Below are 111,931 nucleotides of genomic sequence, written 5' to 3'. Positions count from 1 at the left end.
GGAATCACGACTTGCATGTCGATGAGTATGACAACCGGCAGGAGCCATAGGAGTTGTCTTAATTTATTTATGACCTGCGTGTCAACTTAAACGTCATGTAATTACTTTACTTTATTGCTAAAGCGTTAGCCATAGTAGTAGAAGTAATAGATGACGAGACAACTTCAAGAAGACACGATGATGGAGATCATGATGATGGAGATCATGGTGTCATGCCGGTGACAAGATGATCATGGAGCCCCAAGATGGAGATCAAAGGAGCTATATGATATTGGCCATATCATGTCACTACTATTTGATTGCATGAGATGTTTATCATGTTTTTGCATCTTGTTTACTTAGAACGACGGTAGTAAATAAGATGATCCCTCATTACAATTTCAAGAATGTGTTCTCCCCTAACTGTGCACCGTTGCTAAAGTTCGTCGTTTCGAAGCACCACGTGATGATCGGGTGTGATAGATCCTTACGTTCACATACAACGGGTGTAAGACAGTTTTACACATGCAAAACACTTAGGGTTAACTTGACGAGCCTAGCATGTGTATAGACATGGCCTCGGAACACAGAAGACCGAAAGGTCGAGCATGAGTCGTATAGAAGATATGATCAACATGAAGATGTTCACCGATGTTGACTAGTCCGTCTCACGTGATGATCGGACATGGCCTAGTTAACTCGGATCATGTAATCACTTAGATGACTAGAGGGATGTCTATCTGAGTGGGAGTTCATAAGATGAACTTAATTATCCTGAACATAGTCAAGAGATCTTCGCAAATTATGTCGTAGCTCGCGCTTCAGTTCTACTGTTTAGATATGTTCCTAGAGAAAATTTAGTTGAAATTTGATAGTAGCAATTATGCGGACTAGGTCCGTAAACTGAGGATTGTCCTCATTGCTTCATAGAAGGCTTATGTCCTTAATGCACCGCTCAGTGTGCTGAACCTCAAACGTTGTCTGTGGATGTTGCGAACATCTGACATACACGTTTTAATAACTACATGATAGTTCAGTTAAACGGTTTAGAGTTGAGGCACCGAAGACGGTTTTTGAAACGTCGCGAAACATATGAGATGTTTCGAGGACTGAAATTGGGATTTCAGGCTCGTGCCCACGTCAAGAGGTATAAGACCTCCGACGATTTTCGTGGCCTGCAAACTAAGGGAGAAAAGCTCAATTGTTGAGCTTGTGCTCAGATTGTCTGAGTACAACAATCATTTGAATCGAGTGGGAGTTGATCTTCCAGATGAGATAGTGATGTTTCTCCAAAGTCATTACCACCAAGCTGCTAGAGCTTCGTGTTGAACTATAATATATCAGGGATATATATGATGATCCTTGAGATATTCGCGATGTTTGACACCGCGAAAGTAGAAATCAAGAAGGAGCATCAATTGTTGATGGTTGGTGAAACCACTAGTTTCAAGAAGGGCAAGGGAACAAAGGGATACTTCATGAAACGGCAATTCAGCTGCTGCTCTAGTGAAGAAACCCAAGGTTGAACCCAAACCCGAGACTAAGTGCTTCTGTAATAAGGGGAACAGCCACTGGAGCAGAATTACCCTAGATACTTGGTAGATGAGAAGGCTGGCAAGGTCGATAGAAGTATATTGGATATACATTGTGTTGATGTGTACTTTACTAGTACTCCTAGTAGCACCAGGGTATTAGATACCGGTTCGGTTGCTAAGTGTTAGTAACTCGAAATAAAAGCTACGGAATAAACGGAGACTAGCTAAAGGTGAGCTGGCGATATGTGTTGGAAGTGTTTCCAATGTTGATATGATCAAGCATCGCACGCTCCCTCTACCATCGAGATTGGTGTTTGCATTGAGCATAGACATGATTGGATTATGTCTATCGCAATACGGTTATTCATTTAAGGAGAATAATGGTTACTCTGTTTATTTGAATAATACCTTCAATGGTCTTGCACCTAAAATGAATGGTTCATTGAATCTCAATCATAGTGATACACATGTTCATGCCAAAAGATAGTAATGATAGTACCACCTACTTGTGGCACTGCCACGTAAGTCATATCAGTATAAAACGCATGAAGAAGCTCCATGTTGATGGATCTTTGGACTCACTCGGTTTTGAAAAGTTTGAGACATGCGAACCATGTCTATTGGTGTATATGCATGAAGAAACTCCATGCAAATGGACCGTTTTGACTCACTTGATTCTTGTATCACTTGAGACATGCAAATCATACCACATGGGCAAGATGACTGAAAGCCTCGGTTTCAGTAAAATGGAACTGAAAGCAACTTGTTGGAAGTAATACATTTTGATGTGTGCAATCCGATGAGTGCTGAGGCGTGTAGTGGATATCGTTATGTTCTTACTTCACAGATGATTTGAGTAGATGTTGAGTATATTTACTTGATGAATCACGAGTCTGGATTATTGAAAGGTTCAAGAAATTTCAGGATGAAGTTGAAAGATCGTCGTGATAAGAGGATAGAAGATCTATGATATGATCATAGAGATGAATATCTTAATTACGAGTTTGGAACAGAATTAAGACATTCTGGAAATTGTTTCACAACTGATACAGCCTGGAACACCATAGTGTGATGGTGTGTCCGAACATCATAACTGCACCCTATTGGATATGATGCATACCATGATGTCGCTTATCGAATTACCATGATAGTTTATGGGTTAGGCATTAGAGACAACTGCATTCACTTTACATAGGGCACCACGTAATTCCGATGAGATGACACCATATGAACTATGGTTTAGAGAAACCTAAGCTGTCATTTTTTTTAAAAAGTTTGGGGCTGCGACGCTTATGTGAAAAAGTTTCAGGCTGATAAGCTCGAACCCAAAGAGGATAAATGCATCTTCATAGGACACCCAAAACAGTTGGGTATACCTCCTGTCTCAGATCCGAAAGCAATAGGGGATTGTTTCTAGAATTGGATCCTTTCACGAGGAAAAGTTTCTCTCGAAAGAATTGAGTGGGAGGATGGTGGAGACTTGATGAGGTTATTGAACCGTCTCTTCAACTAGTGTGTGGCAGGCATAGGAAGTTGTTCCTGTGGCACCTACACCAATTGAAGTGGAAGCTTATGATAGTGATCATGAAACTTCAGATCAAGTCACTACCAAACCTCGTAGGATGACAAGGATGCGTACTACTTCAGAGTGGTACGTAATCCTGTCTTGGAAGTCATGTTGCTAGACAACAATGAACCTATGAGCTATGGAGAAGCGGTGGTGGGCCTGGATTCCGATAAATGGCTCGAGGCCATATAATCCGAGAGAGGATCCATATATGAAAACAAAGTGTAGACTTTGGAAGAACTACTTGATGGTCGTAAGGCTGTTAGGTACATATGGATTTTAAAAGGAAGACAGACAATGATGGTAAGTGTCACCATTGAGAAAGCTCGACTTGTCGTTAAGATGTTTCCCGACAAGTTCAAGGAGTTGACTACGATGAGACTTTATCACACGTAGCGATGCTAAGAGTCTGTTGGAATTATATTAGCGATTACTGCATTATTTATGAAATCTTGCAGATAGGATGTCAAAAACATTGTTTCCTCGACGATTTTCTTGAGGAAAGGTTGTATGTGATACAACCGGAAGGTTTTTTCAATCCTGAAAGATGCTAATAAGTATGCAAAGCTCCAGCAATCCTTCTAAGGACTGGAGTAAGCATCTCGGAGTTGGAATGTATGCTTTGATGAGATGATCAAAGATTTTGGGTTTATACAAAGTTTATGAGAAACTTGTATTTCCAAAGAAGTGAGTGGGAGCACTATAGAATTTCTGATGAGTATATGTTATGGATCAGAAATGATGTAGAGTTTCTGGAAAGCATATAGGGTTATTTGGAAAGTGTTTTTCAATGGAAAGCCTGGATTAAGCTACTTGAACATTGAGCATCAAGATCTATAAGGATAGATCAAAACGCTTAATGGTACTTTCAAATGAGCACATACCTTGACATGATCTTGAAGGTGTTCAAGATGGACCGGTCAAAGAAGGAGTTCTTGCCTGAGTGGTAAGGTATGAAGTTAAAGCTCGACCACGGCAGAAGAGAGAAAAAGGACGAAGGTCGTCCCCTATGCTTAAGACATAGGCCCTACAGTATGCTATGCTGTGTACCGCACCTGAAATGTGCCTTGCCATGAGTCAGTCAAGGGGTACAAGAGTGATCCAAGAATGGATCACAAGACAGCGGTCAAATTTATCCTTAGTAACTAGTGGACTAAGGAATTTTCTCGATTATGGAGGTGGTAAAAGATTTCGTCGTAAAGGGTTACGCCGATGCAAACTTTGACACTAATCTAGATTATTCTGAGTAGTAAACTGGATTCGTATAGTAGAACAGTTATTTGGAATAGCTCCAAATGTAGCGTAGTAGTTGCATCTACAAGATGACATAGAAATTTGCGAAGTACATACGGATCTGAAAGATTCAGACCCGTTGACTATAACATTTCTCACAAGCATAACATGATCAAACCCAGAACTCATCGAGTGTTAATCACATGGTAATGTGAACTAGATCATTGACTCTAGTAAACTCTTTGGGTGTTAGTCACATGGGGATGTGACCTTGAGTGTTAGTCACATAGCGATGTGAATTGGATTATTGACTCTAGTGCAAGTGGGAGACTGTTGGAAATATGCCCTAGAGGCAATAATAAATTGATTATTATTATATTTCCTTGTTCATGATAATCGTTTATTATCCATGCTAGAATTGTATTGATAGGAAACTCAAATACATGTGTGGATACATAGACAACACCATGTCCCTAGTAAGCCTCTAGTTGACTAGCTCGTTAATCAATAGATGGTTACGGTTTCCTGACCATGGACATTGGATGTCATTGATAAACGGGATCACATCATTAGGAGAATGATGTGATGGACAAGACCCAATCCTAAGCATAGCACAAGATCGTGTAGTTCGTATGCTAAAGCTTTTCTAATGTCAAGTATCATTTCCTTAGACCATGAGATTGTGCAACTCCCGGATACCGTAGGAATACTTTGGGTGTGCCAAACGTCACAACGTAACTGGGTGACTATAAAGGTGCACTACGGGTATCTCCGAAAGTGTCTGTTGGGTTGGCATGAATCGAGACTGGGATTTGTCACTCCGTGTGACGGAGAGGTATCTCTGGGCCCACTCGATAGGACATCATCATAATGTGCACAATGTGATCAAGGAGTTGATTACGGGATGATGTGTTACGGAACGAGTAAAGAGACTTGCCGGTAACGAGATTGAACAAGGTATCGGGATACCGACGATCAAATCTCGGGCAAGTAACATACCGATAGACAAAGGGAATTGTATGCGGGATTGATTGAATCCTCGACATCGTGGTTCATCCGATGAGATCATCGAGGAGCATGTGGGAGCCAACATGGGTATCCAGATCCCGCTGTTGGTTATTGGCCGGAGAGTCGTCTCGGTCATGTCTGCATGCTTCCCGAACCCGTAGGGTCTACACACTTAAGGTTCGGTGACGCTAGGGTTATAGAGATATTAGTATCCGGTAACCCGAATGTTGTTCAGAGTCCCGGATGAGATCCCGGACGTCATGAGGAGTTTCGGAATGGTCCGGAGGTAAAGAATTATATATAGGAAGTGCTATTTCGGCCATCGAGACAAGTTTCGGGGTCACCGGTATTGTACTGGGACCACCGGGTGGGGCCACCTGCCCCGGGGGGCCACATGGGCTGTAGGGGTGTGCGCCTTGGCCTATATGGGCCAAGGGCACCAGCCCCAAGAGGCCCATGCGCCAAGAGATAAGGAAAGGAAGAGTCCTAAAGGGGGAAGGCACCTCCTAGGTGCCTTGGGGAGGAGGGACTCCTCCCTAGCCGCACCCTTCCTTGGAGGAAGGGCCAAGGCTGCGCCCCCCTCTCCCTTGGCCCTATATATAGTGGGGGAAAGGGAGGGCAGCCCCATCTAAGCCCTGGCGCCTCCCTCTCCCTCCCGTGACACATCTCCCTCCTCCCGCAGCGCTTGGCGAAGCCCTGTTGGAATCCCGCTACTTCCACCACCACGCCGTCATGCTGCTGGATCTCCATCAACCTCTCCTTCCCCCTTGCTGGATCAAGAAGGAGGAGACGTCGCTGCTCCGTACGTGTGTTGAACGCGGAGGTGTCGACCGTTCGGCGCTAGGATCATCAGTGATTTGGATCACGACGAGTACGACTCCATCAACCCCGTTCTCTTGAACGCTTCCGCACGCGATCTACAAGGGTATGTAGATCCACTCCTCCCTCGTTGCTAGATGACTCCATAGATTGATCTTGGTGACACGTAGGAAAATTTTGAATTATTGCTACGTTCCCCAACACATACCCCTAATGTCAAGCAACACCATCTGTTCCACCTCAATCGGGCACGTGTGTGATCGCCGATAGTCATCATACATAGGCTCGAGGTGCCTATCCCATAAACCACGCACGTCGCCTGGTTCACAGTGCACCAGAATTGTCGCGAAGAGCCTCCTGAGCGAACATGGCATCGCCCATTGCTCTGCCTCGGTAAGACAGTCGTCGAGCGTGTTATCTGCCTCGATGAGTCCCAACCTTTCGGCAGCCTCTCTAAAGCTCTCGCATAGCCTACCGTCCACGGTGAGCAGGTCCTCATAGGATGTCTTGCCAGCAACATGGTTTAGCAGCACACGCAGATAGTATCGCTCCCCCTCGGCAGGATTGGCAGACACAATTCGACCTATCTGATAACGCTCCACCCGCTCTTTCCAATACTTCTTACCCTTCTGCCATGTGAACCTTCCAGGAAAATCCTTGTACAATATATTCCTAGCCCAGGGGTGGTTTTGGTTAGCTTTGAAATACTCTGTCAACATGGATTTGGAAGCATTCTCAGAGGCGACTACGTCGGTCAAGTGAGCTTGCTCATTGAAGGCCACTCTGTGCATATTTGGGAGATGAAGAGGCAACTGTAGGACAGGCGGGTCATTGGCACACAAGGGGAAGCCAAATATCCTCCACATCGCCTCTGGAGGAGTAACCCACCTCGCGTCTACGTATCTTTTGATCTCATCAATGTTACCATCGGTGTCGGGCTGGTCGATGCTGAAAGAAGCCCTATCATGGCCCTTGTATATGTACTTGTAAAGGTATTTGACGGCCTTTATGCTGGAGCAAACCTCAAAGTTGATGTGGCAATTGAACATCCGCAGAAGGTAAGGGTTATACGGCACAACCCATCTATTGTCCAACATTTTACCACAGACCTTAGCCTGCCGACCATCATCTCGACGACGATAAACTGAGTATGAGTCCTTGCCCTGTGCCGTGTTTTCATTGAACGGTCGTGGGTATCTGCACTTGCACTCGTTCTGTTGCATGCACACATTTTTGGGGTTGAGAGCACCGCATGGTCCGTGCATCATATGTTTCACCACCAAGGCGTGGAGTTCAGGATACTTCTGCTTGTCTGGGAGCTCGGCAGAAATGAGTCGGTCGTACTGCTCCGGAACGACAAGCTTATAGGCAGAATCCATGATCAACAAAAAGTGTGCGTGGGGGAGGCCCCTCTTCTGGAACTCGACTACGTATACATGTGCGACAACAACACCTAGGATATTCTTCTTGAACAAGAGCTCTTTCATAGCCTCTAGCTTGCCATGGAACACACGAGCCACAAGATCAGGTCAATCTTGCGCTGTCTGACTAGGAAACAACTCATTCATTATCTCTTCCTAGTTAGGGTTGCAGGTCATGGTCAAGAAGATGTCAGGCTTCCCGTACGTATGGACAATTGCCATGGCATCCATATGCCTCCGCTTCATGTCGCGGTCGCCACCTGGGTACGTTCCAGGGAGCACTATCCTTACTCCAACAACGCTTGCCCGGGTCTCCCCGGATGTAATTGCATCAACAACTCCTTTATACAGGTCGGCACGGATCTTTGTCTGGTTCTTCCTGTACCATTTCAACCTACAACTCTCAATCTTGATGTACATGTCCACCCCCCATTGCTGGAGCAATCGTGCTCCACAGAGTATGGGATTGAATATCCCAGGTCGTGTCTGCAGCATGTAACAGTAGTAGTCTCTCACGGAGACGCATAACCTGCTATTCCCCTCTGCACATGGATGAGTAGCGCGGAAGTTAGAATTCATATGAGAACTACACAATACATCAAACGACAGAATACACATAAGGCTTACCTGCATCCTCCTCCTCATCATCATCATGTCCACCTCTTGGTCATTGCACAACCGGCCAAGGGACATTACGTTTAGGTAGTTTCGGGTGCCAACCGAGCTCCCCCCTTGGGTAGAAGAGTGGGTAAGAGAGCGGGTCATACGAGCCAGCCGTCACATGTATACTGTGCCTCTGGTTGTCGTTCCCACAAAGTGTAATCCTACGATCGAACCTCTTCGCTAGGTCAGTGCCCTCCACCCAAATTGTAGCGACCTCAGATGACAGAGGTCTATTATACTTCCGTTGGTCTAGTCTCTGGTCAGTGTTGAGGTCTATCCTGTAATCGTCGAGGTTGTCCCTGTGCGTACCCAAACTCCTAAATTGCTGAGAGTACGGGTTTTCCCTGAGTATGTGCACCAACTTTCTGACGACATCCTGGTCTAATTGCTTGGTGGCAGCCTTGTGATGGGTTAGGCCTGGGTCATCATCGTAGAAGTACAACTGTAGATGATCTGGACGGGATGTTGGCCCGAAGGAATGAACGTTGTGGTAGATGGTGCCGTGCGCCCGGAACGTGTACACCCCAGACTTCATGTTTGTGTATGTTTCATCGAGGCTGACGCCGAGGGTTGTGAAGGAGAAGTGTCCGTTGAAGAACCGTCTGTTCTCCCGAAAATGCCTAGCGTCCGCATCAATGCTAGACCAAAGCCTCATGAGCTCCGGGATGGGCTCCGGTTGCTTCAGCTCGATCTGCCCACTGCGACAGCAGAATCCTGAGGCCTCGCTGACAAACTTCTTGGCCTTGCAGTGGTCGCAGTTTGCGACGTGCTTCAGGATGTGTGTGTTAGCTGGTAGGTTTGAGTACACATAGTCAAATGGATCATGGTCGACATAGTTTTTGTGTCTTGAGTCTTCCAATTCGTCGTGCTCCAAGTCATCAGCATCTGAGCCTGCAAACAATGTTTCCAATTAGTGCGATACCCCCAACATGTGGATCACGCTCAAGCGATTGTACATACCTTCACCAGCAAACAGGTAATATTCATCGTCAAAGAGGTCGTCAGGATTGACATCATCATTCATGAGACCATTGAGGTAAGCGTCCATGTCGTCTGCCCAGGTGCCAAACAACACAAATGAGGGTTCAGTCTCAAGGGACGCAAGGAGAGTAAGGATATGGGTGTTATCTTCACTTCTGATCGTGTAATCCGGCGTGCTAGATGATGTTGAGGCACTGTGTGCTTCAACTACGGTAGGTTGTCCCGTTGAGCTCATTTTCGGTATGGAGATGGACCTGACGGTTGGGGTATTAACCCTACCTGCAAACCTTTCATTACGACGATCTAGCAGAGCATTCCTCTCACCACGTGGCACCTGCGTACATGTTTTTCGCTTGCCAATTTTCTCCTGACGCTTCATCGCCGCCATACTTCCCTTGCAAGCTCGCTCTCTTGTCCTACGCCGAGCTCTAGACTCATGACTCTGCTCGTCAACTCCATTATCCGCAATTGTTACCGGATCACTGGTTTGCTGGTCGGCACTTTGTAGGTGCTCATTGATTTCGATGAGGTCGCCATCTACAGCACCATCACCTAAGGTTCTGCTTAGGTATGCACCTACAACATTATCGAATTTGGTATAAATAACCGATGAATGATTACAAAATGAAAGATGATTGTTGATGGGATAACTACCATCGGTTTCGGTGTTGCGAATGTATGTGGGGGCCGACTTGACAGTTGTAGCACGATCTATATGTTCACAGCCGGATTGTTGCGTGATGGTTGGAAGTGTGAGGGTTGGACAATTGGCGTGAGTGTTGAAAGAGGGAGAGCTGGACAATGCGCTAGTTAGATCTGGACGTGGCATTGCGATCAATTCAGCACACGAGGTGTTTTTCCTTCTAGCATAGTCTGCCTTTCTCTTCGCACTTGACTCCCCCTGCTCATCAGGGGTCCTGCTGTTTCGTTGTTCCTTTCGTCGCTCACGCTGCACTTGATTATTGTTTTGGAGGTTGATCGTACCCTCTTCCTTTTTCTTCCGATAAGATGCCCGTCTCTGTGCGTTTCTCCGATCCCTTTGTTCGTCTGCCATATTACTACTGCGGTCTCTTGCATGTTGCCTCCTAGCCAACTCTTTTTCATGATTGAATTCAGCAATGGCTGATGCGGACCCATCTTCTGGAGCATCATCATGTGACAAGGATGTATAGTTCAAGCTCGATGGGTACAATAAATGAATCTATATTATGATTGTTATGTTTAAAACTTTAAACACCCGTACCTGGCATCGAACCGGAAGGCTGATCAATATTAGTGATATCACCAAGAGGGGGTCGGGATGTATAGTTCCGGTTTGATGGGTTGGCTGGTTCAACAATAAAGTTAAAACATAATCATCTCATCAATGCTCAACAAATCATGAAGATCCCGAACTAAGCCAACACGTCTACTCTTTTCTTCAGCCATTTTTTGTTCCATATACTTCGTTTGTAAATGCCCTAATATTTCTTGTCTAGCCAGCATGTATCTCGTACTACAGTGAGTTAATTCAAAGCTAAAAGTGCGTATTCTAATATTTGATTCCCAAATTTGGTTTGTCACCGCCATAAGCTCATAACTTTAAACACCCGTACCTGGCATTGAACCGGAAGGCTGATCAATATTAGTGATATCACCAAGAGGGGGTCGGGAAACAGTCTGCTTTTCATTTTGGAGCTTGACCTGTTCATCCTTTTTCTTTCGATAAGTTGCTCGCCGTCGTGCGTTTCTCTGCTCCCTTTTATCGTCTGTTATGCTATAACTCACTTGGTCATTCACAACAACACATGTTGTCTGGGAATGAGTTGGGTATACATCACATGTTGGGGTAGACGATGTCACAAGCTCTGAACTACCACAACCAAGGGCATTAAGACACACATCATTGTGGGCAGATTCTCTGGCTGCAGGAACAAAAGAAAATATGTCGGTTAGGCTAATACATGAACATGCATCCCTTTAAGCACAAATCTGGCCATATGAAAGGCATATCGGCTCACACCACTTGAGCCTTCTGTGTGACCTGCGGCATAAAGTGATGCAAGAGTACTCCGGTTCGGGAACGAAGGCACATTATTGTCTGCACGATGTATAAACAACAAATCTAGATGAGAATTAGTCAACATGTACATTCATAGACATGTAAGACAATTGTCCATGATGCACGTGTCGGATCATACCAAATGAACTTCCTGCAAGGCCGCAGGCAAAAATATCGGTGAGAGTACTCGGACCAAGGAACGAAGCAACATCAGGGCTACAGAAGGAGATTGATGGGTTGTCTACATAACAAAACCAGTACAGAATGAGGCAGTTTCGTACTAACCGAATAGGGTAGATAGTGTGTTTAAATATGGAACCCACGTACGTAAACTCGCATGCCCAGGCTGATCAACAATTGTTATCTCAGAAAGAGGGTGTTTGGTTAGGTTTGCAAGCTTGTCCTGCTCTAACCGTGGCATGCCAGTTCCATTTGTTTCCTTGTGTGCTTCCAAGTCTGTTAGGCATAATTGATCATGTTAAAACCATATGATACAACGGATAGGGGTATTTACACACTTCAATACCTGGAGTCATTTGATAATTGTCAACATTGTCAGCTACGGGAATGATTGCTGGGTTGTATTCATCAACATTTCCGTCAACATTATGGCCTGGAACACATTAGCAAGATAGAATGATTGTTGGGCACCCTTGACATCTGACTCATTTATGTTATTCTAACATATCTTGGCTCCCTTGTGAATGTAGGTCAGCAAGAGGGGGTACAGGCACATCTGACACCTTTTTCTCTTTCGGCGCCTTGCTATTTGCATTTCCCATTCGTACCTATCATTTTTCAACAGCATTAGTATTGATGTGGTATGTATCCTGAACAATTGGCTTGCCATGTATTTTTGGTGTTCCAACTGGGAACATGGGGGAGAAATGACTACACTGTATACATCTGATATATTGTCTTGGGATTTATTTTTGGTGTTTGAACTGGGAACATGGGGAACATTTATTCGTATGGCTCCATTGTATATGGCTGCATCGTATATGGCTCTGTTGCATATGGCTCCATCTGGTGACAATTATCTTCTGTAGCGTTGTGTGATCTTTAAGAGATCATGAGCGTACGTACCTTCGAGAAAGCAAGGTTGAAAACTGATTAGTGAAGATGCCCTCCACTGCTTGCCGCCGTAGGCGTCGTCGTCGGAGATCCGTGGCGTGTGGCTGCCTGAGGCGGCGACGGCGGTCTCTTGCTGATCCGCGACGAGATCGTGGTGTGTGGGTACCCGACTTGGCGGCGGCGGCAGTGTCTTGCTGACCCGCGACGGGATCGTGGTGTGTGGGTACCTGAGGCGGCGGTCTGCTGATCCGCGATGGTATTGTTCGTGATCCGCCACGGGCGACGTATGTGGGGCGGCAGCGGTGGCGGCGTTCTCGTGATCTAGGACGGACGTGGGAAACGAGGAGCGTCGATCTGGTTTTTTGTGGATACGTAGATTAAAACCAGTGGTACGGGATGATGGGAGGTGGGAGGAAATAAAACCGGACGAAAATAAAACCGGAGTACCAGGCTACTAACTGCTCCATTAGAAGTAGAGAAAAGGAGGAAGGGAGGCGTCGTGGGCTTTTTTTTTTGAGGGGAGGCTTTGTTTCATGAAAGAAGTATTTACATGATAGAGAAGAAAAGAAAAGGATTTGTTTTCTGGTCTTGACGTGCTCTACGGTCTGCTTCACAAACGCGATTTCATTTGTATTAAAAAAAGAAGGCGAGCGACGCGTGCAAGCATGCATGCATGCGGAGTCAATCAAGGTACGACGCCTTCCTTCCTGCTTCGGTCTGCACGAGGAAAACAAATCCACATCGATCCCTTCGTTTCGCATTCACAGGAAGCTGCATCCGCGTGCCGCCGTAACCGCCCTGCCGCTCCGGCGTCGCCGAACCCACTCGTCCGGCTTCGGCGGCGCCATGGGGCCCAAGTCCAAGTCCAAGGCCCGGTCGTCTCGGCGGAAACCGCTGGCCAGACCGAGGTAACTTTCCCCCTAATTAACCTTCCCTTTTTCGGATGCGATGCGGCGCCATTAGTGACCGATCGATCCAGACCAAGCTCACCGTGTGTCCTCTATGCATGTTCCTTCCTAGTGACCCAATGCAGGAGCTTAAGTGCGCTCAGCACTACGATCGTGAGCATATGTTTGAGTTGAATCAAAAGCGGCTGCGGACCAAATATTGCGATCTTTGTTTGACGTGCGTGCTTACGGATGCGGTCAGGGATGTGTCTGCCCGCCATGGTGGCGAGGAGAAGGCGGAGAGGAAGAAGAGCAAGTCAGCAAGACGCGCTGCTGCTGCTGCTGCCAAGGAGCCTGCAAAACCTAACAGCGGCGCTTCCTGGGTTTGCTTGGAGTGCGGTAGCTTTTTTTGTGGCGGTGCAGGATTCGAGCCGGAGGACCATGTTAGAGCACATCACAAGGAGGAACCCGAGCATCGGTGGTTTGCCAACTCCGATAATACGGATGTACTCTACTGTTGTGAGTGTAACCAGGAGGTTCCTCTCAAGGTTTTTAAGTATCGTCCAGCGAAATCAGCAGAAGCTTCAACTGAGTTAGGGCCAAACACCAACACACTTGATCCGAAGGATGATGATGGTTTGGACAAGGAGGTGGTGACACCGCAGCAGATAGAACCGGTGGAGGTGGAGGGCAAGGGATCCATCAGTTCGTCATCTCCTCACTCCGAGGATGATGATGGTTTGAACAAGAAGGAGGTGGTGACACCGCAGATGAAATCGGTGGAGGCGGAGGACAAGGGATCCAGCAGTCCGTCATCTCCTTACTCGGAGGACATAACCAAGGAGCTCTTTGTCGACACAAGTGCTTCAAGCAATGCAAAAGACTTCCTTGACCAAAGAAAACTGTTTACATATGTCTGCTCAAGGTGGCCCCAATTCAATACCGGCAGAATGGAGGATGCCGAAGAACTCATCCAACATTTTCTTCATGGTTTGGATGAAGAGGAAGATGAAGCACGTCAACCTTCAATGGATGCTTCAAAGAAGGTCACAATTGTTAATTCTATCTTTGCAGGCAAGGAGTCTACTACTATATCCAGCACAGAATGTGTACACGGTTCCGATGATAAACGTGAAAGCACCCTTCTATTCCGACTGCCAATTCCACATAGGAAGCACCATGTTGTAGCTTCCAGAAGCAATAAAGCTGATGCTGAGGTGCATGATGGTGATGATCCTGTATCAATTGAGGATTGCTTCTCTTTGTACACTGAGAAAGAGTTGATACCTGATTGGTTCTGTCGGTCTTGCATTGATACAGCTAATACGAACACATCTGAAACAAAACCTGTCGTGGAGTTAGGTGGTGACGATAACCAAAATAACCAGAAACAGGAAACAACAAAAGTTTTCAGAGCTGCAAGGAAAAGACTGCTTATAACCAGAGCTCCAGATGTAATGGTGGTTAGTTTGATCAGGCAACAAAGTGCTCCTAATATTGTTGGGTATGTTAAATTGGAAGGACATGTGCGCTTCAAGGAGATTCTTGATATGCAGCCATACATGGACAAAAGGTACTGTTTTCTAATGCCTTTTGAATTCTATGTTATAGAAGTGGTTTGGTCTCCCATTGATTTGCCGCTCCCACTCATTCATCCATCAACCCCTTCAGTTTTGATCCCCTTTCAGATGCAAGATTAACACATGCATGTGATTGCATCAGTAATTAAGGCACTACCCATTTTTAATAGTCTTGTTCGGATGGATAAGAAATCATTTTACCTGAATCTAAAAAATTGTTTGACCGACTATTGTAGGGAAAAACATTCCTTGACTGACTGAATATAGATCCATGCATCAACCACAGTCATAGCGCAGTGTTAGGAACTACTCCAGCTATTTGCAAGCATGAAGCATTAACTAATTAATAAATATAAATCAAAGTTAAAACTATAATCAATAAAAACCAATCGTTTGTCCAAATTAAAAAACAGAAACTGGTATAATTGAAGTTAGCTTAGTTTAATTAGGTCCATATGCATGAAAAAGCGGGAGCAGATAGATTAGCTAGGATCCATGACATGAAAATGAACTATAATTTTTGACTTAGTATTCTTTTGTCCCTCGTCAGCGACAAACAAAGGCATGCATACTTTCTCTTCCTAGCTTTGAAAATGAACCTTTAATTAACTAACTCTATACATTCCCAGCTCCCTCCCTAACCAAAGAAGATCTTCAACCACTACCTAGCTACTAATCATCCTTGTGTAGTTCCAGACAATTATTTAGGCTGAACTGGGTGTGGATATTTTCGAATTTGGCATCCCAGTATTTGTGATGTATGAGCGGGCGATAGTTCTGTATAGCTCTATGACTGCTCTGGTCATCACTATTTCCTGTAATTTTCAGATTTGACGAGAATGACAATAACACCTACCGTCTAGTTGGTGTTGCTCAACGCATTGGAGATCGGAAAGGAGGTCATTATATTGTGTATGTAAGGGCTAGCAAGATGAATGGTCAGGAACATCAAAGCAATGACAAGTCTTGGTTTTATGCAAGCGATAAGATAATCAGAGAAGCAAGTTTGCAGGAAGTTCTTGGTTGCGAGGCCTACATTCTTTTTTAAGAGAGGGTGGGAGACTAAGACTTTATTAGTTATTCTGTGCTTGTTGCCATGTTTGTTTTGTTTCAATAAACATCAATGTTCTGTTTGCAGTGTTCAACTCATGAAGCCCAATCTTCTCCTGCCAATGTCACGAGTGAGGAACCTAGACTTGACGGTATCAACCTTCTGCCAATGATGCCCAATCTTGTCGGGGATTTGATTCCTCCACCCATAGATGAATTGGTCCAATGGGATGAGCGGAGGAGCCACAACGGGGATAAAAGGAGAGAGCAGCAAGTGGACAAGAAAAATGCCACACTGCTACCTATGTTTTGGGAGTTTCTTGATCAGTATGTTTATCTCGCCTTTCTATGTTTTTTCCTAATGTTACTCAACGGGTTCCAATCGAGATAATTTTATTTTGATAGGTTCACTCTATCTGGAGAAAAGACGCCATATTACCGTTTTCAATTGTGGGGCATGCTTGTGAGAGGTTGTGGATCAAGGGAGCTGTACATCCTCTACTCGCATCTCTTGAGTCGGTCAAAGGACCTTGCAATGGGAGTCTGCAATGGTGACGAAAGGTATAATTTTGACAAAATTATCTTGTATGCAATTAAATAAAGCAATAGTTGTGTGCAAGATTTTAATACCGTTGTACTGAACATTGTAAAACAGGCTGAGGGTGAAGTTAACAGAAATTGCCAGGAATTATATGCTGAAACTTGTAACGAGTTTGAACATGGTGGTGACAGAATCCGCAAGGAATTTAATGCAGCAGCTCGACCTAAGATTTCTTGAAATGCCCAACAAGTAATGGCCTCAATCCCTTCTCTTTTGTTTTATTATTTATTCAAGGGGTGCATGGAAGCTTGTTATCCATGTGCCTGAATCATGAGTTGGTCGCGAAATCTTATGGGTTTCACCTCTAGCTTACCCCAACTTTTTTGAGACTAAAGCTTTTGTTGTTGTTGTTGTTGTATACAAATCAGTTTTTTAATCCTAGTGTTTAAATAGATATTTTTGTATATATGTTTTCAGGCATGAAGAGTTGAAGGAGTCTTTTGGCGCTGATTTGCTTAGAAATATGGATGTCTATGGTCATATTGGGGAGCAAATTATGATACCTTTGCCTGATAAATGCGCCTTGATCCAGGGACTTACTGAATATGTGATTAGTAAGCACAGAGCTGGGTACTCATGGGAAGGCGATTTTGACATAGAAGATATGGATATCTATGACGGCAAGGTAATCATCACAAAGAGTCCCAAATTATTTGAGATATTGCCTCGAATATCGCCTGAGATGGTCACGGCGATGGAGAAAGATTTTGATAGCATTGCAACAAAAGTGCTGAAGAAATTCATCTATCGTCAAATTTACGTGCCTTACCTAACACCTTTTCATATATTCTTGAGTGGAATGGGACAATATGCTAAATGGTGGTCAGACCCAGTCATGACGAAGGATCTGCGGGAACTAATACTGCACTATCCTTTTTTCAAGCCTTCAAGGGCTAGGTTGAACTTGCTGGTAGGCATCTTTGATGCATGGAGATCGTTCGATGAAAAAGATATGAGTCCCTTATTTAAGAAAATCTTGAAGAAGACACATGGATTGGCATGGTTAGAGGACATGGAGTCGGTTCTTAATCAGATCATCCTTGCTGTCTTTCGTTACAAAGACAAGGATGCTAACTATTATGAAGCAGAAATGCATTTCTTGATTGAGTTGTTAAGGAATCTTGCAGTAGATGGTACTGCGAAGTCCTTCGATTATCAGTGTGAGGATGGCTCCCGCAAACAAATGGTGCAAACACTTGATGAACTTGAGGTTGGCGGTGCTTACTACCTTGAGAAATTTGTGGTAGCTGCTTTGACTGCTTTGTTAGAGCAATCAGCGATGAAAGATATGTATGTCTTTGTACTGGCCCACAACTGCATTTTATTTGTCTTTTCTGTTTAGTTATATTAACTGCTAAGTATTATTTGATCTGCAGGCTGGAGTCTGTTTGGGAGTGCTACAAGAACTGCAATTTCCCATCTCAAAATTAAATTAGCGATCATTCATGGAGGAGAAATATGTGGCTGAGCCAGGTACACCTTATCCTGTCCATGCAATTCATTGAGATGTGAGTTTAGTTGCTCGTGAATGAAAGAGCTTATCAGTTTTGTTGCATAATCAAGAACAAAGGAAAATATTGTTCTCAAGTCTGGTATGTGTAAATCATACAGCTTGCTTGTTCCACCAAATGATAGCAAAACAAATTTTTATGTTCTCTTCAAGAAGTAGGCACATCACCATATTATTCAAATGGTGTCTTATCAGAGTTATAACAATTTTGTGATCTTAAAATCATCTCTTGTCTGTTCCCTTATTCTTATGCAAAATGTATTTGCTCTTTTTAATTCAAAGGTTTTCACTGAAGCTTGTTGATATTTCAGTCAGCCATGGTATTAATTGTCTGCGATATGGTTTACAGATCGTTATATCATTCTTCGCGGTTAGGTGATGGACATGTCTCCCCTTCTATTTCGTGAGCAATTCAATGGTGCTACATATCCCTTGCAAATGGCCTCTCTACATGGAAGAGAGCTGTCAGTGGCTTGCCGACTGCACGAAGACGACGAACCACACCTGATTACAATGGCCTCTACATGGATTAGCTAGTGAAGCTAGATATGAACCTGGATTCTGTTTTGCTCTGTTTGGGTCATCGGGGTAGTCAGTGTAATGTTGCTCTTTCATTCGTACGAGTAGGTGACTGCTGTTGTATCCGGGAACCTGATGTACACTGACTTTGCAATGGAGCCATGGAGTTGCAGACTTATTATTTGTCAAAAAGATTAATTGCTGGATTCTGATTTGCAAGTTTATGTTAGTACTGAATTTTGATTTGTAGAGTTAAGTGCCCTTAGCCCTCAGGCACTGCCGGGTGCCTTCCCCTTGCAACCGCGGAAATTTCCCATGATTCAGGTCTTGAAGATGAATAACATGACAGAACTTTGATGTACATTTTGGTTTGTTTTCCATAGTGGAGCCATGTACTGTTTTCTAAAAGTTAATTACTGTTCAATGGCCCTCTCTATGAGGAACTGTTCAATGGCCCTCTCTCCAGCTGCGGCCTGGGCTATCCAGGGCTTAGTCGAGGCAGTGAACAGTATGAAGAAAGCTCATGTGCACCTTTGCTGAATATATGTACTGCTGGGACTGAAACTTACACTGTCTCCTGTGCACCTTTGCTGAATTCCCATGAATCCTTGCTGAATTGCTGTGAACCTTTGCTGGATATTGAGTTTGTAGTTATATTCATCAATTCATGTGAGGTACTGGCACTTTAATTGGATGCATGAGGCGTGTGTGATGGCTGAACCATCTTCCTTATGCTAGTGATTATTTGTTTGTTTGATTACGCAGTATACCACCATAGAAAGACAGCCTCTCATCCTTTACCCGCTAGTTATTCTATTGTTGCGCTCTAGTGTTTCGCTGAGATCACCCGCGGTCTGTTTCCTCTGATCTGTTGAATCTGCGAGTATTTGGAGTAACTAGCTCAATTAAAACCATATATATGTTTTGAATGCGTGCTTCGAAGTTCTAGATCCTGTGGAGAACCGACATTCTAAATCACTATACTTGCCTTCGATCAGTGCCTCATGTGGAGGCGTGGCCATTTGTGGCGGCATTGGAAGGCTCCTGTTCTAGCCTGGCCAACGTGTTCCTTCGTTGTTGTTGGGTTCCGGGTTGGCTTTTAACGAAGATGATCTTGGTGATGTTATCATGTTTTGTGCTTTGGTTGCTGTCAAGTTTCCTTAATGCCTCCCCGCAAAAACAAGTGACTACTTAATTATGCAGCAAACAAACTTCAAAAGATTCAATAGAATCCAATGAACAGTCTAATTATGAAGTGACAATTTATCATATCCCAACAAACACAACCACTGATTACATTATATGGATCCCGATCATGTGAGGCAACTTATGGGAACTTTATATTCAATCACAAGGGAGAGAGGATGCCATCTAGCTAGTATCATGGACTCTAACGTCCGAAGGAAACTATTCACACATGGTCATGTGGCAGGAAAGTCGATGAAGATGGCTCCGATGATGGTTCAGCCTACGGCAGGGTGTCGGAACAGGCCTCACAGATTGAATCTCCCCGGAACAGGACCTTGCGGCGGCGGAAAAAATCGTGAAAAATGGTACAAAGGGTTTCAGGACTTTTACGTGAAAGAATGAGCGTAAGGCAATGGCCAGGCGCCCCACGCGGCCTTGTTGGGGAACGTTGCAGAAAACAAAAAATTTCCTACGGTTTCACCAAAATCCATCTATGAGTTCATCTAGCAACGATTGATCGGATGCATCTACATACCTTTGTAGATCGCGAGCGGAAGCGTTCAAAGAATGGGGATGAGGTAGTCGTACACGACGTGATCCAAATCACCGGAGATCCTAGCGCCGAACGGACGGCACCTCCGCGTTCAACACACGTACGGTCAGCGTGACGTCTCCTCCTTCTTGATCCAGCAAGGGGGAAGGAGAGGTTGATGATGATCCAGCAGCATGACGGCGTGGTGGTGGATGCAGGGCGTCACAGCAGCAGGGCTTCGCCGTATACTACGAGAGGAAGAGGTGTAGCAGGGGAGAGGGAGGCGCCAAGACTCAAGGTGCGGCTGCCCCCTCCCTCCCCCTCATATATATAGGCTACCCTAGGGGGGCGCCGGCCCTAGGAGATGAGATCTCCTAGGGGGGGCGGCGGCCAGGGCTGGAGTGGCCCCCAAGGCAAGGTGGGGCGCCCCCCCACCCCTAGGGTTTCAACCCTAGGCGCATGGGGTGGGCCTAGGGGGGCGCACCAGCCCACTATGGGCTGGTTCCCCTCCCCACTTTGGCCCATGGGGCCCTCCGGGATGGGTGGCCCCACCCGGTGGACCCCCGGGACCCTTCCGGTGGTCCCGGTACAATACCGGTGACCTCGAAACTTGTCCCGATGGCCGAAACAGCACTTCCTATATATAATTCTTTACCTCCGGACTATTCCGAAACTCCTTGTGACATCCGGGATCTCATCCGGGACTCCGAACAACATTCGGGTTACTGCATATACATATCTTCACAACCCTAGCGTCACCGAACCTTAAGTGTGTAGACCCTACGGGTTCGGGAGACATGTAGACATGACCGAGACGACTCTCCGGTCAATAACCAACAGCGGGATCTAGATACCCATGTTGGCTCCCACATGCTCCTCGATGATCTCATCGGATGAACCACGATGTCGATGATTCAAGCAACCCCGTATACAATTCCCTTTGTCAATCGGTATGTTACTTGCCCGAGATTCGATCGTCGGTATCCCAATACCTTGTTCAATCTCGTTACCGGCAAGTCACTTTACTCGTAGCGTAATGCATGATCCCGTGACCAGACACTTGGTCACTTTGAGCTCATAATGATGATGCATTACCGAGTGGGCCCAGTGATACCTCTCCGTCATACGGAGTGACAAATCCCAGTCTTGATCCGTGTCAACCCTACAGACACTTTCGGAGATACCCGTAGTATACCTTTATGGTCACCCAGTTACGTTGTGACGTTTGGTACACCCAAAGCACTCCTACGGTATCCGGGAGTTACACGATCTCATGGTCTAAGGAAAGGATACTTGACATTGGAAAAACTCTAGCAAACGAACTATACGATCTTTATGCTATGTTTAGGACCGGGTCTTGTCCATCACATCATTCTCCTAATGATGTGATCTCGTTATCAATGACATCCAATGTCCATAGTCAGAAAACCATGACTATCTGTTGATCAATGAGCTAGTCAACTAGAGGCTTACTAGGGACATGTTGATGTCTATTATTCACACATGTATTACGATTTCCGGATAACACAATTATAGCATGAATAAAGACAATTATCATGAACAAGGAAATATAATAATAATGCTTTTATTATTGCCTCTAGGGCATATTTATAGCATGAATAGATCTTGATGCCTAATATATAAGCAGCTTCTCCAAGGTCCTTCATTGAAAAACTTTTATTCAAGTAGGCCTTAATGCTGTCCAAGAGTTCTATATCATTTCCCATCAAAAGTATGTCATCTACATATAATATGAGAAATGCTACAGAGCTCCCACTCACTTTCTTGTAAACGCAGGCTTCTCCATAAGTCTGCGTAAACCCAAACGCTTTGATCATCTCATCAAAGCGAATGTTCCAACTCCGAGATGCTTGCACCAGCCCATAAATCGAGCATTGGAGCTTGCACACCTTGTCAGCATTCTTAGGATCGACAAAACCTTCCGGCTGCATCATATACAATTCTTCCTTAAGAAAACCATTAAGGAATGCTGTTTTGACGTCCATTTGCCATATCTCATAATCATAGTATGCGGCAACTGCTAACATAATTCAGATAGACTTCAGCTTCGCTACTGGTCAGAAAGTCTCATCGTAGTCAACCCCTTGAACTTGTCGATAACCCTTAGCGACAAGCCGAGCTTTATGGATGGTCACATTACCATCCGCGTCTGTCTTCTTCTTAAAGATCCATTTATTTTCCATGGCTCGCCAATCATCGGGCAAGTCAGTCAAAGTCCATACTTCGTTTTCATACATGGATCCTATCTCGGATTTCATGGCTTCTAGCCATTTGTCGGAATCCGGGCCCGCCATCGCTTCTTCATAGTTCGAAGGTTCACCGTTGTCTAACAACATGATTTCCAAGACAGGGTTGCCGTACCACTCTGGTGCGGAACGTGTCCTTGTGGACCTTCGAAGTTCAGTAGCAACTTGATCTGAAGTTTCATGATCATCATCATTAACTTCCTCTCTAGTCGGTGCAGGCACCTCAGGAACATTTTCTTGAGTTGCGCCATTTTCCGGTTCAAGAGGTAACACTTCATCAAGTTCTACTTTCCTCCCACTTACTTCTTTCGAGAGAAACTCCTTCTCTAGAAAGGATCCATTCTTGGCAACAAAGATCTTGCCTTCAGATCTGAGGTAGAAGGTATACCCAATAGTTTCTTTAGGGTATCCTATGAAGACGCATTTTTCCGACTTGGGTTCGAGCTTCTCAGGTTGTAGTTTCTTGACATAAGCATCGCATCCCCAAACTTTTAGAAACGACAACTTAGGTTTCTTCCCAAACCATAATTCATACGGTGTCGTCTCAACGGATTTCGACGGAGCCCTATTTAAAGTGAATGCGGCAGTCTCTAAAGCATAGCCCCAAAAAGATAGCGGTAAATCGGTAAGAGACATCATAGACCGCACCATATCTAATAGAGTGTGATTACGACGTTCAGACACACCGTTACGCTGAGGTGTTCCAGGCGGCGTGAGTTGTGAAACTATTCCACATTTTCTTAAGTGTGTGACAAATTCGTGACTCAAGTATTCTCCTCCACGATCTAATCGCAAAAACTTGATTTTTCTGTCATGTTGATTTTCAACCTCACTCTTAAATTCCTTGAACTTTTCAAAGGTCTCAGACTTGTGTTTCATTAAGTAGATATACCCATATCTACTCAAGTCATCAGTGAGGGTGAGAACATAACGATAGCCACCACGAGCCTCAACACTCATTGGACCGCACACATCAGTATGTATGATTTCCAATAAGTTGGTTGCTCGCTCCATTGTTACTAAGAACGGAGTCTTGGTCATTTTACCCATGAGGCATGGTTCGCACGTGTCAAATGATTCATAATCAAGAGACTCTAAAAGTCCATCTGCATGGAGCTTCTTCATGCGTTTGACACTTATGTGACCAAGGCGGCAGTGCCACAAGTATGTGGGACTATCATTATCAACCTTACATCTTTTGGTATCCACACTATGAACATGTGTAGCATTACGCTCGAGATTCATTAAGAATAAACCATTCACCATCGGAGCATGACCATAAAACATATCTCTCATATAAATAGAACAACCATTATTCTCGGATTTAAATAAGTAGCCATCTCGAATTAAACGAGATCCCGATACAATATTCATGCTCAAAGCTGGTACTAAATAACAATTATTGAGGTTTAAAACTAATCCCGTAGGTAAATGCAGAGGTAGCGTGCCGACGGCGATCACATCGACCTTGGAACCATTCCCGACGCGCATCGTCACCTCGTCCTTCGCCAGTCTCCGTTTATTCCGCAGCTCCTGCTTTGAGTTACAAATGTGAGCAGCTGCACCGGTATCAAATACCCAAGAGCTACTACGAGTACTGATAAGGTACACATCAATTACATGTATATCACATATACCTTTCATTTTGCCGGCCTTCTTGTCCGCTAAGTATTTGGGGCAGTTCCGCTTCCAGTGACCACTTCCCTTGCAATAAAAGCACTCAGTCTCGGGCTTGGGTCCATTCTTTGGCTTCTTCCCGGTAGCTTGCTTGCCAGGCCCGGCAACTTCCTTGCCGTCCTTCTTGAAGTTCTTTTTACCCTTGCCCTTCTTGAACTTAGTGGTTTTATTCACCATCAACACTTGATGTTCCTTTTTGACTTCTACCTCTGCTGATTTCAGCATTGAAAATAACTCAGGAATGGTCTTTTCCATCCCTTGCATATTAAAGTTCATCACAAAGCTCTTGTAGCTTGGTGGAAGCGACTGGAGGATTCTGTCAATGACCACATCATCCGGGAGATTAACTCCTAGCTGAGTCAAGCGGTTATGCAACCCAGACATAGTGAGTATGTGCTCACTGACAGAACTATTTTCCTCCATCTTACAGCTAAAGAACTTGTCGGAGACCTCATATCTCTCGACCCGGGCATGAGCTTGGAAAACCATTTTCAGCTCTTCGAACATCTCATATGCTCCATGTCTCTCAAAACGCTTTTGGAGCCCCGACTCTAAGCTGTAAAGCATGCCGCACTGAACGAGGGAGTAGTCATCAGCACGTGTCTGCCAAGCGTTCATAACGTCTTGGTTCTGTGGGACGGGTGGGTCACCTAGCGGTGCTAGTAGGACATAATCTTTCTTGGCAGCTATGAGGATGATCCTCAGGTTCCGGACCCAGTCCGTATAGTTGCTGCCATCGTCTTTCAGCTTGGTTTTCTCTAGGAACGCGTTGAAGTTGAGGACAACGTTGGTCATTTGATCTACAAGACATATTGCAAAGATTTTAGACTAAGTTCATGATAATTAAGTTCATCTAATCAAATTATTCAATGAACTCCCACTTAGATAGACATCCCTCTTCTAGTCATCTAAGTATAACATGATCCGAGTCAACTAGGCCGTGTCCGATCATCACGTGAGACGGACTAATCAACGTCGGTGAACATCTTCATGTTGATCGTATCTTCTATACGACTCATGCTCGACCTTTCGGTCTTCTGTGTTCCGAGGCCATGTCTGTACATGCTGGGCTCGTCAAGTCAACCTAAGTGTTTGCATGTGTAAATCTGTCTTACACCCGTTGTATGTGAACGTTAGAATCTATCACACCCGTGTTGGAAATATGCCCTAGAGGCAATAATAAAAGTATTATTATTATATTTCTTTGTTCATGATAATTGTCTTTATTCATGCTATAACTGTATTATCCGGAAATCGTAATACACGTGTGAATACATAGACCATAATATGTCCCTAGTAAGCCTCTAGTTGACTAGCTCGTTGATCAACAGATAGTCACGGTTTCCTGGCTATGGACATTGGATGTCATTGATAAACGGGATCACATCATTAGGAGAATGATGTGATGGACAAGACCTAATCCTAAGCATAGCACAAGATCGTGTAGTTCGTTTGCTAGAGCTTTTCCAATGTCAAGTATCTTTTCCTTTGACCATGAGATCGTGTAACTCCCGGATACCGTAAGAGTGCTTTGGGTGTATCAAACGTCACAACGTAACTGGGTGACTATAAAGGTGCACTACAGGTATTTCCGAAAGTGTCTGTTGGGTTGACACGGATCGAGACTGGGATTTGTCACTCCATATAACGGAGAGGTATCACTGGGCCCACTCGGTAATGCATCATCATTATGAGCTCAAGGTGACCAAGTGGTTGATCACGGGATCATGCATTACGGTACGAGTAAAGTGACTTGCCGGTAACGAGATTGAACAAGGTATTGGGATACCGACGATCGAGTCTCGGGCAAGTAACATACCGATTGACAAAGGGAATTGTATACGGGGTTGATTAATCCTCGACATCGTGGTTCATCCGATGAGATCATCGTGGAGCATGTGGGAGCCAACATGGGTATCCAGATCCCGCTGTTGGTTATTGACCGGAGAGTCGTCTCGGTCATGTCTGCTTGTCTCCCGAACCCGTAGGGTCTACACACTTAAGGTTCGGTGACGCTAGGGTTATGAAGATATGTGTATGCAGTAACCCGAATGTTGTTCGGAGTCCCGGATGAGATCCCGGACGTCACGAGGAGTTCCGGAATGGTCCGGAGGTAAAGAATTATATATAGGAAGTGCTGTTTCGGCCATCGGGACAAGTTTCGGGGTTATCGGTATTGTACCGGGACCACCGGAGGGTCCCGGGGGCCCACCGGGTGGGGCCACCTGTCCCGGGGGGCCACATGGGCTGTAGGGGGTGCGCCTTGGCCTAGATGGGCCAAGGGCACCAGCCCCAAAAGCCCATGCGCCTAGGGTTCCACTTAAGGGAAGAGTCCCAATGGTGGAAGGCACCTCTAGGTGCCTTGGGGGGGAGGGAAACCTCCCCTTGGCTGCCGCACCTAGGAGATTGGATCTCCTAGGCTGGCGCACCACCCCCCTTGGCCCTCCTATATATAGTTGAGGAGAGGGAGGACTTCATACCTCAGCCCTGGTGCCTCCCTCTCTCCCCGTTACATCTCTCCCTCGTAGTACACGGCGAAGCCCTGCTACTGTGACGCCCTGCATCCACCACCACGCCGTCGTGCTGCTGGATCTTCATCAACCTCTCCTTCCCCCTTGCTGGATCAAGAAAGGAGGAGACGTCATCCGCTCCGTACGTGTGTTGAACGCGGAGGTCGTCCGTTCGGTGCTAGGATCTCCGGTGATTTGAATCACGTCGTGTTCGACTACATCAACCCCGTTCTGAACGCTTCCGCTCGCGATCTACAAAGGTATGTAGATGCATCCGAATCACTCGCTTGCTAGATGAACTCATAGATGGATCTTGGTGAAACCGTAGGAAAATTTTTGTTTTCTGCAACGTTCCCCAACAACCGATCATCACTGGTGCTTCGAAACAACGAACTGTTGCAATGGCGCACAATTAGGGGGAACACTTTCTTGAAATTATTATGAGGGATCATCTTATTTACTACCGTTGTTCTAAGTAAACAAGATGCAAAAACATGATAAACATCACATGCAATCGAATAATAGTGACATGATATGGCCAGTATCATATAGCTCCTGTGATCTCCATCTTGGGGCTCCATGATCATCTTGTCACCGGCATGACACCATGATCTCCATCATCATGATCTCCATCATCGTGTCTCCATGAAGTTGCTCGCCAACTATTACTTCTACTACTATGGCTAACGCGTTTAGCAATAACGTAAAGTAATTTACATGGCGTTTCTCAATGACACGCAGGTCATACAAAAAATAAAGACAACTCCTATGGCTCCTGCCGGTTGGCATACTCATCGACATGCAAGTCGTGATTCCTATTACAAGAACATGATCTCATACATCACATATATATCATTCATCATTCATCACAACTTTGGCCATATCTGTTGGAAATATGCCCTAGAGGCAATAATAAATTGTTATTATTATATTTCCCTGTTCATGATAATCGTTTATTATCCATGCTATAATTGTATTGATAGGAAACTCAGATACATGTGTGGATACATAGACAACACCATGTCCCTAGTAAGCCTCTAGTTGACTAGCTCGTTGATCAATAGATGGTTATGGTTTCCTAACCATGGACATTGGATGTCGTTGATAACGGGATCACATCATTAGGAGAATGATGTGATGGACAAGACCCAATCCTAAGCATAGCACTAGATCGTGTAGTTCGTATGCTAAAGCTTTTCTAATGTCAAGTATCATTTCCTTAGACCATGAGATTGTGCAACTCCCGGATACCGTAGGAATGCTTTGGGTGTACAAACGTCACAACGTAACTGGGTGACTATAAAGGTGCATTACAGGTATCTCCGAAAGTGTCTGTTGGGTTGGCACGAATCGAGACTGGGATTTGTCACTCCGTGTAAACGGAGAGGTATCTCTGGGCCCACTCGGTAGGACATCATCATATGCGCAATGTGACCAAGGAGTTGATCACGGGATGATGTGTTACGGAACGAGTAAAGAGACTTGCCGGTAACGAGATTGAACATAGGGTATCGGGATACCGACGATCGAATCTCGGGCAAGTGCAATACCGCTAGACAAAGGGAATTGTATACGGGATTGATTAAGTCCTTGACATCGTGGTTCATCCGATGAGATCATCGTGGAACATGTGGGAGCCAACATGGGTATCCAGATCCCGCTGTTGGTTATTGACCGGAGAACGTCTCGGTCATGTCTGCATGTCTCCCGAACCCGTAGGGTCTACACACTTAAGGTTCGGTGACGCTAGGGTTATAGAGATATTAGTATGCGGTAACCCGAAAGTTGTTCGGAGTCCCGGATGAGATCCCGGACGTCATGAGGAGTTCCGGAATGGTCCGGAGGTAAAGAATTATATATAGGAAGGGCTATTTCGGCCATCGGGACAAGTTTCGGGGTCATCGGTATTGTACCGGGACCACCGGAAGGGTCCCGGGGGCCCACCGGGTGGGGCCACCTGCCCCGGGGGGCCACATGGGCTGTAGGGGGTGTGCCTTGGCCTATATGTGCCAAGGGCACCAGCCCCAAGAGGCCCATGCGCCAAGAGAGAAAAAAGGGGGAGAGTCCTACAAGGGGAAGGCACCTCCGAGGTGCCTTGGGGAGGATGGACTCCTCCCCACCCTTGGCCGCACCCTTCCTTGGAGGAAGGGGCAAGGGCTGCGCCTCCCCCTCTCCCTTGGCCCTATATATAGTGGGGAAAAAGGAGGAGCAAACCAATCTAAGGCCTGGCGCCTCCCTCTCCCTCCCGTGACACATCTCCCTCCTCCCGCAGCGCTTAGCGAAGCCCTGTTGGAATCCCGCTACTTCCACCACGCCGTCGTGCTGCTGGATCTCCATCAACCTCTCCCTCTCTCCTTTCTGGATCAAGGCATGGGAGACGTCACCAGGCTGTACGTGTGTTGAACGTGGAGGTGCCGTGCGTTCGGCACTTGATCATCGGTGATTTGAATCACGACGAGTACGACTTCATCGACCCAGTTCACTTGAACGCTTCCGCTTAGCGATCTACAAGGGTATGTAGATGCACTCTCCTTCCCCTCGTTGCTGGTTTCTCCATAGATAGATCTTGGTGACACGTAGGAAAATTTTGAATTTCTGCTACGTTCCCCAACAGTGGCATCATGAGCTAGGTCTATTGCGTAGATTCTATGCACGAGTAGAACACAAAGTAATTGTGGGCGTTGATTTTGTTCAATATGCTTGCCGTTACTAGTCTTATCTTGATTCGGCGGCATCGTGGGATGAAGCGGCCTGGACCAACCTTACACGTACTCTTACGTGAGACCGGTTCCACCGACAAACATGCACTAGATGCATAAGGTGGCTGGCGGGTGTCTGTCTCTCCTACTTTAGTCAGATCGGATTCGATGAAAAGGGTCCTTATGAAGGGTAAATAGCAATTGGCATATCACGTTGTGGTCTTTGCGTAGGTAAGAAACGTTCTTGCTAGAAACCCATAGCAGCCACGTAAAACATGCAAACAACAATTAGAGGACGTCTAACTTGTTTTTGCAGGGTATGCTATGTGATGTGATATGGCCAAAAGGATGTGATGAATGATATATGTGATGTATGAGATTGATCATGTTCTTGTCAAGGGAATCACGACTTGCATGTCGATGACGAGACAACTTCAAGAAGACACGATGATGGAGATCATGATGATGGAGATCATGGTGTCATGCCGGTGACAAGATGATCATGGAGCCCCAAGATGGAGATCAAAGGAGCTATATGATATTGGCCATATCATGTCACTATTATTTGATTGCATGTGATGTTTATCATGTTTATACATCTTATTTGCTTAGAACGACGGTAGTGAATAAGATGATCCCTTACAACAATTTCAAGAAGTGTTCTCCCCTAACTGTGCACCGTTGCTACAGTTCGTCGCTTCGAAGCATCACGTGTTAATCGGGTGTGATAGATCCTTTCGTTCACATACAACGGGTGTAAGAAGTTTTACACATGCAAAAACACTTAGGGTTAACTTGACGAGCCTAGCATGTGAAGACATGGCCTCGGAACACAGAGACCGAAAGGTCGAACACGAGTCGTATGGAAGATACGATCAACATGAAGATGTTCACCGACGATGACTAGTCCGTCTCACGTGTTAATCGGACACGGCTTAGTTGACTTGGATCGTGTAACACTTAGATGACTAGAGGGATGTCTAATCTAAGTGGGAGTTCATAAGATGAACTTAATTATCCTGAACATAGTCAAAAAGGATTTTGCAAATTATGTCGTAGCTCGCGTTTCAGTTCTACTGTTTAGATATGTTCCTAGAGAAAAATTAGTTGAAAGTTGATAGTAGCAATTATGCGGACTAGGTCCGTAGACTGAGGATTGTCCTCATTGCGTCTTAGAAGGCTTATGTCCTTAATGCACCGCTCAGTGTGCTGAACCTCGAACGTTGTCTGTGGATGTTGTGAACATCTGACATACACGTTTTGATAACTACATGATAGTTCAGTTAAACGGTTTAGAATTGAGGCACCAAAGACGTTTTGAAATGTCACGAAACATATGAGATGTTTTGAGGGCTGAAATTGGGATTTCAGGCTCGTGCCCACGTCAAGAGGTATAAGACCTTCGACGATTTTCTTGGCCTGCAAACTAAGGAGAAAAGCTCAATTGTTGTGCTTGTGCTCAGATTTTCTGAGTACAACAATCGCTTGAATCAAGTGGGAGTTGATCTTCCAGATAAGATAGTGATGTTTTTCCGAAGTCATTACCACCAAGCTGCTAGAGCTTCGTGATGAACTATAATATATCAGGGACATATATGATGACCCTTGAGATATTCGCGATGTTTGACACCGCAAAAGTAGAAATCAAGAAGGAGCATCAATTGTTGATGGTTGGTGAAACCACTAGTTTCAAGAAGGGCAAGGGCAAGAAGGGATACTTCATGAAACGGCAATTCAGCTGCTGCTCTAGTGAAGAAACCCAAGGTTGAACCCAAACCCGAGACTAAGTGCTTCTGTAACAAGGGGAACAGCCACTGGAGCAGAATTACCCTAGATACTTGGTAGATGAGAAGGCTGGCAAGGTCGATAGAAGTATATTGGATATACATTGTGTTGATGTGTACTTTACTAGTACTCCTAGTAGCACCAGGGTATTAGATACCGGTTCGGTTGCTAAGTATTAGTAACTCGAAATAAAAGCTACGGAATAAACGGAGACTAGCTAAAGGTGAGCTGACGATATGTGTTGGAAGTGTTACCAATGGTGATATGATCAAGCATCGCACGCTCCCTCTACCATCGAGATTGGTATTAAAACCTAAATAATTGTTATTAGGTGTTTGCGTTGAGCATAGACATGATTGGATTATGTCTATCGCAATACGGTTATTCATTTAAGGAGAATAATGGTTACTCTGTTTATTTGAATAATACCTTCAATGGTCTTACACCTAAAATGAATGGTTTATTGGATCTCGATCGTAGTGATACACATGTTCATGCCAAAAAATAGTAATGATAGTACCACCTACTTGTGGCACTGCCACGTAAGTCATATCGGTATAAAACGCATGAAGAAGCTCCATGTTAATGGACCGTTTGGACTCACTTGATTTTGAATCACTTGAGGCATGCAAATCATACCACATGGGCGAGATGACTGAAAGCCTGGGTTTCAGTAAAATGGAACTAGAAAGCAACCTGTTGGAAGTAATACATTTTGATGTGTGCAATCCAATGAGTGCTGAGGCATGTAGTGGATATCGTTATGTTTTTACTTCACAGATGATTTGAGTAGATGTTGAGTATATTTACTTGATGAATCACGAGTCTGAATTATTGAAAGGTTCAAGTAATTTCAGGGTGAAGTTGAAAGATCGTCGTGACAAGAGGATAAAAGATCTATGATATGATCATAGAGATGAATATCTGAATTACGAGTTTGGCACAGAATTAAGACATTGCGGAAATTGTTTCACAACTAATACAGCCTGGAACACCATTGTGTGATGGTGTGTCCGAACATCATAACTGCACCCTATTGGATATGATGCATACCATGATGTTTCTTATTGAATTACCACGATAGTTTATGGGTTAGGCATTAGAGACAACCACATTCACTTTAAATAGGGCACCACGTAATTCCGATGAGATGACACCGTATGAACTGTGGTTTAGAGAAACCTAAGCTATCATTTCTTAAAAGTTTGGGGCTGCGACGCTTATGTGAAAAAGTTTCAGGCTGATAAGCTCGAACCCAAAGCGGATAAATGCATCTTCATAGGACACCCAAAACAGTTGGGTATACCTCCTGTCTCAGATTCGAAAGCAATAAGGGATTGTTTCTAGAATCGGGTCCTTTCTCGAGAAAAGTTTCTCTCGAAAGAATTGAGTGGGAGGATGGTGGAGACTTGATGAGGTTATTGAACCGTCTCTTCAACTAGTGTGTGGCAGGGCACAGGAAGTTGTTCCTGTGGCACCTACACCAATTGAAGTGGAAGCTTATGATATTGATCATGAGACTTCGGATCAAGTCACTACCAAACATCGTAGGATGACAAGGATGCGTACTACTTCAGAGTGGTACGTAACCCTGTGTTGGAAGTCATGTTGCTAGACAACAATGAACCTACGAGCTATGGAGAAGCGATGGTGGGCCTGGATTCCGATAAATGGCTTGAGGCCATAAAATCCGAGAGAGGATCCATGTATGAAAACAAAGTGTAGACTTTGGCAGAACGGCTCGATGGTCGTAAGGCTATTGAGTGCAGATGGATTTTAAAGGGAAGACGGACAATGATGGTAAATGTCACCATTAAGAAAGCTTGACTTGTCGTTAAGAAGTTTCCTGACAAATTCAAGGAGTTGACTTCGGTGAGACTTTCTCACTCGTAGCGATGCTAAGAGTCTGTTGGAATTTATATTAGCGATTACTGCATTATTTATGAAATCTTGCAGATAGGATGTCAAAACATTGTTTCCTCGACGACATTTTCTTGAGGAAGGGTTCTATGTGATACAACCGGAAGGTTTTGTCAATCCTGAAAGATGCTAATAAGTATGCAAAGCTGCAGCAATCCTTCTAAGGACTGGAGTAAGCATCTCGGAGTTGGAATGTATGCTTTGATGAGATGATCAAAGATTTTGGGTGTATACAAAGTTTATGAGAAACTGGTATTTCCAAAGAAGTGAGTGGGAGCACTATAGAATTTCTGATGAGTATATGTTGTTGACACATTGTTGATCAGAAATGATGTAGAATTTCTGGAAAGCATATAGGGTTATTGGGAAAGTGTTTTTCAATGGAAAGCCTGGATTAAGCTACTTGAACATTGAGCATCAAGATCTATAAGGATAGATCAAAACGCTTAAAAGTACTTTCAAATGAGCACATACCTTGACATGATCTTGAAGGTGTTCAAGATGGATCAGTCAAAGAAGGAATTCTTGCCTGAGTTGTAAGGTATGAAGTTAAGACTTAAAGCTCGACCACGGCAGAATAGAGAGAAAGGACGAAGGTCGTCCCCTATGCTTAAGACATAGGCTCTTCAGTATGCTATGCTGTGTACCGCACCTGAAGTGTGCCTTGCCATGAGTCAGTCAAGGGGTACAAGTGTGATCCAAGAATGGATCACAGGACAGCGGTCAAAGTTATCCTTAGTAACTAGTGGACTAAGGAAATTTCTCGATTATGGAGGTGGTAAAAGAGTTCGTCGTAAAGGATTACGTCGATGCAAGCTTAACACCTATCCGGATAGCTCTGAGTAGAGATACCGGATACATATAATGGAGCAACAATTTAGAATAGCTCCAAGTAGAACAGTTATTTGGAATAGCTCCAAATAGAACGTGGTAGCTACATCTAGGAGATGACATAGAGATTTGTAAAGCACACACGGATCTGAAAGGTTCAGACCCGTTGACTAAAACCTCTCTCACAAGCAACATGATCAAACCTAAAACTCATTGAGTGTTAATCACATAGTGATGTGAACTAGACTACTGACTCTAGTAAACTCTTGGGTGTTAGTCACATGGCGATGTGACCTGTGAGTGTTAATCACATGGCGATGTGAACTAGATTATTGACTCTAGTGCAAGTGGGAGACTGTTGAAAATATGCCCTAGAGGCAATAATAAATTAGTTATTATTATATTTCCTTGTTCATGATAATTGTTTATTATCCATGCTATAATTGTATTGATAGGAAACTCAGATACATGTGTGGATACATAGACAACACCATGTCCCTAGTGAGCCTTCTAGTTGACTAGCTCGTTGATCAATAGATGGTTGGGTTTCCTGACCATGGACATTGGATGTCATTGATAACGGGATCACATCATTAGGAGAATGATGTGATGGACAAGACCCAATCCTAAGCCTAGCACAAGATCATGTAGTTCGTATGCTAAAGCTTTTCTAATGTCAAGTATCATTTCCTTAGACCATGAGATTGTGCAACTCCCGGCATACCGTAGGAGTGCTTTGGGTGTGCCAAACGTCACAACGTAACTGGGTGGCTATAAAGGTACACTACGGGTATCTCTGAAAGTGTCTGTTGGGTTGGCACGAATCGAGACTGGAATTTGTCACTCCGTGTAAACGGAGAGGTATCTCTGGGCCCACTCGGTAGGACATCATCATAATGTGCACAATGTGATCAAGGAGTTGATCACGGGATGATGTGTTACGAAACGAGTAAAGAGACTTGCCGGTAACGAGATTGAACAAGGTATCGAGATACCGACGATCGAATCTCGGGCAAGTATCGTACAGCTAGACAAAGGGAATTGTATACGGGATTGATTAAGTCCTTGATATCGTGGTTCATCCGATGAGATCATCGTGGAACATGTGGGAGCCAACATGGGTATCCAGATCCCGCTGTTGGTTATTGACCGGAGAGTCATCTCGGTCATGTCTGCATATCTCCCGAACCCGTAGGGTCTACACACTTAAGGTTCGGTGACGCTAGGGTTATAGAGATATTAGTATGCGGTAACCCGAAAGTTGTTCGGAGTCCCGGATGAGATGCCGGACGTCACGAGGAGTTCCGGAATGGTCCGGAGGTAAAGAATTATATATAGGAAGTGCTATTTCGGCCATCAGGACAAGTTTCGGGGTCGTATTGTACCGGGACCACCGGAAGGGTCCCGGGGGTCCACCGGGTGGGGCCACCTGCCCCGGGGGTCACATGGGCTGTAGGGGGTGCGCCTTGGCCTATATGGGCCAAGGGCACCAGCCCCAAGAGGCCCATGTGCCAAGAATCAAGGGAGAGGAAGAGTCCTAAAGGGGGAAGGCACCTCTGAGGTGCCTTGGGGAGGAGGGACTCCTCCCTAGCCGCACCCTTCCTTGGAGGAAGGGCCAAGGCTGCGCCTCCCCCCTCTCCCTTGGCCCTATATATAGTGGGGGGAAGGGAGGGCAGCCCAACCCAAGCCCTGGCGCCTCCCTCTCCCTCCCATGGCACATCTCCCTCCTCCTGCAGCGCTTGGCGAAGCCCTGTTGGAATCCCGCTACTTCCACCACCACGCCGTCGTGCTGCTGGATCTCCATCAACCTCTCCCCCCCCTTGCTGGATCAAGAAGGAGGAGACGTCGCTGCTCTGTACGTGTGTTGAACGCGGAGGTGCCGTCCGTTCGGCGCTAGGATCATCGGTGATTTGGATCACGACGAGTACGACTCCATCAACCCCGTTCTCTTGAACGCTTCCGCGCGCGATCTACAAGGGTATGTAGATCCACTCCTCCCTCGTTGCTAGATGACTCCATAGATTGATCTTGGTGACACGTAGGAAAATTTTGAATTTATGCTACGTTCCCCATCACCATCATCCATTGTTGCTTTGAGATTTGGGCTACTTTTTTTGTTGTTGTCAAATTGATCTTGTCTCATAATGTTTCGTTTGGGTTTCTTTTTCTTGTTTCAAAGTGTATCATCCTGTCTCAGTATGTACCAATAATAAAATGCACTTGTTTTAAATTAGATTTGTTGATAAACGGCCATACGCAACAAACCATTATGATACACTTCTGAACGAGAGGAAAAACCTAATGCAACACATTGAAAGAAGATAAATTTTAACAGCAACCAAAAATGTAGCATGAATCTCAAAGCAATTACTGACAGTGGATCCATGCATGGTAGAAAAAGCATGCGCTCAAGTTATTGGAATGCACTGAATGTATCGGCTCAAGCTTCGTGCATACATGTAAATGCATCCACCTCTTCCTTTTATTGTTTCATGTCGAAAAATCCCAATTTCTCGGACACCGTGCTAGGGGTAGAGGGCTTTTTGGCATGATTTTATCAGATTTGTCGGTCTATTATCAAGGATGCAATTATGGCGGCAATCCAGCAGATTTCTCGTTATAATGGTAGGAATTTTCATTATCGCAATTAGGCCTACATTGCTCTCCTTACTAAGAAAGATGGGGTGGCCGATATTACAGATTTCCATCCCATTAGTCTACTTCATGGGATCCCCAAGATCTTTTCCAAGGCCCTTGCACTTTGTCTGGGCCCTATGTTGGATCATCTCATCGTTGATAATAATCAAAGACAATCCAAGGTAATTTCATGCTGGTTAGCAAATCTATCAAGTAATTCCATCAGAGGAAGATTCCTATGCTATTCCTGAAGCTTGGTGTCGTGAGGGCTTTCAACATTGTTTCGTGGCCATTCTTGCTGCACAGATGTGGATTGCGGCTTTGGGGCCAGGTGGTGCTCTTGGATTTCGCTTATGCTTTCTTCAGCCGGTATGAGAGTTTTGATCAATGGACACCAGGGCAGCAAAATTTGGCATGCGCGTGGGTGCAGGTTCTTCTAATTATGGATGTCACGAATGCCATGGTGTTGAGATTTGAGAGAAGCAGCATATTGGCAATTTTGGTGCAATGGTGTGCTCGGCATTGGTTATCGCTTTTCGGTAATGACACGGCTATGTTTATCAAGCATTTACCTAATGAGCCCCTTGCGGTGCAGGAGATGTTTGGTTTGTTTAGGGGATCGTTGGGCCTTGTTGCGACTTTGAATAAGACATCTGGGGTTAAAAAAAGACATCTATTGTTTCAATCCGACGTGAGTTCAATTAGGTGCAAAGGATCACTGTATTTTTCCCATACTAACCGCCGGTCAGATTCGATGAAGCCCGGAGACGTGGATGCTGCAACTGACGAGGCTCGGGCAGGAACTCGCAAGATGCTATCCACCGTTGGGCTTGGACAAGCGAGTGTGATGTGTGTTGCTATTTCAACCTTTGTTTTTTTTTAACACAGCAGAGACGTAGACTTTCATCCATACGCAAATACACTTATCTTTATGAACGCATGCGCGCATGTCTTATTTCTATGAGCACCATGGTGAGACTGAGCTAGCATATCATATTGAGATTGACGAAGTCGCCACTAACGCATTCGTACGGGAACATCTTCTTTCACTGAACACACATCACCGAAAGACTTGAAATAAATCTAAAAGAATACAAGCACCAGCATCAAGTCTAGGATTTAAACCTTGATGGGAAGGTATAGCCCTCCTAACCATCCAGCCACAACTTGGTCGAGTCTACAATTTAAAACTTGATGGGTTGGGATAGCCCTCCTAATTATCCAGCCACAGCTTGGTCAAGTCTAGAATTTAAACCTTAATGGATTAAAATAGCCCTCCTAACCGTCCAGCCGCCACGGGTTGGTTCCCTATTTCAACCTTTGCAAATTAGTCTAGCCCAAGCAGCAACGTGCAACGCAGCCGTTGGGTGGTCGCGGACTTGACTTATCCGTCAGTTTATCTCTTGTTTTGTACTCACTGAAGAGAGGGACATCTGCTAATTGACGTTCAACGTATAGCATGATTGGACCAACCCTGAACTGAACCTGGCTCCGGTCTCTCTCAAATAGTGTCTTGATTCGTTTCTCGATGACTTGTTGCCAATAGTATATTGCACGTTCGCGCAGAGAAGGGGTTCTCATTGGCTACTAGTACAGGTGAGCAAAGCAACGACTGATCATCACAGTTTAAAATTTAATTTTTTGAATAAAGTTGCAAGTTCCCCTAAAAAAACAAAAAAAAAGTTTAAAAATTCGTGAGACGCTAGCGAAACAACGAAAACGTGCTTGTCGCTTGTCAGTGACAATCAACGAGCCTGTTGTGTTGAGGAGTCAGACTTTCTTTCTGACTGATCCATCCAGCACATGCATCGGCCCGCCTCTCCCTGTCTCCAGGCTCCGGTGTCCCCGGCCGGTTCGGCTGGCTCCTCCACCAGGTGGAGCACCTACATGGCCGCATATCACCGACCCATCAATCATCATGATAAAATTTTCGAAACACTAAAATTTTGATGTCAGATTTTAGGCATGATAAATCTCACGTTTTTCATGCCAATTAATATTGACGCGATAACGGCAAATTTAGTTTGTAAGCATGCTAATTTCCTGATAAAAACTGAACTGAGACAGATTTGTCATGCTCGCCAATTAAACTTACCATCCTCAAAGAACATAATTTGTCATGAAAAATATTTGATTTGCCATGGTCAAAAATCGAACGTCTGATTTATTTTATAGTGGAGTCCTAGAATTTAAAACACATTTTTCTGTTTACAAATTTAGGGTACACATTGCTCGTGTTTCAAACATCAATGGCTAGCCCTGATTCGACCTCATCCTTTAAACAGAACTGACTCACGCCCTGTTCTGTCGAACTATCTCAATCTCTACTTACACCCTGGAACCAACATGTGGTTGTATTTCAAGTTCACCAGCGACCACGTCGATACCAAGTATTTGGTGACTTCGCCATTCTTGAAGCTCCACGATTCTAGTTTGCAGTAGTAGATGTCCTGTGAGTGTTTGCATATGCTGACGGTGTGTGTGTGCGCACGCGCATCTTTACACGTTCACTTATCCTTTCCACCTTGCCCCTTTTCAAACATATTGCCCACTTCTTCAAGGCATCATTTTTTTGCGAGAAACTTTCGATTTATTCATCAATTGTTATGGTAGTACAACAAACAATAGAACTAAAAATTACATCCAGGTTCGTAGACCGTCTAGTGACAAATACAATCACTGGAGTGAGTCGATAAAACACTACAAGGCACCACTTTTAATCTCTATAAAACACTAACCAAATATTTATAATATCTCCACAATGATTGGTCAAACTGATATTTTTGCGTGAGTCCATCCGTTTTCAAAGTACAAGTGTATTAGGCTTTATAATTTCAAACTTCTTAATCTTTGACCAAGATTATTTGGAAAAATAATAATCTACAATACGAAGTTAGTATCATTAAATCCACCATCAAATATATTTTGTTTATTTGGTATTGCAAATATTTATATTTCTTGCCATAAAATTAATCAAACATAGAAAGGTTTGACTCTTAGAAAAAAAACAATACACTTTTATATTTTGAGATGTAGGGAGTATGAAATATAGGTGTGGGTGCTAATGTGATATTTTTGTATGAATACTAATATGTTATTTTTGCACGAGTACTTATATGAACCAATAGTTGTGGACTGGTGGTTACTAATAGTTGTGCTTATCCTTCTACATTGCCATTTTTTCCTGAAAACGAGATCAAGATGATCGTTGAGTAGAGGTGTGCACGAATCTTGTGAACATCTGTTTCCAAGCACAATACTCCATTGAGATACACCTCCTTGTTGTCTCCGTTGGCAGGTCCCATTTCCTTAGCAGCCGGTATGGCCTTGACTTCGGACCTTGGGCCATCTTCAATTTCTTCGCAAGGTGAGATCTCGGCGCCAATAATATCAATAATATACTCTATCCTCACCAAAATAACTCTGCTTCCGGTGTTCACACATGCGGCATATGCATGCGGTGACAGCATGCATAGCCAGCACCATGCATACATGCATCCATGCACTGATCATAGCCCTATATAAAGGACTCCATATGCCTCATCGCTAACTCATCCACCGCAGCTTAGCTGCAACCACCAGTGCCTCAAAGACTCTTGATCGACAAACTCTAGCTGATCACTGCTAGCTAAGCTTGCTACATAGCAAGCCATGGGTTACTCCGAAAACCTAGGGGCTGGCCTGTTTGCCATGCTGCTCCTTGCTCCGGCCGTCCTGGCCTCCGACCCTGACCCTCTTCAGGACTTCTGCGTTGCCGACCTCGACGGCAAGGCGGTCTCGGTGAACGGGCATCCATGCAAACCCATGTCGGACGCCGGCGACGACTTTCTCTTCTCGTCCAAGCTGGCCAAGGCCGGCAACACGTCCACCCCGAATGGCTCGGCCGTGACGGAGCTCGACGTGGCCGAGTGGCCCGGTACGAACACGCTGGGTGTGTCCATGAACCGCGTGGACTTCGCGCCGGGAGGCACCAACCCGCCGCACGTCCACCCGCGCGGGACCGAGATCGGCATGGTGATGAAAGGTGAGCTCCTCGTTGGAATCCTCGGCAGCCTCGACTCCGGAAACAAGCTCTACTCCAGGGTAGTGCATGCTGGAGAGACATTTCTCATCCCGCGAGGGCTCATGCACTTCCAGTTCAACGTTGGTAAGACGGAGGCCTACATGGTTGTCTCCTTCAACAGCCAAAACCCCGGTATCGTCTTCGTGCCGCTCACGCTCTTCGGTTCCAACCCGCCAATCCCCACGCCGGTGCTCACCAAGGCGCTAAGGGTGGAGGCCGGGGTCGTCGAACTTCTCAAGTCCAAGTTCGCTAGCGGGTCTTAATTCCTGGGAGCCAGCCCTGAAATGATCAATACATAATTCCATATATGCATGCTAGCGAAATTTAATAATTCTCCACAGAAGACATGTATTCAAGCTTCTGGTTAAGCTCCATGCAGTTGTAATAAAATTGAATAAGTTAGCCTCGCAGTTCAGCCTTCAGAACCGATATGAGGAATTGAAATGTACTACTTTTTATTGTGGTCTTTGTTCTTTTCATTGAGCAAAATATATAATTATCTTTTTTGCAATTTTGTCATGTTGCCCTTTTATAAGTCAAACATGCTCTCAAGTTTACGTCGCCACGGCGTGGTGCACAATCTTCAAACAATTTATATAACATGTTCTCAAGTTATGGAAATATATTGTCAAAATGTAAAATGTGTCGGTTCAATGCATTGTAGCAATCTAGACAATGTAGTGGGTTTTTTCTACCATGCACAGGGTATCCCATATATATGGATCCATCATCCGTTGTTGCTTTGAGATTCGGGCTACTTTTTTGGTTGTTGTCAAATTGATCTTGTGTCATAATGATTCGGGCTTCTTTTTCTTGTTTCAGTGTATCATCCTATCTCAGTATGTACCAATAATAAAATACACTTGTTTTAGATTAGATTTGTTGATAAACAGCGATATACAACAAACCATTATGATACACTTCTGAACGAGAGTAAAAACGTAATGCAACACTTTGAAAGAAGATAAATTTTAACAACAACCCAAAAAGTAAATGCATCCACCTCTTCCTTTTATTGTTTCATAGTGAAAAATCCCAATTTCTCGAACAAGGAACCGGGGCCAGAGGGCTTTTTGGCGTGCTTTTATCAGATTTGTCGATCTATTATCAAGGATGCGCTTATGGCGGCGATCCAACAGATTGCTCGTGATAATGATAGGAATTTTCATTCCCGCAATTAGGCCTACATTTCTCTCCTCCCTAAGAAAGATGGAGTGGCCAATATTGCAGATTTCCATCCCATTAGTCTACTTCATGGGATCCCTAAGATATTTTCCAAGGCCCTTGCACTTTCTCTGGGCCCTATGTTGGGCATCTCATCGCTGATAATAATCAAAGACATCGAAGGTAATTTCATGTTGGTTAGCAAATCTATCAAGTAATTCCATCAGAGGAAGATTCCTATGCTATCCCTGAAGCTCGATGTTGTGAGGGCTTTCGACGTTGTTACATAGCCATTCTTGCTGCACAGATGCTGATTGCAGCTTTGGGGCCAAGCAGTGCATACTCAGGGGGGTGCCAGGTGTGCACATCCAGATTTTTGGAAAACATTTTTTCACTATATAAAAATTAGCTTATTTTTAAGGCTCATGCAAGCTAATTGAAATAGACTTCAACTTTGTTAAAGTGTGCACACCCTCTATTTTATTTCTAGGTCCGCCACTGGGGCTAGGTGGTGCTCTTGGATTTCGCTTATGCTTTCTTTAGCCAGTATGAGAGTTTTGATCAATGGATACCAGGGCAGTAGAATTTGGCATGCACGTGGGTTCAGGTATGGCGATCCATAATCGCCGCTTCTATTTCTTCTAATTATGGATGTCACGAATGCCATGGTGTTGAAATTTGAGAGAAGCAGCATATTGGGAACTTTGGTGCAATGGTGTGCTCGGCATATGTTATCGCTTTTTGCTAATGACATGGCTATGTTTATCAAGCCTTTACCTAATGAGCTCCTTGCGGTGCAGGAGGCGTTTGGTTTGTTTAGGGGATCATCAAGCCTTGTGGCGACTTTGAATAGGACATCTATTGTTTCAGTGCGACGTGAGTTCAATGAGGCACAAAGGATCATTGCATTTTTCTCATACTAATCGCCGGTCAGATTCGACGAAGCCTGGAGGAGTGGATGCTGCAACCGACGAGGCTCGGACAGGAACTTGTAGGATGCTATCCACCGTTGGGCTTGGACAAGCGAGTGCGATGTGTGTTGCTATTTCAACCTTTGTTTATTTTTTAACACAGTAGAGATATAGACTTTCATCCATACGTAAGTACACTCATCTTTATGCACGCATGCACACATGTCTTATTTCTATGAGCACCATCGTGAGACTGAGTTAGCATATCATCTTGAGATTGACGAAGTCGCCACTGACGCCTTCATAGTCAACGGAAACATCTTCTTTCACTGAACACACATTATCGGATTGCCTAAAATAAGTCTAAAAAAATACAAACGCTCCTAGGTTTTCTTTTTAGTTCTGATGTATAGTTCTTTTTCTCTTACTTGGACTATTTGTATTCTTTTATTTGAAATTAATAAAAATACGCAGCAGAGCCCTGCTGTTTCCCTTAAAAAAATACAAACGTCAGTATCAAGTCTAGGATTTAAGCCTTAATGGGCTGAGATATAGCCCTTCTAACCATGCAGTCATAGGTTGGTTTCCTATTTCAACCTTTGCTAATTGGTCCAGCTCAACCAGCAACGTGCAACGCAGCCGTTGGGTGGTCGCGAACTTGACTTATCCGCCGGTTTATCTCTAGTTCTGTACTCACTGAAGAGAGAGAGATCTACTAATTAGTGTTTAGCGTATAGCATGATTGTACCAACCCTGAACTGAACTTGGCTCCGGTCTCTTTCAAATAGTTTCCTGATTCGTTTCTCGATGACTTGTTGCCAATAATATATTGCACGTTCACGAAGAGAAGGGATTCTCATTGGCTAGTCTACAAGTGAAGCACGCGCCTGATCGATCAGTGAACAAATCAACGACTGATCATCACAGTTTAAAAATTCACGAGACGCCAGCGAAACAACGAAAACGTGCTTGTCAGTGACAATCAACGAGCCTGTTGTGTTGAGGAGTCAGACTTTCTTTCTGACTGATGATCCATCCAGCACATGTCAAACATATTATATGTGTCACGAGATATATGTTCGGTACATATTAGAGATAAGGCTAGGAGGTAGTTGTATGAGATATTCTTATAACCATCTCCTTCTTTCTTCTTTCTCAAGATGTATCTTAAATTCTTCCTTATCTCTCTCTCAAACCGCATGTGTAAAGCCATCTAGGGTTTTGGCTCCCCTACTATATAACATGGATATGTCGCCCTCGACAAGGGTAAAACGTTTACCGCTCGCACATGGTAATCAGAGCCCCTCTTCTTCAACTCATCTAACTACCAGAACCACCTGTGTCGAAGCCGCACCATGTCTTCCTCCTCTGGCGCTTCCTCCCTGCCTAGTCTCAATGGACAGGTCACCGAGAAGCTATCCCGCACGAAATACGTGCTATGGCGCACGCGGATCATACCCCAACTGCGTGGCGTCGGGGTCTTCGGCTACGTCGACGGCACCCAGCCGGAGCCGGCAAAGCTCCTCGTCACCGCCAAGGAAGGCAAGGAGACTTCAATGCCCAACCCTCTCCACCCAATCTGGGTCCGGGACGACCAGCGGGTCCTTGGCTACCTGCTGAGCAACCTCACAAAGGAGGTGCTCCTCACAGTGACCACGGTCATCATGCCGTCGTGCTGACGAAACTCTCCCTCGACACTCGGCTGGATTGGAGTTCGAGGGACGTCATCGGGCTGAACGTGTGCTGAACTCGGAGATGCCGTGCGTTCGGTATTTGACCGGTCGGATCGTGAAGACGTACGACTACATCAACCGTGTTGTGCTAACGCTTTCGCTTTCGGTCTAGAGGGTACGTGGACAACACTCTCCCCTCTCGTTGCTATGCATCACCATGATCTTGCGTGTGCGTAGGAATATTTTTGAAATTACTACGTTCCCCAACAGCTTTGCTAGCTCGACAAGCTTGGCGTTTAATCTCTAAAACGGATAGTTTGTGTGCACAAGTTTTAAAGGCTATATACTACCCGGATGGTAATTTTGAGGACACCGTTTTTTCAGGCAATGCGTCATCTTCCTGGCATGCCATTAGTTATGATCTTGATCTTTTAAAGACAGGACTCATCTGGCGGGTGGATAACGGACAGAGTATTCGAGTTTGGCGAGATAGTTGGATTACGCGTCCCTACTCTTATAAACCCATCACGTCTCAAGGGAGGTGCAGAATTCGTTTTGTCTCGGAATTACTTAACGATAATGGCTCGTGGAATCGGGCTTTACTGCAAAACTACTTTCTACCGGCAGACGTAGCAGAGATAATAAAGATTAGGGCCTCGCCCAGGTTGGATGATGACACCTTGGCATGGGGTCCTGACAAATACGGTATATTTACAGTAAAAAGTGCTTATCAACTAGGCTTTGATGAAGCGCATAGGGGGGCAGCAACAGGCTCCAGCTACAGACCAGACGGGCGTCGTTCTTGCTGGCAACTAATCTGGCCATCGGATGTTCCCCAAACAGTTCGCAACTTTGCATGGCGAGTTGCTACTAATTCATTGCCAACCTGGAAGAATAAATATGTTCATGGAATTGAGACTAGCGAAGTTTGTCCTATATGTGCAACTGAAACTGAAGATAGTTTTCATGCCCTTTGCCGATGCACCTTTTCACGTGTACTATGGGATACAATGGCTGGAGTTTGGACATTGCCAAGTATTTCTACGATGCTCAATACTGGTGCGTTAGAACCTCTTCCGGAAATTGAACGTTCTATGCTTCTCATGTTGTTATGGCGGGCTTGGCATATCCGGAATGAGGTGGTACATAATAAACCTCCATCGCCCCTGGAAGCTTCTAGTCGTTTCTTGGTGAGTTACCTTGACTCCCTTATTAGCATTAAGACAGATCTCCCTTTAGATAAAAGCAAGGGAAAATCGATCATCACATATGATACAGGCACCAATAGACCGCATGCGTTCATAAGTACTGTACCTACATGGAGAGCTCCAATTGTTGGCTGGGTAAATTTATGTACTGATGGCTCATTTGCGGACGATGGTTCAGCAGGTGCCGGTGTGGTTTTGAGAGATGATAAAGGTGCTATTATTTTCTCGTCATGCAGGCAACCTTTCTCTTGTTGTGAATCCCTCGAAGCTGAACTATGTGCTTGTATGGAGGATCTGTCGTTGGCTATCCAGAGAACTGAGCTTCCAGTTGCAATCGAGATGGACTCCCTTATTGCAGTGAAGATGATCCAGGCAAAAGAGATGGATAGATCAATCTATGCATCGCTTATCAAGGAGATTAGATAACTTATGTGCATTCGTGAATCGTGTATCACTCATATCGTTCGTAGCTAAAATAAGGTTAGTGATAGTTTAGCTAAGTTTGCTCGCTTAGAAGGTAGATTCTCGAATTGAGTAATACATTTTTCACCCACAAAAAAAAACCGAAACGTGCTGATTTGCACATATTTCCCACGTTTTCCATAAGCAGAATGGCATACATCCGACCAATGCATGGATAAACTCTTTGTCAATACAGGCCTTGTGTTTTCTACTAAAAAAAGAAGGGAGTTATTGGAATTAATGGTGCCAGAACAGAGCAATAAACCTCCTCCATTTTCACCATATGCATGTTATTACCCGTCGCATGTTATATAATTGGGTGATCTGATCTGATCCGCGGTAACATTGTCAATTTGGCATTAGCAAGCAAGCAACCAAGAACCAACCATGTCCATGGCCAATGTCTTGCTCGTGCCCTACCCGTGCCAAAGCCACATAAACCCCATGCTACAGTTCGCCAAGAGGCTGGCGTCCAAGGGCGTGCCCGCCGCCCTCGTCGTCACCCGCTTCATCGCCAGAACTGTCCGGTTCGATGCCGGCCCGGTGCGCGTCGAGTCCATCTCCGATGGCCACGATGAGGGCGGCCTCCCGTCGGCGAGTATGTGGAGAGGCTGGAGTCCAGTGGGTCGGCGTCCTTGGCCGCGCTCATCGAGGAAGGCCACTTCACGCATGTGGTGTACGACTCGTTCATGCATTGGGTGGCGCGCACAGCGTGGGGGCTGGGTCTGCCGACCGTACCCTTCTCCACCCAGTCGTGCGCGGCGAGCGCCATGTACTACTACATCAACTCCGGGCTGCTGGACGCGCCGCCGCCGGGAGACAACGCGGGGGTCAGGAGCGAGCCGTTTGCCGGGTTGCCGGGGCTGGAGAGGTGGGAGTTCCCGTCCTTCGTGTTCCATGACGCGCCGTACCCGGCGCTCACCACCCCCGCGCTCGCCCAGTTCGCTGATCGAGACGTGGGGGACTGGGTTCTCGTCAACTCGTTCGATGAGTTGGAGTATGAGGTAGTAAGATCGAGAAACTTTTTTGGTTCCAAATGCTGATGTTTTTATCCAAAAAAAAAAGATATTCATTAGTTGCATATTGAAGTTCAGATCAAGAAACATGATCCGTGAAAATTGAACTTTCGATTTGTGAGATTTCATTCCTAGCTCCATATTAAGTTGAGCCACCCTGAAAAAGTTTCCGGAAAGAGCGAAACTGCACGTGGGGAAATTTTGAATGAAAATTTAGAAACTTCTACAGGTTCCATCTTTCTATTTATTCTGGGTTTTCCTTCTTTTTGAGTTTTGTTTTACCATTTTTTAGAAACTTTTGAGTTTTTTCTTTTCTTTTTGAGATGGATCTTAGACATATTTGATGGGCTTAAAATGAGTCACATGAGTTGGGCTTAAAGTGGGTTTGTGTTTCTTTCTGTTGTCACGTTCTGGATGGGCTGAAGCGCCACTTCAAGGTCCGAACCATAAGGCCGTGCGTTCCTCTGCCGGCCGCCGATGATTCCGGGGACGTCGACCGCTTCACCTACGGCGCCAACCTGCTCGACCCGGAGGACACCTGCATCAAGTGGCTGGACGCCAGGTCGTCGCGCTCCGTCGTCTACGTCTCCTTCGGCAGCAACGCGTCCATCGGCGCCTCCCAGATGGAGGAGCTGGCCCGCGGCCTCCTGGCGGCTGGCAAGCCGTTCCTGTGGGTCGTCAGGGCCGGCGAGGAGGCGCAGCTCCCGCGCCACCTGCTGGACGCGGCGACGGCGTCGGGCGACGCGCTCGTCGTGCGCTGGAGCCCGCAGCTGGACGTCCTGGCGCACCGCGCCGTGGGCTGCTTCGTCACGCACTGCGGCTGGAACTCCACGCTGGAGGCGCTCGGCTTCGGGGTGCCGATGGCGGCGCTGCCGCTGTGGACCGACCAGCCGATCAACGCCCGGCTCATCGAGGAGGCGTGGGGCGCCGGCGTGCGCGCGCGCCGCGACGCGTCCGCGGGGGTGTTCCCGCGCGGCGAGATCGAGCAGTGCGTGCGCGCCGTCATGGAAGACGAGGACGGCAGGGCGGCTTCCGCCCGCGCGGCGGCACGGCGTCTGGGAGACGCGGCGCGGGTGGTGATCGCGCCCGGCGGCGCCTCCGACAAGAAACTGGGGGATTTCTTGGAGTTCGCGTGCGCCGTCATGGACGATGGCGCCACGGAGTTCGAACCTTCCCCGCGCGAGGCCGCACGTCGGTGGAGCGAGGCCGCACGCGCCGCGGTCGCGCCCGGCGGCAGCTCCGACCAAAACCTGGACGAGTTCGTGGACTATCTGCGGGCTAGCGCCGGGGAGAAGTGAAGAAAGTCTCATTGTATCTGGCATGCATGGTCTCGTCTCGTCGATCTGCATCACTTCGTCGTGGCGTGGTTTCGCTGGAGCTTTTGCATGGAGTCCTTGCCCTTTCTGTCTAGCCCTTCAATTTCTGTCTAGCCCTTCAATTTCCGCATCGTGATTCGTGCAAGTAGTTTTTTTTTAACTTCAAACTTTGCAGCACAACAAAGCCTTCTAACTAGAATGTGGGATGAAACTTTGCGATTTTTTCGTCAATCATAAATATACAAAATGAGATATGTTTGATTAAAAATATCTTTGTTAGTATTTACTAGCAGATATGCCCGTGGGTTGCAACGTGAGAAAACAATCAGATTATGTAGATGTGGTAGAGATAAAAAAGTCAAATCAAATGTCAAGATGAGATAAGGACTTTTAAATGTCATTTCACAAACTATGTCTTAATGATGTCATGATGAGATAATAGACTTTTAAAAAGTCATTTTAAAAACTGAAAATGTGATGGTCTCATAACGATTTGATTTTGTAAGGCGCCACAACGAAATATTTTTTTTTGACTGAGCAAACTGCATTTGATGGACCATGCCTGAGCTAGATTGATGAATAATGTGTCTCGCCTTAACTTAGCGTAACGGTGTTTTCTATAACCTATAAAATTGTGATACGAGAATATACATAGTTATGTATGGAGGCAAAATAAACATTTAGTCATTTTTATATAGCTTATAGAAACGAACCCATAGTAAGTTGTGTGAATATTTTGGGGCGCGAATACGAAACCTTTTTCTAACCCGACGCACGGGGGACTAAATAAAATCGTAACACAACCTCTACAGATCCCCTAATAAAACCTCTACGTACGCGGCGGTTTATTTTGTTCGTTATTTATGGATCTGTTTTATTTTTTATGAATATTTTCAAAAATTTCATGGTCATTTTTTTAAATAACCGAATATGTTTTGAATACACGATCATTTTTTAAAAATCATGTATATTTTTTATTTCACAGGCATTGTTTATTTCACTTACATTTTTTTGAAATCATGTAATTTATTTATAATATGTGAACAGTTTTTTGAAATCATGAACATTTTACGATTTTTCCATGGAATTTTCAAAACTCACAACTTTTTGTTGAATATTTTCAAATTTTCATTGCCATTTTTTTCAAATTACCGAATATGTTTTGAATACACGATCATTTTTTAAAAATCATGAACATTTTTTATTTCACAGAAATTGTTTATTTCACTTTTTTAAATCATGTAATTTCTTTATAATATGTGAACAGTTTTTATAAATCATGAACATTTTATGATTTCTTGATAAAAAAATTGAAAACTCGTAACTTAAAAAATGATTTTTTGGAAATCCCCAATTAATTTAAAAAGGAAAACAAAAAACAAAAATGATAAAGGAAAAACAAAAAAAAATAAAAATAGGGGCGTCACGACCGGGCCATTACCGTGCGGGGAGTATGAGACGTGAAGAAAAAAGGGGAGGAGTACCACGGATCAAACCCCGCTCTCCCGTGTAGAAGACCAGCACCTTAGCCACTGCGCTGTTTCGATGCTCACTTCATATAAGTGTATCAGCGTATCTGAACCGAACCTGGCGTGTTTTTGGAAAACGAATCGTTTTCTTAACTTATAGGTGGCATAGTGGGTAATATTTTGTAACTTCGGGAACAATTTCAATGACGGTCGACCAGAAGCAATAACCCTTTTATTATTATATATATATATAGGGAGAGACGTTGGACCTAAAAATCTGAAAGTTTTATCCCACATTTCTAGATAGAAAGCTTTGTTGTGCTGCAAAGTTTGAAGTACAAGACATGTTTTATATGTGAGAAACAAAAAAAAATAAAAATTTACATGTAGTAAGTTGGTTGTGTAGCGCAGATCTTAAAGTAACATTAAGCGGCTAGGATAGCAAGGCCAGGGTGCATATGCTCAAAAATCTACATTCGTTGTGTGTCACTATAATCCACTCCATCTGTTTCATATTAGTTGTCGCTCAAACGGATGTATGTAGCACCAAAGTATATCTAGATACATCTATTTCAGAGACAACTAATATGAAACGGAGAAGGGTGGTTAGGGTCTAAAGCATCTTTCCCCCGTTGTTTAAGCAGAAACGGTGTATATCCCCCAGCGGATCCGAGCCTCCAATTTCGTTGCTTGAAGCCATTTCACGGCTTGGATTGGAGAACCACAATTCGAAAAGCAAACCCAACCAAGTTGACCAAAGGCCATAAAACCCAAACCCATCCGGACTCTTCGAGAGAGAGACGAAAAATAAACGCAGTATTTCTGAGTTTTCCTCTCCCTCCTCCCTCCCCCGATGCCGCCCATCTCCCTCCTCCCCCTCCTCCTCCTCCTCCTCGCCGGCGCGGCGGCGGCGGCGGCGCCGGCCGAGCCCCCGACCCCGACCCCGACTCCCGCGCCGGGGAGGAACAAGACCATCTACGAGCTCCTCCCGCTCTTCGGCCTCCCCCCGGGCGTCTTCCCGGCCAACGTCACCGCCTTCTCGCTCGCCGGCAACGGCAGCCTCGCCGTCGACCTCGCGGGCCCCTGCTACGTCCACTTCGAGTACCTCACCTACTTCGAGCCCCGCGTCACGGGCGTGCTCCGCTACGGCTCCCTCACCCAGCTGGAGGGCGTGCAGGTCCGCCGCTTCCTCGTCTGGTTCAGCGTCGTCCGCGTCAAGGTCGACCTGCCCCCGCCCCCGCGTCGTCTACCTCGACATCGGCTGGATCACCCGCAAGCTGCCCGCCGCCGACTTCCAGTCCGTCCACGCCTGCGAGGCCGGCAAGCGGAGGAGGCGGTGCCGCCTCTCCTCCGCGCTCGCCGCCGCCGCCGCTTGGTTCCAGGTCCGATGCACTCCGCCCCTCTGCTCCGTTGAGCTGTTTGATTGAATTCCACGGGTTGCTGAATTTTGGTTTACTGGATGGATACTAGCACTCTTAGTTGGTAATTTTAGTCCCGATTATTAGATCATAAATTGAGCCATCGATTCATCTTAGTAGCACTCTTAGTTTTGTGGGCGACTTGTGATCTTTCCAGAGGCTTACTCCAGTGGTAGTTGGCTTTGACTAGATGTACATTTCTTAGGTACTGCGTAACGCTGAAGGAGGAACGAGCTGATAGTCGCCTCCTCTGTTCAGATTTTACATGGAAAACGATAGATGGGACATAATTAATTGCAGATTAGCATGTGTGGTTGCATCCTCATCCTGTGCAAGTTTTCTAGAGTGACAGTTGGTTCTGAGTAACTGTACATTTCTAGAGGCTTACTCTCGTGTTGGTTCGGAGTAACTGTATATTTCTGAGGTACTGTGTAATGCTGATTGGGAAACAAGCTGACTGATAACATAATTAATTGCAGATTAGCATGTGTGTTTGCATAAATTGACCTATCAGTTCACCGTAGCACTCTTTGGCTTTGTGGAGGACTTGTGTTCTTTCTGGAGGCTCACTCCAGTGGTAGTTGGCTTTGACTAACTGTACATTTCTGAGGCACTGTGTATTGCTGTTCGGGAAACAGGCTGATAGTTGCCTCATGTGTTCAAGTTTTACATGGAAAACGAAAGATGGGACATATTTGATTGCAGATTAGCATATGTGTTTGCATCCTGTGCAACTTCTCTAGAGTGGTCATAAACTAGATATCCTATATTGAGAGACGTGTTACACATTTACTTGAAAAGGAGAAAACATACGGTAATACAGAACCAGTAAGCAAGGTTGATTGCTGGTAGAGATGTCAATGAAGTGCAATAAGCAGGTTGACATTCGTGTCAGAGCCATTTTTGAACTGTGCATCTTCAATGGTGTTACTGGTTGGTATTACTAATAGAAAATTGGCTTGGTACCATCTCAATGATGTGTAGACTGGAAAACACCACTTGAATATGAGATAGGTTGTAGGGCCCAGGGATGCTTGGTTAATATTACTCTTAGTTTTGTGGACGACTTGTGTCAGGCTTATTCCAGTGGTAGTTGGCTTGGACTAACTGTACATTTCTGAGGTACTGCATATTGCTGATTGGGAAACAGGCTGATAGGATTTTAAATGGAAAACGAAAGATAGGGACATAATTGATTGCAGGTTGGCATATGTGATTGCATCCTGTGCAACTTTTGTAGAGTGGTCATAAACAGGATATATTCTATATTGAGATGTGTTACACATTTACTGATAGAGACATCAATGGAGTGCAATAAGCAAGTTGACATTCATGTTAGTCTTCTGTTTGTGGCGTTGTGCCATTCTTGAACTGTGTATCCTCAATGGTGTTGATGGCTAATACTACTGATTGATAATTAGCTTTGTCTACCATCTCAAAGATTGGTATAGACTGAAAAGCGCCATTCAAATACGAGGATAGCTTGTAGGGCCAGGGATACATGGGAGTGAAATGTCTCCAACTAGACGATATTTGCGATGGTATTGAGAAATGCCACCGTAATAGCAACCATATACTAGATGATTATTTTGCTATTTACCCTCCGGCCAAAGTTAAATTCTAGAGGTTCACTCTAGTCGTAGTTGGCTTTGACTAACTGTACATTTCTGAGGCATTGTGTATTGTTGTTCAGGAAACAAGCTGATAGTTGCCTCATGTGTTCAAGTTTTACATGGAAAACGAAAGATGGTACATATTTAATTGCAGATTAGCATATGTGCTTGCATCCTGTGCAACTTTTTTGGAGTGGTCATAAACTGAATATCCTATATCTGGAGGTGTGTTACACATTTGCTTGAAAAGGAAAACACATACGGTAACACAGAACCAGTAAGCTAGGTTGATTGCTGCTAGAGATGCCAATGAAGTGCAATAAGCAGGTTGGCATTCACGCCAGTCATTTGTTTGTGGCATTGTGCCATTCTTGAACTGTGTATCCTCAGTGGCGTTACTGGTTAATATTACTGGTAGAGAATTAGCTTTGTACCATCTCAAAGGTGTGTATAACTTGGGGAAAAACAGTTGAATATGAGGATGGTTTGTAGGGCCCAGGGATACATGGCATTGAAACGTTTCCAACTAGACGATCTTTGTGATGCTATTAAGAAATTGCCGCCATATAATACTAATCATATATGATTACTTTGTTCTTTACTTACCCTCTGGCAAATTTAAATTCGGGGTTGGTCAGTGTGTGCACTTCTCTTTGACCAGACATATCATTATCCAAGTGGCGTGAAAATAGCTACACTTCTTGTCACATCATTACCTGAATTTGACTTGTGTGCACTAATTTTATTTCAAAAATGTTGCACATGGCCTGTAGATAATGCGGTTGGTTGTACTTGTACATCAAAGAAGTAATCAGAAATATGTCTTTATCGCGGTACCAGAGTTTCAATGTTGTAGCTGTCTACTGCATTAACTTCCTGTTTCTAAATATTGTCATGAACCTTGCAGGACTTGTTTGCCCAATTTTAGGGGATGCAGAAGGTCTAACTTTGTGGCAGCATCACACGAGGTAAATGCAGACATTTACTCTCTTTTCCCGCACCCTTTAGTACAACCATGTAGATGTTCCAATCATCCGTGTTCATGCATTTTGATTTCAGTGGACTGTGTTGTGTGAGGCACACGTAGTCTGGGGGTATGCATGTGGCTATGGATCTATTGCTATGACTGAAAAAACATTTTTAAATTGAGCAAAAAGAAAATTCAGAGGCATTTGTTTTGTTTTAGCTGTTTCAAACTACAGAGAACCTTGCAGATTTGCTGGACTCCGTTTCCTCTTGGAAGTCTCCTCATTATGCATTCTTGATCTGATACTCCTAATATAGGGCCTTGCATGTTCAGTTTAGGTAGCATGCCTTCTTATACTGTCACCTCAAAATAACAAGCATAAAACTGGTCATTTCCTCTTCTCGACAAATAACGAGTCTGGATATAATTTATTATCCAAAACCTTGCCGATAATAGCCCAAGGTCGTGCCGACAAATTTGGAAAATACCTCTGGAACAAACTAAGAATCTGGCAATGACCCAGGAGAGCTGCTGATTGTTGGTTTTTTACACCCTTATGTCAATGCTTTACAATTACAGAAGATTTTTACATTGTTGTTCTTCTCATTGAGTGTACCTTTTAATGATCAGTTAATTTCTGGCTGCTTGGACTAATTTACGCTACCTACTTTCTGTAGCTTACAGCCTTCCGCATCCTAAAGGAATTGAAGCACTACACTCCCATTTGTTGATTGTTACACACGGTGTATGTCTACCGGTACTCGACGCTGCTGTCTGAGCTCTACATTTGTTCGAGAGACGCACGATCTTTAAGAAAGATTTCTATTGGTTATTTTTGTCCAAACTGATGATGTGCATCAATACAATAGCACTTCTGTAGTGGCATGTAACATCATTTTGTTGCAACTTTAAAAAGTCTCCGCAGAAGTTCCCTCCTTGTGTGTCAATAGCAGCAACCATTCTGCTGCGCAACAAGTGAACCTGTCTGTATAAAACTCAAGAACTAAGTCCTGAGATTCTCAGCAGGAATACATTTTGTGCTCGGAAACTAAAAACAGAACTACATGGTATATACTTTCAGTCTTCCATTTTCAGCTCAACCTTTCTGCCATGAACAAGCCATCAGTGAAGCTGAATTCGTCAACTTAGGATACCAAGTATTCTAGTTTAATTAAAGTGATATTAGATTTCGACCTCAGCTCACGGAGAAGAACATGACTCCCTTTTAGCAGCGCTAGCACCAAGATACAAAATGATGCTTCAACATGACCTTAGTGTCCCTGAATTGCCCTTTGCAATCTGATAATATTGCCAATAAAGTAACAATGCAAGGAGGAGTGCAAAGAGCATTCAACTATTCATGGCGACTCATGTACATTGTAGCCTCCGTTCGGGTTTTGTGGAATTATGTTGAACTGGGCGGGCGATAGTCCCTGAATACAGAGGAAGAGCCACCGGATGCAGCAGGGGAAGGCGACGATGCTACAAAGTTGCCTGCTGGTAGTGATGCTGAGGGGTGGTGTCCTTGATGCCCAGTACCTGCGAAGCGAGATGGGCTTGCTGCAGAGAAAGGTGCTGGACTTCTTGGAGTGTTGCCCTGTGAGATAACAGGTGGTTTTAGCTCAAAATGGACAAGCACACGGTTCGATCACAGCGATCATTCATATTCTAGAAACGCTTAATTCCACCAAAATGATGAATACAAAAGGGAAATCCAAAACATGTAACAACATTCTGAAGCCTGAGAACTTTAAGGAAATCATGATCTATTGCTGAAATGAATTTACGAATTCACTAATGTAGACTCATTTTTGCTAGTACCGTACGTTGATTCATTAAAGCATCCAACAGGAAAATATAGATTTGAGCTCGAAACATGGCCATTGCGAAAACTTACAGGGTTGTGGTTGCGAGAACCGAATGGAGACCTAGCAAAAGAGGCTGTTGAAGGGGAAATACTGTGAACATGATGCAAGGGGCGCCCAGGAGTGCCCTGGTTGGAACCAGCATCTGACTCCCCAGCAAACTCGCTGAAATTGACATCAACGGTCATTCTGGGCACCTGTCTAGGAACACTTCCATCAGCTGTGTTTTCTGGCGGCTGAGGCATGGCAGCACGCAGTGAAGCCTGCATGCTACGTGTTCTGATTTCCTCTTCGGCATTTAAAATCTGTCAAGCGGCCAAAATTAATCCTACTTAGTACACTGGCTACTGGCTAGTGACCACCCCCCGGATAATTATTCGAAGAAAATAGAGCATGTGACCACCAAAAAGTTTGTACTTACTGTGCAACTCTGTATACAGACAACAAGGTTACATTGCATATGTGGCAACATGATTAATATTTTTAAAATATATTTGATGAAGAGACATGTTTGATAGAGTAACAAGTACAAAATATTATAAGCTGGAGAATTTGAAAGCCTATTACAAATTCCACCCGTTTCTTATGTCAGTTCACATATATAAGCAACTCCAATTACTTTGCAGAACGCTCCTTCCTGTCCATGGTGGCGAACTTTGTACAATTCAAATTTGTTGAAGTACTTCATTAGAAACCAGTGCAAATTTAAACTATGGGTTTATCATTTATTTAATCAGTTCCACATTCAGATGGGATAGCAAGTTTACAATTTTTCGGTTCATATATTTCAAATAAAAGAAAAACTCATTCGAACCAGTGTATTTCAAGTGGCTACTCGATTAATGGTGAAAACAGTCAAAGCCACACACATTATCACCTGAAGTTGTCGACCACCGAAGGTCAGATGGTATTCAAGGTTCAGTTACTTATGCAGACAGAAACGTAACAGGGGATGAAGAACATAGCAACTTGTTCTGAACCATAAGCGGCAGCCAAAACAATGAGAAAATTACCTGCTTCAGCATCTGCACAAGATCATGCTTTTTCTTACTCAAGGTATCCAGCTTGTCAGTCAACTCTCTCTTCCTTTCTTCAACTCCATCAGGTTGACCCACCTAAAACAGAAATAGGACTCAGAGGTCTAGATGAAAAAGAGAACAAGCACATATTTGGTGCTCGCAAGCACAATGCACGAAGTTTCCAAGCATAGGTAGTTAGCTTGCAAACAAGAACAGTATGTGTGGTGTGGTTAATTAATTCTACTCAGGAATCACAAAGCACTCAACAAAATCTCCGTGAAAACTCAGGAATTAAACTGTTGTTCAGCAGCAACCAATAATATATTGTATTCTCAGGAAAGAGCTAGCTGTTGTAGCTAAGAAGCTTAATTGTTGAGTAGGATATATAAAACTCAAAAGAATCATTACTTATTGGCTTATTCCAACCCAGAAACGGAAGACAACCTAGGAATTTCATCCTACTTCCAACAATGTGCTAAAAGTCTAGATTCAAAGATAGAAAAGAACCACCACAATACCATGACGAGTAGCAATTCCAAAAATCTACTGTCGGGGCTTCACAAGTAGCCATCCACCAATGACATGAATCTAATCTCAAAAAATCTACATGGGTCCCCAAATGAAGGCCATTGTTAGCAGGATGGCAGCTAAAATCCCACATAGATCAACAGGAAGCTATGAGGAGCCATGAGTTTTCACGAGCCTCACCTCCGAGTTGGGGTCGAAGCCTTCGCTTTCGCCTTGCCCTTCTTCGGGGTCACCATTGCCGCCGGCATCGACGTCTCCGGCGACCACCTCCCCCGCATCGTCCATTTCCACATCCTCCACCGCCCCCTCCTCCTGCTCCTCCTCCTCTCCTTGCTGCTGCTCGTCCTGCCCCTCTTCCTCCCCCTGTGGCTGCTGCACACCCTGTCCCTCTTCCTCCCCCTGCTGCTGCATCGGCGCATCATGCCCCTCCTCCTCCTGCCGCTCGGCCTGATGCTGCTGCTGCTGACCCCCGCCCACCTCCCGCGCCTCCCCCACGGCCACGGGCCCCGCGGCGCCGTCGTCCGGGCGGGGGTTGGGGGAGTTGGGCCGGGGGGCCCCGGCGAGGCGGGAGACGGCGAGGGAGCGGCGGTGGAGGAGGCGGCGGAACTGGGACGCGGAGAGCGTGGGCTGGGGCACCGGCCAGCGGCGCGCGGCGTCGTCCCCGCCCCGGTGGAGGTTGCCCCGGTACATCGAGATCGCCACCATCTCTGCCTGGGACTGCGAGTGGTGCGCCGGGTGGGGTTTGGCTGGCCGGCGGCGGCCCCGGGTTTCGGTGAGCCGCCGTTGGGCCTTCACGGCGGATCTATCTCTCGCGTTCTCCTTGTGGAATTCGTCGCGGGTGCTGACCAAACTCCGGGCCTCCGGAATAGTTGTTGTTGGGCCCTCCCGGTTTTCTAGCTCATTTACTGCTAGTCAGCTATGGGTTTTTTTTTTTGGAGAACAGCTTTGAGTTACTACTTCGGGAGCCTCCAACTTGGGATGGGCTGAGAGAGCGTCACTTGGCTTTTATTTTTCCGCACGCGTCTTTCAGCTTTTTAGATGTGAAAAAAAGTTTGTCTAAATCTATTGACATGTGATTTAGTTTTTAAAATCTCGACGCGAAGAATCCAACGCTGAAAACGGTTCAAGATTTGGACGCATAGTTTAAGAGATAAAACATTTTGAATAAACGAATCAATGAAAAAATGAATAACTCCCGGTTTGCGACAAGTGACGCATATGCAATGCGCCACTTGTGGTGACATGGGAGGTGGGAATCATCTTTGTAAAGAGTTCTTCTTAATTAGTGATTTCGGCTGATTACTACTACTTCATACTATAATATAATGGGCCACACATAGGGTAATTCCTATTCTTTGCTCACCATGTAAAATGGACCCTGTTACCTGTAATGGGGTTCATCTTTTCTAAGGCTACAAACTCGCTCCACTTTATTGATCACAGAGTTCATACAATATTGGAGGCTGATTGAGCCACATATGTCTACGAATAGTAAGGTCTAGAGTGAACTAAGCAAGGCTATGTGCCTTGATATTGGACTCTCGTCCTTCGAAGATGAAGGAACATGACTGAAACTCCCTTTGCAGTGATGATGATTTGTCTCGTTATGCTTGCATGTTTTCCCTCGGATCTAGATTTAATATCTTGAATCACTTCTTTGCGGTCTGATGCAATCATAATATAACTTATAGATAAGTCTTTGGCCAAAGCCGAAGCTTATTGTTGTTTTATGATATTGCAATATCATTTTTGAATTTTTTTATATCAGTTATTATTATTTTGGACTAACCTGATAATTGCCCATAGGCAGTTGATGTTTTCTGCATGTTTTTGACTCTTTAAAAAATCAATATCTATGAAGCTCAAAGTAACTTGGGGATTTACAACATTGTTTCGGTAGATGAAGGTTTCAGAAAGAGTCGGGAGGGGCCATGGGGCCACCTCAGGGCCCCATGCAGCCAGGGGCACCCATGCAGGGAGGCCTGTTGGAAATATGCCCTAGAGGCAATAATAAAAGCATTATTATTATATTTCCTTGTTCATGATAATTGTCTTTATTCATGTTATAATTGTGTTATCCGGAAATCGTAATACATGTGTGAATAATAGACACCAACATGTCCCTAGTAAGCCTCTAGTTGACTAGCTCGTTGATCAACAGATAGTCATGGTTTCCTGACTATGGACATTGGATGTCATTGATAACGAGATCACATCATTAGGAGAATGATGTGATGGACAAGACCCAATCCTAAACATAGCATAAAGATCGTATAGTTCATTTGCTAGAGTTTTTCCAATGTCAAGTATCCTTTCCTAAGACCATGAGATCGTGTAACTCCCGGATAACGTAGGAGTGCTTTGGGTGTACCAAACGTCACAACGTAACTGGGTGACCATAAAGGTATACTACGGGTATCTCCGAAAGTGTCTGTAGGGTTGACACGGATCAAGACTGGGATTTGTCACTCCGTATGACGGAGAGGTATCACTGGGCCCACTCGGTAATGCATCATCATTATGAGCTCAAAGTGACCAAGTGTCTGGTCACGGGATCATGCATTACGGTACGAGTAAAGTGACTTGCCGGTAACGAGATTGAACAAGGTATTGGGATACCGACGATCGAATCTCGGGCAAGTAACATACCGATTGACAAAGGGAATTGTATACGGGGTTGCTTGAATCCTCGACATCGTGGTTCATCCGATGAGATCATCGAGGAGCATGTGGGAGCCAACATGGGTATCCAGATCCCGCTGTTGGTTATTGACCGGAGAGTCGTCTCGGTCATGTCTACATGTCTCCCGAACCCGTAGGGTCTACACACTTAAGGTTCGGTGACGCTAGGGTTGTGAAGATATGTATATGCAGTAACCCGAATGTTGTTCGGAGTCCCGGATGAGATCCCGGATGTCACAAGGAGTTTCGGAATAGTCCGGAGGTAAAGAATTATATATAGGAAGTGCTGTTTCGGCCATCGGGACAAGTTTCGAGGTCACCGGTATTGTACCGGGACCACCGGAAGGGTCCCGGGGGTCCACCGGGTGGGGCCACCCATCCCGGAGGGCCCCATGGGCCAAAGTGGGGAGGGGAACCAGCCCATAGTGGGCTGGTGCGCCCCCCTAGGCCCACCCCATGCGCCTAGGGTTGAAACCCTAGGGGTGGGGGGGCGCCCCACCTTGCCTTGGGGGCCACTCCAGCCCTGGCCGCCGCCCCCCCTAGGAGATCTCATCTCCTAGGGCCGGCGCCCCCCTAGGGTAGCCTATATATATGAGGGGGAGGGAGGGGGCAGCCGCACCTTGAGTCTTGGCGCCTCCCTCTCCCCTGCTACACCTCTTCCTCTCGTAGTATACGGCGAAGCCCTGCTGCTGTGACGCCCTGCATCCACCACCACGCCGTCATGCTGCTGGATCATCATCAACCTCTCCTTCCCCCTTGCTGGATCAAGAAGGAGGAGACGTCACGCTGACCGTACGTGTGTTGAACGCGGAGGTGCCGTCCGTTCGGCGCTAGGATCTCCGGTGATTTGGATCACGTCGTGTACGACTACCTCATCCCCATTCTTTGAACGCTTCCGCTCGCGATCTACAAAGGTATGTAGATGCATCCGATCAATCGTTGCTAGATGAACTCATAGATGGATTTTGGTGAAACCGTAGGAAATTTTTTGTTTTCTGCAACGTTCCCCAACAAGGCCGCGTGGGGCGCCTGGCCATTGCCTTACGCTCATTCTTTCACGTAAAAGTCCTGAAACCCTTTGTACCATTTTTCACGATTTTTTCCGCCGCCGCAAGGTCCTGTTCCGGGGAGATTCAATCTGTGAGGCCTGTTCCGACACCCTGCCGTAGGCTGAACCATCATCGGAGCCATCTTCATCGACTTTCCTGCCACATGACCATGTGTGAATAGTTTCCTTCGGACGTTAGAGTCCATGATACTAGCTAGATGGCATCCTCTCTCCCTTGTGATTGAATATAAAGTTCCCATAAGTTGCCTCACATGATCGGGATCCATATAATGTAATCAGTGGTTGTGTTTGTTGGGATATGATAAATTGTCACTTCATAATTAGACTGTTCATTGGATTCTATTGAATCTTTTGAAGTTTGTTTGCTGCATAATTAAGTAGTCACTTGTTTTTGCGGGGAGGCATTAAGGAAACTTGACAGCAACCAAAGCACAAAACATGATAACATCACCAAGATCATCTTCGTTAAAAGCCAACCCGGAACCCAACAACAACGAAGGAACACGTTGGCCAGGCTAGAACAGGAGCCTTCCAATGCCGCCACAAATGGCCACGCCTCCACATGAGGCACTGATCGAAGGCAAGTATAGTGATTTAGAATGTCGGTTCTCCACAGGATCTAGAACTTCGAAGCACGCATTCAAAACATATATATGGTTTTAATTGAGCTAGTTACTCCAAATACTCGCAGATTCAACAGATCAGAGGAAACAGACCGCGGGTGATCTCAGCGAAACACTAGAGCGCAACAATAGAATAACTAGCGGGTAAAGGATGAGAGGCTGTCTTTCTATGGTGGTATACTGCGTAATCAAACAAACAAATAATCACTAGCATAAGGAAGATGGTTCAGCCATCACACACGCCTCATGCATCCAATTAAAGTGCCAGTACCTCACATGAATTGATGAATATAACTACAAACTCAATATCCAGCAAAGGTTCACAGCAATTCAGCAAGGATTCATGGGAATTCAGCAAAGGTGCACAGGAGACAGTGTAAGTTTCAGTCCCAGCAGTACATATATTCAGCAAAGGTGCACATGAGCTTTCTTCATACTGTTCACTGCCTCGACTAAGCCCTGGATAGCCCAGGCCGCAGCTGGAGAGAGGGCCATTGAACAGTTCCTCATAGAGAGGGCCATTGAACAGTAATTAACTTTTAGAAAACAGTACATGGCTCCACTATGGAAAACAAACCAAAATGTACATCAAAGTTCTGTCATGTTATTCATCTTCAAGACCTGAATCATGGGAAATTTCCGCGGTTGCAAGGGGAAGGCACCCGGCAGTGCCTGAGGGCTAAGGGCACTTAACTCTACAAATCAAAATTCAGTACTAACATAAACTTGCAAATCAGAATCCAGTAATTAACCTTTTTGACAAATAGTAAGTCTGCAACTCCATGGCTCCATTGCAAAGTCAGTGTACATCAGGTTCCCAGATACAACAGCAGTTACCTACTCGTACAAATGAAAGAGCAACATTACACTGACTACCCTGATGACCCAAACAGAGCAAAACAGAATCCAGGTTCATATCTAGCTTCACTAGCTAATCCATGTAGAGGCCATTGTAATCAGGTGTGGTTCGTCGTCTTCGTGCAGTCGGCAAGCCACTGACAGCTCTCTTCCATGTAGAGAGGCCATTTGCAAGGGATATGTAGCACCATTGAATTGCTCACGAAATAGAAGGGGAGACATGTCCATCACCTAACCGCGAAGAATGATATAACGATCTGTAAACCATATCGCAGACAATTAATACCATGGCTGACTGAAATATCAACAAGCTTCAGTGAAAACCTTTGAATTAAAAAGAGCAAATACATTTTGCATAAGAATAAGGGAACAGACAAGAGATGATTTTAAGATCACAAAATTGTTATAACTCTGATAAGACACCATTTGAATAATATGGTGATGTGCCTACTTCTTGAAGAGAACATAAAAATTTGTTTTGCTATCATTTGGTGGAACAAGCAAGCTGTATGATTTACACATACCAGACTTGAGAACAATATTTTCCTTTGTTCTTGATTATGCAACAAAACTGATAAGCTCTTTCATTCACGAGCAACTAAACTCACATCTCAATGAATTGCATGGACAGGATAAGGTGTACCTGGCTCAGCCACATATTTCTCCTCCATGAATGATCGCTAATTTAATTTTGAGATGGGAAATTGCAGTTCTTGTAGCACTCCCAAACAGACTCCAGCCTGCAGATCAAATAATACTTAGCAGTTAATATAACTAAACAGAAAAGACAAATAAAATGCAGTTGTGGGCCAGTACAAAGACATACATATCTTTCATCGCTGATTGCTCTAACAAAGCAGTCAAAGCAGCTACCACAAATTTCTCAAGGTAGTAAGCACCGCCAACCTCAAGTTCATCAAGTGTTTGCACCATTTGTTTGCGGGAGCCATCCTCACACTGATAATCGAAGGACTTCGCAGTACCATCTACTGCAAGATTCCTTAACAACTCAATCAAGAAATGCATTTCTGCTTCATAATAGTTAGCATCCTTGTCTTTGTAACGAAAGACAGCAAGGATGATCTGATTAAGAACCGACTCCATGTCCTCTAACCATGCCAATCCATGTGTCTTCTTCAAGATTTTCTTAAATAAGGGACTCATATCTTTTTCATCGAACGATCTCCATGCATCAAAGATGCCTACCAGCAAGTTCAACCTAGCCCTTGAAGGCTTGAAAAAAGGATAGTGCAGTATTAGTTCCCGCAGATCCTTCGTCATGACTGGGTCTGACCACCATTTAGCATATTGTCCCATTCCACTCAAGAATATATGAAAAGGTGTTAGGTAAGGCACGTAAATTTGACGATAGATGAATTTCTTCAGCACTTTTGTTGCAATGCTATCAAAATCTTTCTCCATCGCCGTGACCATCTCAGGCGATATTCGAGGCAATATCTCAAATAATTTGGGACTCTTTGTGATGATTACCTTGCCGTCATAGATATCCATATCTTCTATGTCAAAATCGCCTTCCCATGAGTACCCAGCTCTGTGCTTACTAATCACATATTCAGTAAGTCCCTGGATCAAGGCGCATTTATCAGGCAAAGGTATCATAATTTGCTCCCCAATATGACCATAGACATCCATATTTCTAAGCAAATCAGCGCCAAAAGACTCCTTCAACTCTTCATGCCTGAAAACATATATACAAAAATATCTATTTAAACACTAGGATTAAAAAACTGATTTGTATACAACAACAACAACAACAAAAGCTTTAGTCTCAAAAAAGTTGGGGTAAGCTAGAGGTGAAACCCATAAGATTTCGCGACCAACTCATGATTCAGGCACATGGATAACAAGCTTCCATGCACCCCTTGAATAAATAATAAAACAAAAGAGAAGGGATTGAGGCCATTACTTGTTGGGCATTTCAAGAAATCTTAGGTCGAGCTGCTGCATTAAATTCCTTGCGGATTCTGTCACCACCATGTTCAAACTCGTTACAAGTTTCAGCATATAATTCCTGGCAATTTCTGTTAACTTCACCCTCAGCCTGTTTTACAATGTTCAGTACAACGGTATTAAAATCTTGCACACAACTATTGCTTTATTTAATTGCATACAAGATAATTTTGTCAAAATTATACCTTTCGTCACCATTGCAGACTCCCATTGCAAGGTCCTTTGACCGACTCAAGAGATGCGAGTAGAGGATGTACAGCTCCCTTGATCCACAACCTCTCACAAGCATGCCCCACAATTGAAAACGGTAATATGGCGTCTTTTCTCCAGATAGAGTGAACCTATCAAAATAAAATTATCTCGATTGGAACCCGTTGAGTAACATTAGGAAAAAACATAGAAAGGCGAGATAAACATACTGATCAAGAAACTCCCAAAACATAGGTAGCAGTGTGGCATTTTTCTTGTCCACTTGCTGCTCTCTCCTTTTATCCCCGTTGTGGCTCCTCCGCTCATCCCATTGGACCAATTCATCTATGGGTGGAGGAATCAAATCCCCGACAAGATTGGGCATCATTGGCAGAAGGTTGATACCGTCAAGTCTAGGTTCCTCACTCGTGACATTGGCAGGAGAAGATTGGGCTTCATGAGTTGAACACTGCAAACAGAACATTGATGTTTATTGAAACAAAACAAACATGGCAACAAGCACAGAATAACTAATAAAGTCTTAGTCTCCCACCCTCTCTTAAAAAAGAATGTAGGCCTCGCAACCAAGAACTTCCTGCAAACTTGCTTCTCTGATTATCTTATCGCTTGCATAAAACCAAGACTTGTCATTGCTTTGATGTTCCTGACCATTCATCTTGCTAGCCCTTACATACACAATATAATGACCTCCTTTCCGATCTCCAATGCGTTGAGCAACACCAACTAGACGGTAGGTGTTATTGTCATTCTCGTCAAATCTGAAAATTACAGGAAATAGTGATGACCAGAGCAGTCATAGAGCTATACAGAACTATCGCCCGCTCATACATCACAAATACTGGGATGCCAAATTCGAAAATATCCACACCCAGTTCAGCCTAAATAATTGTCTGGAACTACACAAGGATGATTAGTAGCTAGGTAGTGGTTGAAGATCTTCTTTGGTTAGGGAGGGAGCTGGGAATGTATAGAGTTAGTTAATTAAAGGTTCATTTTCAAAGCTAGGAAGAGAAAGTATGCATGCCTTTGTTTGTCGCTGACGAGGGACAAAAGAATACTAAGTCAAAAATTATAGTTCATTTTCATGTCATGGATCCTAGCTAATCTATCTGCTCCCGCTTTTTCATGCATATGGACCTAATTAAACTAAGCTAACTTCAATTATACCAGTTTCTGTTTTTTAATTTGGACAAACGATTGGTTTTTATTGATTATAGTTTTAACTTTGATTTATATTTATTAATTAGTTAATGCTTCATGCTTGCAAATAGCTGGAGTAGTTCCTAACACTGCGCTATGACTGTGGTTGATGCATGGATCTATATTCAGTCAGTCAAGGAATGTTTTTCCCTACAATAGTCGGTCAAACAATTTTTTAGATTCAGGTAAAATGATTTCTTATCCATCCGAACAAGACTATTAAAAATGGGTAGTGCCTTAATTACTGATGCAATCACATGCATGTGTTAATCTTGCATCTGAAAGGGGATCAAAACTGAAGGGGTTGATGGATGAATGAGTGGGAGCGGCAAATCAATGGGAGACCAAACCACTTCTATAACATAGAATTCAAAAGGCATTAGAAAACAGTACCTTTTGTCCATGTATGGCTGCATATCAAGAATCTCCTTGAAGCGCACATGTCCTTCCAATTTAACATACCCAACAATATTAGGAGCACTTTGTTGCCTGATCAAACTAACCACCATTACATCTGGAGCTCTGGTTATAAGCAGTCTTTTCCTTGCAGCTCTGAAAACTTTTGTTGTTTCCTGTTTCTGGTTATTTTGGTTATCGTCACCACCTAACTCCACGACAGGTTTTGTTTCAGATGTGTTCGTATTAGCTGTATCAATGCAAGACCGACAGAACCAATCAGGTATCAACTCTTTCTCAGTGTACAAAGAGAAGCAATCCTCAATTGATACAGGATCATCACCATCATGCACCTCAGCATCAGCTTTATTGCTTCTGGAAGCTACAACATGGTGCTTCCTATGTGGAATTGGCAGTCGGAATAGAAGGGTGCTTTCACGTTTATCATCGGAACCGTGTACACATTCTGTGCTGGATATAGTAGTAGACTCCTTGCCTGCAAAGATAGAATTAACAATTGTGACCTTCTTTGAAGCATCCATTGAAGGTTGACGTGCTTCATCTTCCTCTTCATCCAAACCATGAAGAAAATGTTGGATGAGTTCTTCGGCATCCTCCATTCTGCCGGTATTGAATTGGGGCCACCTTGAGCAGACATATGTAAACAGTTTTCTTTGGTCAAGGAAGTCTTTTGCATTGCTTGAAGCACTTGTGTCGACAAAGAGCTCCTTGGTTATGTCCTCCGAGTAAGGAGATGACGGACTGCTGGATCCCTTGTCCTCCGCCTCCACCGATTTCATCTGCGGTGTCACCACCTCCTTCTTGTTCAAACCATCATCATCCTCGGAGTGAGGAGATGACGAACTGATGGATCCCTTGCCCTCCACCTCCACCGGTTCTATCTGCTGCGGTGTCACCACCTCCTTGTCCAAACCATCATCATCCTTCGGATCAAGTGTGTTGGTGTTTGGCCCTAACTCAGTTGAAGCTTCTGCTGATTTCGCTGGACGATACTTAAAAACCTTGAGAGGAACCTCCTGGTTACACTCACAACAGTAGAGTACATCCGTATTATCGGAGTTGGCAAACCACCGATGCTCGGGTTCCTCCTTGTGATGTGCTCTAACATGGTCCTCCGGCTCGAATCCTGCACCGCCACAAAAAAAGCTACCGCACTCCAAGCAAACCCAGGAAGCGCCGCTGTTAGGTTTTGCAGGCTCCTTGGCAGCAGCAGCAGCAGCGCGTCTTGCTGACTTGCTCTTCTTCCTCTCCGCCTTCTCCTCGCCACCATGGCGGGCAGACACATCCCTGACCGCATCCGTAAGCACGCACGTCAAACAAAGATCGCAATATTTGGTCCGCAGCCGCTTTTGATTCAACTCAAACATATGCTCACGATCGTAGTGCTGAGCGCACTTAAGCTCCTGCATTGGGTCACTAGGAAGGAACATGCATAGAGGACACACGGTGAGCTTGGTCTGGATCGATCGGTCACTAATGGCGCCGCATCGCATCCGAAAAAGGGAAGGTTAATTAGGGGGAAAGTTACCTCGGTCTGGCCAGCGGTTTCCGCCGAGACGACCGGGCCTTGGACTTGGACTTGGGCCCCATGGCGCCGCCGAAGCCGGACGAGTGGGTTCGGCGACGCCGGAGCGGCAGGGCGGTTACGGCGGCACGCGGATGCAGCTTCCTGTGAATGCGAAACGAAGGGATCGATGTGGATTTGTTTTCCTCGTGCAGACCGAAGCAGGAAGGAAGGCGTCGTACCTTGATTGACTCCGCATGCATGCATGCTTGCACGCGTCGCTCGCCTTCTTTTTTTAATACAAATGAAATCGCGTTTGTGAAGCAGACCGTAGAGCACGTCAAGACCAGAAAACAAATCCTTTTCTTTTCTTCTCTATCATGTAAATACTTCTTTCATGAAACAAAGCCTCCCCTCAAAAAAAAAAGCCCACGACGCCTCCCTTCCTCCTTTTCTCTACTTCTAATGGAGCAGTTAGTAGCCTGGTACTCCGGTTTTATTTTCGTCCGGTTTTATTTCCTCCCACCTCCCATCATCCCGTACCACTGGTTTTAATCTACGTATCCACAAAAAACCAGATCGACGCTCCTCGTTTCCCACGTCCGTCCTAGATCACGAGAACGCCGCCACCGCTGCCGCCCCACATACGTCGCCCGTGGCGGATCACGAACAATACCATCGCGGATCAGCAGACCGCCGCCTCAGGTACCCACACACCACGATCCCGTCGCGGGTCAGCAAGACACTGCCGCCGCCGCCAAGTCGGGTACCCACACACCACGATCTCGTCGCGGATCAGCAAGAGACCGCCGTCGCCGCCTCAGGCAGCCACACGCCACGGATCTCCGACGACGACGCCTACGGCGGCAAGCAGTGGAGGGCATCTTCACTAATCAGTTTTCAACCTTGCTTTCTCGAAGGTACGTACGCTCATGATCTCTTAAAGATCACACAACGCTACAGAAGATAATTGTCACCAGATGGAGCCATATGCAACAGAGCCATATACGATGCAGCCATATACAATGGAGCCATACGAATAAATGTTCCCCATGTTCCCAGTTCAAACACCAAAAATAAATCCCAAGACAATATATCAGATGTATACAGTGTAGTCATTTCTCCCCCATGTTCCCAGTTGGAACACCAAAAATACATGGCAAGCCAATTGTTCAGGATACATACCACATCAATACTAATGCTGTTGAAAAATGATAGGTACGAATGGGAAATGCAAATAGCAAGGCGCCGAAAGAGAAAAAGGTGTCAGATGTGCCTGTACCCCCTCTTGCTGACCTACATTCACAAGGGAGCCAAGATATGTTAGAATAACATAAATGAGTCAGATGTCAAGGGTGCCCAACAATCATTCTATCTTGCTAATGTGTTCCAGGCCATAATGTTGACGGAAATGTTGATGAATACAACCCAGCAATCATTCCCGTAGCTGACAATGTTGACAATTATCAAATGACTCCAGGTATTGAAGTGTGTAAATACCCCTATCCGTTGTATCATATGGTTTTAACATGATCAATTATGCCTAACAGACTTGGAAGCACACAAGGAAACAAATGGAACTGGCATGCCACGGTTAGAGCAGGACAAGCTTGCAAACCTAACCAAACACCCTCTTTCTGAGATAACAATTGTTGATCAGCCTGGGCATGCGAGTTTACGTACGTGGGTTCCATATTTAAACACACTATCTACCCTATTCGGTTAGTACGAAACTGCCTCATTCTGTACTGGTTTTGTTATGTAGACAACCCATCAATCTCCTTCTGTAGCCCTGATGTTGCTTCGTTCCTTGGTCCGAGTACTCTCACCGATATTTTTGCCTGCGGCCTTGCAGGAAGTTCATTTGGTATGATCCGACACGTGCATCATGGACAATTGTCTTACATGTCTATGAATGTACATGTTGACTAATTCTCATCTAGATTTGTTGTTTATACATCGTGCAGACAATAATGTGCCTTCGTTCCCGAACCGGAGTACTCTTGCATCACTTTATGCCGCAGGTCACACAGAAGGCTCAAGTGGTGTGAGCCGATATGCCTTTCATATGGCCAGATTTGTGCTTAAAGGGATGCATGTTCATGTATTAGCCTAACCGACATATTTTCTTTTGTTCCTGCAGCCAGAGAATCTGCCCACAATGATGTGTGTCTTAATGCCCTTGGTTGTGGTAGTTCAGAGCTTGTGACATCGTCTACCCCAACATGTGATGTATACCCAACTCATTCCCAGACAACATGTGTTGTTGTGAATGACCAAGTGAGTTATAGCATAACAGACGATAAAAGGGAGCAGAGAAACGCACGACGGCGAGCAACTTATCGAAAGAAAAAGGATGAACAGGTCAAGCTCCAAAATGAAAAGCAGACTGTTTCCCGACCCCCTCTTGGTGATATCACTAATATTGATCAGCCTTCCGGTTCAATGCCAGGTACGGGTGTTTAAAGTTATGAGCTTATGGCGGTGACAAACCAAATTTGGGAATCAAATATTAGAATACGCACTTTTAGCTTTGAATTAACTCACTGTAGTACGAGATACATGCTGGCTAGACAAGAAATATTAGGGCATTTACAAACGAAGTATATGGAACAAAAAATGGCTGAAGAAAAGAGTAGACGTGTTGGCTTAGTTCGGGATCTTCATGATTGTTGAGCATTGATGAGATGATTATGTTTTAACTTTATTGTTGAACCAGCCAACCCATCAAACCGGAACTATACATCCCGACCCCCTCTTGGTGATATCACTAATATTGATCAGCCTTCCGGTTCGATGCCAGGTACGGGTGTTTAAAGTTTTAAACATAACAATCATAATATAGATTCATTTATTGTACCCATCGAGCTTGAACTATACATCCTTGTCACATGATGATGCTCCAGAAGATGGGTCCGCATCAGCCATTGCTGAATTCAATCATGAAAAAGAGTTGGCTAGGAGGCAACATGCAAGAGACCGCAGTAGTAATATGGCAGACGAACAAAGGGATCGGAGAAACGCACAGAGACGGGCATCTTATCGGAAGAAAAAGGAAGAGGGTACGATCAACCTCCAAAACAATAATCAAGTGCAGCGTGAGCGACGAAAGGAACAACGAAACAGCAGGACCCCTGATGAGCAGGGGGAGTCAAGTGCGAAGAGAAAGGCAGACTATGCTAGAAGGAAAAACACCTCGTGTGCTGAATTGATCGCAATGCCACGTCCAGATCTAACTAGCGCATTGTCCAGCTCTCCCTCTTTCAACACTCACGCCAATTGTCCAACCCTCACACTTCCAACCATCACGCAACAATCCGGCTGTGAACATATAGATCGTGCTACAACTGTCAAGTCGGCCCCCACATACATTCGCAACACCGAAACCGATGGTAGTTATCCCATCAACAATCATCTTTCATTTTGTAATCATTCATCGGTTATTTATACCAAATTCGATAATGTTGTAGGTGCATACCTAAGCAGAACCTTAGGTGATGGTGCTGTAGATGGCGACCTCATCGAAATCAATGAGCACCTACAAAGTGCCGACCAGCAAACCAGTGATCCGGTAACAATTGCGGATAATGGAGTTGACGAGCAGAGTCATGAGTCTAGAGCTCGGCGTAGGACAAGAGAGCGAGCTTGCAAGGGAAGTATGGCGGCGATGAAGCGTCAGGAGAAAATTGGCAAGCGAAAAACATGTACGCAGGTGCCACGTGGTGAGAGGAATGCTCTGCTAGATCGTCGTAATGAAAGGTTTGCAGGTAGGGTTAATACCCCAACCGTCAGGTCCATCTCCATACCGAAAATGAGCTCAACGGGACAACCTACCGTAGTTGAAGCACACAGTGCCTCAACATCATCTAGCACGCCGGATTACACGATCAGAAGTGAAGATAACACCCATATCCTTACTCTCCTTGCGTCCCTTGAGACTGAACCCTCATTTGTGTTGTTTGGCACCTGGGCAGACGACATGGACGCTTACCTCAATGGTCTCATGAATGATGATGTCAATCCTGACGACCTCTTTGACGATGAATATTACCTGTTTGCTGGTGAAGGTATGTACAATCGCTTGAGCGTGATCCACATGTTGGGGGTATCGCACTAATTGGAAACATTGTTTGCAGGCTCAGATGCTGATGACTTGGAGCACGACGAATTGGAAGACTCAAGACACAAAAACTATGTCGACCATGATCCATTTGACTATGTGTACTCAAACCTACCAGCTAACACACACATCCTGAAGCACGTCGCAAACTGCGACCACTGCAAGGCCAAGAAGTTTGTCAGCGAGGCCTCAGGATTCTGCTGTCGCAGTGGGCAGATCGAGCTGAAGCAACCGGAGCCCATCCCGGAGCTCATGAGGCTTTGGTCTAGCATTGATGCGGACGCTAGGCATTTTCGGGAGAACAGACGGTTCTTCAACGGACACTTCTCCTTCACAACCCTCGGCGTCAGCCTCGATGAAACATACACAAACATGAAGTCTGGGGTGTACACGTTCCGGGCGCACGGCACCATCTACCACAACGTTCATTCCTTCGGGCCAACATCCCGTCCAGATCATCTACAGTTGTACTTCTACGATGATGACCCAGGCCTAACCCATCACAAGGCTGCCACCAAGCAATTAGACCAGGATGTCGTCAGAAAGTTGGTGCACATACTCAGGGAAAACCCGTACTCTCAGCAATTTAGGAGTTTGGGTACGCACAGGGACAACCTCGACGATTACAGGATAGACCTCAACACTGACCAGAGACTAGACCAACGGAAGTATAATAGACCTCTGTCATCTGAGGTCGCTACAATTTGGGTGGAGGGCACTGACCTAGCGAAGAGGTTCGATCGTAGGATTACACTTTGTGGGAACGACAACCAGAGGCACAGTATACATGTGACGGCTGGCTCGTATGACCCGCTCTCTTACCCACTCTTCTACCCAAGGGGGGAGCTCGGTTGGCACCCGAAACTACCTAAACGTAATGTCCCTTGGCCGGTTGTGCAATGACCAAGAGGTGGACATGATGATGATGAGGAGGAGGATGCAGGTAAGCCTTATGTGTATTCTGTCGTTTGATGTATTGTGTAGTTCTCATATGAATTCTAACTTCCGCGCTACTCATCCATGTGCAGAGGGGAATAGCAGGTTATGCGTCTCCGTGAGAGACTACTACTGTTACATGCTGCAGACACGACCTGGGATATTCAATCCCATACTCTGTGGAGCACGATTGCTCCAGCAATGGGGGGTGGACATGTACATCAAGATTGAGAGTTGTAGGTTGAAATGGTACAGGAAGAACCAGACAAAGATCCATGCCGACCTGTATAAAGGAGTTGTTGATGCAATTACATCCGGGGAGACCCGGGCAAGCGTTGTTGGAGTAAGGATAGTGCTCCCTGGAACGTACCCAGGTGGCGACCGCGACATGAAGCGGAGGCATATGGATGCCATGGCAATTGTCCATACGTACGGGAAGCCTGACATCTTCTTGACCATGACCTGCAACCCTAACTAGGAAGAGATAATGAATGAGTTGTTTCCTAGTCAGACAGCGCAAGATTGACCTGATCTTGTGGCTCGTGTGTTCCATGGCAAGCTAGAGGCTATGAAAGAGCTCTTGTTCAAGAAGAATATCCTAGGTGTTGTTGTCGCACATGTATACGTAGTCGAGTTCCAGAAGAGGGGCCTCCCCCACGCACACTTTTTGTTGATCATGGATTCTGCCTATAAGCTTGTCGTTCCGGAGCAGTACAACCGACTCATTTCTGCCGAGCTCCCAGACAAGCAGAAGTATCCTGAACTCCACGCCTTGGTGGTGAAACATATGATGCACGGACCATGCGGTGCTCTCAACCCCAAAAATGTGTGCATGCAACAGAACGAGTGCAAGTGCAGATACCCACAACCGTTCAATGAAAACACGGCACGGGGCAAGGACTCATACCCAGTTTATCGTCGTCGAGATGATGGTCGGCAGGCTAAGGTCCGTGGTAAAATGTTGGACAATAGATGGGTTGTGCCGTATAACCCTTACCTTCTGCGGATGTTCAATTGCCACATCAACGTTGAGGTTTGCTCCAGCATAAAGGCCGTCAAATACCTTTACAAGTACATATACAAGGGCCATGATAGGGCTTCTTTCAGCATCGACCAGCCCGACGCCGATGGTAACATTGATGAGATCAAAAGATACGTAGACGCGAGGTGGGTTACTCCTCCAGAGGCGATGTGGAGGATATTTGGCTTCCCCTTGTGTGCCAATGACCCGCCTGTCCTACAGTTGCCTCTTCATCTCCCAAATATGCACAAAGTGGCCTTCAATGAGCAAGCTCACTTGACCGACGTAGTCGCCTCTGAGAATGCTTCCAAATCCATGTTGACAGAGTATTTCAAAGCTAACCAAAACCACCCCTGGGCTAGGAATATATTGTACAAGGATTTTCCTGGAAGGTTCACATGGCAGAAGGGTAAGAAGTATTGGAAAGAGCGGGTGGAGCATTATCAGATAGGTCGAATTGTGTCTGCCAATCCTGCCGAGGGGGAGCGATACTATCTGCGTGTGCTGCTAAACCATGTTGCTGGCAAGACATCCTATGAGGACCTGCTCACCGTGGACGGTAGGCTATGCGAGAGCTTTAGAGAGGCTGCCGAAAGGTTGGGACTCATCGAGGCAGATAACACGCTCGACGACTGTCTTACCGAGGCAGAGCAATGGGCGATGCCATGTTCGCTCAGGAGGCTCTTCGCGACAATTCTGGTGCACTGTGAACCAGGCGACGTGCGTGGTTTATGGGATAGGCACCTCGAGCCTATGTATGATGACTATCGGCGATCACACACGTGCCCGATTGAGGTGGAACAGATGGTGTTGCTTGACATTAGGGGTATGTGTTGGGGAACGTAGCAATAATTCAAAATTTTCCTACGTGTCACCAAGATCAATCTATGGAGTCATCTAGCAACGAGGGAGGAGTGGATCTACATACCCTTGTAGATCGCGTGCGGAAGCGTTCAAGAGAACGGGGTTGATGGAGTCGTACTCGTCGTGATCCAAATCACTGATGATCCTAGCGCCGAACGGTCGACACCTCCGCGTTCAACACACGTACGGAGCAGCGACGTCTCCTCCTTCTTGATCCAGCAAGGGGGAAGGAGAGGTTGATGGAGATCCAGCAGCATGACGGCGTGGTGGTGGAAGTAGCGGGATTCCAACAGGGCTTCGCCAAGCGCTGCGGGAGGAGGGAGATGTGTCACGGGAGGGAGAGGGAGGCGCCAGGGCTTAGATGGGGCTGCCCTCCCTTTCCCCCACTATATATAGGGCCAAGGGAGAGGGGGGCGCAGCCTTGGCCCTTCCTCCAAGGAAGGGTGCGGCTAGGGAGGAGTCCCTCCTCCCCAAGGCACCTAGGAGGTGCCTTCCCCCTTTAGGACTCTTCCTTTCCTTATCTCTTGGCGCATGGGCCTCTTGGGGCTGGTGCCCTTGGCCCATATAGGCCAAGGCGCACACCCCTACAGCCCATGTGGCCCCCCGGGGCAGGTGGCCCCACCCGGTGGTCCCAGTACAATACCGGTGACCCCGAAACTTGTCTCGATGGCCGAAATAGCACTTCCTATATATAATTCTTTACCTCCGGACCATTCCGAAACTCCTCATGACGTCCGGGATCTCATCCGGGACTCTGAACAACATTCGGGTTACCGGATACTAATATCTCTATAACCCTAGCGTCACCGAACCTTAAGTGTGTAGACCCTACGGGTTCGGGAAGCATGCAGACATGACCGAGACGACTCTCCGGCCAATAACCAACAGCGGGATCTGGATACCCATGTTGGCTCCCACATGCTCCTCGATGATCTCATCGGATGAACCACGATGTCGAGGATTCAATCAATCCCGCATACAATTCCCTTTGTCTATCGGTATGTTACTTGCCCGAGATTTGATCGTCGGTATCCCGATACCTTGTTCAATCTCGTTACCGGCAAGTCTCTTTACTCGTTCCGTAACACATCATCCCGTAATCAACTCCTTGATCACATTGTGCACATTATGATGATGTCCTATCGAGTGGGCCCAGAGATACCTCTCCGTCACACGGAGTGACAAATCCCAGTCTCGATTCATGCCAACCCAACAAACACTTTCGGAGATACCCGTAGTGCACCTTTATAGTCACCCAGTTACGTTGTGACGTTTGGCACACCCAAAGTATTCCTACGGTATCCGGGAGTTGCACAATCTCATGGTCTAAGGAAATGATACTTGACATTAGAAAAGCTTTAGCATACGAACTACACGATCTTGCGCTATGCTTAGGATTGGGTCTTGTCCATCACATCATTCTCCTAATGATGTGATCTCGTTATCAACGACATCCAATGTCCATGGTCAGGAAACCGTGACCATCTATTGATCAACGAGCTAGTCAACTAGAGGCTTACTAGGGACATGGTGTTGTCTATGTATCCACACATGTATCTGAGTTTCCTATCAATACAATTATAGCATGGATAATAAACGATTATCATGAACAAGGAAATATAATAATAACTTATTTATTATTGCCTCTAGGGCATATTTCCAATAGTCTCCCACTTGCACTAGAGTCAATAATCTAGTTCACATCGCCATGTGATTAACACTCACAGGTCACATCGCCATGTGACCAACATCCAAAGAGTTTACTAGAGTCAATAATCTAGTTCACATCACTATGTGATTAACACTCAATGTGTTCTGGGTTTGATCATGTTGCTTGTGAGAGAGGTTTTAGTCAACGGGTCTGCAACATTCAGATCCGTATGTACTTCGCAAATTTCTACGTCATCTTGTAGATGCAACTACTACGCTATATTTGGAGCCATTTCAAATAACTGTTCTACTTGGAGCTATTCTAAATTGTTGCTTCATTATACGTATCCGGTATCTCTACTCAGAGCTATTCGGATAGGTGTTAAGCTTGCATCGACGTAACTCTTTACGACGAACTCTTTTACCACCTCCATAATCGAGAAAATTCCTTAGTCCACTAGTTACTAAGGATAACTTTGACCGCTGTCCTATGATCCATTCTTGGATCACTCTTGTACCCCTTGACTGACTCATGGCAAGGCACACTTTAGGTGCGGTACACAGCATAGCATACTGTAGAGCCTACATCTTAAGCATAGGGGACGACCTTCGTCCTTTCTCTCTGTTCTGCCGTGGTCGAGCTTTAAGTCTTAACTTCATACCTTACAATTCAGGCAAGAACTCCTTCTTTGACTAATCCATCTTGAACACCTTCAAGATCATGTCAAGGTATGTGCTCATTTGAAAGTACCATTAAGCGTTTTGATCTATCCATATAGATCTTGATGCTCAATGTTCAAGTAGCTTAATCCAGGCTTTCCATTGAAAACACTTTCCAAATAACCCTATATGCTTTCCAGAAATTCTACGTCATTTCTGATCAACAATATGTCAACAACATATACTCATCAGAAATTCTATAGTGCTCCCACTCACTTCTTTGAAAATACAAGTTTCTCATAAACTTTGTATACACCAAAATCTTTGATCATCTCATCAAAGCATACATTCCAACTCTGAGATGCTTACTCCAGTCCTTAGAAGGATTGCTGGAGCTTTGCATACTTATTAACATCTTTCAGGATTGACAAAACCTTCCGGTTGTATCACACACAACCTTTCCTCAAGAAAAACGTCGAGGAAACAATGTTTTGACATCCTATCTGCAAGATTTCATAAATAATGCAGTAATCACTAATATAATTCCAACAGACTTTTTAGCATCGCTACGTGTGAGAAAGTCTCATCGTAGTCAACTCCTTGAACTTGTCGGAAAACATCTTAACGACAATTCGAGCTTTCTTAATGGTGATACTTACCATCATTGTCCGTCTTCCTTTTAAAATCCATATGTACCCAACAGCCTTACGACCATCAAGTAGTTCTTTCAAAGTCTACACTTTTGTTTTTCATACATGGATCCTCTCTCGGATTTTATGGCCTCGAGCCATTTATCGGAATCCGGGCCCACCATCGCTTCTCCATAGCTCGTAGGTTCATTGTTGTCTAGCAACATGACTTCCAAGACAGGATTACGTACCACTCTGAAGTAGTACGCATCCTTGTCATCCTACGAGGTTTGGGAGTGACTTGATCCGAAATCTCATGATCAATATCATAAGCTTCCACTTCAATTGGTGTAGGTGCCACAGGAACAACTCTTTGTGCCCTGCTATACACTAGTTGAAGTGACGGTTCAATAACCTCATCAAGTCTCCACCATCCTCCCACTCAATTCTTTCGAGAGAAACTTTTCCTCGAGAAAGGACCCGATTCTAGAAACAATCCCTTATTGCTTTCGAATCTGAGACAGGAGGTATACCCAACTGTTTTGGGTGTCCTATGAAGATGCATTTATCCGCTTTGGGTTCGAGCTTATCAGCCTGAAACTTTTTCACATAAGCGTCGCAGCCCCAAACTTTTAAAGAAATGACAGCTTAGGTTTCTCTAAACCATAGTTCATACGGTGTCATCTCATCGGAATTACGTGATGCCCTATTTAAAGTGAATGTGGTTGTCTATAATGCCTAACCCATAAACTATCGTGGTAATTCGATAAGAGACATCATGGTATGCATCATATCCAATAGGGTGTAGTTATGATGTTCGGACACACCATCACACTATGGTGTTCCAGGCTGTATCAGTTGTGAAACAATTTCCACAATGTCTTAATACTGTGCCAAACTCGTAATTCAGATATTCATCTCTATATCATATCATAGATACTTTATCCTCTTGTCACGACAATCTTTCAACTTCACCCTGAAATTACTTGAACCTTTCAATAATTCAGACTCGTGATTCATCAAGTAAATATACTCAACATCTACTCAAATCATCTGTGAAGTAAGAACATAACGATATCCACTACATGCCTCAGCACTCATTGGACTGCACACATCAAAATGTATTACTTCCAACAAGTTGCTTTCTAGTTCCATTTTACTGAAAATGAGGCTTTCAGTCATCTTGCCCATGTGGTATGATTTGCATGTCTCAAGTGATTCAAAATCAAGTGAGTCAAAACGGTCCATTTGCATGGAGTTTCTTCATGCATATACACCAATAGACATGGTTCGCATGTCTCAAACTTTTCAAAAACGAGTGAGCCCAAAGATCCATCAACATGGAGCTTCTTCATGCGTTTTATACCGATATGACTTACGTGGCAGTGCCACAAGTAGGTGGTAGTATCATTACTATCTTATATCTTTTGGCATGAACATGTGTATTACTACGATCGAGATTCAATAAACCATTCATTTTAGGTGCAAGACCATTGAAGGTATTATTCAAATAAACAGAGTAACTATTATTCTCCTTAAATGAATGACCGTATTGCGATAGGCATAATCCAATCATGTCTATGCTCAACGCAAACACCAAACTCGATGGTAGAGGGAGCGTACGATATTTGATCAACCTTGGAAATACTTCCAGCACATATCGTTATCTCACCTTTAGCTAGTCTCCGTTTACTCCGCAGCCTTTTATTTCGAGTTTACTAACATTTAGCAACCGAACCGGTATCTAATATCCTGGTGCTACTAGGAGTACTAGTAAAGTACACATTAACACAATGTATATCCAATATACTTCTATCGACCTTGCCAGCCTTCTAATCTACCAAGTATCTAGGGTAATTCTGCTTCAGTGGCTGTTCCTCTTATTACAGAAGCACTTAGTCTCGGGTTTGGGTTCAACCTTGGGTTTCTTCACTAGAGCAGCAGCTGAATTGCCGTTTCATGAAGTATCCCTCCTTGCCCTTGCCCTTCTTGAAACTAGTGGTTTCATCAACCATCAACAATTGATGCTCCTTCTTGATTTCTACTTTTGTGGTGTCAAACATCGCAAATATCTCAAGGATCATCATATATGTCCCTGATATATTATAGTTCATCACGAAGCTCTAGCAGCTTGGTGGTAATGACTTCGGAGAAACATCACTATCTTATCTGGAAGATCAACTCCCACTTGATTCAAATGATTGTTGTACTCAGACAATCTAAGCACAAGCTCAACAATTGAGCTTTTCTCCCTTAGTTTGCAGGTTAAGAAAATCGTCGGAGGTCTTATACCTCTTGACATGAGCACAAGCCTGAAATCCCAATTTCAGCCCTCGAAACATCTCATATGTTTCGCGACGTTTCAAAACGTCTTCGATGCCTCAATTCTAAACCGTTTAACTGAACTATCACGTAGTTATCAGAACATGTATGTCAGATGTTCGCAACATCCACAGACGACGTTCGAGGTTCAGCACACTGAGCGGTGCATTAAGGACATAAGCCTTCTATGAAGCAATGAGGACAATCCTCAGTTTACGGACCTAGTCCGCATAATTGCTACTGTCAACTTTCAACTAAATTTTCCCTAGGAACATAACTAAACAGTAGAAATGAAGCGCGAGCTACGACATAATTTGCGAAGACCTTTTGACTATGTTCAGGATAATTAAGTTCATCTTATGAACTCCCACTCAGATAGACATCCCTCCAGTCATCTAAGTGATTACATGATCCGAGTCAACTAGGTCGTGTCCGATCATCACGTGAGACGGACTAGTCATCATCGGTGAACATCTTCATGTTGATCGTATCTGCCATACGACTCATGCTCGACCTTTCGGTCTCTTGTGTTCCGAGGCCATGTCTGTACATGCTAGGCTTGTCAAGTCAACCTAAGTGTTTCGCGTGTGTTTCGAGGCCATGTCTGTACATGCTAGGCCCGTCAACACCCGTTGTATTCGAACGTAAGAATCTAACACCCGATCATCATGTGGTGCTTCGAACTGTCGCAACGGTGCACAGTTAGGGGGAACACTTTCTTGAAATTTTAATGAGGGATCATCTTATTTACTACCGTCGTTCTAAGCAAATAAGATGTATAAACATGATAAACATCACATGCAATCAAATAGTGACATGATATGGCCATCATCACTTTGCTCCTTTTGATCTCCATCTTCGGGGCTCCATGATCATCATCGTCACCGGCATGACACCATGATCTCCATCATCATGATCTACATCATCGTGTCTTCATGAAGTTGTCTCGCCAACTATTACTTCTACTACTACAGCTAACGGTTAGCAATAAAGTAAAGTAATTACATGACGTTTATGTTGACACGCAGGTCATAAATAAATAAAGACAACTCCTATGGCTCCTGCCGGTTGTCATATTCATCGACATGCAAGTCATGATTCCTATTACAAGAACATGATCATCTCATACATCACATATATCATACATCACATCCTTTGGCCATATCACATCACATTCTTTGGCCATATCACATCACATAGCATACCCTGCAAAAACAAGTTAGACGTCCTCTAATTGTTGTTTGCATGTTTTACGTGGCTGCTATGGGTTTCTAGCAAGAACGTTTCTTACCTACGCAAAACCACAACGTGATATGCCAATTGCTATTTACCCTTCATAAGGACCCTTTTGATTGAATCCGATCCGACTAAAGTGGGAGAGACAGACACCCGCTAGCCACCTTATGCAACTAGTGCATGTCAGTCGGTGGAACCAGTCTCACGTAAGAGTACGTGTAAGGTCGGTCCGGGCCGCTTCATCCCACGATGCTGCCGAATCAAGATAAGACTAGTAACGGCAAGTAAATTGACAAAATCAACACCCACAACTGCTTTGTGTTCTACTCGTGCATAGAAACTACGCATAGACCTAGCTCATGATGCCACTGTTGGGGAACGTAGCAATAATTCAAAATTTTCCTACGTGTCACCAAGATCAATCTATGGAGTCATCTAGCAACGAGGGAGGAGTGGATCTACATACCCTTGTAGATCGCGCGTGGAAGCGTTCAAGAGAACGGGGTTGATGGAGTCGTACTCGTCGTGATCCAAATCACCGATGATCCTAGCGCCGAACGGACGGCACCTCCGCGTTCAACACATGTACGGAGCAGCGACGTCTCCTCCTTCTTGATCTAGCAAGGGGGAAGGAGAGGTTGATGGAGATCCAGCAGCACGACGGCGTGGTGGTGGAAGTAGCGGGATTCCAACAAGGCTTCGCCAAGCGCTGCGGGAGGAGGGAGATGTGTCACGGGAGGGAGAGGGAGGCGCCAGGGCTTAGATGGGGCTTCCCTTCCTTTCCCCCACTATATATAGGGCCAAGGGAGAGGGGGGGCGCAGCCTTGGCCCTTCCTCCAAGGAAGGGTGTGGCTAGGGAGGAGTCCCTCCTCCCCAAGGCACCTAGGAGGTGCCTTCCCCCTTTAGGACTCTTCCTTTCCTTATCTCTTGGCGCATGGGCCTCTTGGGGCTGGTGCCCTTGGCCCATATAGGCCAAGGCGCACACCCCTACAGCCCATGTGCCCCCCCGGGGCAGGTGGCCCCACCCGGTGGACCCCCGGGACCCTTCCGGTGGTCCCGGTACAATACCGGTGACCCCGAAACTTGTCCCGATGGCCGAAATAGCACTTCCTATATATAATTCTTTACCTTCAGACCATTTCGGAACTCCTCGTGACGTCCGGGATCTCATCCGGGACTCTGAACAACATTCGGGTTACCGGATACTAATATCTCTATAACCCTAGCGTCACCGAACCTTAAGTGTGTAGACCCTATGGGTTCGGGAAGCATGCAGACATGACCGAGACGACTCTCCGGCCAATAACCAACAGCGGGATCTGGATACCCATGTTGGCTCCCACATGCTCCTCGATGATCTCATCGGATGAACCACGATGTCGAGGATTCAATCAATCCCGCATACAATTCCCTTTGTCTATCGGTATGTTACTTGCCCAAGATTTGATCGTCGGTATCCCGATACCTTATTCAATCTCGTTATCGGCAAGTCTCTTTACTCGTTCCGTAACACATCATCCCGTGATCAACTCCTTGATCACATTGTGCACATTATGATGATGTCCTACCGAGTGGGCCCAGAGATACCTCTCCGTCACACGGAGTGACAAATCCCAGTCTCGATTCGTGCCAACCCAATAGACACTTTCGGAGATACCCGTAGTGCACCTTTATAGTCACCCAGTTACGTTGTGACGTTTGGCACACCCAAAGTATTCCTACGGTATCCGGGAGTTGCACAATCTCATGGTCTAAGGAAATGATACTTGACATTAGAAAAGCTTTAGCATATGAAGTACACGATCTTGTGCTATGCTTAGGATTGGGTCTTGTCCATCACATCATTCTCCTAATGATGTGATCTCGTTATCAACGACATCCAATGTCCATGGTCAGGAAACCGTGACCATCTATTGATCAACGAGCTAGTCAACTAGAGGCTTACTAGGGACATGGTGTTGTCTATGTATCCACACATGTATCTGAGTTTCCTATCAATACAATTATAGCATGGATAATAAACGATTATCATGAACAAGGAAATATAATAATAACTTATTTATTATTGCCTCTAGGGCATATTTCCAACAGTATGTTGCAGTCCATGGGCAAAGACATAGCTGATTTCGCTCTTCCATGCATTGACGATGCGTTTGACCCAACCGAGGGTGAGGCCAGAGAAGTGATCGAGGAATCCAACATCGATTTTGACATCAACGACACTAAATTGGCATCGTCGCTAAACTTTGAGCAGAGGGTTGCATACGACGAGATACTAGCTGCTGTTGATGGCGGTGATGGGGGTGTGTTCTTTGTTGATGGCCCGGGAGGTACAGGGAAGACCTTCCTGTACAGGGCGCTGCTCGCCAAGGTTCGAAGCGAGGGAAACATCGCTATCGCTACCGCGACGTCAGGCGTCGCGGCTTCTATCATGCCTGGAGGCAGGATTGCCCACTCGAGGTTCAAGATCCCATTGAGTTGCGATGATGGCGCCTACTGCACCTTCACGAAGCAGAGTGGTACCGCCAAGCTACTGAGGATGGCCTCATTGATACTATGGGACGAGGCCACCATGACTAAGCGACAGGCGGTCGAGGCACTGGACAACAGCATGCGCGACATCATGGGAAGACGGGACCGACCCTTTGGAGGAAAAACTGTTGTGTTTGGCGGGGACTTCAGGCAGGTGCTTCCGGTCGTCAGGAGGGGGTCCCGGGGTCAGATAATCGATGCAACCCTCCGAAGTTCACATCTCTGGAAGGGTATGCGCCAGCTAAAGCTCGTCACCAACATGAGGGCTCATAATGACACCTGGTTTGCGGATTACTTGCTAAGGGTAGGCAATGGCACTGAGGAAGTTGACGATCAAGGAAACATACGACTCCCTGAAGATATTTGTGTGCCATCTACAGGCGAGGGTGACGACCTAGAGAAGCTGATTGACCATGTGTTTCCGAGACTAAATGACAACATGTCCGATCCGAATTACATGACTTTACGCGCAATCCTCTCCACCACAAACGACAACGTCGACAAGATAAACATACACATGGTAGAGCGTTTTCGGGGAGAAGAAGTAATCTACCATAGCTTTGACAATGCAGAGGACGACCCATATGGCTACTACGCCCCCGAGTTCCTGAATGGGTTGACTCCCAACGGTCTGCCTCCGCATGCACTCAAACTGAAGCTCAACTGCCCTGTCATACTTCTGAGGAACATTGATCCGGCTAATGGTCTGTGTAACGGGACGAGGCTTGTGGTCCGAGGTTTCGAGAGGAACGCCATCGACGCAGAAATCGTGATCGGACAACACGCAGGTAGGAGGGTATTCCTTCCTCGAATACCCCTATGCCCGTCTGACAACGACATGTTTCCATTCAAGTTCAAGAGGAAGCAATTTCCTGTAAGGCTTAGCTTTGCTATGACGATTAACAAGGCTCAAGGACAGACGATTCCAATTGTTGGCGTGTACCTACCTAATCCGGTGTTCCCTCATGGTCAACTCTATGTCGCGTTGTCTCGAGCCACCGCGAAGAGGAACATAAAGATCCTCATTGAGAAGAAGGAGAAGGATAATGGCAAGAAGCAAAGTGGTAAATCAAAGAAGCGAAAAAGACCTTCCTTGTCCTTACAAACCTCGATGAAGAACATCGTCTATAAGGAAGTCCTTATAGGCTGAAGTCCGCACTTACGAAACCGGCGGGTTTTGAATATGACAATAGCATTTACTCTTATTCTACAGATAATTTGTTGCTCTGGAGCGCTTTTGTACAAATGTTTATCTTTGTTTTTTATTTGACTGCAATCTTTATTTAAACGTGCACGACCACTATCAGATTAAGAATGCCTAGTTTCAGTGGCGTTGCTACGGCCAGTGCACTTCATCTTCAATTTTATCACGTTTTGCTCAGACTCTCAGGATTTAGAGTATGCATCTATACAGTTTTGGCATCCAGTACACCTATGATTTGAACGTCTTGAGATGTAAGTATAGCCAATATGACCTGTTAGATAATAACATGAGACGACCGCCCCCTGTTTTAAGTCTATATGTTTCAGTTCGGTTAGTATACAGTAGACAGATTTAATTATTGTGGCATTTTTGTCTATCAATAATGTGTGTGCATGTTTTCCTTAAGGAAACAACATATAGTTGTCTTCATCACCGGGAACACACTTTAGGTGCAGATCATGATATTTCAGTTGGGCAGTTTTGACATGATACATTTTTTCAGTCAATATTTGTTTATCTTAAGCAGCAGTACTTCTCTCTTCAAATGACACTACGACACCATATAGAAGTTGAATACATTTCAGCCGTTACTAATGTGACTACCATTGAAAATGTCGCGTCAGACTCGAATCACATCCTAATAGTTGTTATAAAAAACGTACTATTGCTTGCCCACACATTGAAGTACTACATTTTTTATTACCCTGTATTTCTAAAAATTTTGCTACCATGCCGGTTTATTGCTAAACTCGTAAAGGTTTTCAAAATTAAAACTGTGGTTCCTAAACCCTGTTATGCTTTTGTTTGCAACACAATATGGAGATGCACAGTTACCACTTACCAGTAAAAGTAGTTCCTGTTTTAATTTTGAGTGAACTGCTTGTTTTGGCCACGAGATACTTTTAAGTTTAAGGCATTAATTAGTTTTTCTTGAATAACTTGTGGGTGCATGCAGAAAACACATACTTTAGCATTTAATTGAAAAGGCTACTATTCTTAAATAGTAGTCTCTGTTGTTTCTCTTAAATAGAGAGCTCATAGAATGAATAAACAGAAGTGTAGATGTGATGAATAGAGTAGATAGAAGTACTGATCTTACAATTCTGTCACGTGAAGTGCATCATCGATTACGTGGCAGAAAACTCCTGTCCAATTGAAGTGCATGGATTTTCTCAAGGTCATCACGTCTGAATGCAAACAAAAATAAGAAGGAATGTCAGGATGTAGTTTGTTAATTGTAAACATAAATAATATGGTAGCAGCCGCTTCTTGTTTTGAAAATTGCAGTGCTCGGTTGACTGTATCAGATTAAGAATGCCCTTTCGACTAATCCAAAATTCGTGGCTATAATTTCAAATTGCAGTGCTCGGTGACTATAGCCAAGAAGTAAAATTTCATATTGCCTAGCTAGCCTGATGCATAATGAGTCATTTGAAATGCAGATGATGAAGGCAAACAAGTATTCGTCTGTCAGTAAGTAATAATTCTGTTAAGAACAGAACTAAAGGCAAGAAGAGTGCAGGTCAGAAAAAATTCAGATAACTGCAGGATAACGAAGCATGCATCTCTACTACGCCATATGTGCATAAAGTTCGGCAACCATTAAATCCCTAGCCGGAAACTAATGTGTGTCCCTAAACTTACATGTGGTAGTTTACTTCGGCATCGACTGAAACTGGCCTTGATTTCAGGTAACTGAAACTTAGGATGCGCATTGAAACTTAGTATTCCCAATAGACTGCTCAGCTTCGATAGATGAAGGTTCTCCATCATTAGCCTTGTTCTCATCATCATATTTGGCTGCTTCTTGCCTTTGATCTTGAACTACAGAAACCTGTAGTGTGGATATACTCAGTACATACTGACTGACAAGGTATCAGGAAAATAAAGGAGTAGAATACCAGAGTTTCAGAGGTAAATATTGACAGTAGCAGATTATATTATATGCTTATGAACAACTAACACTTGTAGGAATAACTAATACTCCCTCCGTCCGAAAATACTTGTCATCAACATGGACAAAAAGGGATGTATGTAGAACTAAAATACATCTAGATACATCCCCTTTTATTCATTTTGATGACAAGTATTTCCGGACGGAGGGAGTACTAATTTAGTACTATGGAAAACACCACAGCTAAAAAAACAATTACCTAACTCGCAAACAAATAAAACATTCTACTATATATGAAGATCGATCCGACCATAAGGTCTCTGATTATGTTGGATATCCCTGCACTACCTCGATGATATATACACCCTGTTTATAAGTATTAAAAAATACAGTAGTCAAATGTTTTATACTCCCATTCCGTCCCTCCCCTAAAAACTGAATAACAGGGATGTCATTGTTCTGCTCCAACAGAACAATTATTCCAATAGAACAATTATTCCAACAGAAAAACTAATCTAACAGAACTTGTAATCAGGATGTCACATTACATATGAATCAACTTACCATCATTTGTTCAGATGATGCAAAATATTTGTGAGTATAGGCCATGTTACAAGCAGAAGAAAGTAAACATGAAGAGCCTCACCAGCACGATTGCGTGCAAGTGCCGGCGGCAGAGACGATTGTAGGGGAAGCTGGAGCTAGCAATGCCACACTGACGCCTCGTGGGCGACTTGTTGGACATGGAGTAGCAGAAGGCCGGCGTTGACTTTCTGTGCGGCAGCGGCGGCTGCTCACAGGATCCAAAACCGTCTTCCACGCCCATGGCTGTTGTCTCCCCGTCCGCCACGGCAGGCGTCTCCTCGTGGCCAGCGCTGCTGCATCATTGGCCGGCTCTGCTTGCTGCTCGTGGACGTTGTGTGCTCCCCTGATGCCGCCGGAATGGAACCACCACTGCGGCGACGCCAGGATTGCAGGAGCCACCTCCCGGACCGAACCATCGTCACGTACCAATGGTTGGAGAAGCACGTCGCGGACGAGAGCGTATCAGATGAGGGCCTCCTTGGTTCAGGGAAGACGGCGGCAGCAGGGATGAGGTCGAGGCAGAGCTCGAACTGGAAGGCAGTGGGCGTCGTAAATCCGAGCTCGGGGTGGGGAAGGTGGTGGCGGAGGGTGGGATGGGGCAGGGCCGGCGGCGTGCAAGCGCCAAAGCGTGGGCGGTACTTGGGTGCCGACGACCTCCAGTCGTCCAGCGGCGGCGAGCGGTGGACCACGACGCCCAGGCTGCATAGCAAGCAATCGAGAGGGAGGGAGGTGGCGAGCGGCGGACCTCCAGTGGCGGCGAGCGGCGGACCACTACACCGGCGGGGCACCCTAATTCTTTTGAACGGATCGGGGAAGACAGGAGAGGCGCGAGTGGGAGGAGATGGGAGCGATTCCGTCGATCCACGGCTTCCCAGCAAGCACGGCTCGAGGATGGCGTAACTCTCGGCGAGGCGGAGTTCCTGGTCTCCTCGGGGAGGAGGTGGTCTAGCTGTGGGCCGCGGTGGGCGAGGTGGGTCGGCGGTTGTTGAGCTGCGCAGGTGGGCGGCGGTGGTTGCCTCCTTCGTAGCAGCGCAGGAGGGCGGCGGCAGCGGCGGCGGCGTAGTTGGGAGACGCACGTGGTGGGCGGCGCGGTGGGGAGAGGAGGGGGAGAGACTGAGGGGGACATCGGCCAACGCCATCGCGGGGGAGAGGAGGGGGATAGAGTGAGTGGCTGGGAGGGGGAGATAGTGGGTGGGGAGAGGGTTTTTTTTCTGAGCATCGGGTGGGGAGAGGTGGCCTGTTTAACTCAGGCCGGACTGTGCCGTTGCGGGCCGGCCCATTTGGCCAGGTCTGGCTGTGAGAGGAGGAGAGGAGTCATGGGAGGTCCGCATAAGGATTTCTAAAAAAAGGTCCGGATAAGATTGTAGGGTGAAAAAAATGCAATTGAAAATATATGTATTAGTCTCACTTTTGTTTTTATTATATATTATAGATGTTTATATAATACAGTATAAAATATCATTATATTTTATATGTTTCATCTTTGTCCATCATAGATAAACAGTGATGGACTCGAATGATGTTTCAAATATATCAACTGGCATATGCACTGATGTAACGATGACAGCTCGGACCGAAACACCACGAGAAGAGGTGCTACACATGTTAACGCAAAAGGTGCATTATTTTATATTATTGTTTTTCAGAATATATGAGACATAGATATAGATTTTGAAGATGCACAAAAAAAACCTATTGACAATGGTTCCGAAGCGACGTCGGTGAAAGGGACCACCGGGTTTTTTACAATATAATGACATGAAAGTGGTGATATCTCATAAAAAATAAAAAAGATGTCAAATTAAACTTCAATTATTATGCAATTATGACTGTGTCATATTGTCTCTATCTGTAAAATTTTGCATGCATTATCTTTATATAACTTCGTCAAACCATTTTATATAACTTCATTAAACTATTTCAAAAACCCATAACAACGCACGGGCATTCTACTAGTCTATAGTACGGTCTCGGTCTCTCTCTCTTCGTCTTCTCCGCCGTACGTACGTCGCCCGACCTCCAAATTAACCTCTCCCGCCGCCGCCGCCGTCTTCCCCGAACTCCGGCAGGCATGCCAGCTCTCCTGCCAATGCGACGACCACCGCGGACACCCATGCGGCATGCATCAAGCCTCCCCCTGGCCTGAGCCACGCCGGCCTACAACGTCGACGGTGACCATGCCCCGGCTCGCCGATCGAGAAACGCACAAGATAGATAAAGCTGGCATATTTGTGCATCGATCCGTCCTCGCAACCGTCCTTTCTCCGACGAAACTCCAAGTCGCCCGGGCTCTTGCTCCTTCACCCAACCAAGAAACCAACTGCCACCGTCCTTCATGGTTGACGTCTTCTTCCTCGCCTCCTTCCCATGTGTGGTGTAGTTTGACCTACTCTTGCCGTATATAGCTCCACCGTCTTTGACGTACTCTTGGCGTATATAGCTCCACCGTCTCTCGTCTGCGCTAGCTCCAGGTCATGCATGGACGGCGGACATGCCCCGGCCGGTTCGTCATCGACGCCGGCGCCGAGGAACAACACAACACGTACGTACGAGTACGCCGCCGGCGTCGATCGGCATTTCCAAAGATGCATGCATGCCAGCTCCTGACCCACGCACGTACATGCACGCCGGCGTCGTCGGACACGAGAGACACCCATATCAAGCCTCCTCCTGACCCACCTCTCTCCGTGTCCTGAGCCACGCGGACGCTGACCATGCCCCGACCGGCACGGGCTGAGGAACGCATATAAAGCTGGCGTCTTTGGGCTGCCGGCCCAACGTCGTTCATCCTCTCCAAGTTTCCAATTTCGATCGCGGCCTCTTGCTCTTCACCGAACCACCCAAGAAACGGACGGCCGCCTCCCGGATGCATGCACGCACACTGTTCGATCGAATGTCTTGCCCAACGTCTCGCGTGGGTGGTGCTGACCAACTGTGCTCTCCTCCAAGTTTCAAATTTCGACCAGCGTCTCTGGCTCCTTCACCCAACCACACAAGAAACCGCCGGCCGATGTTCCGTGCTTGCCGTCTTGCTCGATCACCTTCCCAACCTCTCCCGTGCGAGCCGCGGCTGCCGTCTTCCTCGATCGCCTCCCAACCTCTCCCGTGCTCGCCGCGGCTGCCGTCTTCCTCGATCGCCTCCGGCATGGCATATCCTCCTCTCCCCCTCATGCCATGCTGCTGTCCGCCGACGAGCTATGTAGGCAAAAAAACAAAAGCCCAATGTCCGGCGTGGGCGCCGAGCATGGCCATTCAACCGTCCTCCTCTCCTCCAAGTTCCCATTTTTGTTCGCGAGTCGCCCGACCGACCTCCCGCTCCCGCTCCCGTACGGACCACACCGCCGTGCTCCTTTTCCCCGATAACCGATAAATAAACAAACGTCTCTCCTTCACCAGACCACCCAACAAACCGCCTAGCCGTCGACGTGCATGGTGATGCTTGCCGTCTTCCTCGGCTAGCTAGCTACCTGGTAGTGCACGTACACACAACTTCAATCCACTTACACTGCATGCATTCCAACGCTAGCTACATGCCACCTCTTACACTGCATGCATTCTGCCTTTTAACGCGCACACATGCCTAGCTACCTACGGGTCATGCATGACGCATGCATCAACCTAATTAGCTACCTAAGAGCATCTACATCCATCCGGCCACCTCGAACCCCTCTTACACGCACGCCCCGCCGGACGGACCGGTCAGTGGCCGGTCAAGAAAAAAGCCGATCCAGACAGGCTATTCAGATCGGCCCTATATGCTCGCCACCCCCCTCATATCTAGCCATAGGCCAAATCGACGAAAAAGAAAGGTCATCTTAGTTCATGAAGCATGGATAAATGTTAACGAACGAGTCAATTGCATTGAATAAAGTCCATCTCTGTCGTATCAGACTGGCCATTGGGACCCATGCGGTAACACTCCAAAACCCATCGGTCCGGCGGGTGTCTCCTCCGATTTTCCATGGCGCACCACCCGAGGGCCCTCGTCCGGCTATTCAAGCCGGATGCCGGTACCCAAACCATACCTCGTCCCCGTTTCCCTCCTCTCCCATCCGCCGCCGCCACTTCCCAATTAACCCCACTCGCCATTTGCCGCTAGTCACGCCCTCGCGCCGGATCATGACGTATGTGATGCTCACGTCAGAGCGGTGGATTGAACTCCTTGAGGAGATTCGGGCTAGGTGTGAAGCCTGGATCACAGTTGGCCTACCTTCGTACTTGCCGGAGACGAAGGAGGAGGAGGTGGGGGCTCGGGCCCCTTGAGAAGATTTGGGTTAGCCGTGAAGCCCGGATCACAGACGGCCTACCTCCGTACTTGCCGGAGACGAAGGAGGAGGAGGTGGTGGATCAAGCTCCTTGAGCAGATCCAGGCTAGATGTGAAGCCCGGATCGCAACCGGCCTACCTACGGACTTGCCAGAGACAAAGGAAGAGGAGCACAAGATAGGGTCATGGCGGATGCGGAGCTAGAGGAGGAGGAGGCAGACAATGTGGATCTGGCGCCTCCGGTTGCGGGCTTCGCCATACCTGAGGCGTTGGCCGAGTTCGAGGTGGCCCAAGCGAAGGTGGCGGCGCAACATCAGGCCATCCTCGACTCCATCCAGTTAGAGGCGGAGGTGGAGGCCAACCACGACTTCCTCCGTCAGCGCGACACGGAGCTCGACGAGATATTCACCGAGATAGAGCTCGACAAGATCTTTGCCAAGATAAAGTCCAATGAGGAGCCGAAGGTGCGGCAGGCAGCCATCTACCCCGAGGCAAGGCCGTCCGACACTGCCGGCGCGGAGGTCGTTGACATCTCCGACGATGAGTGGTGTAGGCTAACTTAGGTTATCTACGCAGTACATAAATTTTTTTGCATGCTTTGTATGGATTTGAGATATCAATTATGAGGTGTTGGATGCGGCCATGAAAATTTAAGGGGTGACCAGTCGGTGTCTATGGATGAATGTATAGGGGATCGGATTTGTCAAGTCCGGTTGTGGATGATATAATTTCCTACTCCGGTAATTAGTCGAGCATCACTCGCTAGCTCCATTTATCCGTCGAACTTCCACGGCTAGACGTGCCCGCACGGCAATTCTAGATAAAAAAATATTTTCTCGGGTCGATTGTCTTCTCCTCTCCCATCGTCGCCGTGCGCAGCAGCTGGCCTCAACGACGCCGACCGGTGATGACATGAAGGGTGAGATTATCGTCATCACGAGTTTAGGCACACAGTGTGGTCGTTGCCACGACATACAACCTAGAGCTCTCCTGAGGGGATTTATTTTGCCCCATTCGTTAGTGCACGAAACAAGCCACTGAGAGGGACTAGGGCACAAATACACAAATGGTTAGAGAAATATGACCGCGGTTTAAAAGATGCCTCATTAACAAAACTATCTTCCTTGACTCTCCAACACGACCGGCCACTGCAACTAAGGGCGTTAGGACTGGTGATGAAGAAGACGAAACGACTTCCTAGCGATCGGCCGCTACAACGGGCGATCTAGTCCATCACAACTAATCAGCCGACAAGTCTTTGTTGAAGAACGTAGCAGAAATTCAAAATTTTCTTACGTATCACCAAGATCTATCTATGGAGAAATCAGCAACGAGTGGAAGAAGAGGATCTACATACCCTTATAGATCGCGCGCGGAAGCGTTCAAGAGAACGGGGTTGATGGAGTCGTACTCGTCGTGATCCAAATCACCGATGATCCTAGCGCCGAACGGACGGCACCTCCGCGTTCAACACACGTACGGAGCAGCGACGTCTCCTCCTCCTTGATCTAGCAAGGGGGGAGGAGAGGTTAATGGAGATCCAGCACCACGACGGCGTGGTGGTGGAAGTAGCGGGATTCCAACAGGGCTTCACCAAATGCTGCAGGAAGAGGGAGATGTGTCACGGGAGGGAGAGGGAGGCGCCAGGGCTTAGATGGGGCTGCCCTCTCTTCCCCCCCACTATATATAGGGCCAAGGGAGAGGGGAGCGCAGCCTTGGCCCTTCCTCCAAGGAAGGGTGCGGCTAGGGAGGAGTCCCTCCTCCTAAGGCACCTAGGAGGTGCCTTCCCCCTTTAGGACTCTTCCTTTCCTTATCTCTTGGCGCATGGGCCTCTTGGGGCTGGTGCCCTTGGCCCATATAGGCCGAGGCGCACACCCCTACAGCCCATGTGGCCCCCCGGGGCAGGTGGCCCCACACGATGGACCCCCGGGACCCTTCTGGTGGTCCCGGTACAATACCGGTGACCCCAAAACTTGTCCCGATGGTCGAAATAGCACTTCCTATATATAATTCTTTACCTCCGGACCATTCCGGAACTTCTCGTGACGTCCGTAATCTCATCCGAGACTCCGAACAACATTCGGGTTACCGCATACTAATATCTCTATAACCCTAGCGTCACCGAACCTTAAGTGTGTAGACCCTACGGGTTCGGGAGCCATGCAGACATGACCGAGACGTTCTCCGGTCAATAACCAATAGCGGGATCTGGATACCCATGTTGGCTCCCACATGCTCCACGATGATCTCATCGGATGAACCACGATGTCAAGGACTTTAATCAATCCCGTATGCAATTCCTTTGTCTATTGGTACGATACTTGCCCGAGATTCGATCGTCGGTATCCCGATACCTTGTTCAATCTCGTTACCGGCAAGTCTCTTTACTCGTTCCGTAACACATCATCCCGTGATCAACTCCTTGATCACATTGTGCACATTATGACGATGTCCTACCGAGTGGGCCCAGAGATACCTCTCCGTCACACGGAGTGACAAATCCCAGTCTCGATTCGTGCCAACCCAATAGACACTTTCGGAGATACCCGTAGTGTACCTTTATAGCCACCCAGTTACGTTGTGACATTTGGCACACCCAAAGCACTCCTACGGTATCCGGGAGTTGCACAATCTCATGGTCTAAGGAAATGATACTTGACATTAGAAAAGCTTTAGCATACGAACTACACGATCTAGTGCTATGCTTAGGATTGGTTCTTGTCCATCACATCATTCTCCTAATGATGTGATCCCGTTATCAACGACATCCAATGTCCATGGTCAGGAAACCGTAACCATCTATTGATCAACGAGCTAGTCAACTAGAGGCTTACTAGGGACATGGTGTTGTCTATGTATCCACACATGTATCTAAGTTTCCTATCAATACAATTCTAGCATGGATAATAAACGATTATCATGAACAAGGAAATATAATAATAATCAATTTATTATTGCCTCTAGGGCATATTTCCAACAGTCTCCCACTTGCACTAGAGTCAATAATCTAGTTCACATCGATATGTGATTAACACTCAAGGTCACATCCCCATGTGACTAACACCCAAAGAGTTTACTAGAGTCAATAATCTAGTTCACATTTACCATGTGATTAACACTCGATGAGTTCTGGGTTTGATCATGTTATGCTTGTGAGAGAGGTTATAGTCAACGGGTCTGAACCTTTCAGATCCGTGTGTGCTTTACAAATCTCTATGTCATCTCCTAGATGCAGCTACCACGCTCTATTTGGAGCTATTCCAAATAACTGTTCTACTATACGAATCCAGTTTACTACTCAGAATAATCTGGATTAGTGTCAAAGCTTGCATCGGCGTAACCCTTTACGACGAACTCTTTTACCACCTCCATAATCGAGAAAATTCCTTAGTCCACTAGTTACTAAGGATAACTTTGACCACTGTCCTGTGATCCATTCTTGGATCACTCTTGTACCCCTTGACTGACTCATGGCAAGGCACACTTCAGGTGCGGTACACAGCATAGCATACTGTATAGAGCCTATGTCAAAAGCATAGGGGACGACCTTCATCCTTCCTCTTTCTTCTGCCGTGGTCGAGCTTTAAGTCTTAACTTCATACCTTACAACTCAGGCAAGAACTCCTTCTTTGACTGATCCATCTTGAACACCTTCAAGATCATGTCAAGGAATGTGCTCATTTGAAAGTACCATTAAGCGTTTTGATCTATCCTTATAGATCTTGATGCTCAATGTTCAAGTAGCTTAATCCAGGCTTTCCATTGAAAAACACTTTCCAAACAACCCTATATGCTTTCTAGAAATTATACATCATTTCTGATCAACAATATGTCAACAACATATACTCATCAGAAATTCTATAATGCTCCCACTCACTTCTTTGGAAATACAAGTTTCTCATAAACTTTGCATACACCCAAAAACTTTGATCATCTCATCAAAGCATACATTCCAACTCCGAGATGCTTACTCCAGTCCTTAGAAGGATAGCTGGAGCTTTGCACACTTGTTAGCATCTTTCAGGATTGACAAAACCTTCCGATTGTATCACATACAACCTTTCCTAAAGAAAATCGTCGAGGAAACAATGTTTTGACGTTCTATCTGCAAGATTTCATAAATAATGCAGTAATCGCTAACATAATTCCAACACACTCTTAGCATCGCTACGGGTGAGAAAGTCTCATCGTAGTCAACTCCTTGAACTTGTCGGAAAACATCTTAACGACAAGTCGAGCTTTCTTAATGGTGATACTTACCATCATTGTCCGTCTTCCTTTTAAAATCCATATGTACCTAACAGCCTTACGACCATCAAGTAGTTCATCCAAATTCTACACTTTGTTTTCATATATGGATCCTCTCTCGGATTTTATGGCCTCGAGCCATTTATCGGAATCCGGACCCACCATCGCTTCTCCATAGCTCGTAGGTTCATTGTTGTCTAGCAACATGACTTTCAAGACAGGTTTACGTACCACTCTGAAGTAGTACGCATCCTTGTCATCCCACGAGGTTTGGTAGTGACTTGATCTGAAGTTTCATGATCACTATCATAAGCTTCCACTTCAACTGGTGTAGGTGCCACAGGAACAACTCCATGTGCCCTGTCACACACTAGTTGAAGAGACGGTTCAATAACCTCATCAAGCCTCCACCATCCTCCCACTCAATTCTTTCGAGAGAAACTTTTCCTCGACAAAGGACCCGATTCTAGAAACAATCCCTTATTGCTTTCGGATCTGAGACAGGAGGTATACCCAACTGTTTTGGGTGTCCTATGAAGATGCATTTATCCGCTTTGGGTTCGAGCTTATCAGCCTGAAACTTTTTCACATAAGCGTCGCAGCCCCAAACTTTTAAAGAAATGACAGCTTAGGTTTCTCTAAACCATAGTTCATACGGTGTCATCTCATCGGAATTACGTGGTGCCCTATTTAAAGTGAATGTGGTTGTCTCTAATGCCTAGCCCATAAATTATTGTGGTAATTCGATAAGAGACATCATGGTATGCATTATATCCAATAGGGTGCAGTTATGATGTTCGGACACACCATCACACTATGGTGTTCCAGGTTGTATCAGCTGTGAAACAATTTCCACAATGTCTTAATTCTGTGCCAAACTCGTAATTCAGATATTCATCTCTATGGTCATATCATAGATATTTTATCCTCTTGTCATGTCGATCTTTCAACTTCACCCTGAAATTAGTTGAACCTTTCAATAATTCAGACTCGTGATTCATCAAGTAAATATACTCAACATCTACTCAAATCATCTGTGAAGTAAGAACATAACGATATCCACTACATGCCTCAACACTCATTGGACTGCACACATCAAAATGTATTACTTCCAACAAGTTGCTTTCTAGTTCCATTTTACTAAAAACGAGGCTTCTAGTCATCTTGCCCATGTGGTATGATTTGCATGTCTCAAGTGATTCAAAATCAAGTGAGTCCAAATGGTCCATTTGCATGGAGTTTCTTCATGCATATACACCAATAGACATGGTTCGCATGTCTCAAACTTTTCAAAACGAGTGAGCCCAAAGATCCATCAACATGGAGCTTCTTCATGCGTTTTATACCGATATGACTTACGTGGCAGTGCCACAAGTAGGTGGTATTATAATTATATCTTTTGGCATGAACATGTGTATCACTACGATCGAGATTCAATAAACCATTCATTTTAGGCGTAAGACCATTGAAGGTATTATTCAAATAAACAGAGTAACCATTATTCTCCTTAAATGAATAACCGTATTGCGATAGACGTAATCCAATCATGTCTATGCTCAACGCAAACACCAAATAACAATTATTTAGGTTTTAATACCAATATCGATGGTAGAGGGAGCGTGCGATGCTTGATCATATCAACATTGGAAATACTTCCAACACATATCGTCATCTCACCTTTTAGCTAGTCTTCGTTTGTTTCGTAGCTTTTATTTCGAGTTACTAACACTTAGCTACCGAACGGGTATCTAATACCCTGGTGCTACTAGGAGTTCCAGTAAAGTACACATCAACACAATGTATATCCAATATACTTCTATCGACCTTGCCAGCCTTCTCATCTACCAAGTATCTAGGGTAATTCTGCTCCAGTGGCTGTTCCCCTTATTACAGAAGCACTTAGTCTCGGGTTTGGGTTCAACCTTGGGTTTCTTCACTAGAGCAGCAGCTGAATTGCCGTTTCATGAAGTATCCCTTCTTGCCCTTGCCCTTCTTGAAACTAGTGGTTTCACCAACCATCAACAATTAATGCTCCTTCTTGATTTCTACTTTTGTGGTGTCAAACATCGCAAATATCTCAAGGATCATCATATATGTCCCTGATATATTATAGTTCATCACGAAGCTCTAGCAGCTTGGTGGTAATGACTTCGGAGAAACATCACTATCTTATCCGGAAGATCAACTCCCACTCGATTCAAATGATTGTTGTACTCAGACAATCTGAGCACAAGCTCAACAATTGAACTTTTCTCCCTTAGTTTGCAGGCTAAGAAAATCGTCGGAGGTCTTATACCTCTTGACGTGGGCACGAGCCTGAAATCCCAATTTCAGCCCTCGAAACATCTCATATGTTTCATGACGTTTCAAAATCGTCTTCGGTGCCTCAACTCTAAACCGTTTAACTGAACTATCATGTAGTTATCAAAACGTGTATGTCAGATGTTCGCAACATCCACAGACAACATTCGAGGTTCAGCACATTGAGCGGTGCATTAAGGACATAAGCCTTCTAAGGGGAGTTGCACAATCTCATGGTCTAAGGAAATGATACTTGACATTAGAAAAGCTATAGCATACGAACTACACGATCTAGTGCTATGCTTAGGATTGGGTCTTGTCCATCACATCATTCTCCTAATGATGTGATCCCGTTATCAACGACATCCAATGTCCATGGTTAGGAAACCGTAACCATCTATTGATCAACGAGCTAGTCAACTAGAGGCTTACTAGGGACATGGTGTTGTCTATGTATCCACACATGTATCTGAGTTTCCTATCAATACAATTATAGCATGGATAATAAACGATTATCATGAACAAGGAAATATAATAATAACAATTTATTATTGCCTCTAGGGCATATTTCCAACAGTCTCCCACTTGCACTAGAGTCAATAATCTAGTTCACATCGCCATGTGATTAACACTCACAGGTCACATCGCCATGTGACTAACACCCAAGAGTTTACTAGAGTCAGTAGTCTAGTTCACATCACTATGTGATTAACACTCAATGAGTTTTAGGTTTGATCATGTTGCTTGTGAGAGAGGTTTTAGTCAACGGGTCTGAACCTTTCAGATCCGTGTGTGCTTTACAAATCTCTATGTCATCTCCTAGATGTAGCTACCACGTTCTATTTGGAGCTATTCCAAATAACTGTTCTACTTGGAGCTATTCTAAATTGTTGCTCCATTATACGTATCCGGTATCTCTACTCAGAGCTATCCGGATAGGTGTTAAGCTTGCATCGACGTAACCCTTTACGACGAACTCTTTTACCACCTCCATAATCGAGAAAATTCCTTAGTCCACTAGTTACTAAGGATAACTTTGACCGCTGTCCTGTGATCCATTCTTGGATCACACTTGTACCCCTTGACTGACTCATGGCAAGGCACACTTCAGGTGCGGTACACAGCATAGCATACTGTAGAGCCTATGTCTTAAGCATAGGGGACGACCTTCGTCCTTTCTCTCTATTCTGCCGTGGTCGAGCTTTAAGTCTTAACTTCATACCTTACAACTCAGGCAAGAACTCCTTCTTTGACTGATCCATCTTGAACACCTTCAAGATCATGTCAAGGTATGTGCTCATTTGAAAGTACTTTTAAGCGTTTTGATCTATCCTTATAGATCTTGATGCTCAATGTTCAAGTAGCTTAATCCAGGCTTTCCATTGAAAAACACTTTCCAAATAACCCTATATGCTTTCCAGAAATTCTACATCATTTCTGATCAACAATGTGTCAACAACATATACTCATCAGAAATTCTATAGTGCTCCCACTCACTTCTTTGGAAATACCAGTTTCTCATAAACTTTGTATACACCCAAAATCTTTGATCATCTCATCAAAGCATACATTCCAACTCCGAGATGCTTACTCCAGTCCTTAGAAGGATTGCTGGAGCTTTGCATACTTATTAGCATCTTTCAGGATTGACAAAACCTTCCGGTTGTATCACATACAACCTTTCCTCAAGAAAATGTCGTCGAGGAAACAATGTTTTGACATCCTATCTGCAAGATTTCATAAATAATGCAGTAATCGCTAATATAATTCCAACAGACTCTTAGCATCGCTACGAGTGAGAAAGTCTCACCGTAGTCAACTCCTTGAACTTGTCGGAAACATCTTAACGACAAGTCGAGCTTTCTTAATGGTGACATTTACCATCATTGTCCGTCTTCCTTTTAAAATCCATCTGCACTCAATAGCCTTACGACCATCGAGCCGTTCTGCCAAAGTCTACACTTTGTTTTCATACATGGATCCTCTCTCGGATTTTATGGCCTCAGCCATTTATCGGAATCCAGGCCCACCATCGCTTCTCCATAGCTCGTAGGTTCATTGTTGTCTAGCAACATGACTTCCAAGACAGGATTACGTACCACTCTGAAGTAGTACGCATCCTTGTCATCCCACGAGGTTTGGTAGTGACTTGATCTGAAGTTTCATGATCACTATCATAAGCTTCCACTTCAATTGGTGTAGGTGCCACAGGAACAACTTCCTGTGCCCTGCCACACACTAGTTGAAGAGACGGTTCAATAACCTCATCAAGTCTCCACCATCCTCCCACTCAATTCTTTCGAGAGAAACTTTTCCTCGAGAAAGGACCCGATTCTAGAAACAATCCCTTATTGCTTTCGGATCTGAGACAGGAGGTATACCCAACTGTTTTGGGTGTCCTATGAAGATGCATTTATCCGCTTTGGGTTCGAGCTTATCAGCCTGAAACTTTTTCACATAAGCGTCGCAGCCCCAAACTTTTAAGAAATGACAGCTTAGGTTTCTCTAAACCATAGTTCATACGGTGTCATCTCATCGGAATTACGTGGTGCCCTATTTAAAGTGAATGTGGTTGTCTCTAATGCCTAACCCATAAACTATCGTGGTAATTCGATAAGAGACATCATGGTATGCATCATATCCAATAGGGTGCAGTTATGATGTTCGGACACACCATCACACTATGGTGTTCCAGGCTGTATTAGTTGTGAAACAATTTCCACAATGTCTTAATTCTGTGCCAAACTCGTAATTCAGATATTCATCTCTATGATCATATCATAGATCTTTTATCCTCTTGTCACGACGATCTTTCAACTTCACCCTGAAATTACTTGAACCTTTCAATAATTCAGACTCGTGATTCATCAAGTAAATATACTCAACATCTACTCAAATCATCTGTGAAGTAAAAACATAACGATATCCACTACATGCCTCAGCACTCATTGGACTGCACACATCAAAATGTATTACTTCCAACAAGTTGCTTTCTAGTTCCATTTTACTGAAACGAGGCTTTCAGTCATCTTGCCCATGTGGTATGATTTGCATGTCTCAAGTGATTCAAAATCAAGTGAGTCCAAACGGTCCATTAACATGGTTCGCATGTCTCAATCCTTTCAAAAATGAGTGAGCCCAAAGATCCATCAACATGGAACTTCTTCATGCGTTTTATACCGATATGACTTAAGTGGCAGTGCCACAAGTAGGTGGTACTATCATTACTATCTTATATCTTTTGGCATGAACATGTGTATCACTACGATCGAGATTCAATAAACCATTCATTTTAGGCGTAAGACCATTGAAGGTATTATTCAAATAAACAGAGCAACCATTATTCTCCTTAAATGAATAACCGTATCGCGATAGACATAATCCAATCATGTCTATGCTCAACGCAAACACCAAATAACAATTATTTAGGTTTTAATACCAATCTCGATGGTAGAGGGAGCGTGCGATGCTTGATCATATCAACCTTGGAAACACTTCCAACACATATCGTCAGCTCACCTTTAGCTAGTCTCCGTTTATTCCGTAGCTTTTATTTCGAGTTACTAACACTTAGCAACCGAACCGGTATCTAATACCCTGGTGCTACTAGGAGTACTAGTAAAGTACACATCAACACAATGTATATCCAATATACTTCTATCGACCTTGCCAGCCTTCTCATCTACCAAGTATCTAGGGTAATTCTGCTCCAGTGGCTGTTCCCCTTATTACAGAAGCACTTAGTCTCGGGTTTGGGTTCAACCTTGGGTTTCTTCACTAGAGCAGCAGCTGAATTGCCGTTTCATGAAGTATCCCTTCTTGCCCTTGCCCTTCTTGAAACTAGTGGTTTCACCAACCATCAACAATTGATGCTCCTTCTTGATTTCTACTTTGCGGTGTCAAACATCGCGAATATCTCAAGGATCATCATATATGTCCCTGATATATTATAGTTCATCACGAAGCTCTAGCAGCTTGGTGGTAATGACTTCGGAGAAACATCACTATCTCATCTGGAAGATCAACTCCCACTTGATTCAAGTGATTGTTGTACTCAGACAATCTGAGCACAAGCTCAACAATTGAGCTTTTCTCCCTTAGTTTGCAGGCTAAGAAAATCGTCGGAGGTCTTATACCTCTTGACGTGGGCACGAGCCTGAAATCCCAATTTCAGCCCTCGAAACATCTCATATGTTTCGCGACGTTTCAAAACGTCTTCGGTGCCTCAACTCTAAACCGTTTAACTGAACTATCATGTAGTTATCAAAACGTGTATGTCAGATGTTCGCAACATCCACAGACAACGTTCGAGGTTCAGCACACTGAGCGGTGCATTAAGGACATAAGCCTTCTAAGAAGCAATGAGGACAATCCTCAGTTTACGGACCTAGTCCGCATAATTGCTACTATCAACTTTCAACTAATTTTTCTCTAGGAACATATCTAAACAGTAGAACTGAAACGCGAGCTACGACATAATTTGCAAAATCCTTTTGACTATGTTCAGGATAATTAAGTTCATCTTATGAACTCCCACTTAGATAGACATCCCTCTAGTCATCTAAGTGTTACACGATCCAGTCAACTAGGCCGTGTCCGATTAACACGTGAGACGGACTAGTCATCGTCGGTGAACATCTTCATGTTGATCGTATCTTCCATACGATCGTCGTTCGACCTTTCGGTCTCTGTGTTCCGAGGCCATGTCTGTACATGCTAGGCTCGTCAAGTTAACCCTAAGTGTTTTTGCATGTGTAAATCTTCTTACACCCGTTGTATGTGAACGAAAGGATCTATCACACCCGATTAACACGTGATGCTTCGAAGCGACGAACTGTAGCAACGGTGCACAGTTAGGGGAGAACACTTCTTGAAATTGTTGTAAGGGATCATCTTATTCACTACCGTCGTTCTAAGTAAACAATAAGATGCATAAACATGATAAACATCACATGCAATAAATAATAGTGACATGATATGGCCAATATCATATAGCTCCTTTGATCTCCATCTTGGGGCTCCATGATCATCTTGTCACCGGCATGACACCATGATCTCCATCATCATGATCTCCATCATCGTGTCTTCTTGAAGTTGTCTCGTCATCGACATGCAAGTCGTGATTCCCTTGACAAGAACATGATCAATCTCATACATCACATATATCATTCATCACATCCTTTTGGCCATATCACATCACATAGCATACCCTGCAAAAACAAGTTAGACGTCCTCTAATTGTTGTTTGCATGTTTTACGTGGCTGCTATGGGTTTCTAGCAAGAACGTTTCTTACCTACGCAAAGACCACAACGTGATATGCCAATTGCTATTTACCCTTCATAAGGACCCTTTTCATCGAATCCGATCGACTAAAGTGGGAGAGACAGACACCCGCCAGCCACCTTATGCAACTAGTGCATGTTTGTCGGTGGAACCGGTCTCACGTAAGAGTACGTGTAAGGTTGGTCCGGGCCGCTTCATCCCACGATGCCGCCGAATCAAGATAAGACTAGTAACGGCAAGCATATTGAACAAAATCAACGCCCACAACTACTTTGTGTTCTACTCGTGCATAGAATCTACGCAATAGACCTAGCTCATGATGCCACTGTTGGGGAACGTAGCAGAAATTCAAAATTTTCCTACGTGTCACCAAGATCTATCTATGGAGAAACCAGCAACGAGGGGAAAGAGAGTGCATCTACATACCCTTGTAGATTGCTAAGCGGAAGCGTTCAAGTGAACGGGGTTGATGGAGTCGTACTCGTCGTGATTCAAATCACCGATGATCAAGTGCCGAACGCACGGCACCTCCGCGTTCAACACACGTACAGCCCGATGACGTTCCCATGCCTTGATCCAGCAAGGAGAGAGGGAGAGGTTGATGGAGATCCAGCAGCACGACGGCGTGGTGGAAGTAGCGGGATTCCAACAGGGCTTCGCTAAGCGCTGCGGGAGGAGGGAGATGTGTCACGGGAGGGAGAGGGAGGCGCCAGGCCTTAGATTGGTTTGCTCCTCCTTTTCCCCACTATATATAGGGCCAAGGGAGAGGGGGAGGCGCAGCCCTTGCCCCTTCCTCCAAGGAAGGGTGCGGCCAAAGGGTGGGGAGGAGTCCATCCTCCCCAAGGCACCTCGGAGGTGCCTTCCCTTGTAGGACTCTCCCCTTTTTCTCTCTTGGCGCATGGGCCTCTTGGGGCTGGTGCCCTTGGCCCATATAGGCCAAGGCACACCCCCTACAGCCCATGTGGCCCCCCGGGGCAGGTGGCCCCACCCGGTGGACCCCCGGGACCCTTCCGGTGGTCCCGGTACAATACCGATGACCCCGAAACTTGTCCCGATGGCCGAAATAGCACTTCCTATATATAATTCTTTACCTCCGGACCATTCCGGAACTCCTCGTGACGTCCGGGATCTCATCCGGGACTCCGAACAACTTTCGGGTTACCGCATACTATATCTCTATAACCCTAGCGTCACCGAACCTTAAGTGTGTAGACCCTACGGGTTCGGGAGACATGCAGACATGACCGAGACGTTCTCCGGTCAATAACCAACAGCGGGATCTGGATACCCATGTTGGCTCCCACATGTTCCACGATGATCTCATCGGATGAACCACGATGTCAAGGACTTAATCAATCCGTATACAATTCCCTTTGTCTAGCGGTGATGTTACTTGCCCGAGATTCGATCGTCGGTATCCAATACCTTGTTCAATCTCGTTACCGGCAAGTCTCTTTACTCGTTCCGTAACACATCATCCCGTGATCAACTCCTTGGTCACATTGCGCATATGATGATGTCCTACCGAGTGGGCCCAGAGATACCTCTCCGTTTACACGGAGTGACAAATCCCAGTCTCGATTCGTGCCAACCCAACAGACACTTTCGGAGATACCTGTAATGCACCTTTATAGTCACCCAGTTACGTTGTGACGTTTGATACACCCAAAGCATTCCTACGGTATCCGGGAGTTGCACAATCTCATGGTCTAAGGAAATGATACTTGACATTTAGAAAAGCTATAGCATATGAACTACACGATCTAGTGCTATGCTTAGGATTGGGTCTTGTCCATCACATCATTCTCCTAATGATGTGATCCCGTTATCAACGACATCCAATGTCCATGGTCAGGAAACCGTAACCATCTATTGATCAACGAGCTAGTCAACTAGAGGCTTACTAGGGACATGGTGTTGTCTATGTATCCACACATGTATCTGAGTTTCCTATCAATACAATTCTAGCATGGATAATAAACGATTATCATGAACAAGGAAATATAATAATTAACTAATTTATATGCCTCTAGGGGCATATTTCCAACAGGTTCATGCTATTGTAATAGGAATCACGACTTGCATGTCGATGAGTATGACAACCGGCAGGAGCCATAGGAGTTGTCTTTATTTTTTATATGACCTGCGTGTCATTAAGAAACGCCATGTAAATTACTTTACTTTATTGCTAAACGTGTTAGCCATAGTAGTAGAAGTAATAGTTGGCGAGCAACTTCATGGAGACACGATGATGGAGATCATGATGATGGAGATCATGGTGTCAAGCCGGTGACAAGATGATCATGGAGCCCCAAGATGGAGATCAAAGGAGCTATCTGATATTGGCCATATCATGTCACTATTATTATTTGATTGCATGTGATGTTTATCATGTTTTGTATCTTGTTTACTTAGAACAACGGTAGTAAATAAGATGATCCCTCATAATAATTTCAAGAAAGTGTTCCCCCTAACTGTGCACCGTTGCGACAGTTCGTTGTTTCGAAGCACCACGTGATGATCGGGTTGTTGGGGAACGTTGCAGAAAACAAAAATTTTCCTACGGTTTCACCAAGATCCATCTATGAGTTCATCTAGCAGCGAGTGATCGGATGCATCTACATACCTTTGTAGATGGCGAGCGGAAGCGTTCGAAGAACGGGGTTGATGTAGTCGAACACGACGTGATTCAAATCACCGGAAATCCTAGCACCGAACGGACGATGCCTCCGCGTTCAACACACGTACGGAGCGGATGACGTCTCCTCCTTTCTTGATCCAGCAAGGGGGAAGGAGAGGTTGATGAAGATCCAGCAGCACGACGGCGTGGTGGTGGATGCAGGGCGTCACAGTAGCAGGGCTTCGCCGTGTACTACGAGGGAGAGATGTAACGGGGAGAGAGGGAGGCGCCAGGGGCTGGTGTATGAAGTCCTCCCTCTCCTCAACTATATATAGGAGGGCCAAGGGGGGGGTGCGCCAGCCTAGGAGATCCAATCTCCTAGGTGCGGCAGCCAAGGGGAGGTTTCCCTCCCCCCCCCCCAAGGCACCTAGAGGTGCCTTCCACCATTGGGACTCTTCCCTTAAGTGGAACCCTAGGCGCATGGGCTTTTGGGGCTGGTACCCTTGGCCCATCTAGGCCAAGGCGCACCCCCTACAGCCCATGTGGCCCCCCGGGACAGGTGGCCCCACCCGGTGGGCCCCCGGGACCCCTCCGGTGGTCCCGGTACAATACCGATGACCCCGAAACTTGTCCCGATGGCCGAAACTGCACTTCCTATATATAATTCTTTACCTCCGGACCATTCCGGAACTCCTCGTGACGTCCGGGATCTCATCCGGGACTCCGAACAACATTCGGGTTACTGCATATACAAATCTTCACAACCCTAGCGTCACCAAACCTTAAGTGTGTAGACCCTACGGGTTCGGGAGACAAGCAGACATGACCGAGACGACTCTCCGGTCAATAACCAACAGCGGGATCTGGATACCCATGTTGGCTCCCACATGCTCCATGATGATCTCATCGGATGAACCACGATGTCGAGGATTAAACAACCCCGTATACAATTCCCTTTGTCAATCGGTATGTTACTTGCCCGAGACTCGATCGTCGGTATCCCAATACCTTGTTCAGTCTCGTTACCGGCAAGTCACTTTACTCGTACCGTAATGCATGATCCCGTGATCAACCACTTGGTCACCTTGAGCTCATAATGATGATGCATTACCGAGTGGGCCCAGTGATACCTCTCCGGTTATATGGAGTGACAAATCCCAGTCTCGATCCGTGTCAACCCAACAGACACTTTCGGAAATACCTGTAGTGCACCTTTATAGTCACCCAGTTACGTTGTGACGTTTGATACACCCAAAGCACTCTTACGGTATCCGGGAGTTACACGATCTCATGGTCAAAGGAAAAGATACTTGACATTGGAAAAGCTCTAGCAAACGAACTACACGATCTTGTGCTATGCTTAGGATTAGGTCTTGTCCATCACATCATTCTCCTAATGATGTGATCCCGTTATCAATGACATCCAATGTCCATAGCCAGGAAACCGTGACTATCTGTTGATCAACGAGCTAGTCAACTAGAGGCTTACTAGGGACATATTATGGTCTATGTATTCACACGTGTATTACGATTTCCGGATAATACAGTTATAGCATGAATAAAGACAATTATCATGAACAAAGAAATATAATAATAATACTTTTATTATTGCCTCTAGGGCATATTTCCAACACGGGTGTGATAGATTCTAACGTTCACATACAACGGGTGTAAGACAGATTTACACATGCAAACACTTAGGTTGACTTGACGAGCCCAGCATGTACAGACATGGCCTCGGAACACAGAAGACCGAAAGGTCGAGCATGAGTCGTATAGAAGATACGATCAACATGAAGATGTTCACCGACGTTGATTAGTCCGTCTCACGTGATGATCGGACACGGCCTAGTTGACTCGGATCATGTTATACTTAGATGACTAGAAGAGGGATGTCTATCTAAGTGGGAGTTCATTGAATAATTTGATTAGATGAACTTAATTATCATGAACTTAGTCTAAAATCTTTGCAATATGTCTTGTAGATCAAATGGCCAACGTTGTCCTCAACTTCAACGCGTTCCTAGAGAAAACCAAGCTGAAAGACGATGGCAGCAACTATACGGACTGGGTCCGGAACCTGAGGATCATCCTCATAGCTGCCAAGAAAGATTATGTCCTACTAGCACCGCTAGGTGACCCACCCGTCCCACAGAACCAAGACGTTATGAACGCTTGGCAGACACGTGCTGATGACTACTCCCTCGTTCAGTGCGGCATGCTTTACAGCTTAGAGTCGGGGCTCCAAAAGCGTTTTGAGAGACATGGAGCATATGAGATGTTCGAAGAGCTGAAAATGGTTTTCCAAGCTCATGCCCGGGTCGAGAGATATGAGGTCTCCGACAAGTTCTTTAGCTGTAAGATGGAGGAAAATAGTTCTGTCAGTGAGCACATACTCACTATGTCTGGGTTGCATAACCGCTTGACTCAGCTAGGAGTTAATCTCCCGGATGATGTGGTCATTGACAGAATCCTCCAGTCGCTTCCACCAAGCTACAAGAGCTTTGTGATGAACTTTAATATGCAAGGGATGGAAAAGACCATTCCTGAGTTATTTTCAATGCTGAAATCAGCAGAGGTAGAAGTCAAAAAGGAACATCAAGTGTTGATGGTGAATAAAACCACTAAGTTCAAGAAGGGCAAGGGTAAAAAGAACTTCAAGAAGGACGGCAAGGAAGTTGCCGGGCCTGGCAAGCAAGCTACCGGGAAGAAGCCAAAGAATGGACCCAAGCCCGAGACTGAGTGCTTTTATTGCAAGGGAAGTGGTCACTGGAAGCGGAACTGCCCCAAATACTTAGCGGACAAGAAGGCCGGCAAAATGAAAGGTATATGTGATATACATGTAATTGATGTGTACCTTATCAGTACTCGTAGTAGCTCTTGGGTATTTGATACCGGTGCAGCTGCTCACATTTGTAACTCAAAGCAGGAGCTGCGGAATAAACGGAGACTGGCGAAGGACGAGGTGACGATGCGCGTCGGGAATGGTTCCAAGGTCGATGTGATCGCCGTCGGCACGCTACCTCTGCATTTACCTACGGGATTAGTTTTAAACCTCAATAATTGTTATTTAGTACCAGCTTTGAGCATGAATATTGTATCGGGATCTCGTTTAATTCGAGATGGCTACTTATTTAAATCCGAGAATAATGGTTGTTCTATTTATATGAGAGATATGTTTTATGGTCATGCTCCGATGGTGAATGGTTTATTCTTAATGAATCTCGAGCGTAATGCTACACATGTTCATAGTGTGGATACCAAAAGATGTAAGGTTGATAATGATAGTCCCACATACTTGTGGCACTGCCGCCTTGGTCACATAAGTGTCAAACGCATGAAGAAGCTCCATGCAGATGGACTTTTAGAGTCTCTTGATTATGAATCATTTGACACGTGCGAACCATGCCTCATGGGTAAAATGACCAAGACTCCGTTCTTAGTAACAATGGAGCGAGCAACCAACTTATTGGAAATCATACATACTGATGTGTGCGGTCCAATGAGTGTTGAGGCTCGTGGTGGCTATCGTTATGTTCTCACCCTCACTGATGACTTGAGTAGATATGGGTATATCTACTTAATGAAACACAAGTCTGAGACCTTTGAAAAGTTCAAGGAATTTAAGAGTGAGGTTGAAAATCAACATGACAGAAAAATCAAGTTTTTGCGATTAGATCGTGGAGGAGAATACTTGAGTCACGAATTTGTCACACACTTAAGAAAATGTGGAATAGTTTCACAACTCACGCCGCCTGGAACACCTCAGCGTAACGGTGTGTCTGAACGTCGTAATCACACTCTATTAGATATGGTGCGGTCTATGATGTCTCTTACCGATTTACCGCTATCTTTTTGGGGCTATGCTTTAGAGACTGCCGCATTCACTTTAAATAGGGCTCCGTCGAAATCCGTTGAGACGACACCGTATGAATTATGGTTTGGGAAGAAACCTAAGTTGTCGTTTCTAAAAGTTTGGGGATGCGATGCTTATGTCAAGAAACTACAACCTGAGAAGCTCGAACCCAAGTCGGAAAAATGCGTCTTCATAGGATACCCTAAAGAAACTATTGGGTATACCTTCTACCTCAGATCTGAAGGCAAGATCTTTGTTGCCAAGAATGGATCCTTTCTAGAGAAGGAGTTTCTCTCGAAAGAAGTAAGTGGGAGGAAAGTAGAACTTGATGAAGTGTTACCTCTTGAACCGGAAAATGGCGCAACTCAAGAAAATGTTCCTGAGGTGCCTGCACCGACTAGAGAGGAAGTTAATGATGATGATCATGAAACTTCAGATCAAGTTGCTACTGAACTTCGAAGGTCCACAAGGACACGTTCCGCACCAGAGTGGTACGGCAACCCTGTCTTGGAAATCATGTTGTTAGACAACGGTGAACCTTCGAACTATGAAGAAGCGATGGCGGGCCCGGATTCCGACAAATGGCTAGAAGCCATGAAATCCGAGATAGGATCCATGTATGAAAACGAAGTATGGACTTTGACTGACTTGCCCGATGATTGGCGAGCCATGGAAAATAAATGGATCTTTAAGAAGAAGACAGACGCGGATGGTAATGTGACCATCCATAAAGCTCGGCTTGTCGCTAAGGGTTATCGACAAGTTCAAGGGGTTGACTACGATGAGACTTTCTGACCAGTAGCGAAGCTGAAGTCTATCTGAATTATGTTAGCAGTTGCCGCATACTATGATTATGAGATATGGCAAATGGACGTCAAAACAGCATTCCTTAATGGTTTTCTTAAGGAAGAATTGTATATGATGCAGCCGGAAGGTTTTGTCGATCCTAAGAATGCTGACAAGGTGTGCAAGCTCCAATGCTCGATTTATGGGCTGGTGCAAGCATCTCGGAGTTGGAACATTCGCTTTGATGAGATGATCAAATCCTTTGGGTTTACGCAGACTTATGGAGAAGCCTGCGTTTACAAGAAAGTGAGTGGGAGCTCTGTAGCATTTCTCATATTATATGTAGATGACATACTTTTGATGGGAAATGATATAGAACTCTTGGACAGCATTAAGGCCTACTTGAATAAAAGTTTTTCAATGAAGGACCTTGGAGAAGCTGCTTATATATTAGGCATCAAGATCTATTCATGCTATAAATATGCCCTAGAGGCAATAATAAAAGCATTATTATTATATTTCCTTGTTCATGATAATTGTCTTTATTCATGCTATAATTGTGTTATCCGGAAATCGTAATACATGTGTGAATAATAGACATCAACATGTCCCTAGTAAGCCTCTAGTTGACTAGCTCATTGATCAACAGATAGTCATGGTTTTCTGACTATGGACATTGGATGTCATTGATAACGAGATCACATCATTAGGAGAATGATGTGATGGACAAGACCCGGTCCTAAACATAGCATAAAGATCGTATAGTTCGTTTGCTAGAGTTTTTCCAATGTCAAGTATCCTTTCCTTAGACCATGAGATCGTGTAACTCCCGGATACCGTAGGAGTGCTTTGGGTGTACCAAACGTCACAACGTAACTGGGTGACCATAAAGGTATACTACGGGTATCTCCGAAAGTGTCTGTAGGGTTGACACGGATCAAGACTGGGATTTGTCACTCCGTATGACGGAGAGGTATCACTGGGCCCACTCGGTAATGCATCATCATTATGAGCTCAAAGTGACCAAGTGTCTGGTCACGGGATCATGCATTACGCTACGAGTAAAGTGACTTGCCGGTAACGAGATTGAACAAGGTATTGGGATACCGACGATCGAATCTCGGGCAAGTAACATACCGATTGACAAAGGGAATTGTATACGGGGTTGCTTGAATCC

At 45.3% G+C, this 111,931-nt stretch overlaps 2 protein-coding genes and 4 pseudogenes across 2 annotated transcripts; 4 read left to right on the top strand and 2 right to left on the bottom strand.

Moving 5' to 3' along the window:
• Window positions 1–13,167: 13,167 nt before the first annotated feature.
• Window positions 13,168–18,825, top strand: LOC125554700 (annotated as a pseudogene).
• A 21,228-nt stretch (window positions 18,826–40,053) lies between these two features.
• Window positions 40,054–41,088, top strand: LOC125551347 (oxalate oxidase 1). Its single transcript, XM_048714553.1, has one exon. The coding sequence runs from the start codon at window positions 40,166–40,168 to the stop codon at window positions 40,838–40,840; it is 675 nt and encodes a 224-aa protein (XP_048570510.1). The 5' UTR covers window positions 40,054–40,165; the 3' UTR covers window positions 40,841–41,088.
• A 5,300-nt stretch (window positions 41,089–46,388) lies between these two features.
• LOC125554699 lies at window positions 46,389–48,525 on the top strand (annotated as a pseudogene).
• A 2,010-nt stretch (window positions 48,526–50,535) lies between these two features.
• On the top strand, window positions 50,536–54,729 carry LOC125551346 (annotated as a pseudogene).
• Window positions 54,730–54,999: 270 nt separating this feature from the next.
• Window positions 55,000–58,064, bottom strand: LOC125551345 (histone H3.v1-like). The gene is made up of 4 exons (XM_048714551.1): window positions 57,387–58,064; window positions 56,673–56,774; window positions 55,692–55,964; window positions 55,000–55,391 (listed from the first exon to the last, which is right to left on the bottom strand). Exons 1-4 carry the CDS (start codon window positions 57,909–57,911, stop codon window positions 55,200–55,202), a joined length of 1,092 nt encoding a protein of 363 aa, XP_048570508.1. The 5' UTR covers window positions 57,912–58,064; the 3' UTR covers window positions 55,000–55,199.
• A 4,104-nt stretch (window positions 58,065–62,168) lies between these two features.
• LOC125554698 lies at window positions 62,169–67,826 on the bottom strand (annotated as a pseudogene).
• Between the last annotated feature and the right edge of the window lie 44,105 nt (window positions 67,827–111,931).

The sequence above is a fragment of the Triticum urartu genome, chromosome 4 (assembly GCF_003073215.2).
Source record: "Triticum urartu cultivar G1812 chromosome 4, Tu2.1, whole genome shotgun sequence".
Lineage (NCBI taxonomy): Eukaryota > Viridiplantae > Streptophyta > Magnoliopsida > Poales > Poaceae > Triticum > Triticum urartu.
The sequence above is the reverse complement of the archived record's forward strand: the minus strand, read 5'-3'. Positions and strand labels throughout refer to the sequence as shown.

Excerpts from the sequence above, each read along its gene's own strand:
- LOC125551347 (XM_048714553.1), top strand. The coding sequence starts at position 40,166 with ATGGGTTACTCCGAAAACCTAGGGGCTGGCCTGTTTGCCATGCTGCTC.
- LOC125551345 (XM_048714551.1), bottom strand. The coding sequence starts at position 57,911 with ATGGTGGCGATCTCGATGTACCGGGGCAACCTCCACCGGGGCGGGGAC. Across the intron at positions 55,965-56,672 it reads TTGTGCAGATGCTGAAGCAG|ATTTTAAATGCCGAAGAGGA; the intron begins GTAATTTTCTCA and ends GCCGCTTGACAG. Across the intron at positions 55,392-55,691 it reads GTTCTCGCAACCACAACCCT|GGCAACACTCCAAGAAGTCC; the intron begins GTAAGTTTTCGC and ends GTTATCTCACAG.